The sequence below is a fragment of the Primulina eburnea genome, chromosome 2, assembly GCF_022965805.1.
Source record: "Primulina eburnea isolate SZY01 chromosome 2, ASM2296580v1, whole genome shotgun sequence".
NCBI classification, from domain to species: domain Eukaryota; kingdom Viridiplantae; phylum Streptophyta; class Magnoliopsida; order Lamiales; family Gesneriaceae; genus Primulina; species Primulina eburnea.
In genome coordinates this window covers 36975081-37095854 of record NC_133102.1, presented here as the reverse complement: position 1 = coordinate 37095854, position 120774 = coordinate 36975081, and the positions used below count along the sequence as shown (strand labels likewise).

Genomic DNA, 120774 nt, shown 5'->3' with positions numbered 1-120774 from the left:
ATATCGTTCGTACAAACTACCTGAAAATCGACCTCAAAAGTCGTGTTTCTAAGATCATGTTTATAGTTGTCTGATTCAATTTATGTGTCTAAATAATGTGTGGTTGTCTAAATTTTAGTTACTGTATTTTTAACTGTTGTTGAAAATCCTTTTAAAACTAAAATTTGACTTTTAATTAATAATGATACAAATAACACAGTTATGATTTTGATGATACCAAAAATTGTATTTTAGGCTCGATCTCTTAAGCCCAATCCTACAATATGTTTAATAAATACAAATTGCAGGATGAACTTTAGAGCATATATGAGTCGAGCTAAACTTCAATATAAATCTGCACGGACAAACAAAGATTAGAAGACGCCGAAATTATTTTTGGCGCAGCTCTTCCAATATTTAAGTCAGTACTAGGACATAACTTTAAGTGTATGATAAGCGTGGTACTAGTGATAACAATGAAGGAATGTGTAAAAGCATGAAAAATATATCATATTTATAGAGTTGAGAGAAGTTAGATACTTTGTAAGAGAAAAACTCTTAGTGAAACAAATCTTCGAAATATAGTGATATTTTTTTCTGCTTTGATCTTACCTTTATCATATTATAAAGTTTTAATGTAAAATGTATCATGATATGTTGGAGTTTTTCCTTTACAAGAATTTAAACCAGATATTTTGCATTAGTATGACTGTGTAAGTATTCATCGCCATAATTGAGCTCGGCTCGGGCGATCATGCTCCGAGCTTGATTGCGCGAATCTTTCCATAACGTGTGACCTATTTTCTGAGTAGATAAGAACTCTGACTTTGTGTAAGATTTTGGGCTCGAGTAATAAATGATTCGGGTTGGCTATACAGCAGTATCAATAATACCTTTCCTTTTTGTTCTAAAAAAAGTACGAGTTTTAGACCAAATATTTGGACCTAGACACGGCCGATCCAAGTAAAATCTATTGATTATAGACTTGTTTTTCGTTCCAATTTGTGTAAATTCAAGCTAGATCCGAGCCGCACAAATGGAAGGTCAAAATCCTGATCCGCACAATGTGTTTCTTCTAGATCTATATTTATTTAGATTGTATCGGAGCCAATAAAATCAACGATCAGAATTTTGATCTGTATGCTTCTTTTCTGGACCATTGATCTTTGTATAAACGCTTGAGATCTCATGCCCGTTTACGTTCACTAGGCATCTATCAACTTCCCCGCCAAATCTGGGTTGTCATATTAATTTTTATCATGAGATTGTGATCATCTTAACTTTCCTATAAATAGGGGTATTCCTATGCCGTTTTCACTTTCTTTCTCTCCGAGACATTATTAGCCGAATTATCAAACCATTCTCGAGCAGAATTTAGTAAGTTTTTCTTTATTTCATAAAATGTCGATTCCCGACCCTAGGATAGTCAATGAGGTAGCCGAGGATGCAGACGCTGAGATAGCTGAGCAGATAGGTTCTACCTCCCCCTTCGATGAATTCTCAAGTTCCGAGCAAGATAGCCTCCATTCTCGGAGGGTTAAGGCCAAGGAATCTCAGATGAGGGTAGTTGGAATCCCTTGGTAAGAGGTGGCCGGGTCCTATTTAGACCACGAGAAGGGGGATGAAATTAGGGAGAGTTCAGGCATGCCAGCCTGTTTCGGCCTGCACATTCCTGACATAGATGATCGAGCTAACAACCCTACAGAGGATTTTCATACTTTCTATACAGACAAAATAAACGGAGTCTTAGGTTTTTTGTCTATCACCTAATCAAAAAGATGTGTAAACATTATCAAGTATGTCTGAGCCAATTGGCTTCGATCTCATACTCTACTCTCATTTTCTAAGGTGTTATTTTTGGGTACTTGAGGATCCTTATTAGTGTAGCTCTTATTTTAAAAAAAATTAGTATTAAGAGAATCGCCCCGGGCTGATTCTACATCAACACCCTCATCAAATACCAATTTTTGAGGGGAAACCCCACTTCTCATAAATGGTGGCCGAACAAATATTTATATGTCCGATCTCCTTGGGTCTGTAAAATGGATTTGTCGAGGAGATTAATTCTCGGCCAACTCCCGACCTCGAACATATCCTTGCCCTCGAAAATTTCCTAGCCACTATATCAGTGAAACGTTTCCGAACCTTGAGCCTTATGAAATACGATGTGCATTGTCACTTCAACTTTTGTAAGAAGGGAGTCAAGATAGAGGGGGATGTAGGTGAAGCTCGGGTCCCTATCTCACCTTGTTGTTTTTGTTTTTGTTTTTGTTTTATAGCCTCTTTATTATTTTCCTTTTTTGAGGACGGGCAAAAAAGAAGAATTCGTAGAGTCCAAAAAGTTTGAGGCACTCTGTTGGGGCAAAGCACTAGAGTACTTCGAGCAAAGTTTCCAAGGTCGCTTGGCTCAATTTCGAGCCAACGTCTATTCTGAGGCCGAGGACCCAGTTCCCTTCCTCAATGTAGAGAAGGCCATTGGGACATGCCTGAGGAGGTAGAGGTCTCTGGACAAGAGAAGGAAACTAAAGAGGGGTTCGAGAATGTCAAGGATCTGTAATCTTTTTTTCTTTGTACCTTTTGTTTATGTTTTATAATTGTAATAGCAATGATTTGTTTTTTAATGAAACGATTTTTATCTTTAAGTTTTTGTCTTGAACTCAAGCCAAGTAACCATGTCTAATAAGATTTTGGGCCGAGTACTTACTCATGGAAAACAAATGAAATGTTAAAAATTTAACTAAATGTTGTAATCATACTCCGAGCAAAGCGTCTATCTGAGAAAAACATGTGTTGGGTTAAGCTTGCATGATTGAGAGTAAAACTTAGATTGGTGATCTTCTGAGAAGTTCTTTTACATCAAGCTGTTGACATTGCGTCGTTTGATATAATTGAGTAAGTGGACCGTAAAAGAGTGACACCAAATTTGAACGGATAATATTGTCTCAGTTGGGTACAAGGCCGAAAATAAAGAAATTGTAACACTGGTCTCTAAGGTATATGAGACAGCACCAGCTGATAGACACGAACCTCCTCGAACTCATTGGCCTAATAGCCCAACCCATTAGCACTCAAGTAAGTGCATTATGCACTATCATAAGTATAATAAAATAAAATTTTGCTTTGGCTAACAACTATAGATTTTGGCCTAAAGGTAATCGCTTGATCCTAATGATTGGTATCAGAGAGAGGTGGTAGGTTCAAGTCTCCCAAGAAGCATATTTCAATACTTCTTGGGGGTGGATGATTAATTAAGCATGCACGAATGAGACTAGTACTGGATGAGTGACCTTCAGAGAAGTTTTCTTGCATCAAGCTGATAACGATGTGCCACTTGATCTGGTTATCTAGGTGGGCCATAAAAGAGTTACAATAGATTTTAACCAGTAATATTGTAATGTTCCGAAAAATTTAAAGTCCATGTAAACCACATGCATGCAAGTTATCAAATTTCTAGCTTATGTATTTTAACTAATTTATTTTAATTGCATTTAGTAAATTTGGTAGGCATGTGTACATGTTTAAAATATGGTTTTCAACTAGAATGTATAAAACTGTGTTTTAAAGGTTATTTGAAATGCGATCGAGAAACGAAGAACGAGGTCCATATTAGGGAAAATATTTTATTACATAATTATTTTTAATTGTTTAATGTGTGGTGTATTTTAAATAGAGTTTTCAAATATTAGATGTTTTGAGGTGATTTTATACACCGAGTTATATTTTTAAACAATATTTGATTTTCAACGAAAATATGAACTTTTCGATAACTGGCTATTATTTTCACAAAATTTCCTAAACAAAATGTTTTAAATATTTACTAAAGGTCTTAATGGGCCTAACAGACCTTGATTAATGGTCCTCGTCTTGCACTTGCATTTTAATTAAAATAAAAAGCCATAAAACCCTAACCTAAACATACTAAACTCACGCACACCACACACAACACACATAAAAATTTTCCTAGCAGCATGCAAGCACACACACACACATGAAAAATTGAAGGAAACACACGTAAACTTGAAGGAAAACGCAACAAAGGTCCCTCTTCGTCGACGTTCTTCGCATCGCCAAAAGTTTTCGTGCGTAACATACGCAAAGGCATGTCCTAACTTTCTTTCAAACAATTTTCACACCATATTATGTATATTTGATTATGTTTGCATGAAAAACATGTTACTTTGCATTTATTTTCGTTTTTAAAGCATAATATGTCAATAACCCTAGTTTTTGTGATCCAAAACTTGTGACAACATTGCAAAAGGGGCTCCATGGTAGGGGCATCACAAGGGACGTTTTCCAGAAGGTTTAAGGTTCCATAGATGAAGGTTTAAGGGCTGGACAATAGGGTGAAGCATGCTGAACAAAATTTGGAGATTTTCGAGTCCTAGGGTTTCGGTTTGGCTTCCTAGTGCATGCGGATGCTAGCTGGCTGTTAGGGTACGTCTAGGGTTCCTAAGGGGGCTGAACCATGGCCCTAGATAGGCTGCACGATGGCTGGCTTGAGGCTAAAGTGTTGTGACCTTGAGAGGTGGAATTGCGCATGCAAGGGATTGGGTTTGGGGGTTCGTGGTTCTAGGTCTTCTAGGCTCGGTCCAGTAGGGTCCTTAGGGCTTAGTAGTGGTATAGCAGGGTCCATCTTGGGTCTGGACATGGCTGTTAGGGGCTGGAGTCGAAGGAGTAAGAGTTGGCAAGCTAGGGTTTCTTTTGAGTTTGAGCAGAATATTCCAGCAAGGTTTTAGGTTTGTTCAGGGATTATAATTGGCTTGATTTGGGTGAATATGATTTATTTTGGTGTTAGTAAGCTTTTGTTCAAGTTTGATTAAGTTTCGAGTCAATATGAGTCAAAATCGAGATGTACATCTAAGCTTTAAAAACGATTTGGGGAATTAGTCGAGGGTCATAATTTTATGTCTAATGAATATTTATTGGAGTGTCTTAAGGTTATATGTTAAGTTTGCAATGATTTGGGACGTCGTTTCGAGGTCTAAGAATAATAATGGGAAATTATACGTCTAAGTGTAAAACGATCATTTTACACCTGAAAAATTTTAGACGTCCTGGCAGTGCCCTGAATGTTATAAATAATGTTAAAATGTTTATGAATTTATTTGATGAAACGTTAATGCTAAAAGACATCTTACATGATTGGTTTAAAAGAAAAATGATTTATGTGTACATGAATTTTTATAAGTGATGAAAATATGAAAAGTTGAAGGAGGTGAAGTGATTGTGACTAATACGAATATACGATAATATGATTTGAGATATCATGAGAGAAAAGCCTCAGAGGGAGCCCATTTACGGGAGAAGGCCCCAGAGGGAGTTCAACGATCGTATTTTCACTCACATGATATGAGGATATGTAAGGCCAATGCTCAGTTGACGGGTGAGAGTGATGCTGATGTCCCCGCCGCCACGTAGATGTATCCATCGACCTTCAGCTGATACGAAAGTCACAATTAACGATCCGAATTCAATAAAAGGGAAACGTATACGTATATGATGAAAAAGAAAATGTTTATGATGAAAGGAAAATCTTTATGAGGAAAGAAAAAATAATTATCTTATGCATGTTAATGAAATGTTTTGTTATGTAAAAGTATTTTCACTGTTGTATATTATTGTATATGTACTACTTGCTATCATGGTTATGCTTTGCTGAGTCAATAGACTCACTAGGTGTGATCGATGTAGGCGAGCATGATATATATTAATGTTGTTGAGGGATTTGATGGTTGATCTTGCTGGACTGAAGGTCCACATAACCCGAGAACCAGTGCTAGTTTTTCCGCACATATGTTTATGACTTATGTTTATGACTTAAGCTAACGATTTAAATTACTTTTAAGATTTTAATGCCTATGATGCTTTTGAGAGGTTTTGAAAGGATGTCAGAGTTAAGTTTATTCTGAAAATGTTAAAGTTAGGTTTGGTTGACGAACTGCGATTTTGTATTTCGAATTACTTAACTTTGGATTTTCAAATAATCGTTGGTTGGTTTATTTTTAAATGGTACACAAGTATTTGTAAATATATTTTTATATATGTATGGATTCGGCCGAATAGATGGATAAAAAAAATTCTAGTACTTTTTAAGTAAAATGAGTAGTGGACGTTTCGAATACTATCATAACTGGGGACATGACCAATGGTAGGGAAATTGTAAGACTGATCTCTAAGTGATAAGATAAAACACCAGCAGATAGATAGCACATCCCTGAATACATGGGCCTAACAACCTGACTCATTAGCACCGAAGTAAGTGCACTCTGCGTTGCCACATATATAAAAAAATAAAGTTACATTTAACTAACAACTATAGATTTTGACCTATTGGTAAGCGTTTGATCCTAAAAACATGAAATGTTTAAAATTTCACCAAGTTTTGTAATCATACTCCAAGCAAAACATCTATCCGAGAAAAACATGAAACGTTTGAAATTTCAAATGTTTGTTTAGAATCAAAACTTGTAATCCACATGGGATGTTCATCCGATCGCGACATAAGAATTTTACCAATTGCCCAACAAAGTTTGGCTTGTGGGGTGCAATGCCCGACTTTAAAATATGCTAAGCTTCGTGGGCTTCAATTGCCGAGTTGGTCGGATTTTTCTAATTTTCCAACCTTCGCCGGACTTTGAGTGTTGAGATGGCTAGACTTTTGTAATTTTCCAAGCCTCGTTGTACATCGAGTGTCAAGCTGGTCAGAATTTTGTAATTTTTCAACCTTTGTTGGACTTCGAGTCCCGAGATGGTCGGGTTTTTGTAATTTTCCGAGCTTCGTTAAACTTTGAGTGTCAAGCTTGATGGGCTTTTGTAATTTGCCAAGCCATGTTGGACTTTGAGTGGCGAGATGGTCAGACTTTTAATTTGTCAAGTTTCATTGGACTTTGAGTGCTGAGTATGTCGGATTTTTGTAATTTTCCAAACTTCTTTGGACTAGACTGTCGAGCTTGTCTGAATTTTGTAAGTTGTGTCAAATTTTGTTGGCATTTGAGTAAATTTTCTTCCCAGATACGTTCTTGTGAAATGGCCAACAAGTGTTGAGCTTACCTTTTGTTGAATAATTTTTTCAAGTCTAATTATCACAATTATTAAGAATAAAATAATCATCTGGTCAGAATGTGAACCATAGTAATAAAGAGTATCATTAAACCGAGCCTAAATAACAAAACTTAGGAAAAAAAATAATCTGAGAAAACAAGAAGGCGTGTAAAACGAAAAAAAAATAGCCGGACTGGCTGATTTGATGTTCGAGTCTCCTAGGAGTAATATTTGTGAGATGTAAAGCATTCCAAGGTCGCTTAGTCACGTCATTCCTTCAACATCTTCCAGGTAATTTGCTGATATGCCACCTTTTCCATGATCTTGAACGACCCCTTATCCTTATATTTAGGATTCAACTTTCCTCTTAGTCAAGTCGTCATTCCTTCAACATATTTAGGATTCAAATTTCCTCCATGGAATTTATTACACTAAATTAAAGGTTAAATAAAATAATTCAATAAACACAATATAAATAATTTAAATTAAAATTAAAAAAAATATTAAGATTGAATTTAAATTTATGAGCAATGATTTTGACTGAGATTCCCTAATCTATGAATATATTTTGTAGAGCTATATTAATATAATCAACAAAATACAATAACAAAGTTTCATTGTGTCATTTAACAATTGTGGTGGCATTTCCTTCTTGGCCCCATATTTATTTTTTCTTTCACGTTGTGCTAAGGCGGTCATTTTTTAACGCCCAAGAATGCTATGTTCTGCCCTTTCTTTTTTTTCCTGCAGGATGCACTGGGACGCTTCGTTCTGTCCTAACCATTTTTTTTTTTATGTTGTGCCGGGGACAGCTATTTTTTACCGCCCAATTGCAGCACATTCTGCCCAAATATATAAAGATTTATTCAGGTTGTCTTGGGCCATTATTTCTATAGACCCTTGCATGAACTTAATTTGTTGCTCGGTTTTTGCTCAACTGCCTCGAGTTTGTATTTTTCTATTTTTTATAAAACAACTAACTCGAGTGAGGAGTGACCAAATTACACAATTTATGAAATAAATGAATAAAATACAGGATCGACACAACAAAATCATATAACAATGCACTCATAAAAAAATATTTCGACACGAACGAAAAATTGACACCTATCACAAATCCAAGCCCATGACCCGTAGATTGTCATTGTCCGAGCTATAATTCATTATACATACACTGTTTTGATCCACTTTAGAAATTAATCCACGAACATAATTAGAAATTTTATTTGACCTATTGCCATAGAAAATAGTCCAACAATATCCATGTCTCATTGATAAAAAAGGCAAGCTGAGATGACTACTTTCACTAGTTGGTCTGTTTCCATGGCATATTAGCATATCATTGGTAGCTCCGACACTTTTTCATTCAACCATTCCATCCTTCTTCATAGTAGGCCAAAAGAATCTAACCAGCATGACCTTTCGAGTTAGAGATGTGCTACCCAAGTGATTTCCACAACATCGTTAATAAATTTCTTGTAAAACATAACCTATTTCTTCATGACCTCATTGACACTTCAAGAGAGGTCTAGAAAAGGATCTCTTGTATTCTTTGTCCTAGAGAACAAAGCACATAATCGTTCTCTTAGTTTCTCATTTTCTTTTTCTGCTCAATTGGTTTTTGTTAAGTAAATTTTGTTAAATTTCGTACCTCCAATCACCTTCATTTTTCTCGACCACTATTTCCTTTGTGTGCTAAACCTGAGAAATGAACTCCTGTCTGATGACGTCCGAGCTGAGAGGTCGAGCAAGGGAGCTAGTCGTTTTTTCCAATTGACATGTCTTTCCATTTTCAGTTTGAGAAACATGTTGCGTAGTCAATTCAGCAAAGGCCTCCCCTTCTCTTTCTTTCACTATTCTCACCTAAAGCAGGTTGATATCTTTTGCATTTATTTATTCACCTTGACATGTGGGAAGGACTTACTCTCAGTCCTAGTGGTTCGGCTTGGTCTTGCTCCCTTACGCGCTATTTCAAAATTATCCTGTACTTAAATATCTTTTATGAGAAAAACTATCAGCGAAGCAAGTTCTAGAAATACTAGATTCATTCTAATATGACCATATCTTTAATAAATTATAAAATTTAAATGTATCATTTTATTATTATTATATTTTTCCTTTACATTAGTTTTAGCCAGATATTTTGTATTAGTAAAACTGTATTCAATGTCATAGTTGCTTGATTGAGCTTGGCTCAGCTAATCATGCTCTGAACTCAGATGTTCGGGCATTTCCATCTTACGTGATCTATTTTCCGAGTAGAAATAACTCGGACTCCGTGAGACGAGCTCCGATGAATCGTGTCGGACCAGGTACGGGATATCAAATTTTGAAGTGTGAAATATTATATATTTTAAAGGCAGTGAGTCCAGACGAAAAACCATTGTGCTGAAACAAATACATTTAGATTTCAAAAAATATTCGACATTTCAATTCTAGTCATTCATATATACATCATCTTTTAAACCAAATTTAAGTATTGTTTGCAAATAATTCCAAAAATAAACATAAACATTTCCACACAAAAACAATTAACTGAATAAATTAAATATGTCTGCTTCAGTGAGACATGCCATTTTTAACTACGGCTGGTAGTTTATTAAGTTTTAAATAGTTAATATCTACAATACTAAAAAACAATCAATTTTAACTGTACATAAAACGATAAAAAATTTGAAAAATTTCTTTACGAGTAAAAGGAAAATTTCTATTAGGTACCAAATTTATACTGGTTAAAATACCACATTTTTGCCATTACCTTATTCAAATCTTATAATAAATAAGAAACTTCCTAACGCATAATTTAATAAAACAATTCTTTTAGTCTTTTTATAATATTCATGTAACACACGACTTATCCATAAAATAAGCCTCAACTTCACAATTTCAAGAAATAAAAGAGTATAATTATCAAAAGTAATCCAACAAACTCCACAGCTTCAGCTGAATATTGGTGCGCTTCGACCACTGCACTTCTTCAACTGGATCCTACAAACAAACAAAAAAACACACACAAACACCCTCCAAAAACCTCACCGGTTAACACACAGATTAGTCGCCTTCTTTGTTAACCAAGTGCTTCGCCCTTCATCGTGCAAATATCGTCCTAGGGAGAGGTGTGGTGGTACTACCTATCTTCGCCCCCTTTAGATTTTCCTGGGCTTTATTTGAAAAGGTTGCATCTAGGATCTAAATGTTTCTAACTACATCATCTATGCTCGCTAAGAATGGAACCAAAAATCCTCGGAAAAAACCACTCAAATTTATAATATATCAATGTATTTCATGAAATTATACGTGGTTAATACACAAAAAGTTAATATGATGCGCCAAAAGTCTATGATACATGAACACATATCCTATGGCGCAGACCCGTTGGGTGGAGTTCGAACACAGGTTCTTGATCCAGATTTCTTCAAATAAATGCGAAACTATATCACTCTGCTTGTTCTCTATCCCTCTTTAAAATTAAGTGAGGTCAAGCTTATCGTGATTTCCAACCATACCCTTGATCGAATTCAAGCATGGAAAGAGGAAAATCAAAGACTGTCACTAACCCAAGATCTCTCTCTCAAAGGGTGGAAGCACGTTATTACCTCCTAGTGAAACAATGCAGCGAAAATTTTAATTGTTATCAAATCAGATAGATCAAAAGTAAGGTTGGTATAGTAGGCTAGTAGTTATAATAATCAGACACATAATAAGGTTTGATAATTAACTACATCGACATGAACAAACAGATGAATATTCATTTGACTAGAACTAAGAAAACAAAAAAAGTATATATAAAACGAAGGATATTTTTTGCATATTTTAGTCGCAGCAGGTCAAGCCAAATAATATTAAAAAACGACATTTAAGCAATCAACTACCTAGCTTACTGAAAATGTCTGGTTCGGATTTCAGTCATGATTTCTATAGATGTGTGTTTTTGAAAATCATACCCGACAATCCGTTTAAAGTTATCCTTTAGTGTATATGGGAAAGAAAAAAAATCTCCGGGGAAGTGGAAAATAGTTTGATATGATTTAAGTTCTCCTGCATTGTTGTTTGAATTCTAATAGTCGTAAAGTTAAGGGCCTTCATATCCACATGAAATTCCAACAAATGAAAATGAAGCCTTCTCTTGTAATTGACGTCTCGATAGAAAGAAACAGGGTGAACAGATGAAAAGCTTCCACTGGAACTTCCAAGTAATCCAGTGAATATGAACCCAGAGAGATCTAATGATGAAATACAGAGTGAAGGATTGCTAATAAATGTGATGATCTAAATTTATCAGTCAGCTTCCAAACCTCAGTTATCCAGATGAAGCCCCCTCCATTTCAGAAACCTACAGAAAAATTCTGAATTTTATTCACATTTTACTTTAGAAGCTCGCGAAGTTCTCAGCAGGTCTGCTTCAAAATTTAACTAGTTCTCAACATCTAAATCCACATTACTCGATGAATAAATTTTAAAACCACGAAAATCACTTTATCCCCTAAAAATAGGTTCTTTTCATCATTCTTAAAACCCTATTTCCTCCTAGTTTCTAATTGACAAAAGACTGAAGTATGAGACTACAACCTAACAAGCACCTACAGCCTGGATATTAATATTTAAATATTAATATTATAACAGCTAAATATATGAATAATAGGTTTCTGAGTCATATTAGGAAATTAATCGAGAAAGTTACATACAGGTAAAATTACGAAAGTCAAGACATAATTGAGCAACACAAATAAGATGTGAGCAAAATTGAACACCAACCATATTCTTACCATCAAATGAATTGAGCAACCTACCATCAAATGAATTGAGCAACCATTCTGCTTAACTCTCAGCCCTTTTTTTTTCTCTTCTGCTTCCCGAAGAAAAACAGGTCGAATGGAAATGATCTATGACACAAAATTTCAACCAAAAAACAATTAAAATTCAAATGTTTCCAAAAATATAACTTTAACATCAGGATTAGGAATTTAGGTCTCAATTGACAAGGGTATATGTTGAAAAATTAAATGAAAATATCCTTCTAGTACATAAACAACTAGAAAGCTCTCCAATAACAGTTTCCGAAAACAATAAAAATGACTTTCCTAGGTCCATCCAACCAGAACCCTTGACGATATTGTCAAGACTAACTTCATGTACACTGTCCAGTAGTGGTAAGCAGTATAATTCCATAAATACCATGCTATTCATCTCAAGTTATTTCATTACCGTTTCAATTTAGGGCAGGGCCAATCGGTTCACAGTCAAAATATCTTACAAGCATAACAAAGATTGACATTGGCTGACGAATCCAAATGGTACACAACTGATTTGATCAATGATAAACAAAACTTTTTTTTGGTTCAAACAACTTCAATAAGAGCATCTAAGAAGCCTTGTCCGAGTAACAATTATGATGCTCAACATTTGAAAGTTCAATTTACTCCAATGATCTCTTATCATGGTCCAATACATCTGCTTTATCATTGAGATAGTGATAAGTTGTTTCTCCTAAAAGTTTTTTATTTTTAAAGGTACAATGCTACACCAGAGTCAAATAAAACCAGATGTTCTTTAATTCACAAGATCAAAGTCAAAATCTATAATCCAGTTTCATAAGTATCTATTTTGTTGTTAGCTTCAAGTCTTTGCAATGCAAACCAAAATCAGTGTGTACTTTGGACTGCTTTCAAACTCATTATAAACATCACCTTTGAGAAATATCAAATCAGACTAATATCAAGTTAGCTTAACCCGAGAGTCCAAAATTGAATCTTATAGCACCTTCTAGGAAACGCGCACGTTCATTTTCACAATCAACAAATCTAATACGTCAGAAAAGTCTAGGTACTCTCACAGCCCTCCAAGCAGAGAACTCAAAGAAGCAAAACAGTTGACACCCACCTAATAAAATATATAGCACGATTTCCTCGTTCTTTGTAGTAATCATTGCAGAGCACACTCCATTAGAACTCTAGACAATAACTGATATCAAATTATGTTTCACATTAACTGAAGTTTTACATGGATACTTGAATTTCCAGTCTCAATAAAATGTTATGCTCAACATGAACATACACTCAACATTATCTCAGGCATTTTTTCCAATCATATGGGCAAACTAAGATCCCTCAACAATTTAGTTAAAGCTATTCTACAATGATTTGTCTATATTTAACACTTGAGCTGTTAAATAATACTCTTATAAAGATGTTCAGAATGCAGTCGCCCATTGGTCACCGTTTTCACCGAAAATATGAGAAAATCTTAACGTTAGACTTTCTACCGCTCGTTCTTGTTGTTCTTCGTTAGATTTCGAATTTTAAAGGTAATTTCAGATTTTAGTGCAAAATTTGGGTATTTTGGTTTTTTTTTTAATTCCGATAATTGATATATGTTAAATTTTTTATTGTAGTTACTATTTTGAGCCGATTGATGATATTGATAATTTTTGAGAATTTATTTGAGCATTATTTCGAATTTCCAGATTTTATATTGAGTATTGCGATTTTTAGTGTTGATTATTTATTATTTGGATGTTTAGATGCTATAGAAAATATAAATGCGAATTTATGGAATTTTGTAGGAATTTTGGAAAAATTCAGAATTATGTAAATGGGATTTTCGAATTTATATTCAGTAGTGTTTTAGCTCCATGTTTTTTAAGGTATTAAATATTAAATACTCTTGTTCTATGTTTTCATGAAGTCAATTGTTACATATTTTTATTTTAATTTTTTTAATTAATTATTTATTTTATTAAATACAGCATGGGACGGAGCCAGCCCCAGGTAATTTTAAATCCTGGCTCCGCCCCTGGCCTTCATAATAAAAGGCAAGGACTGTATACATCAGCCAATGAATTCATTTTAACTTTTGTTGAAAGACAAAATAATATACCAGAAGTACAAATTAACGATTAAGACAACTAGTGACAATTTGGTATAACTGCAGCAGCGATGAAACTAATAGAACTCATGGATCAAAAACTGTGATAATATGATCACTGGGAACGAATCATCTATGGTTCTTTTCATGTTACAGTGCACATCATTTTTATTTCCAGATCAGATCTAAATTTGTGTTGCCAGAGTGCCACTCCCGGCTTCTTCGTGTCCGACTCATTATTTATAAATAATACAACTTGTAGGGGAAAGGTATTAAACAAGCATCATCAAATGTTTAACTATGGCACAAATTTATATATGACCACAATATTCAATTTCCTACAAAACATGCAATCAACCAACCATTAAAATGGAATCAACTTCCTCTTAGATTTCATCAACTTAGAATATCTAGGTAAACTCTCACTGAATACCCTCAGCATGTTTTCGGCAGGAATTTAATAAACCCAAGAAGAATGTGTGATGGTCACAGCGTTTTACATCTGTATAATGAACCACCCGAAAATGAGGAACATAACCCCTTTGGGAGATATATTACCAGTTACCAACAATGACAACAGTTCAAGCCAAGATTTATACACTCAACAAAATCATCATCATCGAAAAGGTAAATGGCCAATGAGACCTGATACATATCCTACTAAGACTTTAGTGGTAAGCGTACAAACACATTGGATAATTTCGACGTTTTAACCAACAAAGAAGACCGAACTAGGTTATTACAGTTTGTCCACAAAGTTTAATACCTGGCATGCTAAAACAAAAACTTCAAGGTTCTCTACTACCAATATGTTTAAATAGAGAGGTTTGAAGTTGAAGGCTTAAACATGGTATTTTATTTCACAACACTTTATCCTATATTGTTATGCAGGTTTGAAGGCTTTCTTCTTCAATGACTCGCAATAAACATGATATTTTATTTCACAATACGTTATCCTATATAGTTATTCATACACCAGAAGGCATAGTTGTTTTAAGGCACAAAAGTGTCCTGGAGCCTTAGACTCAACTCTCAAGGGGAAGGGCATGCCTTAGCAAAGTAAGGCGCATCAAACATTTTCCTAGCTAGATTTTATAAAATTCAAATTTTGGCTGCAGGATAGAGTAGTTGAGCGTTTGGAGTGATTGAAAAATAGAATTTAGTATTTTAACTGTGCCATCTGGTAGTAGATATGTAGTGTTTTCAAATAGAGTGCAAAGAAATAACGACTTGAATTGGGGAAGGAAGCGATCCGATTAATAAGGAAAAAAATTAAAATGTCGGGATAGAGAAAGATGCTGCGCCTAATAGTGGAGGAGGCTAAAGATTAATTTCGAAAATTAGGGAGTTCAACTTTAATCGCAGAGTTTAGGGAGTAAAACACACTTTTTGGGTTGATTTTATACTGGGCTTAGAGTTATTTTAACACACAAACAAGTACTGTATTTGGGCTAGGTTTTAAGGTTTTCTTTTTTTATCATGAGAAAGAAGCAGGCCAGGCTTTTTTTTTCCTTTTAAATGTAAAGCGCGCTGCAGGTGCGACTTGCACGCGCGCCATATGCAAGAGGTCTCCCAGGCGCAAAGGTCGTGCCTGGCTACGCCCAGCACCTAGGCTGGGCCAGTAGTGCGCCTTTAACAACTATGCCAGATGGTAAGCCCATGACACCCACAAGTATAGCTATTTAACACAGGTGTACCGTTTTTTAGGACATGGCTGTTTTACTTGGACTGATGAACGATGAAAGGGATTGTGTATCTGATACGATACTAGTTTATAGCAACTGTAGACATTTTGTTATGTTCTGTATTTTCCATAAGCAGTCAATGGGAGATTATTTTTTGACTGTTAATCGAATGTGCTTGTAATGCTATATTATGAAAGAACAAAACTAGCATTAAAATGGCTTGCTGAAAAGATCATTGCATGATCTGATGTTGGCACTTAAACTGCTGTAACCAACTGTGTTCTGCAAAATGTATTTTCTCATCTCTATATGTTTTGATGGTACCAGGAAACAAAATGCATACTATATGCAGAGCATAGAAGTGTCATTACCCTCTACTAAAATCCACAACGTCAAACTAGAAGTTGCTGTACAGTGATGATAGTTTTACAGTTTGATGCAGCAATTGCATCAAATAAACATTTTTTTCCTGTAAACCTAGAGAGAATTCGCATGCCCATAATACTGGAATGCAAAAACATTCAACCACATAAATATCCTACAGAGCATAAACAATTAGTAGATGGAGTACAGATACATTCTTGTCTGTTTTCTACAGTTGTGCGTTTTGATTTGTAGTTAGATTTTCGAGTACAGATACATTCTTGTCTGTTTTCTACAGTTGTGCGTTTTGATTTGTAGTTAGATTTTCTTTTTCGGTACAAGAGTGTGAAATGGAACATATATTTCATAAATAGATGGGTCATGCTTTTCAGAACATGGAGTTCAGACAAGCATATGAGGCAGCTATATGTAGCTTAGTTCACCAACATATGAGCATTGACCTTCTCTATGGTATTCATAAAAATTACCTCTCTTTTTATTTCAAGTCATCAAAAAGTTTTAAGATAAAATGCCTATTTTAGTCCATTACAGTGGTGCAATAATATCTGAAATGAATTTTTTTAACTTGGTAGGTAAAGTTTGAATGGTCCTATCGTTGATTCCATGCTAAAATTTAAAAGGAATCTGAGCATGAAAAATAAAGCTAAATACCAAATACAAGGTATACATTATAAGAAAAGACAAAATATCCCATAACACACAAATAAAGGAAACCAAGTTCAACACAACTTTTACGACATATAATCATCCATCACCAAACTGTCCCAAAAGTAAAGTCTGATGTCAAGCCCATAAAAAACAACTTAACTGCCACAAAACTTCATCCCAACAGCACCCATTCCCAAAACAATGCAGCAACCTGAGATTAAAAAAAAAACCCATGAAAAGCCAAATTATAAAATTTGAAGCAAAATTTCATAATTCAACTCGAATGAGTGCTAAAAAGAATCTTATACCCTGCAAGCAACAAAACCCAGTACCAGGAGTCAAGGTTTGTTCCCACGGCCACTAGTACCAACTGTTTTACTCTTGCTTCCCCCATCATAACCCATGTGCCCGACAGAAGTTCTGCAGTAACAACAAATAAAATAATGACAAGAATCCAGCAGAACAAAACAGCAAGCACACTTCCTTACCTCTGCTTCTTTTTATTCCTTTGCTTAATGGTCTTTACCATATCCATAGCCATCTTCTGGTGTTCCCTAGTTTGAGAATGCATTTCTAGCCCCTCCACAGTCACGCAATCAAACATGCAAATCCTACACCAACCCATGCTTATAGGCTTCCTCTTCCTTGACCAATCAAAAGAATCCACCTCGCCCTGTAAATTTCAATTGGAAACATTGATTCTCGAATAGTAGCGGAAAATAAATGCATACAGATGCATAATAGATCAACAAGGTAGGAAGCGAAAAAATAAGAAATTCTTGAACACGATAAAAAAAACACTTAGTCGATGCTCACTACAAAGCCTCCAGGATTAGGAAATCCCTGAAGTGGATAGTTGCTCCCGATACCGGGTACCCCAAAAGGTGGAATGTTTGGTCTGTCACCTCTAATAGATTCACCGAATGGTATTCGATGGTTAAAATTTCCCGGTCCACCCAATTCTCCTGCATGGGAGTTACCAGAAAAGATACCATGTCCAGCAGCCTCAGACATAAAATGACCAGGAAAATTTCCAGGGCCTGAGAAGTCCACCCTCCCTAAGGGGACTGGTCCTGGCCCATCTTTTCCAATAGCATCATCGCTCTTGATATGGCTGTGAAGCGGCCGAGTCATATGCTCTCCGAATCTCAAATTGTGTTGACCGTCACTGTCACCTCTCCTCGGGTGACCAGGCACAGGGGGAAACCTGTTATCATGAAAAGGATTTCCAACTGGATCTGAAGGTAGATTGAAAGATCTGGATCCTTCACCAAACCTATGTACTTCCCTGGCATTAATATCATGAAAGCCAGTGGTGCCCCGAGGAAATCTGGAAGGTCCACCAAATTCATGAGAAATGCCAAGATACTCCCCTCCTGGACTACAGGGAGGCAAATGTTTCGCATGACGTCGTCCAGATTCAAGGCCAGGTCCAAAGACATCTTCATGACCCTGTCCACCCGAAGCGTGATATGGAGGCAAGTCTCTCAAATTTGAATCTAATCCAGAATTTAATTTCCCTCCAGTGCCATAACTTGACCCAGGTTGTGATTTATCAACAGTCATCGAACCTGTATATGAAAAAGAACCCATGAGGAACCCCACAAAAATAGTGAAGCGAGGACAATTCCAGGAAAAATCCACCATGGAATCATAGCAAAATTTGATTAAACAATAAAAGTACCTTGTTCAAGAGGCCGAAATGGTTCCATCGGAAATGGATTCAAATGCTCCCGTGAGCCAAAGTTGGGTTCTGTTTCCCCATTAGCCCTCCAAACACTTGGCTCATGCCCATAAATCTGCCTATGAGGAACCCTCTCAACAGACTCAGACAGGTAAGATGAGTTTTGATGTTTGAACATGACACTTTCATTAGGTCTAAAATGGTTCTGGGGACCAGACTGACCTTCAGGATGAAGTTGTGGAGCATTTCCAGTAACCCCACGCAGATCACTATCAAAACTTCCAGGTGGAGGCCCAAAATAACCAGAAGCTCTCCCAGTATGGGATGTCAGGACAGGAAGTGGAAGAGAATGCCCAGGATGCGGCAAAATTCCCAATCCTTGGGGCTTTAGTGTCAATGGAGGTTGCTCTTTCAGTTGTAATTCAGGCTTGGAGGGAGGGTTCTTGGAAACCTTCTCAATATCAGTAGACAGACCCGCAACTACCTCCTTCCGACTTTCAAGGTCCTGCACCTGTTGTGGCAAATTTGAGCCTGCCACGGAATGGCTCTTTTCTTCAGAGGCATTACCTTCTGTAGTTTTTGCCTCAATGGACATGGCACCAGATAATTTCTCTGTTGCGCTCCCACTAACCTCGTCCTTCACCCTAGCAGCAATCATTTCTTGCGGTCCCAATTTTTTATTCGATATGGCTTCTTTTTTCAGAGGCTCAACGTCAGTTCGAAGAACTTCCTTTTCAGCAAGCCCCTGACCTGGTACCCTAGCACCTGGATTTGAATGCTTACTTGAAAAATATTCATCATCAAGTATTGCAGATTCAACAGAATTCGGATTTGCAGGTGGCAGAGTTGAACCAAGTTGTGAAGGTACAGCGTGAACCACAGCTCCAAAGCCACTAGAAGATTGTTGATAGTTTTGTGGATGCATGCCCTCATTTGACGTCATAGATTTGCCATCATAACTTTGTGACTGCTGAGGTGGAGGAGGACCGTATGAGCGTAGCTGAGGTTGAAGCGGCTGCTGTTGTTGAAAAAGACCTTGCGGCTGAAACAGAGCCCTAACAGGAGTAACAAAAGTCTGCTGTTGTGAGAAAGGCTGGGGAACAGCTAGTTGAACTGGCTGAAGGCCAGTACTATGCTGAGGGAGATGGTTTGACAGTTGAGCATGAGCAGAATATTGCTGATGTGCTGGGGGCGTAATCGAAACCTGGCTTTGTGGCAGCAAAAATGCAGACAGCGGTGGCGGGGGGAAAGAATCATGAGAAGGGGGTGGCCGCATCACAGCAGGTTGATGAGGAACCTGATCATGCAATTTAACTGGATGCAATGACCCACTTGTGGGACGTACGTTTATCGGAGGTTGATCCAATACTCCTGAATGCATTTGATGGGCTGGCTGAGGTTGTTGATATGAATTATGTCCACTAACACTAGAAGCTGGAGGCTGTGGAGGCCGCGGTCGTGCAGCAGGAACAGTTGGCTGGTTGAGTGGAGGAGGGCGTACTTGAGGGTACTGATTCTGATAATGTGAAGCTTGTGACTGAATCTGCAAATGAGACTGGTTTGAAGTTTGATTTTGAAATTGGGGTTGGCTGTGAGTTTGGGAAGCATGAGCTTGAGGAATCTGCAAAGGAGGTGGAAAATAAGGAGGCAACTGAGGATGTTGGACAGCAGGCTGCATGCTCACCGCTTGGAGACTAAGCGGAAGCTGGTCAGGTTGACTATGAGGTGGCGGCAGAAGAATTTGGTGGGGTATTTGAGCCTGGGGAAGCATCAGATGTGAAGGTTGTTTTTGAGGGTTGACTTGATAATCAGGAGGAAAGGTTTGGTTGGGTGGATGCAACTGGGTTTGCCCTTGAGAAGGAAATTGTACCTGCATTGGAATTTGAGGTGGCACAGGTGGCTGAGATTGTGCTATTCCTTGGGCTGGTGGTTGAAACTGGGGCTGCTGCTGGTTTAGAGGGACAGGATAGAGCTGGAGCTGGGACTGGGTCTGGGCAGCAGGCTGGGCATATGCATGAGACTGGGGCTGACCATGCACATGCAGTGGATTATGCTGGTTTTGCTGAAGGGGATGATATTGCTGATGAGGCTGTTGGTAAGGATCATATCCGGAATATTGCTGATAGTATTGCTGGTACTGTTGCTGATACCACTGCTCTGTTTGTACAGAAACAGCCTGAGGATTAGCAATAGGTTGCTGAGTTGGATTTTGTCCAGGCTGCAGACTAACAGCAACATTCTGACTATTCTGGAGCTGAGAAAGTGGTTGGCCAGATTGAGCTACAGTGAGGTTTACAGTTGCAATGGGTGCGGACAAAGTGGTGCCAGAGCTAGTTGCACCCCCTATAGCCTGTTTTGCTTCATACGCTCCCTGCAATTAAAGGTTGATGTCAGAGTTCATTTTAACCAAGACTCCTATTCATATGAATACGAAGAACAAATGCTTCATACACGCACCGTACAGCTCTGTGCATGATCATGTACTTGGCGATGAACAATTTGGATACCACATCTGTTACATATAACTGCCGAACTTCCAAAGGAACACTCAGAACAATGAGAGGTACAATCAGATAGAGTACCCTCCCATGTGCAACCACTTCTGAAGAATAGACAGTGAACCTTAACCTTTCCAATCTTTTCTGCCAGTGATCTATCCGAGTTTATTAGCGGCTGCCAAAACAAATTATAGCTTCAGAAAAATATGCAAGAAACGGTGTCTGTCATTCAAATGTATAGGCAGGAGAGACAAACCTTAGAATCAGACTCGGTCACCAAGTATCCATCATAAGGGCATGCCTTGCTACCATTTGCAATGTGTGCCAAGCAAGGTTTGCAGTATAGGTGACTGCACTGCGACTGAAATGCTTCATTTGGATATGCAAGCGTACGACAAACAGGACAAAAATACTCCCCTGGATAGGTTTGAATGTCTATTATGCACTCTATATCAAAACCCATGGATTCTCAAGTAAAATCTTGGATGGCGACAAGCTTCAATGCCTGAACAAAGAAACAAAAAATTAATATATTAAAATATTAATACATGCATAAAAAAATATACAATAATAGATATGATAGAATAATTCCACATTATAATAAATTATTATTACAAATATCACATAGCCAATTAACTAATGCACAAAATAAACAAGTTACAAATTACTGAAAGAATTGTATCACCAAGTAGAATAATCTTCTGTTTCACAATCCACGTATGCTGGTAAAACAGTACAAGCATATAAATAATATAATGAAAACAAAACTGTAATAAACAAATGAGAGAGATGATTAAATTTTGCAGCCATTCTCATCTCCCACTTTTGTTTTGGCTAGCAGGCAATATTTACATGAATTGGAAAACGAGAATACTTAGGGAGATGTATGGATTTGTTTTTGAAATTTCATGAAATGGGAAAGATTTATGGAAATCGAGTTGGTGAATGTGATGTCGATGTCATGCAACAATTTATTTTAAAATTTAAAGATATAATAAATTGATTAAAAATGTAATACAGAAATTGAGAATTTTTGGGAGGCGTTAAAAGTTAAAATAATAATAATAATAATAATAATAATAATAATAATACTGGAAAAAAAATAATAATAATAAAAGTTAAAATAATAATAATAATAATAATACTGGAATAATAATAATAATAATAATAATAATAATAATAATAATACTGTTGGTCCGAGTTAAAAATGATTTTTTGAAGAAAATCAAAGAATCAAGAAGAGTTGAACATGTTCAGACACATTAATTTTAAAGAAATGAGCAAACTTTAAAGGATTACTCTCTCCAGCGAAAAATAAAAAAAAAACAATTAGGACAAATAAATTCATATTAATTTAACATGACAAATCGCTAGCCGAAAAAATAGATCCACACCAAGGAAATTTCCCAAAAATACAAAACACAAATAGATCGGAAAATCAAATGAACCTGAAATAACTTAGCTGAGAAATGCAACAAAAAAAAAGAAAAAAAAATTCTAACAAACAAGCAGAACCATCCCTCAAAACATATCTTCACACATCAGTTTTATCAAGAAATGAGGAAAAATTCACGCCCAAATATATAAAATTTAGGGGGAAAAAACCTGTTACACACCTCAAAACCCTTGTCCAAAGACTTTAATCATCAAATAAAAAGCCTGGATGCGCGATCCCCAAGAGAATTTTCTGACGTTTCCTGGAGAGAACGAGAGAAACACTGGGAGAGGAAAGCGACTGTGGAGAAATGAAATGCGGGCAGATGAGAGGAAGCGGTGCCTTTTATAGGTGGGGAGTGAGGGTTTGTAGGGTCTACAGCGCACACATTCATGCTAAACAAATTATAATAATAATAATTTAATAATTTAGTATAATATAAATAAATAAATAAATATGGTATGAAATGGAGAAATGGTGAAAGAAATGGAGAAAGGTGCACTCATTTCTGGACAATCTCATATGAAAATGAACATTTCGTAAAAAAATATCTATGAATCACTGTTAAAGACATTTTTAAATGATTTAAAGACTCAAATGTATGTCGGATTTTCGCTAAAAGCCTGTAAAAACTCCTCGTCAGTCGGAGGTCATCAGAGCTCACAAAGTTCGTAAGAAGATTATCGGAACTCTGACAACGATGACCGGCGCGAGATTGAAAGTTTAAATATTCAATTAATGCTAAATATTATATCCTCGTATTGGATTGTGGCACGTGGCATGAGATGCGCAAAATGTACAATCGGCAAATACAACCGTTTCGATTGTTCATCAATCAGCGCGCGAATTTCGAGTTATTGTAAACAACGTCCCTTCAATTTTGTTATTGTTTATCTCATTTTACTCTATTTTTACTTTTGTCGTAGTTTTCAAAGAAATTAACAATCATGACATGTCTATAAATTGTGGATTAAGTTGTGTTTATACTTAGAGGTGTCGATTTAGGTAGGTTGTGTGGGTTCGGGTTGGGTTAAAAACAAGGATATTAAAAAAATATTTCAACTCGAATCCAAACCAAACCGACCAACCAGTCTATATTTTTTACTTTATATCTTTAACAAAATAATTAAATAAAAAATTCAAAACATAATATAATAATAATAATAATAATAATAATAATAATAATAATAATAATATTTTAGTTTAAACATATAATAACAAAATTCTCGCATGATAAATATAATCATGGATTATTTAAGTTTAAGAGTCAAATTATCTAAACTTTTAGTTCAAAAAAGAAATAATTGTTTAGAAAATACAAGTATTTCAAAAAACATTATTACACAACAAAAATTTATGATAATCAATCTACAATTAAAAAAAATATTCAAGCATCACAAATATCTTTCAAATTTTAAACACTACTTCTCAATTGTTTCACACATTTTTGTATGAGTCAAGATTTGAAAGAAAAAAACATAAATTGGTCGGGTGGGTTCGGGTTGATAGGTGACCTGATTTTCAATTCAGGTCAACCTGAACTCAAACCCAAACCCACCCAATTTTTGGTTCATATTTCGGTTAAGTCCAACTCAACCTGACCCAAACCTGAAAACCCCAAATCCTATATTTTCAGGGCGGCTTGTGTCAGGTTTGTGAGTCGGGTTCATTTTTACACTCTTAGTTATACTATTTAAATTATATCGCTTTATTTTATTTTTGTCGTGGTTTTTTAAGAAATTTGTGATTTTAGCATGTCATGGAATATTTGGTGTCAATACTCATGTTAAATTTGTTTTAGTTTAATTCTCCATTAACATAAAGTATAAAAATCACAAATTTTCACATGCTTTGTCTGTACATGAGCTTCTTTTCTAAATTTTAGTCAATAAACTCCCTTCCATTAACATGTTAATTATTATTCTTATAATTCTTAATTTATTTTTTATATTCGTTATTAATATATTTAAATCTCTTAATTTTGATAATAACAAATAATAACTTATTGTATTAGATCAAGTTGCATTTATAATATATTACAAGTACTCGACCGCCCACTGAAGATTCAGAAAAAGTCATTCAAATGGTCTCAAAAGTCTCAAGATGCAAAGCTATTCAACCGTTTTATCATCTGTAGTATATTTGATCTACCCAACCGCTCAAGCGTATAAGTCTATGGTTTAAGAGCTACTCAAGTGTTTATCTTATTGAAGTACATCTATAAACGGTTGCCTACAGTCATCTTCAGATACAAGCCATGTGTTATATAAGTATCTCACCTACTTTATCAAAAAAGTTAATAGACTAATCATGCATGACAAATAGGATATTAGAAGTTCAGATTGTTTTCCTTAAAAGTCTACGCGCAAAGCTAGTTACTTTTTTTGTTGTTAGTGGTCGTTTCTTCTTAGATTTAGTAAATGCAGAATTGCTCATTAATTAAAGTGTACTATAAATTAAGAAAGGACGGCGACGACAATACTATTGTATTTATACTCATTCATTGCTCTACAATCGAACGTTGAACAAGAAGATGCCAGAAGTACTATAAAGAGAGAATGCCAAGAAGGGTTTCAAACACGGAGAAATTTATCAACTACGAGATTTTACATACTTGTAACATTCTTTAAAAATATTTACGATCAATCTTTATCTTTACAAAATCTCTACTGCTCAACAGCCTTCACATCAAATAACATTTATTAGATCTTCAAGGATCATCAAGGGCTTCTGTCAAACCACTCAGCCGTTTCTGTTCAAAACATTCAAAAAGTCCACTGTGCAATTAAACAACGAGGCCATGTCTCTGTTCATCAAGAATTTTTGTAAATTTATGCGCAATAATCAATCTAAATTTACTAAACCATATTATAAAAACGACCAGACAAATGATGGTCAAGCTTGTTATAATTGTGGCAAGAAAGGATACTTTTTTTAGATTGTAGCATGCCCAAAAAAGAGGAGACAAAATCGTTCAAGAAAAGATAGCCTAAGAATGAGAATATCTTTCGAGAAGAAAGATCAGAAGGTACTTGTTACTGAGGAGAACAAGAGCCAATGGGCATACTCAGAGAACGAGTCTTCTATATCAGAAACAATCTCAAGTGGAAGTAATGAAGAGCCGATGTAGTGCCTGATGGAAGATTTAGAACAAGAAGAAGACGATGGCGAGTAATTTGATTTCAGATCTAGTGAATTCACACAAGAAGATCTTGTCATCGCACTTCATAATATGGCCAAAGAGTACAAGATTTTGTATCAAACATTTGAGTAAATAAAGATAGAAAAATTAAGCCTAAAAAATAAGTCGAGTACATATAGTTGTTTGCAGCGAAAAGAACTCGACAATTTGAAAGTGAAACTAAGTCTGCTAGCCATTAAAAATGATAACATTCAGAGATTGTTCCAAGATATAAGTAAGATGCATGAAAAGCAAAAGTAAGCTGTGATAAAATCGGCCTAGGCTTTGGAAATGGTGATTGCAATCATATTGAAACAAGTACTCAATCACATCTAGATAGAAAGCAACTATAATATGATAAACTTTGTCTGATCCAGTGCGATATATGAAAATGACAAGCCCAAAATCCAAGCAAACTAAAAAGGGCTTTATGAGAACAAGGATAAGCATAGAAGAATAAGATATATTGAACATCAAGACTCTAAATCTGGAAAGACATGGCTAAAGACAACATTAAATGTAATTAGACAGGGTAACCAGTCGAGTTCCAACCGTTCTTGGAAGAAGCCGTTTCAATCTAGAAAAGTTGTTCAAAAAAGAAAACCAAGACAGTACTTTAATTGCAGACTAGTTCAAAAAGGGGTACACACTGGATAGCAAGGACAAATGACCTAAACAACATTTGGCTAAATCTAGAACACTGCACAACACTCCACACAACTGTACTTGACCCCTTGAATTTTTTGGACACACACACTAGCATGCCTATAAGGGTAATTCAAGTGTGAGTCTCAAAATGATTAATGAAACGACCCGCCCTAGCTTCTATTCCTTTTATTTTACACTAGTTTTTTTTTTTTTACATTCATGCATAATTATTTCATCATAAATAAACTAGCATAAATAATCAAATAAACAAAACTTCATGTAATCCATAATCATTCATGCGGAATAAGTAAATAAGCATTAAAAGTCTAAAATTTAGCTAAATAATTCTAGCACCCTAAAAGTCTATAAATAAAAGCGATAATCCATAAAATTATCAAAAGTCTTTAACATAAGCGGAATTTCTAGGTCCTCGGGTATGCACTGCGCCCTCCGGATAACTCGATAGTCCGCACCTCAAGACTCAAAATCATCATTATCTGCAACCATTCATACCTAGTGAGTCTAATGACTCGGCATGCTCAAACCTCATATAGCAAGTACATAACTATACAATCACATGCATAAAAATTACTTTTACTGAAAAAATATTTTTCTATACAATCATGAAACCTTCTAAATATACAACTTTTGAAATCATGCTTAAATATGAACATTTTCCTTTTAAAATTATCATTTTTATGTGAATTCCGCTCTTTGAAAGTGACAATTTTTATTCGATTGATCAATATAAAAACCATATTACTAGGCCACTGGGTTCAACGTCCACGTTTTTGAGGATCCCACCGACTATCATAAAAATTACTTCACCGTTCACGTTTTCAACGGATCCGTTATCATTGAGATTCCCCCCACGTTTTCGACGGTTCACTCCCTTTCGTCATTACAAGTTCACCATTCACATTTTCAACGGATCCGTTATCATTGAGATTCCCACCCACGTTTTCGACGATTCACCCCCTTTCATCATTGCAAGTTCACTGTTCATGTTTTCATCGGATCCCTTACTACCTTTCGTCACGATCAATTCACATTCCTCAAAAATATTTTCCTTTTCCTTTTAATTTCATAAAGCATTCATGACTTTCCATATTCTTTAATATTCCCAAAAATGGCTCAAATCATTCGTATACATCGAAATTGCTAACAATAGCAAATACATGCAAATACGTTAAAACTTCTAAAAATAGCATATATCATGCATATACTTTAAAACTTCTAAAAATAACATTTAACATGATTTGGAATTGTTTTAGGAAGTTGCAAACCACCCTCGACTTTCCTCGAACCGACCGCATGCGTTTCAACGCCATACTTATCCGGACGACCCTAGACTTTGGCTCAAGGAGACAACACGATTTTAAAACTTTAAAAATACCCAAAAATATCCAGTATCTTGCTGTAAATTTAATCTTAAGTCCTACGTTTCAAAAGTGACTCAATTCGATTATCGGATGGACCGTTTACCACCGTTTTCGCGTTTCCGGTAAAACAAATGACCAAACTACCCTCCCGACTCGAATCAACCCGAGACCAGACCTTTATTAACATCCTAAGACTCAATATAAGTTTATGGAAGTCCAAAAACCCAAGCCAAAACTGAAACAAGGATTTAGAATTTAACCTAGGCTCACTTCGCACCTATTTTGACACGTTCGGGCAATTTACGACCCTGAACGGACCACGGCTCGAAACGACCTCGAACCAGGCCCTAGACCCCTTACTTAGACACTAAATAAGACCATGGTCAGCCTCTTTTGAACACAGACCAGACGCTCAAGTCACCAACTCCCCCACAGCAGCCGCGTGCCGAATGCATCTTCATGTGCAGAATTGGAACAAAGGCTCCAGCGGCTATGGCTGCCCTTGGTTCGACTTTTGGCTCACACTAGACCATCACCAGGACCCTAAGGCATGTCCCTAGCCCCTGGACCAGCCCTTGAACTTCCCCTTTATTCCTAGGAATTAACGAAACGCCCCAAAACAGCCCAACCAACGCATGTTCGTGGAGTTTCGGTTCCAGCACTCAACCAACTCATACAAGCCCTGACCGAACCTATCCTAGCCCTTCCAAGGACCCTAACCCAAACCTCCAGACCCTGGCTAGGGCCCCAACCACCCCCAGCCGTAGGGACCCCAAAGCCGCACCCTACCCTCTCGGCCTTCATGGTATTGGCGTGTAGTTGTGCACAACCCCTTGTGGCTCATTGGTTCATCTTTTGTCCCTTCAATTCTCTTCCTAAATATCTAGACCATCACTTGAAACCCTCGGTCTGCATCCTTCCCTCAACAATTTAATAAACTTCAAAAATATTTTATGAAAACATGAGATGCACATGCATGAGATTAAAAACAATCACTTTTATAAATTTTTCACACACATAAGCATACATGCAATAATATGGATTGAATGGTGCTTGAAAAAGGGTTTGAAAACATGCCTTGTTCCTTTGTTCTTATTATATATGAGCGACGGCGCGATGAGAGACTGGGACGCAAAACTTTCCCCCTTCCCTTGTTTCCTCTAGGTTTCGGCACCCCTAGGACTCTAGTGTGTGTTTGTGTGTGCTGGTGGTGTGAGAGACGTGTATTGTGGGTGGGTGTAGGTTAGATTTTATTTAATTATGTTGTTAGATTGCTAATTGGGCTTTAGTTTACTTAATGAGCTCTAATTATTTAATTAAATATTTTCTAATCAGGCCCAACTAAATAATTAAGTAAATACATATTTAATTCTACTAAAAAGTCCCATAAATATTTAAAATATTTGGTTCTACTCGTTTCTAATATCGCACGCCCGAAATTACTCATTTTCTTCATAAAATTTCGTTACCGATTAAATGCGTCCTTTACTATAAATTTATTTCCGCTTTCCTAATTTAAACTTTCTAAATATAGAATTTATATTTATAACTTTCTAAAAATAGAAACTTTATCAAAATCGTCCCTGGTTCTCTCGTCTTTGCCGTACATCGTGAATTCGACTACAGAAAGTTCACATTCATAACATTTGGCTGAACCAACATGGGCCTCGGCCCAGGTCCATGCACCACTAGTGGTCATGGGTCGTTAAGATGGTACAACATGAGCCGTAGCCTATGCTCATTCACCGCCACTCATATAATATCTCATCCCTGGAAAGTGGTTTCTTTTGTCTCTCCAACACTTAAACTCAGGACCTCCAGGCATAAGTACCTAAATTCTTAAAGTGTTTGTACCACTTGAGCTAGTGTTGATATCCCCCAACACTTGAACTTAGGACCTCCAAGCATAAGTATCTAAATTCTTAAATTATTGGTATCCCCCAACACTTGAACCATGGACCTCCATCTGTAGTTTTAACTATAGAATCATCAGTATCTCTTCATAATGAAGAAATGCTTACGAGATTATTAAATAATAAATATGTATTATCTTATAGGAAAAATTATAGATTTATTCATATAGGTTTAATACAAATTGCCTTTAAACCTTTAACTTTAGAAGGCTCACCAGAAAGCTGTATAGCAGCTTTAAGAGATGGTAGAAATTTAACTTGGAAACAATCTCTTATGGGATAATTCAATCTAGTCTGGCTCATGGAACAGTATATTTTGATTTTATCCTAATTTATCTTTATCTCTGTATGATATAAATATATTAGATTCTTTAACATTAAATGTTAAAACACATGGTTATAAATATACTCTTGGAACATAAATTATATGTATATGTTATCGTATTTATTATAAACCACTATTTACACTACATCCTATGTGTAAAAGAATAGATAAAAAAATTAAATTATACTATTCTTATAGAAACTAATTTTAACAGATCTAATATTACAACTCGTAGATCTATAAAATGGGAAGAAATTAAATTTCCAAAAAACTGGATAATTGAACAAGCTATTCCTAGAAATCATATAATAAATAGAGATTTAGAACAAGGTATACAAACTAATGAATGATCTGTTCAAATACAGTTCAATAATTAACAAAGATAATTATTATCATCTTCTGTCTATGCTAGATCAAGATCTAGTCATTCTTTTATTTCACATCTAGATTATATGGTGGATATACCACAAACTTCTAGAGTCTCTACTTCTGCGATAAGAGAAGATTTAGAATCCTCTGCACAAGATACAATAGAAAATTTAATCATAAATCAAAATAATATTGTTCATAAAAGTAACTTTCAAAAAGTTAAAAAAACCGATACAATTTCAGAAATAAATTTTAATATTTGATGGATAGTAAATCAAAAATAGATTTTACTATATGTTCTATAGCTAGAGCCAAGATAAATTCAGAATTTTATCAACCCAAATGAGAATCTTTCGGAGATTGGTATTTTAGAAGTTTCTCTGAAGAAGAATTTGATTATATTGTTACTGAATTTTATAAATATTGTGAAAACCAAAATAAACTAATTCATTTTGTTCCTTGGTTTTCTAAGACATTTATTATAGATTATATTTCTATACTTGAAAGAAATTATACTTTCCTCAGGACAGATTCAAAAATTTGTTTATCCTCCTTAACAATATTTTATTATAGAAAAGAAAAATAAAATTTTAAATTTTACTGCTTTTTCAAAATTATTTGACAATGATATGTTACAAATAACTGTTAAAAATATCAATTAGATAATTGAAAAACAAAATTATACAAATTTATATGTTATGATAATAGGAGAAGAAATAATTTCTCTCAAAGATCGTATTGATAAAATTATTTTAGCCATTAATCAAATTAAACCAGATGTTTATATACAATCTAAAGAAGAAACTAATATTGTTTCTATTGCAACTTCTTCTATACAATCCTTTCCAGACATAAATCTTATGTTTCTCATATAGAAAAATTATTAGAAGAAAAATTTAAAAATCTTAATTTAAATACTCTTAGTGAAGAGTTTGAAAATATTAATAATCATTCTGATGAAGAAATAAATAAATTTAAATGGGAAGATAAACCTATCCAAAGCAAATATTATTATGATAGACTCACTCCATGGATGTAGATGAAATTCTTAATTCAATTAAAATTGAAATCAAATTCAAATAGAGAATTCAGTTTATTCATTAATAATGACAATAATTGAACATTTTACTGGTAGATTTACTGGTAATGGTGAACAAATTCGTAATTTATTAAGTAATCTAAAATGTAAAACACTAATTTTAGATGGTATAAAGATAAATTTTTATCTCGTATTTATGAAATACCAGACTGTAATAATAGTCTTTGAAAAGCCAAATTTATAGATGGTTTACCTTTTCTATTTGCTGAAAGATTTAGAAAAAATTTAAGAAAAGATGATATTTATATTCCATATGAGAATTATACTTATAGAAAATTAATAAGTACTTGTATTCAAGAGGGTTTAGCTATCTGTAATGAATTAAAATTAAATAATCAAATTAAAAAACAGAATTTACTTGAGAACAAACAATTAGGTAAATTTTGTGATCAATTTGGTATGGACCTACCTAATAAAGGTAAGAAGAAAACAATAGATAAAGACGAAAAACTTTCTAGAAAGAAAGACATTTGTCTGAAAGAGAAAAATAGAAAAAGAAGAAAAAAAAGAAAGCCGTGATTTACGAAAATCATAAAGATATAAAAACAAAAAAAATTAATAATTTGTAGAAAATGTAAAAATTCAGGACATTATGCTAATCAATGTTGGGCTAAAAAAAATTAATAATTTAGATATAGATGAAAATCTTAAAGAAACATTATTTAAAATAATAATAGATTCAAATCAAGAGTCTAATAGTGAATCTGAGAATTTTTCAGAATCGTATAATTCAGAAGAAATTCTAGATAATGAATCAGATATTTCAGATCTAGAAGAATGTAATAATTGTATACAAAGAAAATCTTACATAAATCATATAGAAAATAATAATGATAAAAATGATGATTATTATAAACTTATGTCTCAATTTCAAGATTTAAACATAAATATTTTAACAAATAATAATATTTTTGAATTTCTTAAAATGATTAAGGATCCAATATTGAAATCTACAATTATTGATGAAATGGAAAAAAACTAATTCAACTAGTATTAATAATAATCTTGTTAAAGAAGAACAAGTATATTCTATGAAAGAAGTTAAAAATCTTTTACAGGAAAAGTATAGTCAAAAAAATCCAGTTACTATACAAGATTTAATTAAAGAAATAGAAAATCTTAAAGAAAAAATAAAAAATTTTACAACAAAATAATAAAAATCTAAGTAATCGAGTTTCTGTTATTGAAAATAACAAAGAAGACTTAGTTTCTGAAAGTTTTGATATACTTTATTAATTTTTAATTCTTATAAGAAAAATTTCATTGCTATGATTGATAGTGGTGCAGATTTAAATTTTATATAGGAATGATTAATTCCTACTAAATATTTTCATAAAACTACTCATTCTCTTTCTCATGCCACAGGAGAACATTTAGAAATAAATTATAAATTAAAAAACATATATTTGCAAAGATAAAAACTGTATTCAAACAAGTTTTTTATTAGCAAAAGATATTTCTAGCCAACTTATACTTGGACTTCGTTTCATATATCAAATTTATCCTTTAACGTATGTTGAGAAACATGTATTATAGGAACTTTTCAAGGTAATCCTATTTCCTTTCAGTTTATAACTAAACATGTTCATAGATTTTTTTTGAACATTTCAAGTTCGCAATCTTGATTTTAATGATAACAAAACTTGTTAATTTGTGTTACTAATAATCTACCTTAGTGTGCAGTAGCAAGGATCATTCATGAGCTGTTTACATCGCAAGCTGTAGACCTAACTAATCGCACAAACTGAATCGGTCTAACTGATTACGTCAATTGAGCAGTCCAGTTGATAGGTGGTTCAGTAGGAGAACCTCAGAAGCCTGGCCAGCCGAAGGAGTGTTCAACTGATGAAGAAACCCAGCTGATCAGTTCAACTGAACGAGAGTGAAATCAGTTCAACTGAAGCTGGTGAAATCAGTTCCACTGACGAGTCAACTGATTTCACCAGCTCCACTGAAAATCAGTCCAGCTGACCAGTTTGAAGCATCAGTCAGAATCTTTCAGTTGTGGATAAAGACAAACTCTTTAAGTGGATTCCAGCTATACATGAAGGTACAAAGCCATTTTCCAGTCAAATGACAATAATGGACGTTATATCAGAGCATTAAAGACAAAACGTTTCAGAAGGGCAGTCGAAAAGTCGAGACACAATATCCAAGAAACGAATTCAAGATGCAACAGATATAATAAATGAATCTCACTGTACGATCAGTTTTCCCGCCTACATAAAGAGAAGATCAGTGAATATTCAATAAGCACAAGAAGAAGAAGCTGAAAGAAAAAGAATGATATTCAAAACAAAAAGCTTCTTCAAGAGAGAAAAGGAAGGGCACGCACATTGCACATCAGCTTTCAGAAGCCCAGAGGGACATCTTAACGTGTTATCTACTCAGATTATAAATCATTTTTTCTCAGTGTGTGAGAACATATTTGTTCAGTTCTCACACACAAATTCCCTCAACCACTCAAACACAATCTTGCACAAAGACGTTAAACTTGTGTATGTAGTCTTTGACACATAGACGTTAAAGAAGTGTTGGCTGGAAGGTCCTGCCTTCAGCCGTGGCTAGGAGTTCAGTTAGGCAGTAGTGTAAGTCCTAGCTGAGTGGGTTTGTACAAAGAGTTGTATAAATCAAAGTCTTCTAGTGGATCCTACCCGAGGTGGTAGAAGGGGTGACGTAGGAGCAGTTGAAGTCTCCGAACATCCATAAACATATCTTGTGTATTTAACGATTAAATGTTGTTTTCAAACTGTTTGGATCAGTTGGAAGTCACCATAACTGAACTGATGAATGCAAAATCCAATCTACCCTTTTCGATTATTCAGTTTACATAAGTTAAAATGTTTTCTAATTTAACAATTTTCTTCACAAAAGATTACTTCAAGTATCTTCCGCTTGGTTTTAACCAAACTCAATTTAATTAATCGGTGTTAATATTATTAGAACACGAGCTATTGCAGCTCATTGGAGAATATAGTGTACGAAATGCCTTCGAAGGCACTAGCACACTCAGTCCTTCAATTGGTATCAGAGCGGGTTGTTCTAAGAAGAACACTTGAAGAAAACTGTGTTTTAAAATTTTCTACTTTAAAATAGTGTTAAAAGATATTTAAAAGTATTTCATACTATTTTTAAAACTATTTGAAATTATTTATATGCCACTCTTTGGTAAATAGTTGAGAAGATTGGTTCTGCAACTATCGTTGTGGCCACTTCTCTAGATTCTTTGCTTTGGAGTTTTAATCAGCCTGTAGGGACTGAGAATCATCTACAAAGATGCACAGCTAAATTGCTCCTTGAAAAAGTTTTCAGTTGCAAGCCTACCAGGTCAGCTATTCTTCAGACGAAACTCATCCATTCTGGGACTCTGGTTGATTAAATCACGAGCTGTATTCCAGTTGAGCCTAGTCAGAGGCTGCTCGACCAATTAGTTTGCAAATAAGTCAAGTTCAAGCAGTTTAACTCGTTTCTCTAGTAAATTGAACTCACAACCGATGCAGCATTTCAAGAAGTCAAGCAACCAGTTGATGGTATAGACAGTTCTGTCGCATAAACCAACTGATATCTGATGTTTACTGTTGTAGTAATTTTTCTTGTTCAAATGATGTATGTACTCAGATGAAACGCAAGGAAATTGTTTAAATAAACATTATGTTTATTAAGCTGTGTTTCATTGTGACTGAATGGATACTTCCAGACTTTTTTTCTACATTTCTTAACTGATTATAACCTCTGAATGAATGATTATATAAATATCTTTCAAATACGGGTATTTAAATTCAGTTTCTGATGGGGAGTTCTTTGTTTTTCTCTCTAACTGAAATTATTGTCAATCAGTTTTAAAAATTCAGTTGTTGAGAAAAACTCTTTCCTTTTCTTATCAACGGAAAAGAAGTTTTCTCAACTCTGGTTATCCCTCTTAAAAGTTTTTCAATTCAGTTTTAGAGGGGGAATTTTTCTTTGTTTTCAAAACTTCTTTAAATTCAGTTATAAAAAGGGAGCTTTTAACGATGTTTGAATGTACTAACCCTTGAACTGAATATATCGCGCTTAACTGCTCAAGTTTTTCTAATCATCAAATAGGGGAGATTGTTGGAACTTTTCAAGTTCGCAATCTTGATTTTGATGATAACAAAACTTGTTAATTTATGTTAATAATAATCTACCTTAGTGTGCAGTAGCAAGGATCATTCACGAGCTATTTACATCGCAAGCTGTAGAACTAACTGATCGCACAAACTGAATCGGTCTAACTGATTACGTCAATTGAGCAGTCCAGTTGATTGTCCAGTTGATAGATGGTTCAGTAGGAGAACCTCAGAAGCCTGGCCAGCTGAAGGAGTGTTCAAATGATGAAGAAGCATAGCTGATCAGTTTAACTGAACGAGAGTGAAATCAGTTCAACTGACGAGTCAACTGATTTCACCAGCCCAACTGAAAATCAGTTCAGCTGACCACTTCAAAGCCTCAGTCAGAATCTTTCAGTTGTAGATAAAGACAAACTCTTTAAGTGGATTCCAGCTATGCATGAAGGTACAAAGCCAATGTCCAGTCAAATGACAATAATTGACGTTGCATCAGAGCATTAAAGACAAAACGTTTCAGAAGGGCAGTCGAAAAGTCGAGACACAAAGTCTAAGAAACGAATTCAAGATGCAACAGATACAATAAATGAATCTCACTGTACGATCATTTTTCCCGCCTATATAAAGAGAAGATCAGTGAAGACTCAATAAGCACAACAAGAAGAAGCTGAAAGAAAAAGAATGATATTTAAAACAAAAAGCTTCTTCAAGAGAGAAAAGGAAGGCACGCACATTGTACATCAGCTTTCAGAAGCCCAGAGGGACATCTTAACGTGTTATCTGCTTAGATTATAAGTCATTTTCCCTCAGTGTGTGAGAACATATTTGTTCAGTTCTCACACACAAATTCTCTCAACCACTCAAACACAATCTTGTACAAAGACGTTAAACTTGTATATGTAGTTTTTGACACATAGACGTTAAAGAAGTGTTGGCTGGAAGGTACTACCTTCAGCCGTGGCTAGGAGTTCAGTTAGGTAGTAGTGTAAGTCCTAGCTGAGTGGGTTTGTACAAAGAGTTGTATAAATCAAAGTCTTCTAGTGGATCCTACCCGAGGTGGTAGAAGGGGTGACGTAGGAGCAGTTGAAGCCTCTGAACATCCATAAACATATCTTGTGTATTTAACTGATTAACTGTTGTTTTCAAACTGTTTGGATCAGTTGGAAGTCACCATAACTGAACTGATGAATGCAAAAATCAGTCTACCTTTTTTCGATTATTCAGTTTACATAAGTTAAAATGTTTTCTAATTTAGCAGTTTTCTTCGCGAAGGATTACTTCGAGTTTCTTCCGCTTGGTTTTGATCAAACTCGATTTAATTAATCGGTGTTAATATTATTAGAACACGAGCTATTGCAGCTCATTGGAGAATATAGTGTACGAATTGTCTTTGAAGGCACTAGCACCCTCGATCCTTCAATTTTAAATGAATTACAAGAAAATATTGAAAGAAAAACTTTTGAAGTAAAAATTCTTTAGAAGAAGAAGTAAAAAATTTAACTATAGATGATAAATTACAAAATCCTAAATTACAGGAAAAAATTTAAATTATTTATAATAAATTTTTCATTGGAAATATGTAATGATCTTCCAAATGCTTTTTGGAATAGTAAGAAGCATATTATTTCTCTTCCATATGAAGAGAATTTTAATGAAAAGAATATTCCTATCAAGGCTCGTCCTTGTCAAATGAATTCTGAATATTTAAAATTATGTAAGAATGAAATTCATTCATTACTAGAAAAGGTTTAATAAAACCTTCTCAATCTCCTTGGGCATGTACTGCTTTTTATGCTAATAAACATTCTGAGCAGGAAAGATGATTTCCTAGATTAGTAATAAATTATAAACCCATTAATAAGATTTTAAAATGAATTAGGCATCCTATTTTTAATAGAAAAAAAATTATTAGATAGACTTGTACATGCAATTATATTTTCAAAATTTGATTTAAAATCAGGATTTTGGTAGATTCAAATAAAAGAATCTGATAGATATAAAACTGCTTTTAATGTTCCAATAAGACATTATGAATGAACAGTAATATCATTTGGCTTAAAAAATGCCCCTTCATAATTTCAACAAATTATGAATGATATTTTTTTTATAATTACAAAAATTTTATAATTGTTTATATTGATGATATTTTAGTATTTTCAAATGTTATTGAAACACATTTTAAACATTTAGATATGTTTGAAAATAATGTTATTCAAAATGGCCTTGTCATATCAAAATCTAAAATGATTTTGTTCCAAACTAATATTAGATTTTTTGGTCATATGATTGAAAAAGGAAAGTCATTCCTATACAAAGAAGTGTAGAATTTGGTTCACAATTTCACGATATTATAACTGATGAAGCTCAGTTACAAAGATTTTAGGAAGTTTAAATTATATTTCTCCTTATATAAAAAATTTAACCAATGATTCTGCTATCATATATGATAGATTAAAGAAAAAAAATCATTTACCATGGTCTTAAAAACATACAGATGCTGTTAAAAATATTAAAAAAAGGTTAAAAATCTTCTTTGTCTTATGATTGTAAATCCACAATAGGATAAAATTGTTGAAACAGATGCTTCTGATATAGGTTTTGGAGAGATTCTAAAACAAATAAACCCCAAAACAAAACAAGAATATCTTATTCGATTTTATTCTTGAAAATGGAATAATGCCCAGAAAAATTATTCCACGGTAGCAAAAGAAATTTTGGCTATTGTGAGATGTATTTTAAAATTCCAAAATGATTTATATAATCAAAAATTTATTATAAAAACTGATTGCAAGCCATGCATAAAAACCAGAAAAATCGCTCCACCAACTAAGAACGGCCATGCACCACCACCCATAGAATCAAGAAAGAGCTCTCAGTCTGTCAATCCTTACTATGTCTGGACCTGGTAAGTTTCCCCGTGTTGAGTCAAATTAAGCCGCAGGCTCCACTCCTGGTGGTGCCCTTCCGTCAATTCCTTTAAGTTTCAGCCTTGCGACCATACTCCCCCCGTAACCCAAAGACTTTGATTTCTCATAAGGTGCCGGCGGAGTCCTAAAAGCAACATCCGTCGATCTCTGGTCGGCATCGTTTATGGTTGAGACTAGGACGGTATCTGATCGTCTTCGAGCCCCCAACTTTCGTTCTTGATTAATGAAAACATCCCTGGCAAATGCTTTCGCAGTCAGAGTGTTTAGAGAGAGAAATGCTCTCCCTTCTCTCTAAAAAAGTGAAGGAACACTATGCGTAAATTGCTCTCATCGTGATTTTAGAATTATCAAGACCACCAATCGATCACTGTTTGCTCACATTTTTCGATATCTACTGTTGCTTCCACCTTATATTATTATAATCGATATTGCTTATCGTTTATTTCCCCTTTTCATTTTCGATTCTGTGTTCATCGCGATTCTGAGCGATTTTCAAAATAAATTTGGATCGCACATCTTGTCTACTGTCTCGATACTCGTTAGATTAACTAAGTTGGTATAAGAATACTACGATTTCAAGCTTCTTTTCAGTGGTTTTGGATATCTAAGCCGCGATTCTCTCTGCAGAATTAGGGTTCTTACTTTCATTTCGTTCTGGATATTGTTCGATTGATGCAATATACTTGTTCTGGGTTATATTCACTGCTGGCTAATGGGTTAACTCTATTGTGATTGAGATTACTGCTTTCTGAAGTTCTTAAAGCTTACTCGAATTTTTAGTGTACTCCAAGTGTTCGACGTTTTGCTACTATGGAAACTACAAGTGAAACTGAATCTTCGATGCAAGCTGGGGATATACCGATGGTACAAAGTAATGTACAGAGTGATAAGGGAGATGTCAATGGATCTTCTAAATCACAGCAAGCACCTTTTAATTCCAACTCAAATGCTACTACTGGAGGCAACGTTGGATCATCAAAAAAGATGAATGGGAAACAATCTTATGCTAGTCTCTTCAAAGACAATAGAGCTCCAATCGAAGCTTCACTACTCAAATACATTGAACCTCCATCTGGTGAGGTGATTATTGGCAGTGAAGATATTGAATCGGTGGAAAAAACATTTGGTTTCTGCCTTGTTGGATACGTTATGGGGCCGCGCCCTAGTGCTTACATTATACTCAACTTTGTGAAAAGATGGGGTGGGAATGTGAAGTTCATTTTTAAAGATAATGGCTGGATTATGTTCCAATTTGCTAATGAAACCCAAAGAGATTCGATCCTCAATGGGGGGCCTTATCTAATCTCGGGTAGACAACTGTTCTTAAAGGTGATGCCGAGTTGTTTCTTGTTTAGCAAAGAAGACATGGAGCATCTACCTTCTTGGGTACAGATTTATGGCTTGCCAGCAGATTGTTGGACAACTACTGCCCTTAGTAGGATTGCATCTGTGGTTGGTAAACCCATACACACAGACCAGCTGACTATATCAAAGAAGGGATCGACTTATGCCAGAGTTTTAGTTGAGATTGATGCGAAGAAATCCAGGGTGTGGGATTGTACTATCAAATTACCCACTGGAAAGGTAATTGTTGTTACCTTCAAGTATGAACTTGATCCTAAGTTCTGTATTAAATGTAATTCACTTGGCCATGTTGATGCTACGTATGGTATAGCTCCTCGCAAGTTTGGTAACAATCAACAGAGAAGGCAGCAAGATGCTAACAATAACAACAACTCTGCCCCAAATCCTGGTAAGAAATCAGAAGGTGCAACACTTGAGGAAATGGCTACAAAACATAATGACATACCAGAAAGCTCAAACTCAAAGTCAAATCATACCCCAGTGGCTGCTTGTTGTGTGCAGCAGAACACATCTACTGCTATATTCGAGAATTTGCTAAACACTAAGGCTGCCAGTAATGAGCATAATCCTGGTGGACAGACAATTGAACAGGATGTATTGGCTGAGCAAACCTCGGCTGGACTGTATTTGGAGAGTGATTCGGGGAAAGAAGTTACTGCTATTTCTCCAGATAATGAACAGCTGTCTAATGATGATTGTGAGGATGACGAGTTTCTATCATTCGGGGATGTAAAAATTCCATACAACCGAGAAAATGATTTTTTCCTTGATGATGACGACTCAGATGACATTTTATCTAGAGTACGAACTCAAGACAGTGAAGAATGGAAGACGGTATCGAAGAAAAATAGAAGAATAAAAAATAAGACGAAAAAAGGACCAAACATCTCAAATGCAGCAGGTGGATCTAGCTCTATGGATACAGAATATGTGGCGATAGATCCTACAACCAACCAACCAATGAGAGGTGGACATTCAAGAGTCTTTAGGAAGAATATTACTGAGGCGCGGCGGCCCGATACAGCCTTTGGTGGAACATGAATATCGCTTGTTGGAATATCAGAGGCTTTAACAAGCCTCTTAAGCAGAAATGTGTCCAAAGTCTGCTTAAATCAAAAAAACTGGACATTATTTGCTTGTTGGAAACGAAGATGGATGATACAAATCTTGATAAAGCAATGCGCCTACGTTTCCCAGGTATGGCATGTATTAATAATAGCTCGATTACTGGTTCTAAGTTCAGAATTTTAATCCTATGGAATGTCCATATGGTAAATATTTCTCTGTTGGAATCTAATGATCAATTTATACATGTGAATGTGGATTGCCTGAAAACATCGACATCCTTTGTGGCTACTTTTGTCTATGGGCTGCACTCGATTAAAACTCGTAAACCACTTTGGATGGAGCTTAATAGAATTGGATCTCTTATGTCGGAACCTTGGATCGTGCTAGGTGATTTTAACAGTTACTTATCTAGTCAGGACAAAAAAGGAGGAACAATTATTAAAAATTATGAAACAACGGATTTTGAGACGTGTGTAGTAATTAATGAGTTAGTTGATTTACAAAGTGTGGGCTGTTTTTTTACATGGATGAACTCAAGTGTATGCTCTAAAATTGATCGAGTTTTGGTGAATAACGCTTGGCTAAGTAGTATCTCTAACGCTTATGTGGAGTTTCTTGCCCCTGGTTGTCTCTCTGATCACTCTTGTTATATTATTAATCTGCAACAACCTGACAAGCGTAAGAATCGGTGCTTTAAATTCTTTAATATGTGGGTCAATCATGAGAATTTTTTGGAGTTGGTTAGAATGCATTGGCATTCACATAAACATGGGACTGCTCAGTACTTGCTAAAACAGAAATTAAATAAACTGAAAACGCCTTTAAAAACGTTGAACAATAAGCACTTTAGTCACATTTCTTCTAGGGCTAGAGTGGCTAGGGATGAATTGGAAATTGAGCAGCTTAGTCTTCTGACTGGTGGTGTGACATCGAAAGATATTAAAGAGCTAAGAGATCGTGCTGAATTTCTGTCTGAGGCCGAGAGAATGTTCTTCTCTCAGAAGGCGATTGGAGATTTTACCAAGTTTGGTGATAGATGCTCTAAATTCTTTCATGACTTAATTAGAAGAAATACAAAAAAAAATAGTATCGTGGCTATTACCAAGAGAGATGGTATTGTTACTACTGACAGTGATGAAATTGGCGCTGAATTTGTGAGTTACTTTGAAAATTTATTGGGCACTAATAATAGTAGGAATCACGTGAAGTGTGGGCAGTGCTTGCAGGGCAATGTAGTTACTGATGAAATGAAATGTGGACTAATTAGTACTATCACAATAGAAGAAATTAAACAGGCGCTATTTGATATAGATGATGATAAGTCCCCAGGTCCGGATGGTTTTGGTTCGTTGTTCTTTAAAAGAGCCTGGGATGTGATTGGTTTAGATGTGGTAGATGCAGTGTTGGAATTTTTTCAGAACGGTAAGCTACTTAAACAGTGGAATCATGCGGTGCTGGCCCTAATTCCGAAAACATCTCATTCGAACTCTGTTCATGATTTTAGACCAATTTCATGTTGTAATGTAGTATATAAGATCATCTCGAAAATCCTGGCTACACGTCTTGGGAACGTAATTGGGCATTTAACTGATGATGCCCAAGTGGCGTTCATCAAAGATCGATCGATTGTGGATAACATACACTTAACTCAAGAGCTGTTTCGTAAGTACAATAGAAAGAGAACATCGCCGAGATGCATTCTGAAAGTAGATCTTCAGAAAGCATATGATACTGTTCATTGGGAATTTTTGAAGGAAAGTCTGTGCTTTCTGGATTTCCCGAAACAATTCACCAATTGGATTATGGAATGCGTTTCCACCACTTCTTTCTCGATTTCTATTAATGGCCAATTGCATGGCTTCTTCCAAGGGAAGAGAGGACTAAGGCAGGGTGATCCACTATCCCCTTACCTTTTTTCTATCTGTGTTGAAATGCTCTCGAGATCTCTAAAAAATGCATCGGCATCCCCCGATTTCAATTTCCACCCCAAGTGTGCTCCACTGAGTTTAACTCACCTGGCTTATGCGGATGATATTTTATTACTTTCAAGAGGTGATGTTGGCAGTGTGGGTATTTTGATGAAGTGTTTGAAGGATTTTAGTGACAGAGCGGGGCTCCGTGTTAATGTCAATAAGTCTAATATTTATATTGCCGGAGTTTCTGATGAGGTGAAATGTGATTTACTAAAATTGTCTGGGTTCCAATTAGGTGTTTTTCCGTTCCGGTATCTTGGCATTCCACTTGCCTCCTCGAAACTAAGAATTGCAGATTATGGTCCGCTTTTGGATACAATTTCCAAGAAAATTTTGTCATGGCCTAGAAAATCATTATCACATGCTGGACGATTGGAATTGATAAGATCTGTATTGCAAGGGGTCCAGAGCTATTGGCTATCGATTTTACCTATTCCAGATGGTGTTATTGGGAAAATATATGGGTTGTGCCGTTCGTTCTTTTGGGCAACGAAGCACCCATCTATTTCTTGGAAGAAAATTTGTAAACCAATTGAAGCTGGGGGGCTGGGATTAAGAGATTTAAAGGCATGGAATCGGGCTCTACTTTCAAAAGTCCTTTGGAATATCCACGAGAAGAAAGACTCACTTTGGATTAAATGGGTTAACCACTTTTATTTCAATGATTTCTGGAGATGGAGACCAAATAGAGAAGACTCACCATTAATGAAAAGCTTGGCGAATTTACGGGACGATATGTTGAGAAGACTGGGCTCCACGGGTGAGGTGGAGAAGCACCTTCAGGAATGGCATTGTGGGAATTGCAATTCACCAAAAGCATACCTTTGGTTCGCTCCAAACCAAATGATTTGGCCTTGGAAGCCCTTGGTCTGGAAACCTAGCATTATTCCCAAACACAGGCTAGCTCTTTGGCTTTTTGCTCATAAAAAATTTCTGACTAAAGATCGTCAACCGTATGTTCAAGATCAAATGTGCAACATGTGTAATTTAAGTCTGGAATGTTTTGACCACTTGTTCTTCCGGTGCGAGATGACCTTAAGGGTGTGGAATGGTGTGAGAGACTGGTTAAATCTGAGGAAAAAGATGGGCTCGGCAAATGCAGTTATAGCAGCTTTCCGCGGTCCTTACCGTGGATCCACGATGATTAATAAAATAAGGACCAATGCTGTAGCGGCGGCTATTTATGCTATTTGGGACATGCGGAATCGAAAACTTTTCGATAATGAAAATGTTAATTGTGATTCAGTGATACGGAAGATCCAAATCCAAGTTTTTAGCTCGACACAATACTACACTACTATTTGAACTTCTTGGTAGCTTACTGATATTCATTGTGGTATTCTAAACCCTGTGTTAATGTCATTAGAATGCAACGTTATTTTAACTGTTGAGTCATAGATTTGCTACATTGTTCACTAAATCTGTATCCAATATCACGCTGGCAACTAGATTCTATAAACTGTTCGGTTCGCTTCATGGTTAGGGACACGGTGTATGTTATTTGTTGCCTCCTTTTTTCAGACTATGTGTTTGGAATGGTTTCTGCGGTTCTTTTGGTTTATTTTGCAGGGTGCTTGAAGAAAATTACACTGATCCACGTTTGGTCCTGCTGATTAACAATTGATGGGCCTGTTATATCAAGCACAGTTACTTAACAAAAGCTGGTACAGTAGGCCACTGGAGCTTTAGAAGGATTTTTCCTGTCCTCAAGGACAATACCATAGAAGATTCTTTGCATCAAGTTTTATTTTGAGAAGGAACAAGAATAAACTTCACACTACTGCTGCGTGGTGTTCGTTTGTGCTGTAAGTTGGTAACATTTTAAACAACCAGATGGATTATGAGAGTTTCAGTGGTTTTCTGTTTCTTTCTCCTTTGCCTTACTGTTTTGCATGTTATTTTCTTGTTTTACGTTCTTTTTGAACCCGCTGAATCACTTGTTTGCTGGCCAAGTTGGTCTTTTGCAGGGAAAGAATGTGGATAGCCTTGACACTGCTGCTACGTAGCGTTCAATGGGACGCGCTTAGTTGGAAATTCCTATCCCTCTTGTGTTGCTGTAACTATGTGCTGGACTTTGCACTTCTTAGACTGGAGTACTTAATTTTGGCTGTGTAGTTGTTGGGTTTTGATGGATTAATTAGTATGCTCGATTTGAATCTGGATGACTGAACCGTGCACCTATGAATGGATTAGCATGCGTGGCTTCTTACTCTTGCCTCTATATGCTTTGAATTTCATGATGGGCTGGATGCATAAATTATATCTCAAATTCTGAAGATTCAAGCTTGCTAATGCGTATAACCATTAAATGTTTTGGTACCTAATCTTCATTTCTCGTGGTAATTACTGTTAATGTATCATGATTGATGTGTCTAATATTCTGTCTGGATGATTGACTGGAGTTTAAGTAGCCATTTTATTTGTCCAGTTCTTGATTGACAGTGGTGCAATAATGGTTACCCCTTGGGTGTGAATGGCTAGACTTTGTGTTTTCATTTTGTCAACTGTTAATGCCACTGTACGGTAGCTAAGTGAAAATTTATGCATTATATTTGGTTGCTCCTTCTCTTCGTTTGGTTCCTGGTGCTGTTGATGTTCTTTGACAGCTCAATTGAAGATAGGAAGCACTTTGGGGATGGATGGATTTCAGATATAGGATCAATAAAATAGGGAGCTAAGTGTGGTGGCTGTTCCGAATAATAGCCAATTAACAACGAGTTGCTGCTGGAAGATCTAAATATTGGTGAAATTTGAATAGCCTAGTCTCGCTCATGTAATGATGGCACCGCTAATGTGCTTGTGAACTCCTCAAGTGGTTTTCGAGAGTGTAGAGGCTTGCCTTGATGATTATCCTCGTTTGATGTCTAAGCGCCTGTTGTGTTAACTTTCTTTAATTCATTTATTTATTGCTATTTTTGTTCCATCTTCTACTGTTTGTTTGTCTGGCTCCTGGCTGTGGGCTGTTTTTGCTTGCAGATTTGTCGGAGCTCTCACATAGATGGGAAGCACTTTGGGATGGATTTCTCTCAGAGAATGGCCAATATACTTGATGTGACATTCGCTGGTGATTGTACTTCCACAATTGCATGAATGAGTTAACCTTTGTTCTAAGAATTAAATAGTATGCGTCCTCGATTTACTTCATCTATGCCATATGGGATAGTTGTTTGTTTTTTGTTGATTGGTATTATTTGACCGGGGTATGCCCCGTGTAGTTGTATCGAGTCGTGAGTTTATTATTCGTCCGGGGTATGCCCCGTGTAGTTGTTCTGGCATCCGGGGTATGCCCCGTGTACTTGTAACTCTGAACAGTTCGTTTTTGTCCTTGCTTACCAGAGATATGCTGGTTATTTATGCCTGATGCCTGTAGGTTGACCTTCGGTGATCTCCATGGTGTTGGGGATCAGGTTTATTCCTACTCATGTTGTCCGATCGAAGCGCTGACTAGTCCATGTACGGGTTAACCTCTGTTGCGCGAATTTTGTTCTTCTCCCGCTTCTGGGGTTTAGCAGTTTATGAACTGTTTCATTGGTTGTTGGTTGGCCGGGGTATGCCCCGTGTAGTTGTTACTACTTTTGCTTTAGTTTTCATCGGGGGTATGCTCCGTTTTGTTGCTCTGGCATCCGGGGTATGCCTGAGTAAGTTGGTTTCGTCTCTTGGGGAGGTGTGTTAGCACAGTGTTGGTATTGATTCTCGCTTTTGCGAATGTACTGAACTATTAAATTTTTACCTTTTAATGGAAATTTTTTCATTAAAAAAAAAAAAGAAAAGAAAGAGCTCTCAGTCTGTCAATCCTTACTATGTCTGGACCTGGTAAGTTTCCCCGTGTTGAGTCAAATTAAGCCGCAGGCTCCACTCCTGGTGGTGCCCTTCCGTCAATTCCTTTAAGTTTCAGCCTTGCGACCATACTCCCCCCGTAACCCAAAGACTTTGATTTCTCATAAGGTGCCGGCGGAGTCCTAAAAGCAACATCCGTCGATCTCTGGTCGGCATCGTTTATGGTTGAGACTAGGACGGTATCTGATCGTCTTCGAGCCCCCAACTTTCGTTCTTGATTAATGAAAACATCCCTGGCAAATGCTTTCGCAGTTGTTCGTCTTTCATAAATCCAAGAATTTCACCTCTGACTATGAAATACGAATGCCCCCGACTGTCCCTGTTAATCATTACTCCGATCCCGAAGGCCAACGTAATAGGATCGAAATCCTATAATGTTATCCCATGCTAATGTATCCAGAGCGTAGGCTTGCTTTGAGCACTCTAATTTCTTCAAAGTAACAGCGCATAATTACTGTTATTTCTTCAAAGTAACTCAAAAATTTATCATAAAAAAATGATTATGAAAATCAAACTACGTATAAGCCATGCATAATTACTGTTATTTAAATTAAAATGATTTTTATGCATGAGAGTTTAAATTCATTCTTTTAAATTTATTGAGTCATGATTATTTATTTAAAAAAAATAGATGTTTAGTTTTATCTTTCCAGGATAAATACACGAGGTCGGACCGGAGTTTGGAGATTAGAGATAAGATTAATAATAAGAAAGACATTCCTAAATTTAATTTAAGTCAAAGAATAATTTAATTTAAAGAAAAAGAATGTCCTTGGGATTTAATAAATTAATTAGAGTTAAGTTGGTAAATAAGTGCTTTTGGTTAATATTTAATTAAAGCTTAAAAAAATGTAAACAAATGGGGATAAATTAATCTAAGTCTAATATATTCAAGAAATTAAACATAACATTTAAATACTTAAATTTTAAGTCAAGCATGCCATGCAATGTTCTACTCTAAATTAATTTGTCATTCATTAAAAATATATATAATGAGGGTATTAAACCTTAAGAATTTAAAATGCAAAATTTAAAAACACTATTATACCATGCAAGAAGTAGTAATAATATTTGGTTAAGACAATTCAAAAAATTGTAGTAAACCTCATTCAAATTTACCACTAAATGGTTTATAGTACATTCACTTTCTACTTTTAATCTCCATAATGATGGGTAATACATACACCATAATTAACCTTAATCCTTCCTCAACAAATACCAAGTAAACTAAACGTGAGTATGCAACAAAACCCACGGCCAGCTAGGAGGAGAAGAATAATTCAAAACCCTTCCACTTCTTGACTTGTAACCTCCATCTTAATGCATATTATGACACCTTTAACACCCCTTGAACCTTCCCCTTTAATATCTACATCTCCTACATAACCTTACCTTCGAAAATATCAGAGATATCAAAGTAAACAACAGCTTAGAATCGAGTTACAGCAGCAACAAAACAAGAAAGAAAAGCCAACTCCGATCTCGTCGCGTCGTATTGTCGTTTTGATTTGTTTTTCTTCAAAACAAATTCCAGGCATGTATATGTTGTTTCTTTGCTCTTCAATCAAGTCCTATAAATATTTTTAAACATTATATGTTCAAGATTCATGAGGCAAAACGAATTTATGGCAGCAACAATTTAAAAAAAAATCTGCACAGATTTTTCTATGCTCTTTTGGGTTCAACTTCACGGTTTGGTTTCTCTTTTGGATTACAGGTAGTTGTTTGATTCCAGGCAATCATGGCTGCTTCTAGGCATAATTTAGAATATGTTAGGGTGCTTTTGGGTCACTTGTTTCAGTCCCTACATGCACAAACAAAGCATTGACAGCAAACTTTACATAAGCTGCATAATTGAGTCACGATTTTTGTTCTTGGTTGTTTGGGATGAGAGTTCGAATCATGGCTGTCCTAGGGACGGTAGCCATGGTTAGAACCCTCCCTTAACATGTCTAGGACGTGATCAAGTTGTCCTTTCCAAGCTTGATTCACGGATCTTTCAGATTTTTACATGAACAAGACAGGAGCTCTTCGGTTTTAAAAGTTTGATTTTCTGTATGAGTATGATTTCGGTTTTGGGAGTTTGAATGGATTGTGGTTGGCTTCTAGTCCATAGCCATGGTTCATACAACTCTCCATCATGTCTAGATTGCGCCATGGTCAATCAAATGATCACTGGAACGACACAAGACAATAGAACAATTCAATACATATCACTGCACAGAATTTTGTGTCCTGGGTAGAAGCTTGGTAATGTCCTAGGTGTTTGCTTGGGTTGTGGTTGGCTTTTAGCCCGTATCCATGGTCCAAGCCATGCCTTAGGATGTTGGTAAGAGTCCTTGGGAGGTGGTTCAAGTCATTGGTCAATAAATTTCAGAGTTTACACCACAAACACACAAGTTGCCACTGCTGGTTTTTTTTTTACAGCAACTTTCATCTTCGGTTTTGAGGTTGGTTTGAGTTCTTGGTTGGCTTTTAGCCCATGGTCTTGGACTGGACAATACCTTAATGAGTTAGGAAAGTCGTGTTTTTGGCCGTTCGTGATTTGGTCGAGTTTAGAGGTCGTACGAAAATTTATGGTGAAAGGTGCCAAAATGACTTTCGAAAGAGTGTTTTATATTTTTGGATTCTTTTCACCTATTTTCGTGTTTTACAGTTATTATGCATATTTTTCAGTATGTTTGGGGTATTTTTAATCATGATTAAACGTCGGTTTAATGTTGGTTTGGGTTGGTACGAAGCCATAGTTAAAATCAAGTTGTTGGTCCGAATCGTCTCGTTTTTGGTTCTATGATTAAAATTTTGTCAAGTTAAGATTTATTGCATGTGTCGCATACTAGAAGTAAGTCGCAGCAAGCCTGGGAACAATCCAACTCATCTGGTAAAAATAAGGTTATAATTATATTACGTGCATAAAAATATAAAATGTTTATTTTTGAGATATATGCTCTATGTCTTGTGGTCACCTTATGCTTATGGGTTTGGAAGTCGGTAGGAACAACTGAGGACCTCTCCGCCCGGTGACTTACGACCGGTTTATGATTATGTATGGGTACGGACATCCAGTCCAAGGGCTGTGATTGATCTCTACCGCCCAGTATACTGTGGTTTAGTCTGATCAGGCGCTTACGCTATGTTATGGGCCACTTGCTTAGAAACATTATCTCTACCGGAAAAATTATGATATGTTATGACAGAGCTCCTTGAGCAAAGCTTTTACGTATGAATTTTCAGATATGCACGTAGTTATAATTATTCATGATACGATTTTCACCGTACGCTCTACGATACTTTATTTTTATGATGCATGCGATTTTATGATATATTTACTTGTTATTCACGATATATACATGTTGGGTCTTTAGACTCACTAGACTTGATTGTTGTAGGTATTGATGAGGTCGAGACCGCGGGCGGAGACCAGTGAGCGATCTTGGGACAGCAGTAGTAAACCCGATGACCTCATGATTTAATTTATGCACCCTTTTATTATTCAAACTCAGTTTTAATACGTTGGATTATTTTTAAGTTGATGTTTACGTTGAATTATTTTTAAATTGTTGGTTGAAAACAATATTTGCTTCCGCTGTTACTTTAAAGTTAAAATTATTTACATGTTTATTTTAATTAAATAAGACAAGATAAATATTTATTTGGAAAAATTTTAATAATTCCGTAAAATTATGAATACGAAATACGAGCCTTTACAGAAATAATACAGATTTTCAGTCTCAAGCATCATATGCTAATCATTAAAGATGATGAAGGTGATTAAGCTCTTTATATAGAAACAAAATTTCGTGAATTAATTCTTCTCATAGAAGAAAAGATATTCAATGAGAAAAAACTTCATGAACTATCATGGAGAGATATTTGACCAATACAACATAAGGATGTATTTCTTATAAACACAGAGGGTTTTATGAAAATATACTATTATCAACAAAAAGTGTTGAAATAACTCACTTTTATAGTAATAATCAGCAGAAAAAAGTTATAACTTCTCAAAGTTTATTATCAAAAAGATTATATCTATTGAAGAATGAGGTATATTTCCATTAGTTGAAAAAGAGTTGTATTCTCAAAGCCATCAAATGAGTTTTTGGGACTATGTCGAGAGTTTTAATAAAACTCTATTTTATGAAAATGAGAAAAGAAACATACATGGTTTTAAAAAATCTGTGAAAATGTTTTCCATTACCCAATTTCAAATTGGTTTTTCATATGGTGGAAAATATTTGGTCCATCATCAAAAAATTTACCAGAAGCTTTTATAAAACCAATGAGTACTTGGTTAAATGTTTCTCCAAGTATTAAAAATCTTTTTCTGGATATTGGATTGACGGAAAGACTTTATGTCTATTTCTTTTTTATGGAATTTGGAATTCCATGGATCTGGAGATGACAACCATAATTCGCTTACAGTGATGGAGACATTCATTGCCTATGGAGAGTCAGTTCACAAAATTTTGGGACAAATTTTTTAGAGATGATCCAGATACTGACAAGCCTTATGTTTATGAAACTCTTCAAAAGATGGAGGAGAAAATTTCTTTATACCAGAAAGATTTTAATAATAAACAAGAAAAAGAGAAAGATTCTATGAGTCCGTTTAAGATTCTGACTCAGAAATATTCTGAGGTTTATTCAAAAGAAAAAATGATTGAAGTATACATTGATGAAATGAAGAAGGATCTTTATAAGAACATTGGATGTTCTGACTCCAAATCGGACAAATCAATGGCTTCCGAATCAAGCGAGAATTAATTTATCCATCTTATGCAAATGAAAGATGCACAAGACCTAGAGGAAGATATTCCTAATTTTTCTCATATCAGTGATATTTTTGAAAATTTGAAAAATTTCATAAAGGATAATATTAAAGATGATTAAGATTTTCATCTTTAATAAAGTTGGTGGAATAAAACTGTAGACTTTTTTGACTTTTGTAACCATGTTACTATTTGCTTTAATAAAGCATTGCACTGTTTATAATTTTAGTTGGAATCTGGGGTTTGATGTCCGGCTCTTCTTTCTATAAATAGATAATTCTGTGTTCTTAGAAGAACACGGTCGAGTTTGCTCTCCTCTTTTCTCTCTTTGTAAACAACCCTTCTAAATCAATAAAAGTTTCAAGTTTTCTGATTACAACTTTGTAAGTTTATATTATTGTTTTTATTTTTTGTTTGTATTTACTATTTTAAATTTATATTTCATAAATTAGCCTGAACGACAGGCTAAAACATTATTTAAATCTTTGTAATTTAATGTAATATAAGAGTCTTTGGTTATAACATAAGGTAAAAAGATGAACTAGGAAATGATAAACACAAGGTTCGTGTTTAACCAGGAAATTATAAATTCACGTTGTAGCTCTTCAGCCTGCTTAGCCGAGAAATGGCGTTTAAGGCGTTTATGGGTGATTTTTATGAATTTATGTTTCTTTGGATCTCGGTAAAATTCTTTTTTGTTTAATTAATTTGGCATATCTTTAATAAATCCTTTTATGTTTTGTAAAAGTTCTAAATAAAATCTTATATTCATTATTATTCTGAAATTTAAATGTCTCATTTTATTAGCTTAGTTTGAGTTGAATATGGTATATAGGCTGGAAACCAATAACCTCCATGTGTGCGAAAGCCACTAAGGAAAATTTTGATAAAACAACGTCACGTATCAGATTCAATTTGATTCCAAGCCAATATGTAAAGTAACAATAATATTAATAATATTATTATAGTTTATACTGTGTTAATAATGTTAATAATCACAAATTTATGTTAATTAATAGTTATTGTTGCTAAAAATGAAACAATATTAAGAGAAATCATAATTATATTAAATATAACATAATTTGTATTAAGAAGAATAATAAATAAAATTTTAATATTTATTATTAGCTATTAATGAATTTATATATTATGTAAATGGAGGTATGTTTGAAATGTTATAAAATACTAGGTATGGGCACCTCAATTCTTGAAGTGATCTACCCAGATTTACAGTATAACATATGACTATTTATAATTTTTTCGGAGTAACTAATCATGTGTTTATGTTTGTGTAATTTTATCTAATAATGTAAATTTAAAAGCTATAATTATCATGAACATAGTATTTTTTATGTTCTTCTATATCCGTACGCAAATAATTAGTATTTCGTGTTTAACAAAGTGAAAAATATGAAAAACAAGGAATTTATAAAAGTGAAAATAATAAGGAAAAAGATTGAATTGATGTTCAAATAGGAGAAGTTTAATAACATGTTGCAAATTAAATATAATGTATTGATTATCTTAAAATATAACAAGAGATCTACTCCATAAATAAATTATTATATATTCAAAAATAGAATATCTGTATTTTGTTATTGGTTGTAAAGGTGTTACATTTAATGATGTTGTTGATTCTAATGAATTTATAAATGTGATAACTTTAACTTAAATATAAGTTGTAATACGAGCCATTAAACAATCGATAAGAGCACAAAATTTTTTAGGGTAGTCAAAGAAATTTTAAAAATTGTTAATGAAGACGGGATTTGAATTTGTTTAACTTTTTTTTTTTTGAGAATTTAGTTGATGGATTTATGAATTTTGTGACCTAGGGTTTTTTATGACATATAAACATGAGAGTTAATATTAATTCATAAGACATCTGAATAAAAGATAACAATGATGGCCTAATAAAAGGAAGTAAGTATATGAATAAAAATTGTTAGGAGCTCGTATTAATCTAAAGTTTATAATACGTCTACGTACATGTACAACGACTAAGCATTTTCGATAACATAATATAAAGAGTTTATTATTCATTTAATGTCATGGTTGTTTTGATGGAGTTCGTTGATATTTAGGACTGTCTCAATGCATGTTGCATAATTTAGTAGGAGCAATAGTTTTGATTCCATGTTAGGCATTCTTTATAAGATGATGTCCCATATTAGGCTGGAGTAAACTCTTCCTATTAGTTCGCCCACATCTTTCTGAAATTGATAGTTATATTAATATTGTTAACATCCAATACATGTATAATAAGGATTGTTTTCCATTGAATTTGGTTTATATACTGAACTTCTAGTTAGTAAAAGATGGATATCGAGAATTTATAACATAACAAGTATGTTAAACGTTAGGTAATTACGCATATCAATATATATGTGGTAAGAAAAATTACAAACAAAATCCATCGTGAAGATTACATGTACTAAAATTGTACATGTTTGCGTGCAATAGATGTAAGGGTTAAAAGTTTTAATTTCATATTTAAAGTACCATTATTATATCTTTAAATTGATGAGCATCTTCAAATTTTTTCCCAAACGATAACAAAATGTAGGTATCCACCATATTGTGTAAAGTAACATAACCACATCATAATTCACATAAAATTTAAATTATGTTTTCCAAAAGTAGAAAACCCAAAAAGTACAAAATGTGTTGTTTTGTACTCATCATTATAAGCATAGTTGAACCCTTGTGGTTAACTCATGATTCGAACTTGAGGAAAAAAAGACAAATACCATAAAAAAACAAGCAGACGTGTAGTATATGATGCGTCGGCAAATATAGGAGTTTAAGCATTGTGAAGAGAATCAATGAGAATATCCAATAATATTACCTCAATCCATTGCAAGACAAACAACTAAGACAAAGAAAACAATTCACAACATAAACCTCTTTTATTGTAATCAGTAAGCAGAAATTACTGCTTGCAGCAGAGTATATGAATGAATGTCAATACTTTGGATCCAGTACACAATCTACTAAATATTATTGACCATGTTTGAATAGAAAATGTCGGTTTTCAAATTTTTGAATTTTGGACCCTATCAGATCCATCTCTGAGTGAGTCCAAGGTTTTAGGAAATACAAAATTTATATCTCAAACAAATGGAACCTCTTTATATGCATAATAATGATAAGCATAAATCAATAATCGAATTCTATTTATCTATATATCTACTAAACCCAACGAGAGCCACTATATATATATTGATGAAACAGCATCAACACGATGATGCTAAGAATTTGCTTTCATAAGGCCGCTGCCTGTTCTCTCACCTGCAATCTTTGTTATCCAATATAGCATGGTTTAATCAAAGTAGAAAAAAGTTAACATAAAGATCCGAGGTTAGGAGATATCTCAAAAGGTTGCATTTCAGAATTTTGGGAAATTCAACCACAAAACTAAAGAAAAGAAATCTTTGTAAAACTTTAGTCACCAAATGATGTTTTTATCTTAATGATCGATAGCGGTATGTTTTACCCTTCCTTGAAAGCTATATATATCAGAGTCATGTTCCAAGCAAGAATCAGGTGGTCCATGTCGATTCCATGGTGATGATTATCATGCAGGTGATCACGAGCCAAGGACTGGTTAACAATCTCAGGAGCAACCGAAAAGATTTCCTAAACATGAAACAAAATTATATCTCAGGAAAGAAACATATAATTATGAAAACTATAATGAAAATAGAACAAAAATATACCAACAAGACATCAAAAGCATGCCATGCAATGCCTCCAGCAGTTGCCAAAAGCACTCTAGAAATCGCTAGAGCTCCTAAAGTCTCAAATTTTCCGTGTCCTAAAAAAAGTAAGACCATCATGAACTGAGAGAGAAGGCAATTTGAATTCTATCAAAACTTTACAACTCATGACATCAGAAATTTGTAACAGTGATAATATATCCAACAAAGAATATTCCACATCAATTGTCCTAGAAGACTGTATTAGCAACTTATTACTAAAATAAAAATGATACATGAGATACCTTTTTACTAATTGAATTTGAGAAACTTTGTCATATCAAAGTAAACTTGTAAAAATACTAATTGGATGATAAGATTTTATTTTGCCGTAGAAATCTGAAGAATAGATTTAAAATGACAATCATCGTAAACATCGTTGTATTTACATAAATTCGTAAAGACGATGATTCGAAATCCATCCAACGTTAATTCATTGAAATAATCAAATATATTTAAAATTCATAACTTTAAATCGATCTACATAAACACAACTTTAAATCTTTATTTTCTTTACTCATCTCCAATAACATCATATCACTTACTCATGACGATTTACAATTGTAACGACCTGTATTTTCATACTTAAAATTTGCGGAAAAATTAAAAATTTTCTTTAATAGAAACATCTATACGGTCGTCACTCATTATTCATAAAGTATCTTTGAAATCAACCATCACAATTAAAATTTGCTAAAAGAAAAAGCTGTCTCAAAATGTATCACAATCCACTCATAAAATCAGAGTATAAATGTTTTCATGCTTAAAATCTTAAAATAACGTAGGCGGTCCTCGGGTCTAGCCTCCCACTCAGTCCAAGCCTGCCCCTTGGTCACCACCTCCTGTCTCCTCATCAACATACTCACCTGCATCGATCAAGTCTAGTGAGTCTAAAGACTTAACACGTATAAACTGGTAGTAACGAGTAGTACATAATAAAATCACATGCAACTTTAAAATAGGACCTACATACTTAAAACTTGACTTGCGTATTAAAACTTGAACATACGTACATACATACTTAGACGTGTCATCAACTTAAACTTTCATAAACATACTGCATACTTGAACATACATAACTTCATCATTTTGCGTAGAGGATGTTTCAAAGCAAGTGACCCATAACATAATAAATATCTGATCAGACACACCACAGTACTGGGCTGAGAGGGACGTATCCACTGCCACATACATGAGATCCCTGTTCATAATTTAACAGGCCAGTTGATCCACGTTCATAATTTAACGCTTCACAACCACGATCTAACCCGTTCATAATTTAACGGGCGGATTGGTCTCCGTTCATAATTTAACGCTTTCCAATCCTAACTTCAAACCCGTTCATAATTTAACGGGGTGGAGAGGTTCTCGGCCACGTTCACCGACTTCCAAACCCATTCACTTTTGGTCACAAGACATTTAGCATACCTCAAAAACTTCAAATATTTTCTTTGCACGTCAACATACTTACTTGGCGTTGAGGGATTCGTTGGAACTTCGATCGGGGCCGTTGCTGCACACTAACATGAATTTGCATAACTTAAATGTAGAAGTCATACTTACTCTCAAGTTCGATCATTACTTAGGGCACTCTAAAATTTCCCATAGCACGACCCTGGATAATCCTTGCACTGAACCATGACATCAAACCCTGAAAATAACTTACAAATAATTTCCAAACAGTGAGTACACGGATCCCTACCCCGGGTCCGTGTACGGGTCCGTCTAGGTGCGGTGAAGTGATACTCAGAAGGAAGGAGGGACACGGACCCCGTGCCTACCTCCGTGTAGGGGTCCGTGTAGACTCGGGAAAAAGGTCTCGAAAAGAATCAAAGGCACGGACCCCGTGCTTGGGTCCGTGTATGGGTCCGTGTACACTCGGGTCCTAGACACTGCTGAAGGATCAAAGGCACGGACCCCGTGTGGGGGTCCGGGTGAGGGTCCGTGCACCCTCGGGACAAGAAAACTTACGAAACTTCTGTACAGGTATTGTTTAACGCTCTCGACTCGATTGTACGGACTATGAGTGGACACCTCGAGACCCATCTTAGCTTGCCATAACATTAAAACGCATTCGTATGGACTCCCAAAACAATAATGTTCACCTTACGACGCATATCGTACAAAAAGAAGACAATTGACACCGAAAAGACTTCCTACGTCTACCCACTATTTCAAGTGCCTAACGACATGAAACGAACCTCCAATAACACTCCTAACAACATGATAACCGTACCTAAACGCAGCAACGATCGTCCGTCGATTCCCAACGAAGCCTGCAACAATTAAACTTCAAGAACACAAATTTTCATAAAAGTTGCAGTTTGAGCAGTCCCACGAAAAACGTCATAACTCACTCAATTTTCATCCAAAAATCTCGAATCTTATATCGAATCGAAGGTATCGAAAAATTCTACAATTTTCTAGTTGAAAGTTTTCTCAAAATCCCGACAGAAAAATCGCATTTTCCATCAGAACAGTAAGTTACGAGATTTCAGATCTAAAAAGTATTTCAAACGCATTCAAATCATTGTCCGCTCAAACGACGAACGTCACACACATATTTTCACGCATAAAAATACACAACGCATACTATGACATGATCGATACAGAAAGAACAGATTATACGTGCCTTTTGAATCTTAAACGTTGCCGAACGGCGTCACCGAAGCGAGAAAGGAGCGAAGGATGATCCGGGACGAACGAGGCACCGATTTCTTGCGATAAACTGAACGAAATCTTGCTGGGAAATACAGGGAAGGGGGCGGCTGCTATGCTAGTGAAGAACCCTAGCTTTCTTTCTCTCCAAATAATAAAACTAGAATGAAACTTGTGTGTGTGTGTGTTTAGGCGTGTATTACTGTGTGTAAAAGTGTGTTTGTGTGTGTAGCGTGTGTTTTAATTAAATTAAAAGACTAACCTTTTGCTTAATTAAAATAATTATCTACTAAATAAACACTAACTCTCCTCTACCTTTTTAAATAAAACTCTTTAGTTAAAATATAACACACACCATACTAGACTTTAAAAGTTCTAAAATCATAAACTCACAAAAATAATTAATTTAGGCTTCAAACTACTAACCTCTCATACAAATACTAATTTAAAAAAAACTTCTCAATTAAAACAACACACACAAAATACTAAATTTTAAAAGTTTTAAACTCTTAAAATTTCTAAATAAATAACTTAGGCTTAGAATACTAAAACTTAAAATTTTATTAAAATACCCCCAAACTCAACTTAAAATAAAGTACCACGTTTTGAATTGTCAAAATCGTCACCGGGTCTTTTCCTCAGTCCCGCTTCGAATAAACGCCTGAAACACGAAACACGAAAGACATCTTAACGTGCATCACGCAACATAATTAATTTAAAGATAATGCATTTAAATAAATCCTGCATGGCTAAAACTCCTTTAAAATTAATTAAATGCTTTAATAATTTAAAAAAATGCAAGGGTTTTACGTGTACGAAATTGGGCTCTACAGTTCCTCCCCCACTTATATAAATTTCGTCCTCGAAATTAAGTCTTACCGAACAATTCCGGGTAGCGAAGTCTCATATCTGCCTCTGACTCCCAAGTGGCCTCTTCCACTGATTGATTCAGCCACTGAACTTTGACTAGCTTAGTCACTTTGTTCCGGAGTCTGCGCTCCTGTCTGTCGAGGATTTGAGTCGGTTTTTCCTCATAAGACAAATCTGGAGCAAGCTGCAAAGGCTCATAACTCAGAATGTGCGAAGGATTAGCGAAATATTTCCTTAGCATCGAGACATGGAACACATTGTGTACCCCGACCAGATTCGGCAGAAGGGCTACACGATAGGCTAGTGTCCCAATTCTGTCAAGAATCTCAAACGGCCCAATAAACCTCGGACTCAGTTTGCCTCTTTTTCCGAACCTCATAACACCTTTCATAGGTGCTATTTTGACGAATACGTGATCACCAACGGCAAATTCGAGGTCTCTCCTCCTCTTATCGGCATAACTCTTTTGACGACTTTGGGCAGTCTTCATTCTCTCACGAATCTTGACCACCACGTCTGCAGTCTGTTGAACTATCTCTGGACCTAGATCTGATCTCTCACCCACTTCATCCCAATGAACTGGTGATCTGCACTTCCGACCATACAACGCCTCATAGGGAGCCATACCAATAGATGCTTGGAAACTGTTGTTGTATGTGAACTCCACTAGAGGTAGTCTAGACTCCCATGTTCCCTGAAAATCAATCATGCAAGCTCTTAGCAAGTCTTCTAAAATCTGTATCACTCGCTCAGACTAGCCATCTGTCTGCGGCTGAAAAGCTGTACTAAAAAGCAACTTCGTCCCCATAGCTGCATGTAAGCTCTTCCAGAAGGACGATGTAAACCTCGGGTCCCTGTCGGACACAATAGAGACTGGGAAACCATGCAACCGGACTATCTCCCGAATATAAAGCTCCGCATACTGCGTCATGGAGAAAGTCGTCTTCACTGGCAGAAAATGCGCTGACTTAGTGAGTCTGTCTACTATAACCCAAATGGAGTTCGATCCTCTGACTGATCTCGGTAATCCAACCACAAAATCCATAGTAATGTTCTCCCACTTCCACTCGGGAATGGGTAGTGGCTTAACCAATCCTGCTGGCCTCTGATGTTCAGCTTTTACTTGCTGGCAAGTGAGACATTCTGATACGAATCTACGGATGTCTCGCTTCATCCCTGGCCACCAATACAATATCTGGAGGTCCTTATACATCTTGGTACCTCCCGGATGGATAGAATATGGAGATGCGTGTGCCTCTGTCAAGATATCCTGTCTGATCGATTCACCACTAGGCACCCACATTCTATCACTGTATCTCACAATGCCGTCTGTCACTGTGTAAAGAACATTGCCCTTGGCTTCATCTTTCAGTCTCCATTTCTGTAGCTGTTCATCTGAAGACTGTCCTGTTCGGATGCGGTCTAGTAAATCAGATTTGACTATTAGATTAGACAGTCTAGGGGCTCTACCCTCACGATAAATCTCTAGACCAAATCTCTGAATCTACGACTGAAGTGGTCTCTGAGCCGTCAACTGAGCAACAACTGCCACTTTTCTGCTCAAAGCGTCTGCGACAACATTAGCCTTTCCCGGATGGTAGTTAATTTCGCAGTCATAATCTTTCACAAGTTCTAACCACCGCCTTTGTCTCATATTCAGCTCTTTCTGCGTGAAGAAATATTTGAGACTCTTGTGGTCGGTGAAAATCTGACATTTCTCGTCGTATAGGTAGTGTCTCCAAATTTTCAGTGCGAAGACAACGGCGGCTAACTCAAGATCGTGCGTCGGGTAGTTCTTCTCGTGCACCTTTAACTGTCTGGAAGCATAAGCTATCACCCGACCTTGCTGCATTAACACTGCGCCTAATCCGAGCTTAGATGCATCGGTATAAAGCACAAACTCACCTTGCCATGTTGGCATGGCTAGCACTGGCGCCGAAATAAGAGCTTGCTTCAAGGTATCGAAGCTCTTCTGGCATTCGTCGCTCCACACGAATTTAGCATTCTTCTTGGTGAGTGACGTGAGTGGCACCGCTATGGACGAAAATCCCCGAATAAACTTACGGTAGTAACCGGCTAAACCCAAAAAGCTGCGGATTTCAGATGCATTCCTTGGCTCAACCCATTCTTTGACAGCCGTTACTTTCGCTGGATCCACCTCGATTCCACTGCTAGACACTATATGCCCAAAAACGCTACTTTCTCAAGCCAAAATTCACACTTACTGAACTTCGCAAATAACTTACGGCTCTGCAAGGTCTGTAATACTGTCCTCAAGTGCTGGTCGTGCTCTTCATGGCTCTTCGAGTATATTAGAATATCGTCAATGAATACTATGACGAACTGGTCGAGGAACGGCTGAAATACTCGGTTCATGAGATCCATGAAAATTGCTGGAGCATTAGTCAACCCAAATGGCATCACTAAGAATTCGTAATGCCCATACCGGGTCCTGAAAGCCGTCTTGTGGACGTCTGCATCCTTCACTTTCAGCTGATGGTACCCTGATCGAAGATCTATCTTAGAGAACACTGTAGCTCCCTATAATTGATCAAACAAATCTTCGATTCTCGGCAACGGGTACTTATTCTTGATCGTTACCTTGTTCAGCTCACGGTAATCGATGCACAGTCTCATGCTTCCATCTTTCTTTTTCACAAAAAGTACTGGTGCGCCCCACGGAGAGAAACTCGGGCGGATAAACTCCTTGCCTAAGAGCTCTTGAATCTGTTGCTTGAGTTCTAACATTTCTGCTGGAGCTAATCGATACGGTGCCTTAGAGATTGGCACTGTGCCTGGCATGAGATCAATGGCAAACTCCACCTCTCTCTCTGGTGGAAGACCTGAAACATCGTCTGGGAAGACGTCTGGGAATTCATTGACTACTGGCACTTCAGCTAAAGATGGAGTAGGCGCATCAGGTGCTGAAATAATACTAGCTAAGAAGGCCTGACACCCCTTGGAAATCAGTCTCCTCGCCTGCATGCACGAAATCATGCGAGGGAAACTTCTCCATCTGTCTGGCTCAAAAAGAAACTGCTCCATACCCAAAGGTCTGACTAGTACTGATCTCTCTTGAAAGTCGATTAGAACCCTGTTCTTGGTCAGCCAGTCCATTCCCAATATGATGTCGAACTCTGGCATCGGCAAGACGATCAAGTCGGCATATACTAGGTGGCCGTGCAATTCTAGATCGATGTCCCTGACCACGCTAGTAGCTAACAGTTCTTCCCCTGATGGGACTCACTGAAAAATTCACGTCTAGGCCAATGGACTTGAGGTCCAAATGATTAGCGAACGACTCCGATATGAAAGAGTGAGTGGCTCCTGAGTCTATCAGTGCAGTTGTGGATAGTCTCTTAATAAAAATGTTTCCTGAGATGCGTTAGCACAATACAAACTTATATCCCCAACATGCAAACAGTAACTTAAAGCACAACAGAACTCAATATCCCAAGTCATACAAACTATCACTAGCACACTAATAGTCTCAAATGAAAATTTCACATGCAAAGCAAAAATAATACTGAGCTTAGGTAGGAAAGTTTAGCAGTCAGTAAGGTGGTGTCTGGATCCGCCTCCTGTGCGTGCATGGCGAATACCCTGCCCTGGGTTGGCTGCTTCCATTGCGGGCACTCTTTCAGCATGTGGTCGCTAGCTCCACACTTGAAGCACTTGCCCGATCCATATAAGCACTGCCCCGGGTGCTGACGGTTGCATTTCGGACACACGGGGAAGGCAACGGGCTTCTGAGGCGCCCCTTGCTGCTGAACTGGACCTTTGCCCTTAGGTGGTCCATGATACGGCTTCTTCGCCGGCGGCCCCTGAAACGGCCTCTTAAACTGGGGCCTCTGATTCTGCTGTTGTTGGTGCTGCGGCGGTGCCTGATAGGGCCTCTTGCCCTGCCTGTCCGCCTCAATATCTCGCTGATCCTGTTCTGCCGCCAAAGCTCGGGACACGGCGATTGCGTAGCTAGTAGGGCCAGCTACTCGGACGTCACGGCGCAAGATCGGCCGCAACCCATTCAGGAAATGCCTCAATTTTGCCTGTACGTCATTCGCAATGAGGGGCACGAAGTGACACCCCTTCTAAAACTTTCTCACAAACTCTGCCACGCTACTGTCTCCTTGTCGCAGCGTCATAAACTCGTTGGTGAGTCTGGTTCGTACTTCCTCAGTGAAGTACTTGGAGTAGAAGACCTCCTTGAAACCATTCCAAGGTAGCACCTGTAAGTTCACCGCCACTGACGCACTCTCCCACCACAGTCTAGCGTCTCCAGTCAATAAGAAAGTGGCACAATGGACCCTGTCAGCATCTGCCAGTTCCATAAAGTCGAAAATCACTTCGATGGACTTGATCCATCCCTCAGCCACCATCGGGTCAGTAGTACCCGAAAACTCCTTCGGACTCATCCTCCGGAACCTCTCATAAACTGCCTCTGGTTGGGGCCTCGCCCCTGCACCTACTGCTGCCGCCTGGTTCCCCGCAAACTGTGCGAAGAACTGTGTCATGCCTGCAAGCATCTGTGCCTACATGTCTGGAGGTGGTGGTGGCGGAGGATTGGCCCTTTCCTCCTCTCGATGCTCCATGTTCTCAGTCCGAGCTTCCTGATTAACCATACGTCTAGGAGGCATACTGTTCCACCAATTACCCAACACGTAAACCCAACATGCATGAATAATATCGATATCATAAGATGCACGTAAATTGAACTTAAAACATAGACATGTTGAAATCATGACTTAATGCATAGTACATAGCATATAGTTTTGAAGCCTTAAAACTTACAGACTTGAGGTGTGACTTCGAGAGCTTCTTGCGACTGGCAGTAGGCGTAACCCTTTACAAGAACACCGCTCTGATACCAACTGTAACGACCCGTATTTTCATACTTCAAATTTGCGGAAAAATTAAAAATTTTCTTTAATAGAAACTTCCATACGGTCGTCACTCATTATTCATAAAGTATCTTTGAAATCAACCATCACAATTAAAATTTGCTAAAAGAAAAAGCTGTCTCAAAATGTATCACAATCCACTCATAAAATCAGAGTATAAATGTTTTCATGCTTAAAATCTTAAAATAACGTAGGCGGTCCTCGGGTCTAGCCTCCCACTCAGTCCAAGCCTGCCCCTTGGTCACCACCTCCTGTCTCCTCATCAACATACTCACCTGCATCGATCAAGTCTAGTGAGTCTAAAGACTCAACACGTATAAACTGGTAGTAACGAGTAGTACATAATAAAATCACATGCAACTTTAAAATAGGACCTACATACTTAAAACTTGACTTGCGTATTAAAACTTGAACATACGTACATACATACTTAGACGTGCCATCAACTTAAACTTTCATAAACATACTGCATACTTGAACATACATAACTTCATCATTTTGCGTAGAGGATGTTTCAAAGCAAGTGACCCATAACATAATAAATATCTGATCAGACACACCACAGTACTGGGCTGACAGGGACGTATCCACTGCCACATACATGAGATCCCTGTTCATAATTTAACATGCCAGTTGATCCACGTTCATAATTTAACGCTTCACAACCACGATCTAACCCGTTCATAATTTAACGGGCGGATTGGTCTCCGTTCATAATTTAACGCTTTCCAATCCTAACTTCAAACCCGTTCATAATTTAACGGGGTGGAGAGGTCCTCGGCCACGTTCACCGACTTCCAAACCCATTCACTTTTGGTCACAAGACATTTAGCATACCTCAAAAACTTCAAATATTTTCTTTGCACGTCAACATACTTACTTGGCGTTGAGGGATTCGTTGGAACTTCGATCGGGGCCGTTGCTGCACACTAACATGAATTTGCATAACTTAAATGTAGAAGTCATACTTACTCTCAAGTTCGATAATTACTTAGGGCACTCTAAAATTTCCCATAGCACGACCCTGGATAATCCTTGCACTGAACCATGACATCAAACCCCGAAAATAACTTACAAATCATTTCCAAACAGTGAGTACACGGATCCCTACCCCGGGTCCGTGTAAGGGTCCGTCTAGGTGCGGTGAAGTGATATTCAGAAGGAAGGAGGGACACAGACCCCGTGCCTACCTCCGTGTAGGGGTCCGTTTAGACTCGGGAAAAAGGTTCCGAAAAGAATCAAAGGCACGGACCCCGTGCTTGGGTCCGTGTATGGGTCCGTGTACACTCGGGTCCTAGACACTGCTGAAGGATCAAAGGCACGGACCCCGTGTGGGGGTCCGGGTGAGGGTCCGTGCACCCTCGGGACAAGAAAACTTACGAAACTTCTGTACAGGTTTTGTTTAACGCTCTCGACTCGATTGTACGGACTATGAGTGGACACCTCGAGACCCATCTTAGCTTGCCATAACATTAAAACGCATTCGTATGGACTCCCAAAACAATAATGTTCACCTTACGACGCATATCGTACAAAAAGAAGACAATTGACACCGAAAAGACTTCCTACGTCTACCCACTATTTCAAGTGCCTAACGACATGAAACGAACCTCCAATAACACTCCTAACAACATGATAACCGTAACTAAACGCAACAACGATCGCCCGTCGATTCCCAACGAAGCCTGCAACAATTAAACTTCAAGAACACAAATTTTCATAAAAGTTGCAGTTTGAGCAGTCCCACGAAAAACGTCATAACTCACTCAATTTTCATCCAAAAATCTCGAATCTTATATCGAATCGAAGGTATCGAAAAATTCTACAATTTTCTAGTTGAAAGTTTTCTCAAAATCCCGACATAAAAATCGCAGTTTCCATCAGAACAGTAAGTTACGAGATTTCAGATCTAAAAAGTATTTCAAACGCATTCAAATCATTGTCCGCTCAAACGACGAACGTCACACACATATTTTCACGCATAAAAATACACAACGCATACTATGACATGATCGATACAGAAAGAACAGATTATACGTGCCTTTTGAATCTTAAACGTTACCGAACGGCGTCACCGAAGCGAGAAAGGAGCGAAGGATGATCCGGGACGAACGAGGCACCGAATTCTTGCGATAAACTAAACGAAATCTTGCTGGGAAATACAGGGAAGGGGGCGGCTGCTATGCTAGTGAAGAACCCTAGCTTTCTTTCTCTCCAAATAATAAAACTAGAATGAAACTTGTGTGTGTGTGTTTACGCGTGTATTACTGTGTGTAAAAGTGTGTTTGTGTGTGTAGCGTGTGTTTTAATTAAATTAAAAGACTAACCTTTTGCTTAATTAAAATAATTATCTACTAAATAAACACTAACTCTCCTCTACCTTTTTAAATAAAACTCTTTAGTTAAAATATAACACACACCATACTAGACTTTAAAAGTTCTAAAATCATAAACTCGCAAAAATAATTAATTTAGGATTCAAACTACTAACCTCTCATACAAATACTAATTTAAAATAAACTTCTCAATTAAAACAACACACACAAAATACTAAATTTTAAAAGTTTTAAACTCTTAAAATTTCTAAATAAATACCTTAGGCTTAGAATACTAAAACTTAAAATTTTATTAAAATACCCTCAAACTCAACTTAAAATAAAGTACCACGTTTTGAATTGCCAAAATCGTCACCGGGTCTTTTCCTCAATCCCGCTTCGAATAAACGCCTGAAACACGAAACTCGAAAGACATCTTAACGTGCATCACGCAACATAATTAATTTAAAGATAATGCATTTAAATAAATCCTGCATGGCTAAAACTCCTTTAAAATTACTTAAATGCTTTAATAATTTAAAAAAAATGCAAGGGTTTTACGTGTACGAAATTGGGCTCTACAACAATACCTTTAACTGTAACCAGCACCTTGATATAAGATCGTTATTACGTTCTCTTCTTGAATCATAGAATCAATTCTCTAATGATCGCCACTTGCATAAACTATAAATACAATCAATAATGTTAATTCAAAATTATTCATCCCAATATTTATATTTTAACTAAACCCATATTTTATAAAATAAAAATTTATTAAACCTATAATACACACACACACACACATAAGATTGTTATAACATGCTAGATATGTTAAATCTTTCCTCCGACCATTAAATCTGCTCCACAATTTTTCAACCAACCCCTGTAGATATATACATACCAGTTTCGACAAAGAGAAAAGATTACGAGAGGTGAAACAATCCCTGCCCTTCGGTTATGGCGTATAGCAGCTTCTCTTTCATAACTTTCTGCATAACACACACGAAAATTTAGCCGGTTTTCTGAATTTGATCCACGAAAGAGTAGAGAAGAAATGATATCGCGGGTAGAATAGAAAGAGCGAGGTCGAATTTTGTTGAATAAGGTGGGAGCTTCAAATATTTTGCACAGGTCATCACACTGGGTAAGTCGGCGTCAATCCACTTGCCACAATGCTGTCAAGAAAGTCAAATACAAGAAAATTATTAATTACAGTTTAGTGGAGAAAGGTGTATGATCTTACTCGAGAGATGTCTATACACTGAGCTTCCGAACTATGGTCAGTTTTGGGTTGAGAGAAGCCAAGCCCCCAGTAGGAAGGCGGGCCGCACCAGTCACAAACTGCAAGAATGCTCGTTGCTGCTCACTGTGGAACTCTCGCATGATTTCAAGCAACTGAGAGTTGAAAAAGATATTCGTTAGCTCAAATGAAGGATTTCTAAGAACTGAAATCAAGAGATGGCACTGTACTAACATCGACGATTGGGGGACTACTGATTGTGCATCCATGGTCGAATTTGATGTGATCCAAAAGTTCATCCGACTGTATTAAAGGAATAGAATATAAAAGGACATCAGCTGGCGATCAGAACAACTGTTGACATTCACTGGATGTTAGATTTTTTAGTAATACATACATTCCATAGTGGTTCCAATTCTCCTTCAATGAAAACTTTAAGAGGTTGGACAGATAAAACCTGAAACCCAATGCAGAAGTCGGAGGAAGCTGATAGGATCGGTTCTCGTAATAAGAGTAAAGGGGGGGGGGGGGGAGGAGAATAAACACTCACACTTAAAAATATTCTTTAACAATATTTGAGTTCAGTTTGATGACAAACTGAGTCTCGGAATCTTGTTGGTCAATAACAATCAGTTAAACTAGAATAGTTGCGGAAAGTAACTGATTGAAAGATAGAATACAAAACTGAAAGAAATATGCAAGAGTTGTTTCTGGATGTTCGGAGAATTTAATTACTCCTACGTCACCCCTTCTATCACAAGGATAAGATATTCACTAAAAGACTTTGATCAAGTACAACACTTGTACAGACCCACTTCAGTTTGAACTTACAACTGCCAAAACTGAAACTCTTAGTTCTATACAATATTTTCAGTACGTAACTGATATTAGCACAATTGATTCTAACAGCTTTTAGATAGTCCTAATAAGCTCAGATTGTAGCTTTGATTGCTATGAATAATTCAAATGAGAGTGAGCTGAGATTTTGACAGAGTAACAGCAAGCTTAAGATTGAATGATTGTCTCTCTTGTTCATCTGCTGTTCTTCAGTTATATTTATACTTCTTTTTCAACGGTAACTTTGATATGCATTTGAATTCTAGTATCCGTTGATTGCCACTTCATCATTCCTTGGGCAATGTTCTCTTCATTGATTGTGATACGGCGTCTTAAATGCAATAGCCGAAACACTTTGTTCTATGCTGTAGTCTCGATCACGCTCTTGTAATTTGTTTGTCTCCTTTGGTCTTTCCCGAGATGTCTTCAGTTGAGAAGATTTTAAGACACTCTGTTTTTAACTAATCAGTTTCAACTGATCACTTTACTTTGTATCATTGTATCAGCTGTCTTCAGTTGCCGAAAATGCTTGTGCGCATCAGTTGATTCATATTGTGTTAATTGATTGATTTACGTTTTGTCAAACTCCAGAATCTTGTTTCCAACAATTTCCCCCTTTATGGTGTTTGACAAAACCAAGTGATTTAAGATCGGATAACAAAGCTCTTTGTAGACTATGCAGCTGAATTATAAAATAACTGGGCTTCTTGTAGATAACATAAAAACTGAAAATATAATATCTGGATTCCTTGTAAATAACATAAAATCTGAGAATATAAATAATCTGATTAAATCTTCTCCCCCTTTTTGTCAAACATCTCCATTTGGTCTGATAACTTTCGAACGTCAATTGATAATAGTTTTACATCTGCTGAGATACTTGAGACGACAGTTGTGAAGGAGGTTTGTAGTGATGTGATTCGATTAGAAACAGAGTTTTCCAGTCGCTCAACTCTCTGACTGATTACATTCTGAGTTGTAAAGAATGATCCAACTAGCCCTTGCTTCATTTCTTGCACAGTTTTGCTAAGAGAGTCCATGTTGGCTTGAAGATTGTTTAGTTTTGCTGAGTCAAATTCAATCGAAGAATCTAATTTGACAGAATGCGACAGCTGTTCGTGTTGAATTTTCTTGATTTCAGCTATCATCTGCTGCATGCTGTACTGTATGTTCTGAATTTCTTCAAGAACAGTATCCATTTTTGTAGATTGAATTAATGGTTGCTGGTTGGGTGTATCTGAATGCTTTGATGATTGTCCAAAAAGAACTAATGCTTGATTAATTTCCATTGTTCCAACCGTAGATTGAGTTGGAATGTTTTCTTGAATTTGAGATGAAGATGGTTGATTTTGATCAAATAATGGTCTGTTTGCCTGAATGATGGAGATGGATGGTTCATGCATAGAGGCTTCCTGTGGAGGATTAACTGGACTTTGTTCTTGCTCTTTTGATTGAGTGAGCAACTGACTTTCTTCATGTTCAGCAGTTTCTTGGTCTCCTGGTTTTGCTTGTTCGTCAGTTTGAACAACTTGTTCAGCAGAACTTTCTGACTGAACAGGTACTTTAGTTTGAGCTTCAGTTTGAGCAGATATAACTTTTTCATCAATGAGTGACTCAGTTGGAGCTTCAGATGATATTTTAATATCTTGCTCTGGTTGTTCAGCTGACTGAGCAACTGAGTCATACTGAGCTTCTAATGCAACAGCTTGAATGGTTTCATCGATGTTTGCCAAGGATAGTTCTTCTTTAGAGTATAACTGTTGTTCTTTCTGAGAAGATTGAGGTATTTCCTGAACTGGGTTTTCAGTTGACTGTGGTGGAGATGGTTCTTTCTGTGGAGAGAAGGATAAATCTTTTTCAGGATTTGAGTTGAAAGGTTTTTCATGAATAACCAGTTCCTGATCTTCTTCCCAAAATCTTATTTCCCTTTGCAGGCTACTAAGATCTGCGTCCAGTTGAGTGAACACAGCTCTATCATTGTATGCAGTTGGACTTGTTGGATGGTAGTTGGACTTCAGCTGTGCTACCATTCTTGCTAATTTTTTGACGCGAATCTGATCAAAGAAGTATTTCTGCCTTTCTAATGCTTGTGAGATTGTAGCAGCTTTGACTACTTTCATCACAATTTCTTCTAATTTGATGAACTTATTCAGTTGAGATCTATGCTTCAGTTCTTTGGCAAAGATTTCTGTTCTGAAGCTTTTCCAACGGTCAAAAGATTTTAATTGTGATGTGGCAAATGCATTGACCTGTTCCCAAACAAGGTCAATGTGTGTTTGAATCACATTGGATGGCCGGGGTTCTTCAACTAGCTGTCCTTTTCCTTTGTCAGTTGAAAGAGTGTGAAGAAGATCCATCCCTCAGTGTGTTGATTGCACTGGTTCCCTTAATATTATACCTTTAGATCTGGCCCTTGGCAAGATGGTAGGGTGATTCACAAGGGTTAATTGGGCTTTAACTTTAGCTGTTGTCTTGGCTTTAGTAACTGGTTCATCAGGTGAGAGTACCTGCAAGGGTATGGCTTGAATGGGTTGTTGATCAGCTGATCGAATAACTTCCATTGTTGTTGTTGTTTTGGTTCTTTTAGTCCTTGGTCTTTTGACAAGCCTAGGTGAAGGAGTTTTCTCTGTGTCTGATTCACTGAGAATCAGTTTTGTTTTTGCTGTTTTGACCTTCTTAACTGGTGATGGTTCAACTTCCAGTTTGGTCCTTGATACCAAGACGTTTTTGGCAGTAAAAACTTTGAATTTTGATGATATTTCAGCATTTTCAGCTACTAAACCTTTCAGTTTTAACAGATAACTGATCTGGATAGCAAAGCCACATGATTGTTTGGATGACTTGAGCATATTCTTCAAGATGTTAAACAGAATATATCTCCAATTTACTTTCTTTTCACTCATGATTATGGTCATTACATGGAATTTTTCGAGTGTAAGAGCAGCATAAGAACCGGCTTTTGCTAATATTCCCTTTGCTACGATATCAGCTAGCAACTGAATTTCTGGTTTCAGTTCCTTCTTTGGATCGGAAACCTTGATTTTTTGTCCATCAGCAGATAATCGGGATTGCATTTCTTCAATGTCCTGAGTTTTTGCTTCAGAAAAATTCACATAACCATCAGTTGGTAAAGAAAAGATTTCTCCGAAAGATTCCTCAGAAAGACGTAACAACTGATCATTGATAGTCACAGATATAGTGTCATTATTAGTGATAAATCCTTTTCTATATAATTCGTTGACCTCTTTGAGATATATCTTTTGGGAAGATTGTCCTAAGAACTTCCTGAGACCTGCTGATTCAAGCTTTAGAAATACATCCTTAATATCTGTTTCTTGAATCGATAGAACGGAGTTAAAATCGATGACCATTGCATTCAATATATGAGCAGGAATTTGAGTTGCCATTGATAGCTGAGTGATTTCCTGTCGAGACAAAAATTATAGATTTGCTTTGAGAATAGAGAATAATCGTGAATGTAAGGAAGACGAACTGAATCAAAGCGGGTAAAGTACTTTTGTTTGTGACTGTTTGAATTATTGGACACGTGTCAGTCCAAGAAATATTTTGAATAAAAAATGTGTGTACGTGTGCTGTAAGCGTGTGTACAATTTTGAATGGTTAAAAATGTGTCCACGTTATAATCTGAAATTCATCATGATTTGGCAGACAGTCACGTCATTTGATTTGGAATATAATAGATTTAATTAATTAACTTATATGAGAAGATTAGTGAAATTGTCAACTGATCGATCAGTTAGTGAAGCTGAGTCCTTTCAGTTGAGAATACACTAACAACTGTCTTCTCAGTTAACCTCTTAAACCACCATTCCCCCTAAATAAATGCGTGAAAATAAAGTAATGCTGATTAATTAAGAAAATCTTGAGGCTTAGTAGAGTAATCGTCATTTAAGGAAGTGTCTTTTCATTTTCCTCGTCTTGACCTATAAATAAAAGTAGAGGAGTTAGTCACAAGTATCGGAAAAAAAAATGGAAGGAGTAAGCAGTTCAAACGTCTCTTCACTTTCGCTTGAAGCTGAAAAAGCTGCCATAGAGGACAAGGTTTTTTATGCCAGTCTTCCCTATTGGGAAGAGTTACAGGAGCTGGAGCCTCTGTACAATTCTGGGAGGGTTACCACTTTCAGGCGGATGGCCCAGCTGAGAGAGGTGCGAAGGCACTTAAATATTTATGTAGAGGTGGATGCTTTCAAGGAAGGCCATCTCTATGAGCTGATGCTTCGCAAGGAGCTGGAGATCCTTAACGACATTGCTTCTTCTCACAGCTTCTCCAAGACTTCTTCCTCAGCTTTGGCTGTTTGGATGAGGATGTGGATAGCTAGTGTTGAAGAAACTTATCAACATGTTGTTCTCTACAAAATTTATGGATAAATAAAATGTTTATTTTGATAATGCGTCATTTTTCTTTATTTCGGCACATAATTATCTGTGTGAGATTCATCAGTTGTAAACTTATGAGCAAACAAGAAAAACCAGTTGTGATAAGTAAACAAGTGAACTGTTAAGAAACTAATTATCATAAATTTATTATGAATTGATACTATTTATACGGCTGTTAATGAAAATCAAACTGGTGTCAGTTGATAATGAACAACTGATAACTTAAAAGTCCTCGGTATATGTGAAAGCCTCTTTAATTGACTTGAGACTCTTCAGCTTCTCCAACGTCTTTGTCCTATAAATAAGATGATAGTGATTAGAGTGTGATGCAATATCAGTTCAAAATATTTCAATATGTCCGATTCTGATACATGCAGCAGCACTCATGTCCATGTGATTGAACAATCAGCTCCTCGTTTAGCAGATATCAAAAGAAAAATGGAAAGATATGTCCTGCAGAAGGTGTTGACAACATGGGAGAAAATTCATGAATTGAAGAGGGTTAGTGACAGTGGTGCTATTCCTACTCGTGCTCAGGAGGCAAGAGCACTGAAGTATCTTGCACGTTTTGAAGTTAGGCATGTTAGAGATTTGGTTGAAGACAATTGTCTTTTGGAGGCGTTGTTGTGGAAGGAGTGGCATGTTGTGGATAAGATTTCGAAATCTAGGGCATTTGCTAGAGTTCGAATTTATGAATTGAATGATTGGGTTAGAGCATGGCTTGATTCAGTTGATGCCATGATATGTTCTGTAAACTGGAAACGTTGGTATGCGTAATAAAATGTTATTTTCGATTTGTTGTGTTCTTATTTTCTGCATATAATTCTGTTAGTGAAGCAAAATGAATAATTTCTAAGACAACTCAATTAAGCCAAGTATATTTCTAAAATAAGAAAACTTAGCCTCGGATAATGGTTTTGTGAAGATGTCAGCTGCTTGCTGTTCAGTTGAAATATATTCTAGTCGAATATCCTTCTTCAATGCATGATCCCTGATAAAGTGATGCCTGACATCTATATGCTTGGTCCTTGAGTGAAGAACTGGATTATAAGTAATGGCAATTGTGCTTGTATTATCACAAAATATGGGCGATTCAGTTGACTTGACTCCATAATCCTTCAGTTGTTGCTGAATCCAAATCAGTTGTGCACAGCAGCTACCAGCAGCAAGATATTCTGCTTCAGTAGTTGATGTAGCTATAGATGTCTGTTTCTTGCTGAACCAAGAGATCAGTCTATCTCCTAAGAACTGACAAGATCCACTTGTACTTTTGCGATCAAGCTTACATCCTGCATAATCTGCATCTGAGTATCCAACTAAATTGAAGGTGGAGTTTTTGGAATACCATAATCCAACATTTTGTGTATCTTTAAGATATCTCAGAATTCTTTTGGCTGCTGAGAAATGTGATTGCTTAGGGTTTGCTTGAAATCTGGCACACATACAGACAGCAAAAACAATATCAGGGCGACTGGCTGTTAGGTATAGCAATGAACCTATTAATCCTCTGTATAATGTCGCTTCTACTGATATTCCCCCTTCGTCAATGTCTAGTTTAACTGATGAGCTCATGGGAGTTGTTGTTGCTGAACATGATTCCATACCAAATTTCTTTAGCAGCTCCTTTGTATATTTTGTTTGACTAATGAATATACCAGTTTCCAGTTGCTTCACTTGCAGTCCAAGAAAGAATGTCAGTTCACCCATCATACTCATTTCAAATTTATCCTGCATTAACTTAGCAAGCTTTTCATACAATTTGGGGTTAGTTGACCCAAAAATTATATCATCAACATAAATTTGAACTAATAAGATATGATTATTTTTCGTAAATTTGAATAAGGTCTTATCAACTGATCCTACTGAAAAATCATGATCAGTTAGGAATTTTGAAAGAGTTTCGTACCAAGCTCTGGGAGCTTGTTTAAGACCATATAATGCTTTTTTTAAATAATATACATGATCAGGAAATTTGTGATTAATAAAACCTGGAGGTTGTTCGACATATACTTCTTCCTGTAACTGACCATTTAGGAATGCACTTTTCACATCCATCTGATAAACTTTGAAGTTTTTGTGGGATGCATAAGCAAGAAATATCCTGATTGCTGCCAATCTTGCAACTGGAGCATACGTCTCATCATAGTCAATTCCTTCTTCTTGCCTATATCCATGTGCTACTAGTCTTGCTTTGTTGCGTATAACTGAGCCATCCTCGTTTAGCTTATTCCTGTAAACCCATTTCGTACCTATAATGGTTTTTGAAGTTGGTCTTGGAACTAAGTTCCAGACGTTATTGTGAGTGAACTGATTCAGCTCTTCTTGCATAGCATTTACCCAGTTGGGATAAGTAAGAGCTTCATCAGTTTTCTTTGGTTCCAATTGTGAGACAAAAGCTGAGTGAATAAATAAATTTAACATTTGATTGCGAGTTCTTACAGGATCAGATGGATTTCCTATTACCAGATGAGGTGGATGTGATTTTCTCCATCTGTATTCTGTATTTGTTGCATCAGCAACTTCTTCAGTTGGCATCTGAGTGCGATTTTCAGTTTCATTTAATGTCTCAACAGCTGGTATTTGAATGTTATCAGTTTCCTTTAATAATTGATTGTTGTCATTGACTTCCTGCTCATTTAATTGATCTAAAATCTCTGGTTCTGGTGTTTGGAAGTTGTCTTTATTGTTATGACTTTCATCTTTATCATCATCGTCCAAACTTATATCTGTCAATCGATCAGCTAGCTCAACTTGATCAGTTGGCTTATTAGTTAGTACAGTTTCATCAAAATTAACATGCGCAGATTCTTCAACATTTAAAGTTTTCTTATTAAAGACTCTATAAGCTATACTAACTGATGAATATCCAAGGAAAATTCCTTCTGCAGATTTGGCATCAAATGTTTTTAAGTAATTTTTAACATTATCATGAATAAAGCATCTACAGCCAAATATTTTGAAATAGGTGATTATACTTTTTCTTCCATGCCAGATCTCATATGGTGTTTTCATATGATTCTTATTAATCATCGATCTGTTCTGAGTATAACACGCAGTGTTTACTGCCTCTGCCCAAAATCTTTGAGAAATCCCAAAATCAGCAAGCTTTGTTCTAGTAGCTTCTTTTAGGGTCCGATTTCTTCTCTCAGCTACATCGTTTGCTGAGGAGTTCTTGCTGCTGAGAGCTCATGCTTGATTCCAGCATTTTCTAGAAAATTTGAAAGTGTTTGATTGATGAATTCAGTTCCTCGATCAGATCTGATTCGATCAATCCCAACTGATTTTTCATTTAAAAGTCTTTTGAAGAGTTTAATCAGTTGTGCAGTCTTATGGTCTTTGGATTTTAGAAATATAACCCAAGTAAATCTTGAAAAGTCATCTACAACCACCAGGGTGTATTTCATTCCCCCTAAGCTCATGACTGGAATTGGACCGAAGAGATCCATGTGCAATAGTTCTAAGCATCGGGATGAAGATTTACAGCCCTTGTTTTTGAAAGAAGATCGTACTTGTTTTCCATATTGACATGCTGAGCAAAGTTTTTCTTTTGAAAAATTTATTTTGGACAGACCAGTTACAAGTTCATGTTTACTCAGATAAGCAATGGATTTAAAGTTTAAATGATTTAATCTTTTATGCCATAACCAGTTTTGAGATGAATTTGAAGCCATGAAGCAAACTGGTGCATGAGGCTGTTCATTCCAACTGACTTTATATGTGTTTCCACATCGTTTGCCAGTTAGTATGATTTCATCAGTTGATGTTTTAACTGAGCATGAGTTTTTATCAAATTGTACCAAAAATCCATTGTCGCATAACTGACTTATACTAATCAAGTTATACTTTAGATTTTCTACCAATAATACATCTTTAATAGTAAAGTTACCATGGATAATCTTACCCTTACCCACGGTTTTACCTTTGGAATTATCTCCGAAACTGATGTTTGGACCACTATATTTGGTCAGTTGAGATAGCATACTTGCATCTCCTGTCATATGTCGTGAGCATCCGCTGTCCAAATACCATATTGAATTTCTATCTGTACCTGTAACCTGCAAGCACATACATAATATGATTTGGTACCCATATCTATTTGGGTCCACGACTTATTAGTCCCTTTGGAATCCATACTTGGATTAGTCTAACTGTCTTTCCAGTAGCTGTGTTACAAATTGTTTTTCTCGGCTTCTGTGTGTTAGGTGTGTGTTGTATAGATGACACAATATGTATTTTGACTTGGTTCGACTGATTGTTTAGTCTGTATCTTTTCTGAACTGGTTTGCAGTTGTGATAATTCGAGTACTTATTTGAACGATTCCTTCCAAACATTTTTGATGACTGACTTACTGAGTCAGTAGAGATTTTTGGACTGTAACCAACTCCATGTCTTTTGACCTTATACATATTCTCAATGGATTGTTCATTCATTTTGCTAGGCTCAGATTTTTCTTGATCTACTGTTGATCTGACAAATTGAATGTACTTTCCTTTGTTTACTGTCAACTGTGGTTGTGTATCTTTTGAAAGTGTTTCTCCTTGATTACTGAACCCTAAACCAGTTTTGTCAGAAACTGATTTTTGAGAATTATGCATCTCATTCAATGCAGTAGACGACTTATTCCAAGATTGAATGAGTTCAGTCTGTTTTGAATTTTCAAGGATCAATTTCTGGATCAGTGACTGATCTTTCTTTTTCTCCGCTATTAGCTCAGCAATTTCCCTTCTTAGACTCAACTCATCAACTGATTCATCAGTTTTGGTTTTGTTGTCTATGGGATCATTTTGCTTTGATTTCATTTCCTCAAATGATAATCCAAGTTTCTGGTATTCATTTACCATATCATGCAATGTCAAAATGAGTTCTTCTCTTGTAAAATCAATTGAACTAAAATCAAATACCTGTTGACTTGTAGATTCTGCTTCAGCATCATTTGCCATTAGACATTTGACTTCCTCTTCATCACTTGAGCTATATGAGCTTTCTGGTTCTGATTCATCACTATTAGTTTCTGCCCATTTGGATTTGCTCTCTTCAGCTAGTAGAACTTCATGTTTCTTTCTGTAGGTTTTCTTATCTTCTGTGGGCCTTCTTTATGATCATATGGTTTCTTTCTTCTGTCAGTTGATCCTTGACTGTCCTTTTTAGGTTTAGGACAGTCTGCAATGTAATGACCTGTTTTGCCACAATTGTAGCAAGCATTTGTTTCTTCTTTTGAATTGTTTTTCTGGTATTGCTTCTGAAAGTTTCCTTGGTTCTTTCTCATGAACCTCCCTAACTTTTTGATGAATAATGACATTGCATCATTACTTAACTGATCAGCATATTTCTCAGCTGAACTGCTTGATTCAGTTCTGACAGCTGCTAAGGCAGTTGTAGTTGTAGGAGTAGATGGTTCTCCTTCTCTGTTCTGCATTTCAAATTCATAAGCTTTTAAATCAGCAAATAGTTCATGAATTTTGATCTGGTTCAAGTCTTTTGATTCTCTCATAGCCATAGTTTTGACGTCCCATTCCTTTGGAAGACCTCTCATTACTTTTAATGCAACCTCTTTGTTAGTGTGCACTTTACCGAGTGCATTTAATTCATTTACAATACTGCTCACCCTTTCATCATACTCATTCATTGACTCTCCAACCTTCATTTTGATATTGTCAAATTTCTGGACAGCAACAGATAATTTATTTTCTTTTGTTTGGTCATTTCCTTCATACAACTGAATCAACTTCTCCCAAATTTCTTTTGTTGTTTTGCACATCTTTATTTTGTTGAAGGTTGCTTTATCCAATGTTTTGTATAGAGTATCTTTGGCCACGTTGTCAAGATTGGCTTTTCTCTTGTCCTCAGTTGTCCACTCTTCTCTGGGCTTCTGAATTCTCTGTGGTGCCCCTTCAGTTATGGCTATTGCTGTGTTTGCTTTCAGAATCTTCATGGGTCCGTCTGTTATGACAAACCACATATCATCATCTTGTGCAGCTAAGTGAGCCTGCATTCTGATTTTCCAGTCATCAAAATCTTCTCTTGAGAACATAGGAATTTTATTGAAAGAAGTCATGCTAACAGATTTATAGATCAGAAGTATTCAAAAACAAGATTCAACTGCTCTGATAACTTGATAGGATCGGTTCTCGTAATAAGAGTGTTTAGAAAGGGGGTTGGGGGAATAAACACTCACACTTAAAAATGTTCTTTAACAATATTTGAGTTCAGTTTGGTGACAAACTGAGTCTCGGAATCTTGTTGGTCAATAACAATCAGTTAAACTAGAATAGTTGCGGAAAGTAACTAATTGAAAGATAGAATACAAAACTGAAAGAAATATGCAAGAGTTGTTTCTGGATGTTCGGAGAATTTAATTACTCCTACATCACCCCTTCTATCACAAGGATAGGATATTCACTAAAAGACTTTGATCGAGTACAACACTTGTACAGACCCACTTCAGTTTGAACTTACAACTGCCGAAACTGAAACTCTTAGTTCTATACAATATTTTCAGTACGTAACTGATATTAGCACAATTGATTCTAACAGCTTTTAGATAGTGCTAATAAGCTCAGATTGTAGCTTTGATTGCTATGAATAATTCAAATGAGAGTGAGCTGAGATTTTGACAGAGTAACAGCAAGCTTAAGATTGAATGATTGTCTCTCTTGTTCATCTGCTGTTCTTCAGTTATATTTATACTTCTTTTTCAACGGTAACTTTGATATGCATTTGAATTCTAGTATCCGTTGATTGCCACTTCATCATTCCTTGGGCAATGTTCTCTTCATTGATTGTGATACGGCGTCTTAAATGCAATAGCCGAAACACTTTGTTCTATGCTGTAGTGATCGAGGTGCGACGCTCTTGTAATTTGTTTGTCTCCTTTGGTCTTTCCCGAGATGTCTTCAGTTGAGAAGCTTTTAAGACACTATGTTTTTAACTAATCAGTTTCAACTTATCATTTTACTTTGTATCATTGTATCAGCTGTCTTCAGTTGCCGAAAATGCTTGTGCGCATCAGTTGATTCATATTTTGTTAATTGATTGATTTACGTTTTGTCAAACTCCAGAATCTTGTTTCCAACAGAAGCAAATATCAGAAACTCTGTAATATATCATATCACGCAAAACGAAGTCCAGGAAAAGGGATCTTGCAAAGATACGAAAGGTTGCCTCTTTAAAATCCAGGGAAAGATAATTTTTAACTTAGAAGCAATACAGCTCATTTACCAATGTTGGCAGGAGTTACAAACTTATCCACACATGTAATAACTATCTTTCTATGTGTGCGAATGGAAAAACGGTTTTAATTATCATAAACCTTATTCAAGTCGCAAATATTTGGGGCAATACATTTTACATCTCATGTATAAATTTTACACTCCAAGATCTTTATACATTAGAAGAAATATTCAGGAATTGGTAAATCATATCATACGCCTCAGAACGGCAGAAGATTCATGAACAAAATCAACACAATTTCTTGAATAGGACGCAAGGAAAGGAAACAAAAGGAACTATTTGAAAGTTCCGTTTTCACAGTGTGAGCGTGATGAGGGTGAGTGTTGTATGTATCAGAATGTAGGTGTTGTAACACCCACGACAACATGCAGCGGAAAATATACTTTAACACACCAACACGTGACTGGAATAATAACAACACGAGAGACGAGTTAGTTGATTATGCACAAGTATAAAATACTTGTGTGGTGCTTCAGGGCAAAATAATTCACTAGGAAAACTTGTAAGTTTACAAAGACCAATACTAGTGAAAGAATAAAACAACTCCCTTATAAAGGCGAGTACCAAATTGCATCCTAAACCTCTAATAAACCGTATAACACAACTATATAGGATGAATCAACTGAGAAGTGACAAATCTTCGAAACTCAACACACTAATCAAAACAGTGATTAGGTGTTGTCTACGGATGTGGTCAGCACTTCACAGCAACACTTTATTAATGACCCGAGATTGCTTTACTCAGAAAAAGTCACTTCGTATGAATTCGCCTCTCCAGTCATCAGCCACGTTCTGTACCGTTTTCTCCCTTTTTATACTAAGTTGTCTTCTTACTCCTATAAAATATAGAAAACCAATTTTATAAGGAAACAAACTCTTTTGAATCAAAGATAGCATATCTTAAGGATTATATCATATCTTAAAGATATTATCGGTTATATAAATTATAGTCTCATATCAAATATGAAATCTATACGGGATCACATCATAAATTAGAGATTATTCTCAAGTCCAGAAAGGCAAAACATTAAAGATATTATATATACAAAAAGGAAACTATATCAAGGAATTTAATTCTTTTCAATCTCCCCTTTTTTGCCTTTCTGGACAAAACACCCCAACATGGTTATACAGCTCAACTCCCCCTGAATTAGTCGATCAATGACTCAGCCAACTTTAGTTGACTCCCCCTGAATTTGACCGGTAAACCTTCCCTGAAAGCAAGCATCGGTTTAAAACAGATGTTGTATGTTAGATGTTACAGCACTCGAATCACAACATCGAAGGGAAGTTAACATCAGAGAAAATGCAGATACTTAAAAAAAACTACAGCCATCAAAGAAGGAATTAACTAAACCAAAGTGTCATTCTTCTTCACTACTGCCAGCCGTATTATCATCAGCCATTTTTGTTCCACTTGGACCAGGACCACCAGCTGTGTCTTCTACTCCCCCTTTTTGTCCAGAAAATAAACTCACATCCAGCAGAAGCTCATAATCAGCCACCTGATTTTCATAATGCTCAATGGTTCGTCTTGCATTTTCAATTTGTTGTCGACCATAGGCAATCTGAGCTTGAATGTAGGATATGGACAATGTGACATAGCCATCAGGTGGGGCGTCTGTCGGTGGTTGGACGGCTGTCTCAGGTAGAGATTCAGATGTTGCATCAGCAGTGTTGCCAACATCCGGAGCAACACTGGAAGTCAGCCAAGGCAGATCAATCTTTCTGTTGCCTTTAAAATACACAGGAGAAATCTTCAGGGAATCTCTAACAAGGCAGAGATCTTCATCAATATCCCTGATGAACCCGTGAGACTCCAAGATTCCATAGATCAGTGAGGGATATGGCAGCTTAGTCTTCTTGAAGAATTCAATTAGATTGTGCTTCCCATATGCATCAATATCAATATTCTTCTCCTCAATCAGCTCTCGCTGTACAAACAATGGCCACAATGCCAAGGCATCCTCTGAATAAAATTTGGGAGAAAAAGACTTACTCAAATCGTAGTCATCAGAGTCAGTGTGTTGCTCGGTGTTGTCAACATCCTCCTCAACATCGGCAGCAGGATCAGCAGCATCTTTGAAAGATTCACTTTCCTCAGAGCTAATATCTTCAGAATCATCATCATTTTGTTCTTCAGACTCAAAATCGGATACAGAGGATGAAGAGGAATCTTCAGAAGCTCCAGGCTGGTTTTGCTCAAATTCCTGCATCATTTCTGAATCAGGCTCATCATCTTTAGGCAGTTGTTTCTTGGCAACCTTTTCTTCCCTAAGTTGATTAAGAAACTCGGCCAGAGATTGTTCATCTTCTTCAGGCTCATTAGGAAATCCCTTTTCTGCAACCTTTTTAGAATCTGTGATGGGGTTTGGCTTTTGACTACCAGAAGTAGAACCAGATTCTTTGCAGCAACAGTTGGTTTGGGGCGAGCCACCAACTCAAAATCTTCATCATTGGAGTCGTCTCCAGTTGAGAAATCAGGGACCAGAATATTTGAAAAGGTGGATGCCCTTGGCTTCTTGATAGGGACAAAGTCAGAATCGAACCCTGCTTGTCTTTTTGACCTTCGACGCATAGGAGCAGGGGGAAAGGCTCTATTCACGGCCTCAAAATTTGGGGGATTCTCGACATTGATTTCGTTCCCAGGTTCACCAGTAGCGATCATTTCCAGCGGGATTGGTTCTTCTGGTACACCCACAATTTCCAACCCTTCAACATTGGTTTCAGCTGTGGGTGTTGGGTCAGGTGATTTTTCACCCATGCTTGCAGCCATTTCACTCCTAATGTCGTGAGGATCGAAGCCAGCCATCTGCGAAATAAAGAACAAAAGAAGTAGTGTGGATCGAGGAACACAGGGAATCGCGAAGGCAAAGATATTTTCCGAAAAAAAATGAATAGTGAGAGCAGGAGAAATTTTAGAACGTGCGGGAAAAGACTAAATAGTAAAGTTATTCATCATCCATTCCTAAGTATTTAAGTACGCCCCTCCAACGGTAACATTCTTTTGAGCCGTGACTGCAGCCCCTTTCCAAATCAGTTTTTACTCTCACCCAACGGTAACTTTCTGAACCATTGTAATCATTCTTTCAAGAAGATCAGGCAGGATGAAACGCCACATCGAATTAACCCCACTAACCGTTAGATATCAAGGTATTTCAAAATTAAGTTGGTTAGGTTATTTTTCGAATTTCATGAATTAAAAACTGGTAGCCCACTGGACATGATGAATTTACGTAACATCAGTATGAGTGACTTAAATTTATGCCTAAAATATGATCAAAAATGAAATACACACACATGTGATCAAACTGTGATCAGTCTGTACTTGGGTGTTGACAACACCTCTTGGCAACACTCAGAAGTTGGACTCAAACTTTCTTGAACATTTTTATTTCAGACATGATAGCTCCAACTCTAAAAGAACGGTCTTCATAGGACTCCTCCAGGTAGCTTTTTCCATCTGGATTTTGACTTAGAAGTGGTAGCTCCCACACTAGAAGAACGGTCTTCATAGGATTCCTCTAGGTAGCTTTTTCCATTTTCTTCTAAACAATATTTTTGTTCCATTTTTTTTCAAATTCTTCTCCTCTTTTCTATTTTTCACCTTATTGCTCAAGAATTTTCTAAGTCATTATCTACATTGGACAAGATCATGTAGTACACGAACATCCTCAATAGCTTTATGACTTAGATTGAGCATACTCCATACTTTTAGAGAATTTTGATAGAAAGTTTGATTCACAACTGAGAGCGCACCATTCAGTATCCTTCACTTGTACAAGCTTCACACAAAACAGGATGTATGCAATATGTCTAGCATCCTAGAAATAAAATGCACATGCATGCTGAGTGTTGTACGTCCACAGGTGTTGTAACACTGAAGACAACATCCGTGAGTGATCATTGTGTACACAAGCTGAGAGACTTCCTAAGATTGGAAAATCTCTCAAAATCCAATGGTTTTGTAAAAATATCAGCCAGTTGGTTCTCAGTTCCAACAAATTCCATTCGAATCATACCCTTTTCAACCAAATCTCGAATAAACTGATGTCTAATGTCAATGTGTTTCGTTCGAGAGTGTTGCACTGGATTTTTTTAAACATCAATTGCACTTGAATTGTCGCAGTATACAATTAAGGAGTCACTGTTGAATCCATAATCTTTAATCATTTGATTCATCCACAGAAGTTGTGAGCAGCAACTAGCAGCTGCAACATACTCTGATTCAGCAGTGGACAAAGACACACAATTTTGCTTTCTACTATACCATGACACCAAATTGTTTCCAAGATAAAAACATCCACCAGTGGTACTCTTCCTATCATCAAGGTTTCCTGCCCAATCAGCATCACTAAAACCCACTAAATTGGTGTTTGTTTCTTTGGTGTACCACAAACCTAAGTCAACTGTTCCAGATATATATCGCAAAATTCTTTTGACAGCTTTTAAATGTGTGACTTTAGGATCAGCCTGGTATCTGGCACACAAACATACACTAAACATGATGTCGGGACGACTTGCACTTAAGTAAAGAAGACTGCCTATGATGCTGTGATACTGGGTGTTGTCAACACCTGCCGCAACATCGTCTTTGGACAATTTTTCCGTTGACCCCATTGGTGTTTTCATGTGTTTAGTGTTCTCGGTAGAAAATTTCTTCACCAAATTCTTGGCATACTTGGACTGACATAGAAAAATCCCATCATGCATTTGTTTAATTTGTAGTCCAAGAAAGAAACTCAATTCTCCTACCATGCTCATTTCAAATGTGGTAGACATACAGTTAACAAAATCATCAACATGCTTTTGAGAAGAAGCTCCAAAAATGATGTCGTCCACATAAATTTGACAGACAAGTATTTCATGCTTTGACTTTTTAATAAAAAGAGTTTTATCAACTTCACCTCGTTTGAAGCCTAAGTCAAGCAGAAATTCCGTAAGCTTACCATACCATGCTCGTGGAGCTTGTTTAAGTCCATAAAGTGCCTTCTTCAACTTGTAGACATGGTCCGGGTGGTGTGGATCATCAAATCCTTTAGGTTGGCTTACATAAGCTTCTTCTTTCAAGATGTCATTCAAAAAGACACTTTTCACATCCATTTGATATAATTTTATGTCCATGTGACACGCAATAGCAAGTAAAAGTCTAACTGATTCAATCCGGGCAACAGGGACAAATGTCTCATCAAAATCAATTCCTTCAATTAGAGTATACCCTTGAGCAACCAGCCTTGCTTTGTTTCTCACAACAATTCCAGATTCATCAGTTTTGTTTTCAAAAATCCATTTGGTTCCAATAACATTCACATTATCAGGTCTGGGAACCAAATCCCACACATCATTCCTAACAAATTGTTCAAGTTCCTCATGTATTGCATCAACCCAAAATTCATCTTTTAAGGCTTCATTTATATTTTTGGGTTCAATGAGTGAAACAAAACAAGAATGGCTTACTTGAGAGTATACGGACGTCATGCATACTAGACCCATCATTTTCCGATAATCTACCTTCTCCTTTCTTCTAGTTTGCATTCCACCAAATGCTTCACCAATGATTTGAGATGATGGATGATTTTTCTGAATCTTACTGGAAATATCAATCTCTTCATTGGTTACAACGTCATCATTCTCAGTATACTCTCCTGGTTCATCATTGACTCTGCCAGTGCAGGTGTTGTCTCCGGTGTTACAACATCGGGTGCAACATCTGTGTTGGGCAGTGTCTCACTTTCGTTCAGCAGCCCATCAATATCATCCTCGATTGTTTTTCCCATTAGATCTCTCACAGCATCGTACTTACCAAGATTCTTTAATGTCTTGAAGTTTGCATGTCCCAATTTCTGATGCCACAAGTTTAATTCACTCACCTTTGAATGATTGCATACCAAGTCTTCTCCAAGTTGATAGCAATTATAAGCAGACCTTGTACCTGTCAAAATACGAGTATTAGCATTATCAAACACTTCACAATTGTCTTTATCAAACTTAACATGCAAACCGTCATCACAAAGTTGACTTATGCTTATTAAGTTTGAGTTAAGCCCTTCGACATAAAGCACATTGTGTAGATTAGGCAGTCCATCAACATTCAAGGTTCCTTTGCCAGCAATTCTTCCTTTAGCACCGCCTCCATACGTCACATGTCCATTCCTTCGTTCAACATAGTCAATCAAATGGTCTTTAGAACCTGTCATGTGGCGTGAACAGCCACTGTCGAAGTACCATATTCCTGCAATGTTAGTCTTTAATGAAGTATAGATAACAGAACATTGAATCTTAGCCTTTGGTACCCAAATCTTTTTTACCGTCGGTTTTCTGTTGGCAGTGTTGCGTCGGGTGTTATACCACACCTGTGGCAACACCTGTTCAGATTCCCACCTTTTGTAGTCATCTCTTAATTTAAAACAGTAGGGTTTGATATGTCCAGGTCTGAAACAGTAGTGATAGAAAAAGTGGCGTTTTCTGGATTTGGACTTCTTGGTAGATATTCGCCCTTTTGATGGAACACCTTTTTCAGTGTGTGTAGCATTCGAGGTTTCAACACTTCTTTTGACAAAAACAGTTGGTTTCTCTCAGTATTGGAGGATTCTCCAATTTCGAACCAGCTATTCGGATAACCAAGTCCAGCTTTGTCATTTTTTCCAATCATCAAAAGTGAATCAAGTTTGGTTGAACTTGAATTGAGCTTAGTAAGAATTAGAGTTGCTTCTTCAAGCTCCTTCTTGACTTTGCACAATTCCAGATCCTTTTTGCTTAAGATTACTTCAAGTCGTGATAATTGTGACTTCAACTCAGCGTTCTCTTTGGAGAGAATTGCATTTCCTTTAGTTCTTTTGATCCAGTCCTCATATAGTTCTTCGTACATTGTCTGCACACTTTCTATAGTGACTTCATCATCATCTACCTCTTGGGTTTCAGACTGACTTGACTCCCCAAGGATTGTAGAATTAAGACATACTGAATTCGAAGAGGTGTTGCGGCCAGGTATTGCAACACCTGTGGCAACACCCAAAGGATTGATTTGCATTGAGCGTTTCTCCTTGATCACAGCAGATAATGATGTGTGATTTTCAGATTCATTTGATCCTTGATCATCATCAGACTCTTCATCACTTAGGGTGGCAGTCATGCCTTTGTTTCTCCGAAGTCGATTGGCACACTCATTGGCATAGTGTCCATATCCCGAACACTCTCTACATTGCACTGAATCCAGGTTTCTGACATTTGATTGGATTTGCAATTCGGTTTTTGGTCGAAATTGTCCTTTCTTAGGAGTAAACTTTTGAGTTTTTGCAGAAGTGGTGATATTGGGCAACACAGATTTTTGTCTAATTTTCTTCTTCTCTTTCATGGTCTTCAAGTAATCACCAAATTTCTTAGTAAAAAAAAAGAGATCGATTCTTCACCTAAATCAGACTTACCCACCTATTTAGATATTTGAAGGATTTCATCATAAGATCCGGTTGAGACTTCAAGGGCTATTGTCTTCCCTTTATCCTTCCTTTGTAAATCAAGGTTCATCTCAAAGGTTCTGAGAGAACTCATTAATTCATCCAAATTAATTTTTGAAGTGTCTTTAGATTCTTCAATTGCACACACTTTGACATTAAATCTCTCAGGGAGAGATCTTAAGACTTTGTTCACCAATCTTTCATTGGGCATGGGATCTCCAAGACTTTGAGCTTCATTAGAAAGTTGTCTCAACCGGCTATCATACTCAAGAATAGACTCCTTGTCCTCCATCTTCAAGCTTTCAAATTTTGAAGTCACCATCCTTAGCCTAGTTTTACGCACGCTCTCGGATCCTTCACAATGTTTCTGAAGTATATCCCAAGCTTCTTTGGCACAGACACAATTGGTGATTAAGTTGAACATCCTTGTGTCAACAGATGAAAATATAGCATTGAGAGCCTTGGAATTAAAATTTGAAGTTTGCACTTCATCGATTGTCCATGTACTTTCAGGTTTGAGCCGAGAGTCTCCATCAGCATCCTCGATCTTTGGTGGGTTCCAATCATCAAGTACACGCAGCCAAGCTCTTTCTTCAATAGATTTTATAAAGACCCTCATCTCTACTTTCCACAAAGTATAGTTTGATCCATCCAACACGGGAGGTCGACAAACTGTGTTTGTTGATGCTTCCATAATCCTTTTTCACTATGAGAAAACAAAACAAAACAGGATCTCACTTAGTAGCGTCAAGTGGAAGCTTTGATACCAATTGAAAGTTCTGTTTTCACAGTGTGAGCGTGATGAGGTTGAGTGTTGTATGTATCAGAATGTAGGTGTTGTGCGTAGGTGTTGTAACACCCACGACAACATGCAGCGGAAAATATACTTTTAACACACCAACACGTGACTGGAATAATAACAACACGAGAGACGAGTTAGTTGATTATGCACAAGTATAAAATACTTGTGCGGTGCCTCAGGGCAAAATAATTCACTAGAAAAACTTGTAAGTTTACAAAGACCAATACTAGTGAAAGAATAACACAACTCCCTTATAAAGGCGAGTACCAAATTGCATCCTAAACCTCTAATAAATCGTATAACACAACTATATAGGATGCATCAACTGAGAAGTGACAAATCTTCGAAACTCAACACACTAATCAAAACAGTGATTAGGTGTTGTCTACGGATGGGGTCAGCACTTCACAGCAACACTTTATTAATGACCCGAGATTGCTTTACTCAGAAAAAGTCACTTCGTATGAATTCGCCTCTCCAGTCATCAGCCACGTTCTGTACCGTTTTCTCCCTTTTTATACTAAGTTGTCTTCTTACTCCTATAAAATATAGAAAACCAATTTTATAAGGAAACAAACTCTTTTGAATCAAAGATAGCATATCTTAAGGATTATATCATATCTTAAAGATATTATCGGTTATATAAATTATAGTCTCATATCAAATATGAAATCTATACGGGATCACATCATAAATTAGAGATTATTCTCAAGTCCAGAAAGGCAAAACATTAAAGATATTATATATACAAAAAGGAAACTATATCAAGGAATTTAATTCCTTTCACTATTCAAAGTGTATCTCACAAAAATCATGCAAATGACCATTCATGATAGACAGAGAACAAACCTGATCAAAACCTGACTTAAATGCTTCCATTTGTCTCGAAATTCCATACTTTGTTGTAGCATCAACTATGAGGATGATATATTCCTCCACAAAGAAGAATGGCAGTGCAAAATCTAACCATCTTTGAGAGAAACACAGTAGAGGCGACACCGAGGAGCTGGAGAAAGGTGGACTCAAACAGCGTGGCAAGTTTTTTTGACGCTGCTCTTTGAAATGGCGGAAACACAAAAGTCAAAGCAAGAGAAAGAAGGAGGAGGAGGAAAATGAAGAGATGCAGAAATCTGTTGCAACCGATAGGTCAAGGGTGAGGAGGAGAAAAGAGCGCATCACGCGTGGTTTTGGCCCTAGGCAGTGATGTGTTGTAAGAGCGTTACCTATTACCGGGAGAAAACTGGCCATTTTGAGCGGATTAACGCTTTAAAATAACAAGTGGATCGCTGCCGCGGTGTCACTCCTAAGGCCCAAGTGTTGTTTAGTTCAACTTGAACTACAGTCATGTTTTAGCCTTAAACCCATCACCCATATCTTATATGCACAGAAATACAAACCAAATTCACGAGTATGAGCATATGCAAATACATAAATCAACAAACAAAACATAAACAGGAGAAAAAAACTAACCCAACAAAAAAAAGAACCTCAAGAAATCGGAAACCCCGAACAAAGCCAGGAAAGAACAACCAAGAATGTAAGGGGAAAAAAAGCAGAACAAAAACAAATGGCTCGCTGCCGCGGTGGAGAGAAAATATCAGAAACTCCGAACAAAAGCAAGACAAGAGCAAACTAAAGAGAAGAAATCAAAACTCCAAACGAAAGCAAGACAAGAGCAAACCAGAGAAGAAAAGAACGAAATCGACCATCCTTTTTGTGCGCTGTTGTATGTTGCGGTGGAGAGAAGAGCCTGTTGTTCCCGTTCTCTGATGCGGTGGAAGAAATTGCTCGATGCTCTGCGATGGAGAGAAGAGCCTGTCCCACGTACTGTTGTCCTTTGCATGTGATGTGGTGGAGGAGCAGGCTCATGACGCGTGTTTAGGGCGTTACCGGATACCGGAAAACAGGCCCTTTACAAATTATTCATTCATACTAGTGTACCAACGCACGTATTGCGTGCTTGTATAATATTTTTTATAATTCATTTTATTTATATTTAAATGAGGATCAAAATATAATTATAAGAAATAGTGAGGGACTACACTGTAATTTTGATATATAAATTAAAAAATAAATTGAAAAATAATAAAAAATAAAAAAAATGACCTCAGTAGGAATTGAACCAATAACTTAAACAGCAAGTGACAATGATTCTATCAATTGAACTACATATAACTTACATTAAAATTTTAACATTTTATTTATATATATAATTAATAAAACAGACCATGACACCAAAGTTAGTTACTCTAAGTGTCTCAAACTTAATAAAGTAGTATAGATAAGTAGACTAGGCAAAGTCACCTTCTTGAGGTGTTTACCCGGTTTGTGGTGCAACTTATGATTGTTTCTATTTTTTTTAAAAAAGGAATTAAACATGTGTTTATATTTGCACAAATCTTATTTTATACTTTAATTTATTACCGTATAATTGGTATGATTAACAATACATACTTCGAGTTTTTAAGATATTAATAAAAAATAATTTGTTCGAGTACCAAGGTTAAAAAAATGAAAAATATGAAATAACTTTTGTCAATGCTAAATATGGGGGACAAAGAAGAAGAAGCCAGTATTGTAATCTATAAAAAAAATTTGGAGTAAATGAGTTTGCGCATGTTAATATGATTGGGTGTAAGATGATATGTTGTTAGATATAGAAATTTATAAATTTAATAATTCGCAAGCTTTCGAAGTTTAATATTGTTAGTAGTATATTGTAATATGCAAAAAGTTTATTGATCATCTTATTTAAAAACTGATTTAGCTAACCATATTGAATGATCTGAATCCTTATCTTTTGGTTGAAGCTATATGTATTTTGATTACAATGGTTTTTATTTTCTTTTATATTCGTAGTTACATAATTATTATTTCATGTTAGAATTGCGCTAAAAAAATTAAGAATTGTGAAAGTGGAAGAAGCCTATAGAATCGGAAATAACAAGGAAAAAAGTTTAGTAGGGGTTAAAATAAGAGAAGATTAACTACTTGCCTTAAATTGAAAATGAAATATATGTTAATTTTAAACCTAAGTAGAAGACAACTCTAAAAACAAGTTATTAGACATTTGAAAATAGAATACCCATATTGAATGCATGGAAACGACTCTAAGGTCTTTACACTTAATAACATTATGGATGTTGATTGATTTATGAACTTGGTAGCTAGCATCAATTTATATATTAACTGTAATTTGATCCGTTAAACAATCGATAAGAACAGTACCAAAGCTCGAGATTAATAAAATAAATCCGAAAACTTATCAATATGGAAATGATAGTAACGGCTATAAGGTTATTAGATTTAAGAATCAAATTGATAGATTTATGAAGTTGGTAACTTTATTTTTTTAAGATATGAAAACATTAATTCGTAGAACAACTGATTAAAATACTACAGTGAGGGACTAATAAAAGAAATTAAAGTATATGAACAGAGTTTATTCGAACTTCGTGATGAGAAGAAAGTAAAGTTCAATATAATATAAATAGAAGAAACTTACAGAGAAATGGTTAATGTAATTAAGAAAAAAGAAGCAAATACATAGAATTAAATGAAATGCAATTTTCATATATGTAGGTTTGATAGAGCACAATCTAAAGCTCTAAATAGATTTATACATATGTTTTACAACTAAACATGTTTTAAACTACAAGATAACTGGTTTATTATTCATTTAAAGTATATATTGGTTCTAATGGATATCATTGATATCTAATTTTGTTTCAATATCAGTTGCACGGTTTAGTAGGAGAGAAAGTTTGGATTCCATTTTAAATATTGTTAGTAAGATGACGGTTCATACTGGGTTAGAGTAAAATCTTATTATTATGAGATGGCCCACTAAAAAATTAATGAAGCTGTGGGTTACTCTTGTTCAAAGGTCGTTGCACTCATAAAGAATGTTTGCTTCACTAAAGTAGCCCTTGTTTGTTGTCGCCGGGGATAAAAGAATGTAAACACGGCGAAACACCGACCTCAAAAAATTAGATCCACTTCATGTACTGATTTGTGTACTAAATGGAAATTATTGTTGACAAGACACACTAAAGAAAAAACAGTTCTTATGATAACTATTTCTAGTGAACTGTACGTTTCTTTCATTTGACCATGTTTAAATTCCTATTTTCTTTTATAATTCAGTCTCAAAGTACCTTCGCAATCATATTGGAATCCTGATAACAGATTGTCGTATTCCGTTGCATCATTATTGCTTAAAAGTAAATTAACAACCATTTTTGGAAAAACCAAGATAGATCATATTTTACAAGGTAAAATCTGTAATGTCCTAGATTTTATATCATATTAAGCAAAGATTGTTGAAGTTGAATTGATATAATTATAGACGGGCTATTACGAGCTCAGATTGGCCAAACAATTAAATTATTCAACTTTGGGACAGAAGTGTTGGCGCCCGAACGGTAAAGATCGACCGCCCGAGCGCCAGTGTTCATCAAATATATGCCGCGGGCAGAAGATGTGGCGCCCGGGCGGTAGTTTTGACCGCCCGAGCGCCAAAGGATGCATTTCGATAGTGCTTGGGCAGAAAAGGTCGCGCCCGAGCGGTACATTATTACCGCCCGAGCGCCGACCAAGCCACAAGAAAAGCGTGGACAGAACCTACCGCGCTCGAGCGGTAGATTTGCACCGCTCGAGCGCCGCTTAAGAATGGAGAAAAGTGTCACGTTTCAAAGACATGCAAAGTTTGGATATATATATGTTATACGACAATATTTGTAATCTCAGAAGAAAAGAGAAGCTCAGGAAACTTTCGAAAAATCCTTACGCCTTTATATTTCAATCCGTCCGTTAGATTTTAAATCCGACTTCGGTACCGTGTTCCTAGCAACGTAGGCTTCTATTGGACGTAAGTTTTACTACGTTTTGATATGTTTTGAAATTATGATGTTGTTAGAATTGAATACACGTCATATATGTTGTTCTTGACATATTAGACAGCGTAGAATCGAAGTCAGATTAAGATACGGATTGAATATGGAATTGTTATGAACTTCGGAATGAAATTGACTAGAATTGATATCAGATGTGTATCGTGGTTGATTGTAAATGATTGGAATTGGTACAGACTGATATTGGATTATCAGTATCGCAAGACTGTACTGTTGTACTGTCAGAATTTGATAAAACAAAGATGTTGTGAATTGATTAGAATATTGATACAGAATATATTGATATGTCATTGCAAGATTGAGTAGTGACAGACCTTGTGTTCGAGACTTCGACAGATTCAGAAAGACAGCAAGAAAGGTATAAATAAATGTTGATTCGGGATTGCACAACTCGAGTTAGGTTTGACTTGAGTTTCCCTAAATCACATACTTTATTTTATTGCATAGATATTTGCAGATTATCAGATTGATATGTTAATGGATGGACTTAGAATAGGGTCAGAGTCCGAGTCTAGGGCAGACAGCCTAGCTAGGGCAGAACCGCCGAGTCTTTTTCAGAACCGATAAGACTCTAGACTTACGGTGTATCGAAGAGCTTCAGATGTAGATCGACGTCTATCTCAGACACATTCGATACAGCATACCAAAGTCTAAATTAGATTGGGATCCCTAGATTTGAGATAAGATAAGATTAGATCACGAGTCATTGATTCATGTAGTCAGATTAGACACATGTTTTGATGTTTGTTTATGTTTTTATATATGTTTTATATGATTGCATTTAATACATTGTTTATACTGGGATATTTATATCTCACCGGAGTTATCCGGCTGTTGTCTTGTTCGTATGTGTGCATGACAACAGGTGGTACAGGGTCACAGAGGTGAAGACAGATCGAGATTAGAGTGGTGATACCGGACTTGGACTAGAGCTAGGGTGTAAACACTTGATAGTAGTTGTTGAACCTGAGTATGTATGATTGTATATTTTATCAGATTTATACTTTTATACTGATATGTATAGGAGTTGGATTCCATTACCTTCCGCATTTAAAAAAAAAAAAATTTAGACCCTGTTTATCTTAATTGATTTAGTCCCAATGATGATTAAGAACATGATTAGCGTCCGGGTCCCCACAAAATCCATGTAAGTTAAGACTTCGTTTGGTACGTGTGATATGATAACTAAATGATTAATAATTAAAGTTATTAAAAAATGAGATATATTGATTAATAATATGGTGGGACAAATAACATGGTGTTTAATATGATTTTAAAATGATGGATTAATTTTGTAAATTTTATTGGAATGACCAAAATGCTCTAAGTGCTAATTACATATATATTCTTAAAATAATTGGATCGATAATTAAATATTTATACTTTAATTTACATTTATTAAAATTAATTTAAATATATTTATTAGAAATTAATTTGTAAATATGCATTTACTTTAATAATTAAAATAGTAATAATATTTTGAATGTTAATGTTAAATAAAATTTATTAATAATTACATTATTATTGTTTTTTTAAATAATTATAAATATTCTTAAAATAATTTGATAGGTAATTAAATATTTATAATTATAATTTATATTTATTAAAATTAATTTAAATAAATAAACAAAATAAATTATAATTTAATAAATATTATTTTCATAAAAAAATTAATTAACAAGATTAAAAATTTATAAAAATTTAATTTAAGATAGATTTGTATTATAATTTATTTTCTTGAAAATGATTTAAAATAATAAAAATATATGAAATTAAGGGTATTATAATGAATATACAATTTTATCAGGATCACTATTCAAAAATTATACATTATCACACTTTTTGAGAAGGGATATTTAATCACACAAGTAATATTAATAGTGTGTGCTTTCAATCATAATCAAAGGCTTGCAGGCTAAATAAAAAATGAACCAAACACGAGATAAGAGATGATTATTTAATAATCATTCTTTTATCATGGCTACAAACGTAGCCTAAGGGTACAAGGTAATTAGACAACAAGAAGTACCAGGAAATGCTGACCCATTAGCTTACACAACTGCTCAGAAGCCTAGAAACACAAATAATCATAATTAGACAACAAGAAGTACCAGGAAATTTTTTTAATTAACCCCTAAAACTTTTAAATGTTTGCAATTTTGCCCAAACGTATCCGAAAAACGTATCCACGCTGTATCCATGGCGTGTCCTCGTCGTGTCCAAAACATATCCGGCTGGTCAACCTTAAACAAAGTCAACGATACGGATTTTGAGGTATCCGATACGCGGACGCGTGTCGTATCCTTATTACTTGTCGTATCCGTATCCGATACTTCAAAAAAAAATTAAGGTATCCGTGCTACATATCTATCAATATATAATGATGATAGATGCTGAGCCAATACCATTAAGAAAGCATTGCGCTAACCTTCAATCGTAAAACAGAAACAAGTGAGAGAACTGGAGAAGTGGCATCCCATGTTCGAACAGATCCATCTTGATGTCTTCCTATATACATCTTCTGAAGCTTATTTGCAGCAGTAGACAGATGACAAGGGAACGCCACCAGTCAGAGGCCACGGCGAACCCCTCTCGGTGACTCGGTCAACACGTCATCCTCTTGTAGCTTGGCAGGGGCAAACTGTCTAATGGAACAATAATTGGTATCTAAACGAAATGAAGAAATAAATTGAATGTACATCATATGCTGGATTTCAGTACCTCTGAAAGTTCACAGAAGAAACTCCTATCTCTACCCATCAAATAAAGCTTTCCCACGGTCATATGTGGTTCCACAGTGGGTATTGCTGAATGATACTGAAATGCATGGACTGAATGATTATGTCCTGTCCCAGGCTTGAAGATAGACAAAGAATCAAAATTGTAGAAATGCAGTTGTCCTGGGTTGTTCAATATAAATAATGAAGTTGAGCTATAGTTGTCAGGTTCATGAGCCTTTGGTGTTATAATTACATCAGCAATTGATCCGTGGGGCGTAAGGTCAGCACGTTCTACACACTTCAGTTGTACTAACCCAGCAGACCATTCAATATTGAGGATCTGCATTAAAGAGAAAGTTTCATAAAAAAGACATTATGTGACTGCGAAGCTTCGACACTCAACAAGAAAGCACCAAGATATTAATAATAAATTTAACCCATGTAAAAATAAGTTTCTGGATTTAAGTTGAAGTCAAAACCAGTGTGAAATTATTTTTCAGAAACACTGGCAAACATCTCTATTAGAACCAGTATGAGCTGTGCCGTTTCTTGAACCTCTTCAATTATGTGAGATATTTCATAATCTTAAAACAGAGCATTGAAAATCTAAAACATGGTGACAATGACTATCCAGTTTGTGCTCGTTCAGTGCATGTTAAATGATGGAAGTACACACATGGAAGAAGCTTATCAGCGGAAATCACGATGATAGGTTGATTTAAAAATAAGATAATTAAGATGTAATAAAACGAAATGAAGCGTGATACCATGCTCTTGTTGGAACTAATATCAGGCTTATTATTGTTATACAATCTCCCACGGTCATCAAATGAATCCAAATTAAGTATAAATTTACAACACCCCTATTGCATTGATATGTGTAACAGATGTGACTGAAAAAAAAGGTCAGACTGTGCAACTTCATGACTCATTCTAGTGACAACCCCTCCTAACTTGAAGAAGGAAACAAGATGCAGCTATAGCATTGCAAACATAGATTAGCTGGTCGATACCAAGTACCCTTTTCCTTCGTATAAAAAGAATAAGCAATTACGCTCGCAAAAGAAGCCAAATATTGGTACAAATGAACAACATACGGTCAAGGCTTCTTCAGATCCTATGACTTCACCAACATATGCAAAAAGTAGGCCGATCAAATTGAAGAGAAAACACCGAGAATGTAACAAAGTAAATAAAAAAACGAAACAAAAGCAAGAGAAGAAAAATAAACAGCCAAAGCTTTCGGGAACACCGCGAAGAAGGATCGAAGCCGAAGAAATCGCCAGCAGGTGGAAAAGGTGCAAGGAATGAGAAGAAAAAAGTAGGCCGATCAAACTGAGGAGAAAACACCGAGAATGTAACAAAGTAAATAAAAAAACGAAACAAAAATAAGAGAAGAAAAATAACCAGTCGAAGCTTTCCGATCCCAAGAAGAGGGGACACCGCGAAGAAGGATCGAAGCAGAAGAAATCGCAAGCAGGTGGAAAAGGTGCTAGGAACGAGAAGAAAAGAAGAACGGGAGAGGAGGTAATGCTGCATCAGTCCCGTTTTGATGCCCTTATTCTTATTGTTGTAGTGGTGGAGAGAGAAGCTTATTACATGTGTGATGTTGTTTACCGGCAACCGTACAAAAACAGGCTCAAAAAAACTTATGCATGCTTTCGTATAAGTAGATATGAGGATACTTTTTTTTTAACACATTCAAATAAGATGTTAAAAAAGTGGGGTAATTTACTTTTTAAAAACAACTAAAATTTAATTTCTTGAAAATTGAAACGTCTCCTACCTTTTTTACTTTAAAATTCTACCAATTTTTTTTCATACATACTTTCGAAATTCACCATTTAAAATAACGTAACATTTCTATTAATCAAAATAATTTAACATTTAAAATCTCAAGTACATAAAAATCCCTACATCGTTAATTAACACATTCAACTTCCATCTTTAATATGATCAAACTAACTTCAAAATAAAGCATAAAAATCTTTAATTAACACAATCACAAAATATTTAAAACTTTGACTATCAAACTAATGCGGAAAAAATAAAGTCCCTCGAGAGTGTATTGCTGGATTCGATCAACTCAAGCATCAGTGTCTCCCTCAATATCACCATCACCTGCAATATTCAAACCTAGTGAGTTTAATGACTCTGCACGTTCTAAACATGAGTAGCAAATAATACTATAATGTTTAAAATTAAAATGACGTAATCCAATTACATGCAAATCTAGGAAAAATAGAAAATATATAATTAAATTATTTTAAATGTTTAAATAGATTATGATTGGTATGTTTATATGGTTTTGAAGTAGTTTTATACTTAAATGCTTAAAATGTATTTTAAAAATGTTATTCGAGTTGTAATCGAGGAAAGGAGACCGATGACTGAAAAAATGGAAAATAATTTTATTAAATAATTGTTTTTAATTATTTAAATTAAGGTTGACGCTTTTTGTTATTTTTGAAAATAAAGAATTTTGAGGTGATTTTATATGTCGAGACGTAAATTTTATTGGTATTCGATTTTCAACAAAAAATACGAACGTTTTGACAACTCGTTTAATAATTTCACGAACTTTCCTAAACAAAATAATTTTTAAATGTACAAATGAGCTTATTAGGCCTAGTATAGCTTTCTAATGGGCCAAACTTGCAAACTTATTATTTATTAAATAATAAAGCCCAAACTCCCTACCCCATCTTTTATCAAATACACGCCCACATCCTTAAACAATTCACAAGTACTCTTTTCCCTCACAAATAACACACGCACACATAAAGCATCAGCACGGGAGTTTCGGTTTTCTCGAGGAATTCAGCCCAAGGTTTTCTCGTCGCCGTTCTTCACATCATCAACGGATTTTCATGCGTTAAATACGCAAAGACATGCTATAATTCTTTTTTTTCTCATCTATCACACCATAATATGAAATTTTTTATGGTTTGCATGAAAAACAAGTTTCCATTTTGAATATTTTAGTTTTTTTGCATTCATGGATGTTTAATACATGATTTTTGCATCAAAACTTGATATTTAATTGCATGAAGGGGCTGCCATGATTAGGGGTCGTTTATGTTAGAGTCCTAGGATGCACGGTTTGAGGCAGCACCAAGCTAAGAACCAGATGGAACTGATTATTTCATGTATTATCACCAAGGGTTTGGGTATGAGGACAACCATGCATGGCTTGGCTTTGGCTCGACCAGGGCTGGGCTGGGATATGGTCGGGTCAGTAGCTAGTCGGCTAGGGAAGAGTCCAAGCGAACAAGGACCCTTCCCCAAGCTACTCGAGAGTGACAGAAGCACAGGAAAGGTCGCGGATAGGGTCATGGGTCTAGGATAGGTCGGTGAGGATCCTGAGAAGGTACACGAGGGGTTGAGCTTGAGGGTGAGGGTCATAGTTGGGCTGCGAAGAGTCCTAGTCTAGTAAGGTTTCTCGGCCGCAGCACTCACCTGGTGCAAGGAGCTTCGAGCGGGCTAGGGTCGAGTCCTAGGGGTCCAGTGGGTTCAATATGGTCCGGGGGAGGTCTGTCAGAAGTTGGACCAAGGTGGCTCAGGCTTGGCTCGTGGAAACCGGGAGTTTGCTCATGGGTTTTAGCTTAGGGTTCGGCCTTAGGGTTTTGAAATGGTTAAGTTTTGAAACATGGTTCCACGGGGGTCGAATCATTGTTCACGAGGGCTAATTAAAATTAAAAATTCAATGTTTAAAATTTAGGAATTTTATAATAAAATTTGAATTTAAGTCGGGATTAAAACACATTAAGAATTTATAATTAAATAATAATCAGAAAACCTCGAATTTAAGCTAAATAAAAATATGATAAATTTAATTTAAGCTTAAATAATTATTTGGGATGGTCTAGAGTCAACAGAATTAAGAAAAAGTCAAAATCGTAAAATTTTACGTCTTGGGGTAAAACGGTAATTTTACTCCTGAAAATTAGTAAACATCATGACAGTGCTCTGAATGCTGTAAAATATGTTAATATGATTATTTTAGATATTTATGGAATTTTATGATAAAACGTTAACAATAAAAGATATGTTGCATTTTTGGTTTAAAAGTAAAACAATTTCTTTAGTTTTTATAAAGTGATGAGAGCACGAAGTGTTGAAGGAAGTGAAGTAATTGTGGCTAATACGATGATATGATAATAAGATAGACTTAATTTAGTTGTGGTGATGAGAATCAAAATCAGTAAGAATAGCAATTACCAGAAGTCAATACAAAGCAGAAGCTATCGATTCGCTTTAAAACAGTACTTTAGTTAGTACTCTACGGCTTAGAAAAACATAACAGCTTAGAAGAACAGAAGGGCTTAGAAAATTAGAAGCAGAACTAAGCAGAACTTGGCTTCATTAGAACAGTAATTAATGGCTTTTACTCGATCATCTCAATCTTAAATGTTACCGTTACTTTATCAAGTACGAGTATTAAATGCTTCATTAATGTTGAACAAAGTCATTTAATACGCATTACCTATTTTGGTATGAAACAAGACTGGTTGTTTTGTAGTCTTTTCGTAGGAACCTTTTTAAGCAATAAAGCTATTTCTAATCAGAAGTCAAAGAAGCCGTTTTAATTATAGACGTTGGATTCAAGTTATCTATATATATGGATCAAAACCATTTAAAGAACAACGCTGATTATTTTATCAAGAAACATATCATCTATCCAACGCTATTTTGAGCAACCGCAAACCAATCGTTATCTTCCAAGCTCAAATTGCAGAAAAGCAGTACACGCTTCATATATTACATCTGATCTTTGGAAATCATTTCATACTGCTGTTTCTTCACCTCTTCAAGCAAAACACTTTACGATAATTTTCGAAGAAGATTTTGTAATCTGGAAAAGAGTCTTTTCCAGAACCTTGTTGTATTGAATTATATTGTGTTGAGTTAATAAGAATTTCAGTAGGCAAAAAATAAGTCCTGCTGAAGTGGGTGTGCATAAGTGAGTACTGTAAAATCCAAAGTCTTTTAGTGATACCTTCTGGAAACAGAAGAAGGGGAGACGCATAAGATTTTATCTTCTGTTGGAACTTTTCAAGTTCGCAATCTTGATTTTGATGATAACAAAACTTGTTAATTGTGTTACTAATGATCTACCTTAGTTGTGCAGCATCTAGGATCACCTACGAGTTGTTTACATCGCAAAACTGAAGACCCAACTGATCGCTCAAAATGAATCAGTTCAACTGGCTACGTCATTTGAGCAGTACAGCTGATTGACCAGTTTATAGGTAATTCAGCAGGAAAACCACAGAAGCCTGGCCAGCCGAAAGAGTGTTCAACTGATGAAGAAACCCAGCTGATCAGTCCAACTGAACGAGTGTGAAATCAGTTCCACTGATGAGTCAACTGATTTCACCAGCTCAGTTATGGACGATGATAGATTCCTTCGAGTGGATTCCAGCTGTGCGAGAAGGTACAAAGCCATTGTCCAGTCAAAGGATAATAATGGATTTTGCATCAGAGCATTAAAGACAAAACACTTCAGATGGACAGTCAAAAAGACGAGACACATAGTCCAAGAAGACGATTCAAATGCAACGGATACAATTAATGAGTCTCACTGTACGATCAGCCTCTTTCCGCTATATGAAGAGAAGATCAGTGAAGACTCAACAGATATAGTGGTGAGACATTCTTGAGAGTGAAAAGAAAAACATAAAAGGGCACGCTCAGTTGTAAATTAGCTTATCGAAGCATTTATGTCCAGAGAAAATTATTCATCTTGATATCTGCTTAGTTTAGAAGCCTTTTATCCCTCAGTGTGTGAGAACGTTTATGTTCAGTTCTCACATACATTCACTCTCAAAACCACCCAAATACAGTCTTGCACAAAGACGTTAAACTTGTGTATGTAGTCTTTCTCACATAGATGTTAAATAAGTGTTGACTGAAAGTGTTGTTTTCAGTTGTAGCTAGGAGTTCAGTTTAGGCAGTAGATTAGTTCTATCTGAGTGGGCTTGTATACGTAGTTGAATAAATCAAAGTCTTCTAGTGTATCCTATCCGTGGAGATAGAAGGGGTGACGTAGGAGCAGTTCAAGTCTCCGAACATCCATAAACATATCTTGTGTATTTAACTGATTAACTATCGCTTTAAAATTGTTTTGATTAGTTAGAGTGTTCGTGTGTTCAGTTGTTACCATAACTAAAATACAAGAATGCAAAAACTAATATGTGTTCTTTCAGTTAGTCAGTTTACACAAGTTAAAATATTTTCTAACATTTCAGTTTTCTTTACGAAGGATTACTTCGAGTTTCTTCTTCTTGGTTTAAAACCAAACTCGATTTAATTCATCGGTGTTAATATTCTTAGAACACGAGCTATTGAAGCTCTTTGAAGGTTGTTGTGTGCAAAATGCCTTCGAAGGCGCAAACACACACGATCCATCATCTTCGAACTTCCAGAAACAACTACTGTTCTACTGCCTACTGTTATTACTGTTTTCACCTTACTCCATTGGATCGTTTTCGCCCTTATATTGGTGATCTGCTGGACTTATGCTTGAACAAGAACAACTAAAATCTCTAACAGGATTCTAGCATCATTTACAAAAACTATCTTCAAAGGAAAGAGTTTATTCACCCCTCTCTCTAAACTCTACATCGATCCCCAACAAGTGGTATCAGAGCAGATTTCTCTTGTTCTAAAAATTTACAACAGTTATGTAACATTTTAGCAAGGTTCCCATGTTCTTAAAAGAAGACTTTGATGACTGGAAGATCCGGAGGCAAGCTCACCTTGCAGCTCAAGATGATGACATGTGGTATGTCATCACAGATGGTTCATTAAAGATTTTAAAGCCTAATACAGTTGTTGCTGTTACTGATTGAGCGCCACAAATGGTTGAAAAACCAAGAAGCGAATGGACTGGCGAAGATAAAAAGAAAGCCAATCTCGACAACGTCGCGAAGGACATTCTTTATAAAACTCTTGCTAAGAACACTTTCAGCAAGATCAATATGTGTTCTACCGCGAAATAAATTTGGGAAAAGCTCATTCAAATATGTGAAGGAAATGAGCAGACGAAGGAAAATAAACTGTCTGTAGCAATGCAAAAGTTTGAAAATCTAAAAATGAAAGTTGCTGAAACTCTAAATGAGTTTGATGAACGGTTCAGCAGCGTGGTTAATGAACTAGCAGCCCTTGGGAAAGAGTATGGCAACAGGGAAATAGCACTCAAAGTAATGAGAGCTTTGCCCAGGGAATGAGACGTTAAAACAATGGCCATGAGAGTCTCTAAAGATCTAAACAAGTTGGAGCTACATTACTTGCTTGCTTACTTGAAAGCCTATGAGTTCGAGCTAGAAGTGAGAAGCGGATAAGAGCCCTCCACAAATCTACCAAGCAAAGCTCTTGCTGCTACTACTACTGTGGCTGCTACTGCTACAGCTGTTCCACTAGCATCACCTTCTTCCATTATTGAGAGAACTTCTGAAAAGACAGCTGAAAATATCAGCAATGATGCTATGTCTCTCTTTATGAAAAAGTTCTCCAGATTCATGAAGAAGAATCACCGAGCTTACCAAAGCCCTAATCGGAACTTCAAGAAGGATTCACCACCTGGTGATATGGCATGCTTTAACTGAAGAAAGATTTGTCACTTTATTGATGATTGTCCAAAGCCCAAGAAACATGACCAGAAGAAGAAGGAATACAAAAAGAATGACAAGAAATTCAGAAGAGACCGCAAAACGATGATTGTTGAGGAAAGCAAGTCTAAATGAGCGGATTCTAGTTCTGAGTCCTCTGACTCAGAAAGTTATTCTAGTGAAAGTGATGTAGAAGAGATCAAATGTCTTATGGCGGATATCAAACCAACCTCGACATCTGGAGAGGTACTAGACTTTGACTCTGACGAATTTACACGAACTGATTTAATTAAAGCAGTGCATGACATGGTAGGAGAGTACTCGAGACTTTCTCAATCATTCGATGAAGTTAAGATTGAAAATCTAAACTTAAAGGATCAAGTCAGTAAGTTCACTTGCTTAAAAGAGAAGAGTTGCAATGATTTAAAAGTTGAGATGAGTAAGTTGAGAACTGAGAATGAAATAGTAAATGCAGATTACCCGACAATGAGATCTGAAAATCAGAAGCTGTCTGTTCTGGTAAATGCATGGAATAAGTCGTCTGTTTCATTGAAAAAGATGCAAGAATTGCATAAGCAATCCGGAGACAGAAATGGTCTCGGATTCAGCAATAATGAAAGCATTTCTGAAACCAGTACCAAGCCAGAACTGGATACAAGCAAAGGGAAACATTCGCTTTGTCAAATCCAATGTGGTATATGAACCAGAAGTACCAACTGTTCGAGTTGAAAGGAATGTAGGTCAGACGAGCAGAAGAAAGCATTATGGTCTAGGTTATGTTGAACCTAAGAAGAGAGTTCACCAGAGTTCTGGATCCAACAGAGGATTCAACTCAGGATGACAACCCTCCAAGATGCATACTGTTAGAAATAACAGGCCTTCTGTTACACACACCTCTTTGGATACCCGAAGTACAAGGTCACCAAGAATTGTACAAATGTGGGTCTCTAAAGGACTGACAAGGCTTGGACCCAAATAGATATGAGTACCAGATACTAAAATTTGTGTTTGCAGAAACAGAAGAAGAAAACCAACATCTGCAATTCTACATGGTACCTGGACAGTGGTCGTTTCAGACACATGACTGGACAAATGAATCTACTTTCAGAAGTAATGAGTTGTGCTGGACCAAAGATAACTTTTGGGGACAACTCAAAAGATAAAACCGTGGGTAAGGAAAAGATTATCCATGGTAACGTAACTATTAATGATATACTCCTGGTTGAGAATCTTTGCTATAATTTGATTATTATTAGTCAACTGTGTGACAATGGTTATTCTGTGGCTTTTCAGAAGCACACATGCACAGTTAAAGATTCTGTTGAGTTTGCTGTACTAACTGGAAAGAGAAAAGGCAACACATACAAAGTTGCATGGAACTTAGATCATGCTACTGTTCCTTCATGTTTAGTTGCCTCTCTTACTGATAAGCATTGGCTGTGGCACAAGAGATTAAATCACCTGAATTTCAAGACAATCAATAATCTCAAGAAGCGGAATTTAATTGATGGTCTGCCTGATATTAACTTTTTTAAGAATCATGTTTGTTCTGCATGTCAACTTGGCAAACATGTGATATCTAGCTTCAAGAACAAAGGTAGTAAATCAACTTCAAGGTGTTTGGAATTATTGCATATGGACTTGTTTGGTCCAATCCCTATCATGAGCTTAGGGGGAATGAAGTATACACCTGTTGTTGTTGATGACTTTTCTAGAGTTGCATGGGTAATATTTCTGACTAGAAAAGATCAAACCAGTAGTCTCCTGATCAAACTTCTGAAAAAGATTCAAAATGCAAAAATCAATTTCTATCATTAAATTAAGAAGTGATCGAGGTACTGAGTTTACTAACAAGATTCTTGAGTTGTATTTAGATGAACAAGGCATTCATCATGAATATTCAGCTGCCAGAACACCTCAACAAAATGGAGTAGCTAAGAGGAGAAACAGAACTCTTAAAGAAGCTGTTAGAACAATGCTAGCAAATGCAGACATCTCTCAGAGCTTCTGGGCAGAAGCAATCAACACCACATGCTATACACAAGACAGAACCATGGTCAACAAGAGGCACAATCAGACTCCATATGAAATATGGAAATGGAGTAAGCCTAGTGTATATTAATTTCATGTATTTGGTTGCAAATGTTTTGTGCACAATAACGGTAAAAACTATTTGACTGCATTTGATTCAAAATCAGATGCTGGATTTTTCCTTGGTTATTCTGCAGTAAGCAAAGCTTTCAGAATCTTCAATAATAGAACTCTCAATGTTGAAGAATCTGTTCATGTTGTCTTCGATGAAGACAGCAGTGCTCCTGAAATTTCTAATATGTCAAATTTGAGTAACAGATTAGACAGGATTCAACTGGAACTGGATAGTGAAGACGATGCAGAACCAAAAATCAAAGATGTCCAAAATCCAAAACCAGACATTCCTCTGGTAGAACCAGTTTTTTAGACATTGGACATACCAGAAACAGAAGTGAACATTCCAGAACCTGCTACTGCTTTGGCTAAACCTATTTCGAATACATCAAACCATGAAGAAATTTCTTTAAACCCTTTCGTTTGGAGAAAATCACATCCTTCATCCTTGGTTATTGGAAATCCAGCAACTCTTTTGAGAACCAAAAGGAAAATGATTAATGAATATATGCATGATGCTTTCATTTCTCATGATGAACCGAAGAAAATTGAAGAAGCTCTTCTGGATCCAAGCTTGATCGAAGCTATGCAGGAAGAATTGAATCAATTTAAAAGGAATGAAGTTTGGTTTCTAGTACCTAGACCGACTCACCAAGCTGTAATTGGAAAACCGGTGGGTATTTAGAAACAAGCTAAATGAAAAAGGCACTGTGATCAGAAATAAAGCAAGACTGGTAGCCCAAGCTTTTTGACAAGAAGAAGAAATAGACTATGATGAAACCTATGCACCAGTAGCTAGGCTTGAAGCTATCAGAATATTTTTAGCCTTTGCTACTTTTAAGAATTTCAAAGTTTATCAAATGAATGTGAAGAGTGCCTTCCTAAATGGTCTACTACAAGAAGTGGTCTACGTGGAACAACCTCTAGCTTTTACTGATCATTTCTTATCACATCATATATTCAAATTACACAAAGCCTTGTATGGTTTAAAACAGGCACCTAGAGCGTGGTATGACACCCTCTTACAATTCCTTGTCAATCATGATTTTACAATTGGCATAGTAGACAAGACTTTGTTCACTTTAATCAAGAATAAGCACATTCTATTAGTGCAGATTTATGTTGATGACATTATCTTTGGGTCAACTAACCCCAAACTGTGTGCAAAGTTTGCCAAATTGATGCAGTAACAATTCGAAATGAGTATGATGGGGGAATTAACATTCTTATTAGGACTATAGATCAAACAACTTGATACTGAAATTTTCATAAATCAAGCTAAGTATACCAAGGAACTACTGAAAAGTTTGGTATGGAAGCATGCTCTGCTGCTTCCGCTCCAATGAGCTCATCTACCAAGCTTGATAAAGATGAAAGTGGAATTCCAGTAGAGATAACTCAGTATCATGGTTTTATTGGCTCACTATTGTATCTTACTGCCAGTAAACCTGATATTTTATTTGTTGTTTGCATTTGTGCAAGATTTCAATCTAACCCCAAGCAATCTCATTATATTGCTGTGAAACGTATACTGAAGTACTTAAAGGGAACTCAAAATGTTGGCTAATGGTATCCCAATGATTCATCTTTCAATCTTATTAGATATTCAGATGTTGATTATGCAGGTTGCAAACTAGATAAGAAAAGCACAAGTGGTTTTTGTCAATTCCTTGTTTATTTACGCAATCAATAAAAGCGGTAGATAAACAAAGACATGTCAAAATGTTATTTTTAATTCATAAAACCAGAAGCATTACATAACGTTTATCTACTATCAGCAGATTGAAGTACTTCAGTGCAAAGTACTTCAACAGAAATCTAACTAAGGACTGCTGGGATCCCCTCTCTTTGGATGATTGTGGTTGTGGAAGAGGTGATTCCACAGTTTAGTCCTAATAATTTTGAACAATCTAACTGATTGTTCATATTATAAACTGGGGATTTTCTTTCAAGTCTTAATATCTTGAAATAGGATGTCTTCAAACATCTTGTTACGAGACGCTGGAAATTGCCTCTAGATCTCTTCTGCTGATTCAGACTCCAGAGAAGACTCCGAGAGATTACTTGTTCTACCTATTTGATTTGATAAAAGTATAAATGACTTAGTTTGTGAAATTGCAGGCACTTATATAGAGTCTAAGGAAGCTGAAGAGACATCCATCCACACACATGAATACTAAGAATCATCTGTCACTCCCCCAGATTTCGTATCTTCACATTTATTAGTGGCATTAATTTAGGGGGAACAATATCGTAGTCATACTTTTACTTTCGTACTTTGTCAGAAGCAGAAATGGTGTTTGTATTTTCGATAAAACAATGTGTCTACTGGTTTTGTATCTAAGTGATGGAAATATTTCAGCACCTTATGACTTTCAGTAGATATTATCATAAAACAACAAACCCTCTTCTGGATATTTTCAGTAACCAATTAGACAGCCCACTCTTTTAATTACCTTTCAAAATTTTAAAATCATTAGTCTCTCTGACACCCTCTGTTTAGCTTTTCAGATACTCAACCGCAAACATATTGACACGTGTCCTTATGTTTCACTGATGGTTGTACATTTTTTAATATTAACCGCCTCTTTAATTTCTTTTTACTTTTACGCTTCCAGACTTTTGCCTACCAGCTACTGATTTCTCTTGCTCACATTTCTCTTACAGATCTTACTTCAAATTTTTCTTGTTTACAGAAATGGCCGGAGCTTACACTTTGAACGCTTATCAAATTAACTTTTCTTCCATCCTAACTATCAAGGATGAACATCTTGTCAAGATTTTTCAAGCTATTGAGAAATCCGGTCTCAGAAAATTTTTGGAAGCACTTGCCGTTATCTACAAAATGCTCTTTTGGATTTCTATGCCACGACAACTGTACAAGAAGGAAAGATCATATATTCTCAAGGGAACACATCTATTTCCATCGATGGTGCATTATTGGGATCTACTTTCTTTCTGCCTTGTTCTGGTTTCTCTAAACTTTCTAGAATTTCTAAGGAGGAAATGTCTACTGCCCTACTAAATTTCTCAGCTTCTGGAGAGGAACTCTCTCCATCCTGTTTTAAGAAGCTTTTGAAGATGGAATGTCAAGTGCTCGCTGACATTGTCGCAAAAGCACTATTGGTGAAAGCCGGAACGTTAGATCGGCTGGCCAAGTAAAAAGTTCAGGTGATGCTTGCCATCACTTCTGGGTATAAGATGGACGGGAGTCAATTTCTTTTCAAAATCATGACGGATATGATTGTTCAAAAAAGTTATGGTTTTGCTGTGCAGATCAGCACAATGCTCAAGGATGCTGGTTTTGATTTTACTACTGATCAGGACGCCTCCTATGTCACAATGGCCGATGCTGACAATGTGCTTGCGCTAAGGCCAAAGCCGATTTATTTCTATGAAAAAGGAGGTTGGAGATGCACAAACTGAGGCTCAAGAACCTCAGAAGAAAATCAAAAAGGAAAAGAGTGGTTATCTCTACTAATTCTGACAAGACAGTATCTGAGGAGTCTGCTGCTCCCACCAAGGCATCTCTGCCAGCAACTCCAAGTCAGAACAAGGCTCGTACTATCCTTCGCATCAAGAAAACATCAGCAATTGTTGATTTAGATGATGTCCCATTGCGACAAGTGTTTCCAGAAGCCGTTTCTTCTGTACGAGAAACCACCTCTGTCTCTAAACCTGCTGCTGCTTCTGTTACCACAACCTCTACCGCTCCAACTCTCAGACCCTTGTCTGGAGTTGTTATTCGTGAATCTACTGCAGGGTCTTCTGCTTTTAGACCCGTGTTGTCTACTTTATCTTCGGGTAAAGGCAAAGGAAAACTCATTGAAGAACCACCCTTTCACGCCGCCAAATCATTTGTTTCAACTAGTATTGATCTTCATTTGGAAGAAATTGAGACATCTGCCAATGAAGAAATGACTTTCTTTGATGATTGGCACAAGGTTCGAGTATTCCATCCTCTCACGTTCTTCAGAAAACCAGGTGCATTTGGTAAAATGGTAAAGAATGAAGAAAATGTATTTGCTCTTTCCAAGACGGAAAACGTGATTGAAGCAATGAGACACTGAAGTTTCATTCTTGAGCAGCTTAAACGACAGAAGCTGGAATCAGTGTTGAAGACTCTTCAGTCAAATTTCGATGCCTTAATTCCCACTGCTGCTCAGGATCAGAATGTGAATTGTATTCTAACTGACCAATTAAGATTGATGAATGAGCAACTTCTTGCTCAAGAACAGACTTTTGAAGATACTGTACCGTATTCAGTAGGCTTCATTCCAGAACTTGCTAAGCCAGTTGAGGAAAGAACTATAGCTCCTCCAGAAGCTAAGGTTTCTAGTACTCCTGCCTCTCCCAAGTTGCCTACTCAATCATCTCCTCTCATCTCTGTCCGTGAACTGGCTTCAGTGGATGAAGTCGTTCAATCTATTTCTGTTGGTATCTCTGCTGCACCAGAAGCCCGAGTTGATGACATGGTCCAACCGGAAACTTCTCCAGCAGCTCAACAATTAGCAGAATCAGATGCTGCCCAATCTCCATCACTGCCGAATTTGGAGATCTTCTCCTCTGAACATCAAGAAGAAATGGTAGTTATTCTGAATGATCAAGTTTCAACCACTAAACAGTTGGAGGTCATAGTAGCCCAGCAACCAGAAGAAATAGCACTTCCTGAATCTTCTGCTGCTGGTGAAAGATCTTATACTGAAGAGTCTACTGCTATCACTACTGCTCCACCAGATCCTTTTTTCCTACTGCACTAGTTGTCCTTCTTACTGACTCACCCTCTCAAATTGCTCATATTGCGCATCTTACTGATATCAAAGAACAAATGCTCGCAGGAAGCCCATCTCCACAAGAAGAACAATTCAATCTTGAGTTTGAAATTGACACACTCAGAATATTGAAAAAATCTCAGAGATCGACAAGCAGCTATCTCATGCACATGCTGGTGAGGTCTATGCCACCACAAATTTCAGAGAACGAGTCACGAAGTATGTCTATCAACACAACAGAATCATTGGCAAAACTTGAGGTTGAATCCGACCTTTTCAGAACAATTGTCCTGAAAATCCACGTTGACCTAGTGCTTGGTCAATCTGATGTTCTTCGTAGAATCTCTCCTCATGACGAGTCTCTTCACTCCGTCTCTACCAAAGTTGAATCAATGGACTCTAGACTCGAAACTATCAACACTCAGATTGAGTCCCAATCTCAATCGATTCAGGCTCTGAATGAAAAAGTTTCGAGTCACACACCACTTCTGGAGATACTGAAGAATGGCATTGTTTCTCTTACTGGACGAGTGGATCTCTTACTCACTCGAGTGTAGGTTATCAATGCCAAGAGGGGGAAACAGAACCAGAAGGAAGAACTGAAGGACATCAAGCAAAATCATCCTTCAGAAATCAAGATCCTCAGGATGAGGATACTTTGTTCCGAGATATTGGAACAAATCACTAAAATTTCTAACTGTTTATTTACTTATTATTCATCAGTTTTATTTTAATTTCTATTTGCTTTATTATTCATCGCTACTAACTTCTAGGTTTTGGCATCACCACAAAGGGAGAAATTGATAGACTTAATTTAGTTGTGGTGATGAGAATCAAAATCAGTAGGAATAGCAATTACCAGAATTCAATACAAAGCAGTAGCTATCGATTCGCTTTAAAGCAGTACTTTAGTTAGTAATCTACGGCTTAGAAAAACAGAACGGCTTAGAAGAACAGAAGGGCTTAGAAAAGCGGAACTAAGCAGACTTGGCTTCATTAGAACAGTACTTAACGGCTTTTACTCGATCATCTCAATCTTAAATGTTACCGTTACTTTATCAAGTACGAGTATTAAATGCTTCATTAATGCTGAACAAAGTCATTTAATACGCATTACCTATTTTGGTATGAAACAAGACTGATTGTTTTGTAGTCTTTTTGCAGGAACCTTTTTAAGCAATAAAGCTGTTTCTAATCAGAAGTCAAAGAAGCCGTTTTAATTATAGACGTTGGATTCAAGTTATCTATATATATGGATCAAACCCATGTAAAGAACAACGCTGATTATTTTATCAAGAAACATATCATCTATCCAACGCTATTTTGAGCAACCGCGAACCAATCGTTATCTTCCAAGCTCAAATTACAGAAAAGCAGTACACGCTTCATATATTACATCTGATCTTTGGAGATCATTTTGTACTATTGTTTCTTCACCATTCAAGCAAAACACTTTACGACAATTTTTGAAGAAGAGTTTGTAATCTGGAAAAGAGTCTTTTCCAGAACCTTGTTGTATTGAATTATATTGTGTTGAGTTACTAAGAGTTTCAGTAGGCAAAAGATAAGTTTTGCTGAAGTGGGTGTGTACAAGTGAGTATTATAAAATCCAAATTCTTTTAGTGATACCTTCTGGAAACAGAAGAAGGGGAGACGTAGAAGATTTTATCTTCGAACTTTCAGAAACAACTACTTGTTTTCACCTTACTCCATTGGATCGTTTCCGCACTTATATTTGTGATCTGATGGACTTACGCTTGAACAAGAACATCTACAATCTCTAACATAATTATAGCTCCCTTTGCAAAAACTATCTTCAAAGGAAAAAGTTTATACACCCCCCCTTCTAAACTCTACATCGATCCCCAACATATTACATAAGGTCAAGGCTCAGTTAACGGGTGAGAGTTCGCTGATGTCTCCACCGCCCAGTACTGTGATTACATGTAGATGGATCCATCGAATCCCTAATACGAAAGTCACAATTAACGATCTGAGTTCATTGAAAAAGATATGCGTATATGTATATGATGAATATGAATATGTTTATGATGAAATGAAAAATGTTTATGTTTATGCATGATTATGAAATTGTTATATTACGTAAAAGTATTTTCATTGTTGCATGTGGTCTGTATACGTACTAATTGTTATCAAGATTATGATTTGCTGAGTCTTTAGACTCACTAGGGTGATTGATGCATGCGAATATGATAAAAATGATAATGGAGGTCTTGATGGTTGATCTTGCTGGAATAAAGGTGCACGTAACCCGATGACCATCGCTTGTTTTCCGCACTTATGACTTATGTTTATGACATATGATTTTAAGTTTATGTTAAAGACGTTTTTACAACTTTCATTATGATTTTGAGTGGTTTTTGAGAGGTTGTTAGTTTTAGCAATATAGTTAAGTTATGATATGCAGACGGTTGAAGATTTTATATTTTAAACTATTTTCTTTGATTTTTAAATATGGTTGGATGTTTTATTTTTAAAATGGTGTCAAAAATATTTTAAGTAAGGAAATATGTGTTTCGGTCGAATCGTGGAAAGACTTATAAAAAAAATAAAAATTCTAGTACTTTTTAAGAAAACGAGTAATGGACGTTTCAAATACATATACAAACACATGCATTAAAATCATACTTTTATTTAAAATAAATTTGTAAGCATAAATAAATCATAAATCGTCAAATCGTAAAGCTTTCCATCATTTATCATTTTGGATGAAGTTTGATCCTTGAAATTGACTAACTTTTATCCTCTATTCGACTAAACAGCCTTACCTCACCATTCCGCATGGGGACAGATACTAGGCACCGACATAAAATAGAAATTCGATCATTGGGCTATCTGTGAGGCCTTTTTCCCGTAAACGGCTCCCTCTAGGCCTTCTCTCTCACAATATTCCCAAAATCATATATCATATCATTTATGTCACAGTCAATTCATATCCTTCAAAATATTTTTCTTTATCTTTTTAATCATAAAATATCGTGTCTTTTACGCATTTAAAAAATAGCATTTTTAACAGTAAAATTTGCACAACGTTACCATAAATCATAAAATCTCATATTTTCATCATAAATGTTTTAAAAGTATCATTTAGCATTCATTATGATTCTTCGGGACACTGCCAAACCTTTTTGTACTACTCAAGTTTAAAATGATACCCTTGGACCCTAAAATTCTCGATTTCGACTTTTTCCCACTTTTATTGACTCGAGCCTATCCCAAATAATCATTTAAGCTCAAATGTAATTTTTAATATTTCTATTTAACGTAAACTCGAGGATTTCGATTTAATTTCTTAATTACTAATTCTTAAAGTGTTTTAATCTCAAATTAATTTCAACTTTAATATTTTCTTCCCAACTTTAAACATCGAATTTTCATACCTAAACGACCTTCATGAACCATTAAACAGCCCCTATGGACCATGGTTCAAACCAACTCTTTTCCTAAACCATAAACCGTACCCTACCCTTCCATCTCGAGCCACTTCCCAAATTCATCAAACCATGGCCGAGCCACCTGAACTTCCTGGACCCTCGTTGAACCCTCCTGGACAAACACACCCAGCCCCAGCCCACGCAAGAGCCTATGCACGATCAACTCCCTAGCCGCCCGAGTTCTCTCTGACTATCATCGAGCCGTATTTGACCAAGCCGCCCCAGCCCTAACCCCAGGCCGTCCTCCCTAGACCCTACTGGACCAGCCTAGACCACCCCAACCAAGCTACGAACCGTTCCCTCTGAATTTGCACCAATGCATGCATGGGAAGAGCCCTTGCGGTGAAGGACTCTTCCCTACGGGCTGCCCTTGAGTCCTGGCCATGCTAGGACTCTTACCAGACCTTGGTCGCATCCCACACCGAGCCCCCGACCAGCCCTGGCTGAGCCTACGTGCATCACCCCTCCTAGGCATGGCCTTGAAGTCATGCGAGCCCAATAAATCCTAGCAAACCCTAGGTCTCTTCCATCCTTAGCCAACTCGATTCCAACCTTCGTGTCGTCCCCTAACGACTCTTTTCCTAGCCCTTAAAAACATCCTATTGGCAGCGTGTACTTGGAATTCATAACGTTTTTCAAACAAGCGTAAAATCATCAAAACTTTGAAAATATTTGTTTTGTCGCTAAATGGTTCATGCTTCAATATTTTTCATGCAAAAATAATTAAACAAGCATAATATAGTTTGAACGATGCGTCTAAGGAATTTTGAAACGTGCCTTTGCGTTTTAGAACGCTCGAATATACGATCGTTGGCATGTGGTGCGATGGAAGACGAACGGACGACGAAAAATCCTTGTCTTCTCGTCCTCAAGGTTTTGAATTTTTGGTGTGTTAAGTGTGTGAAGTGAACGGCTGAATGTGTGTATATATATATATATAGACCGTATACTTTTCAAGTTATAGTCTTTGTATCTACGCTGTATGCATAGAAATATTTTCTTATACTATGTCTTGTAACATTTATAAATTCTACATAAAATTTGGGTGAAACAAATATTCCCATGATATGTGCTAAACAGAAACTAAAACTTGCAAATGGACGGACCGTGTGTCAAGTGAAACGCTTAATGCTGCATTTCTTACAACAGAGAGAGGATTATTTTGTCAACAATGAACCTTAAATGTCGCTCTTAACTCTTCATCGTCCGTTCTTTGGGACCAGATAAACCCGGGCTTTGATAATCGTCCCATTGACAATCTTAAACCCCGGACTCACCGGGAACCCCACAACCATTGAGCCGTTGCCATTCCCAGAAATTCTCACCACGCTTTCCATATAGAGTGAGTGAAAGTCCGCCCCTTTACTTGCCTCAAAGTGAGTCGGGGGCGGGTCGAAAGAAAATTCCAGCAAATGCAACAGCCAAACAGCCTTAGCCAAGCGCGAAAATTCCCCGTAAAACTGACTCCTTGGATGGTGACCATCTAAAACCTGACGCCTCTGTTCCAAGTCCCCGAACAACGACTCTTCCATCTTGGGGTGAATGATCGAAAGGTACTTCTTGAAACAGAAGTTCCCAAATCTACAAGTGGGTAAAATGCCTAGGAGCTCAACGGGGTCCATGGCTTTCATGTCGCGGTATTGAGTGAAGCAGTCTATACGGTGCTGCCCTGGGTTGAGTATAGAGGAGAGGCTACCATCCATGTAAAACGTCTCATGGTCGAAGCCTTGGAACATTTTTCGATTCACGTAAGATTCCAGAGCATACTTTGCATGGTTTGCCCCAACTATAGAGTCCATAAATGTAGTGGCGGCGGTGTGATTGTTCATGGTGGTGGTGGAGGCTGTTTCTATAGATCTCACAGCAGCAGCAATATCCAAGTGAGCCGACCGCATCAGGGAGAGGAGAAGAGATGTGAAGGATTTCGAGGCTTCTTTTACCAAACTCATTGCTGCTTCAAGTAGCTCCACAGCTGGAGCTGCTGCAACTGCACAAGAACAATTAATGGAGTTGGACCTCATTTCAACTGCTAGGAAAATCTTCAAATTTGACAAATAATGGAGTTTGTCACGTAAGTTTGTTTTAATATGGTTTATCTGACTAACGTAATTTGTATTTTATCGCGTCAACGAGAGTGTTTACCCAATGTACATCGAAATACAACAGCTGCATATACCTCGTCATAAAACAAAAAATGACTTGGTCATTACAAAAAATGTCCTCAAATCAAACAGCAGAAAAGTATCTACGTTATTATTGAACTAGTGACCGTGGCACATACATTGTTTGTGCATTAAATATTATATTTTTATATAACATAAAAATATAATTAAATTCACTCTTTTGGCGGATACTTTTATTTGGCAACAATGTGATACATTTAAATTTGTATAAAAACTTCAAAAAATGTATATAATATTTTATATATGACAAAACTTGTAGCTTTTTATCATTATTTTAAGGAAATAATATAATGTAAAAAAGAATAAATGAAAACCCGTAAATGCTGACTCTCTCTGAGAACCATATTTTCTCTGAAAAAATAAACCAATCGAATTATTTCTGTGAACTTCTTTAGACTGTCAATAGAAGTTTAGAAGTCCATTATATAAGATACTCTTTGGTTCGTGTAATTCGATAATGAAAAATATATCATACAGAAATGGTAAATCAATATAAAAATAAGAAAATCGTTATGATTCTAATCATTTATAGAACTTGATCCAAACATGAGATAGGACAATGATATATAATTATTTGCAACAAATGGTAACTTCCAATACAAATAATTATATTTAATCATTAATCTAACATTGATTTATACGTTAGACAAACATAGAGATACAATATATATGACCATAGTTCTCATATCACACATGACATAATTTCAGATATTTTAAATAATATATAAATTCATATGAAACTGTCTCAATTTAATGAAATTTTATATTTTAATTGAATCAATAATAAAAAAAATATATTAACTTTTATTATAAATATAAATAAAATTAACTTGTCTATAAATAAAAAAATCTACCCATACATAAAAGGTAATGTGAATATGTAATGGTGATGGGAATCAGCTCAATTTTCGAACACTTTAGACAGAAAAGGCAAATTTTGGTGTATGTGGGGTCATATTAGTCATTTTAAGTAGAGAAAAACGCTAACCCTGATTGGTGGAGCTGCCGCTGAGTCGTCGGTTTGACTTCCCCTTTGACCTCCCTGCGTTGAAAGACGTCGCCGTTTTGAGCTTCTCCCCCAACCTATCCACCTCCGCCTGCTTCGCCTTCACTTCCGTCTTCAGCTCCTCCAACGCAGCCTCGTACGGCGCAACCACCTCCCTCAGCGTCGCCGCCGACGGCCGCATTCTCCCACCACCGCTGCTGCGCCTGTACCTTTCTCTCAGCATCCCCAATCGCCTGAGCTCCGCCACCACCGCCATGTCAGCGGCGCGCATTTTGTCCGGATCCCAAGGGCAGTGCGCCTCCTGCTGGCTAACGTAGGCCCTCTTGACCGCCGAAACGGCGTCGAACACTTGGCCCATCAGAGTCTCCAATTCGACGACTCTCTCCTTGGCCGCCGAATCCTCGTCTTTAGCGCCATCCCAGTTGACATTGAAGTGATTCTGAGCGATTTCGTACTCTTCTTCTTCTTCTTCTTCTTCTTCTTCTTCTTCTTCTTCTTCTTCATCATGGTCTTCCTCTTCTTTGTACTTGTCTGAGTTAGAGTCTTCAATATTGCAGGCGATGGCGGAAATGGAGTGGAGGAGGCAACTGGATGCAGTCATGCGTTGTATAAGATCAGAGAAATTAGACACTTTGTTCGCCATTGATTCCGTTTGTGTGCTCCAGAATGCAATGTAATGTCACTGAGGAGGAGGAGATTATCTCTTACAATGGATCCAAACTTGGGCCAACTATTAATAATTTATTTTTTTTCCAACTTAACTTTCTCCTGGTTTTTGTTTCTCAAATGTTTATTTGAATTTTCTAATCATTTAATTTTTTTAAAAATATCCCCGATCTTCGTATTCATTATACGTGACATTCTTAGATTATCGAATTTGTTCTTAACATATAGTTCAGAAACATATTACAAAAAAAATTCATCATATATCACATTTAAGATGATTGATTTTTTTTAATGACTTATCATACTTCCAGATAATAAATTAAATAGTTTAATTGTTAGACCGGAGTCTCATCGGCATCCATCGAGTTTTATAAATTTCTTCTCACAGTCGCAATCGATGATTTTTGACATAGATTCTTTCAAAAACACCTAGCACAACCATGTTTTTTTCTTATCTTAGGGTATCTTGTAAAATGCTTCAATTTGAAAAAAATACATTAGAATAAATATGCTATTACAAGTTTATTTTGAGATAAAAATGAAGATATTGAATTATGTCTTAATCTTCTTTTGTCGTAATATATATAAAAGTCTTGGTGGATTTGAAATTATCTTGTTAATTATTTTGCCAGTTGTGGTCGACAACATCTTGTGAGTGATGATCTTTTACCACTAGTTAGTGACTTGTCTTTATGGGTAGTTAAATGATTCATCTTCCACTAGGCACTGGAATCGTCTTTTACTGATGGTTCATCCTCCACTAATGGAGTGATTGGATCACATACTTGTTTTATCTTTGTCGAAGAATCTTCTCTTTTTGTATGGTCCCCGAGGAAATCGTGATCGGTGTAGTCCTTCACCACTTGGACTTCTTTTTGCAATATGCTTTCAGTCAGATCTTGGCCGAAAACTTTCCCGAATTCTGGCTCCTTCTGGTTTGGGCGTTCTAGACAAATGTTTTCTGACCATATTTCCATATAAGACATGTTACAGAATTTCGGGTAAGTTTCTTTGCTCCCCGGTAGTTTGCTACTCTACAGAAGATTTTTTTTTTAAAATAGTTTTTCTTCAAAACTTGTTGTTTTTCCTTTCATCGTGTTTAACAAAAAAGTTTCATTTACAAAATTTTGATAAAATTTGAATGAAAACTTGACTTTGTCCCTGGAAGATATATCATCTTCAGTGAATGAAGCAACAAAGGGCGTTTCTTCTACTGGAGGATCTTTGATATATTTCTGAATATTTGTATTTTGCCTTCTTATCTTGATAAAATGAAGGACGTCGTCGTATGAGTCATTCCTTACTGTTTCTGGTGTTGTACTGAAGAAGTATAGATCCAAAATATCACTCATGGACAAATAATCATTCTTTGTCCATGTCTCGTGTACTGCTTCCTGATCCACTTAGCTAATCCTGAATTTCTAGGAAACCTGGGTGATTTAGTGTAAACTAAGGCAAAAACCTCGAATTCATACTATGTCTTGACCTCTTTTGGATATGAATTTGGTTTCATTCATACCCTGAGATATTTTTCAGCTACATCAACCCAGATTGTGGCTGGGTTAATACATATTCTTGTTTTCAATTTCTATCAGTTTTGTTGATTTAAATGAAATGGAAAAAATGCAGATTCATTAGTATCAACCTTATGTTTACCCTTGCATGTATGATGTCTAAGGTTAATCTCTCCCTCTTCAATCCTCGAGCTGAAGGGATAACTTGAAGACTCAAGATAAAGATCTGTAGTTTCAATTTTTGTTTTTGGCTACTCATCTGGAGATATCCCGACTTAACATTAATGCTAAGGGTACTTGAAATCCACCTACTACATGTATAGAGTCTTGTACTCAAAAACTCCCAATTTGGGAAACCAATGACTTCTCAATACCTTGGAGTTAGGCATTTGCATTACATATCATAGCTATGTATAATCCTGTAAAACCCTGTAATTGGTCAGAGACAATTATTTTATCGGCTTGTTATAGCATACCTACAATTTCTGCATTTAAGGTAAACTTGATAGACATGTTTTGAATCATTTCAATGTATTCCCTAAATGCCTCTACATTTTTATTATGATATCGATATTTTCATGATATTTAATAATAATAATATCAAAAATATAATTTTGACATAAAGCATGTCATCTTAATAATCTAGCTTTCTCATGTTTAGATTCAATTCTATTGTTAAGAAAGCTTTCATCTGTGTACTATCAACTTTACACAACTTTCAAAATAAATTTCTTTGTTAATAAAAATAATATCCGTGTTTCAAAAGACATTGTTACTGCATAAAATTCATTTTCGTTGATATGTCATTTTATGACTTCTACTTCTGAGAGTAGACCACTGAAATAGTTACATGGTTGTTCTCCATCTGGTGTGAGCTCTGTAAGAATTGTTGTCTACCAATGATCACGGACATCCGTATATAATACCAAATCATCTTCATCATGTGGAATGGCCATTTTTGGAAGATTTTTACAAATCTCCTTTAATTGGCTAAGCCCTTTTTGTGTTCTTCTGTCCATATAAATTTTGTATCTTTTTCAATAATAGACTAAACACTTTTCTGTGTTTTGCTAGGTTTTTAATAAACATCTCATCAAAATTAACAACTCTTAAGAAATTTTGTAGTTGTTTCTTTTCTTTTAGTTTATCTGGAAAATTCTGTATGTTTTCCACTATGAAGTTTTTCCAGAATTATTCTGGACTCATTTCTTTCTATTTTGAGGAATTCAATCTTTCTTATAGGAATGACTGCATTCTTTAAGATAAAACTAGTTTTTTATGCTTACAAACTTTATAGAAAATCTATAAGTATTTGATATGTTCTTGCATATTTTTAGATGTTATTAAAACATCAATAGTGTGGGGACCCGGACGCTAATCATGTTCATAATCGTCGTTGGGACTAATTAATCAATTATAAAACAGGGTCTAAATTTTTTTTTTAAAATGCGGAACGTAGTGAAATCAAACTAATATACAACTCAGTATAAGATAAAGTACAAGTCCTGTACTGTCTACAAATTATTAAAAACTAAGGTTCAACATCTAAATATCAAGTGTCAAAACCCTATATACATCAAAGTCCGAGGTCTCCACTCTATCACGATCTCTCTTCATCTCCTGGACCCTGATCCTGTCCCACCAGTTGTCATGTACACATATAAACAAGACAACAGCCGGATAATTCCGGTGAGAATATAATCTCAGTATAAATCAAGAAACATGCAATCATATGATAAACATAAAAGCATGGACAGATAACAGCAATATATATCAAAAGCTGAAATATAATCAATATCAAACTGCAGACTAGACTCAATCCTAGCCTAGGGATCCCGGTTTCCAGACATTGGCATTCCATATCAACCAACAGTAATAGAAAAGACTCCAGTTCTATCCACGTCGATATAGTATCGATCACCAGTAATAGAAGAAGCTCTGTTTCTATCCACATCGGTAAAGTATCGATCACCAGTAATAGAATGAACTCCGATTCTATCCACATCGATCAACAGTAATAGAAGAAGTTATAATTCTATCAACATCGATACAGTACCGATCACCAGTAATAGAAGGAGCTATAATTCTATCCACATCGATAGCCAATTATCCGGTGACAGACTATGGCACTACCGCCAACACACTATCTCATGACATCGTG

The 120774-nt window shown here is 36.2% G+C and overlaps 3 protein-coding genes and 3 long non-coding RNA genes across 13 annotated transcripts; 1 reads left to right on the top strand and 5 right to left on the bottom strand.

Moving 5' to 3' along the window:
* Positions 1–9801: 9801 nt before the first annotated feature.
* On the bottom strand, positions 9802–22547 carry LOC140823082 (uncharacterized). 4 transcript variants are annotated; one of them, XR_012116140.1, is made up of 10 exons: positions 22403–22547; positions 21043–21291; positions 20746–20961; positions 18289–20659; positions 17421–18175; positions 17093–17277; positions 16913–17024; positions 16765–16815; positions 11814–11906; positions 9802–11356 (listed from the first exon to the last, which is right to left on the bottom strand). XR_012116140.1 is itself a non-coding variant. In XM_073184204.1 (8 exons), the coding sequence occupies exons 2-7, from the start codon at positions 21247–21249 to the stop codon at positions 16943–16945; spliced, it is 3816 nt and encodes a 1271-aa protein (XP_073040305.1). In that variant the 5' UTR covers positions 21250–21291; positions 22403–22547; the 3' UTR covers positions 16595–16815; positions 16913–16942. The 4 variants fall into 4 exon arrangements, 2 of the variants coding, with proteins under 2 accessions (XP_073040305.1, XP_073040306.1); XR_012116141.1 differs by having other exon boundaries at positions 16937–17024; XM_073184204.1 differs by lacking the exons at positions 9802–11356; positions 11814–11906 and having other exon boundaries at positions 16595–16815.
* A 22080-nt stretch (positions 22548–44627) lies between these two features.
* Positions 44628–46479, top strand: LOC140824673 (uncharacterized). Its single transcript, XR_012116439.1, has 2 exons — positions 44628–44895; positions 45533–46479. It is a non-coding gene; the product is annotated as an uncharacterized lncRNA (long non-coding RNA).
* A 7243-nt stretch (positions 46480–53722) lies between these two features.
* Positions 53723–67213, bottom strand: LOC140824672 (uncharacterized). 4 transcript variants are annotated; one of them, XR_012116438.1, is made up of 4 exons: positions 67139–67213; positions 66908–67059; positions 66566–66839; positions 53723–54804 (listed from the first exon to the last, which is right to left on the bottom strand). It is a non-coding gene; the product is annotated as an uncharacterized lncRNA (long non-coding RNA). The 4 variants fall into 4 exon arrangements; XR_012116437.1 differs by having other exon boundaries at positions 53723–54768; positions 66350–66653; XR_012116435.1 differs by having other exon boundaries at positions 53724–54768; positions 66350–66839.
* A 55-nt stretch (positions 67214–67268) lies between these two features.
* Positions 67269–89468, bottom strand: LOC140824671 (uncharacterized). The gene is made up of 3 exons (XR_012116434.1): positions 88594–89468; positions 88476–88559; positions 67269–67361 (listed from the first exon to the last, which is right to left on the bottom strand). It is a non-coding gene; the product is annotated as an uncharacterized lncRNA (long non-coding RNA).
* Positions 89469–94586: 5118 nt separating this feature from the next.
* On the bottom strand, positions 94587–96819 carry LOC140824670 (uncharacterized). Of its 2 annotated transcripts, XR_012116433.1 has the most exons (4): positions 96667–96819; positions 95261–95599; positions 94968–95180; positions 94587–94610 (listed from the first exon to the last, which is right to left on the bottom strand). XR_012116433.1 is itself a non-coding variant. In XM_073186219.1 (3 exons), the coding sequence occupies exons 1-3, from the start codon at positions 96796–96798 to the stop codon at positions 95109–95111; spliced, it is 543 nt and encodes a 180-aa protein (XP_073042320.1). In that variant the 5' UTR covers positions 96799–96819; the 3' UTR covers positions 94951–95108. The 2 variants fall into 2 exon arrangements, 1 of the variants encoding a protein (XP_073042320.1); XM_073186219.1 differs by lacking the exon at positions 94587–94610 and having other exon boundaries at positions 94951–95180.
* Positions 96820–114272: 17453 nt separating this feature from the next.
* Positions 114273–117160, bottom strand: LOC140823081 (protein GRAVITROPIC IN THE LIGHT 1-like). The gene is made up of 2 exons (XM_073184203.1): positions 116416–117160; positions 114273–115231 (listed from the first exon to the last, which is right to left on the bottom strand). Exons 1-2 carry the CDS (start codon positions 117074–117076, stop codon positions 114444–114446), a joined length of 1449 nt encoding a protein of 482 aa, XP_073040304.1. The 5' UTR covers positions 117077–117160; the 3' UTR covers positions 114273–114443.
* Between the last annotated feature and the right edge of the window lie 3614 nt (positions 117161–120774).

What these genes read in the sequence shown, in the direction of transcription:
- LOC140823082 (XM_073184204.1), bottom strand. Translation starts at nt 21,249, where the DNA reads ATGGGTTTTGATATAGAGTGCATAATAGACATTCAAACCTATCCAGGG. An exon ending in TGACCGAGTCTGATTCTAAG is followed by an intron (nt 20,962 to 21,042) that starts GTTTGTCTCTCC and finishes TTGTTTTGGCAG; the next exon opens with CCGCTAATAAACTCGGATAG. An exon ending in ATCATGCACAGAGCTGTACG is followed by an intron (nt 20,660 to 20,745) that starts GTGCGTGTATGA and finishes CTTTAATTGCAG; the next exon opens with GGAGCGTATGAAGCAAAACA.
- LOC140824670 (XM_073186219.1), bottom strand. Translation starts at nt 96,798, where the DNA reads ATGCAGCATTACCTCCTCTCCCGTTCTTCTTTTCTTCTCGTTCCTAGC. An exon ending in GGATCGGAAAGCTTCGACTG is followed by an intron (nt 95,600 to 96,666) that starts GTTATTTTTCTT and finishes TCTTTAATGCAG; the next exon opens with ATCCTCAATATTGAATGGTC. An exon ending in TCTTCTGTGAACTTTCAGAG is followed by an intron (nt 95,181 to 95,260) that starts GTACTGAAATCC and finishes TCCATTAGACAG; the next exon opens with TTTGCCCCTGCCAAGCTACA.
- LOC140823081 (XM_073184203.1), bottom strand. Translation starts at nt 117,076, where the DNA reads ATGGCGAACAAAGTGTCTAATTTCTCTGATCTTATACAACGCATGACT. An exon ending in CGGCAGCTCCACCAATCAGG is followed by an intron (nt 115,232 to 116,415) that starts GTTAGCGTTTTT and finishes GTTCTTGTGCAG; the next exon opens with TTGCAGCAGCTCCAGCTGTG.